The sequence below is a fragment of the Cryptomeria japonica genome, chromosome 9 (genome assembly GCF_030272615.1).
Source record: "Cryptomeria japonica chromosome 9, Sugi_1.0, whole genome shotgun sequence".
In the NCBI taxonomy this organism is placed as follows: Eukaryota; Viridiplantae; Streptophyta; class Pinopsida; order Cupressales; family Cupressaceae; genus Cryptomeria; species Cryptomeria japonica.
Genome location: NC_081413.1, coordinates 142450431 through 142594609, shown reverse-complemented (window position 1 = coordinate 142594609; position 144179 = coordinate 142450431).

The following is a 144179-nucleotide window of genomic DNA, read 5'->3' as shown; positions in this document are numbered from 1 at the left end:
TGAAGGGCCACTTGAATGAGCCCCACAGATACCTTCATGTACTTCTTCTAAATCTATGGTCACCTCACCTTGATCTAAACATTGGAGGAGAGTACCATCAAGACCTCATCGGTATAGGGTTTCAACAATGATGGTGTATCGAGCAGATTGGCATATCAAGGTTTTTCATTGATTATTTGATTGGTTAGGGAGAAGGATTTGATCATGTAGGTAAGTGTAAAATTCACCATACCATGGGGAATCAAGATCGATAAGTTGGCATACCATCTCGGATTATGGGATATCATAAGAAGGGATCCAAACTTGTTCAACTAAGAATTTATAGCGTGTTGAATTTTGTGGAAGATCTAGGAGAGAGGCTATTGTAGCCATTGAATCTGCATATCTGTTCTGATCTCAAAGAATCTACTCAAAAGTGATAGTTGTGAATAATTCTATGAAGCTATCAACCATTTTCTTGTAAGGCATTAGCTTATTATCCTTAGTTTGGTATTCATCATTGACCTGATGAATAACTAGTTGTGAATCATCATAGACCTGTAGCTCCTTTAAGCTCCATTGTATGACCATTCTTAGTCCTATAATCAAGGCTTCATACTTTTCTATGTTGTTTGTGCATGGAATGTGAGCCTATATAATTTTGGAATGTTGTCACCTTGAGGTGTGATAAAAAGAATGTCGGCTCCTAAACCATGTCTAGTGTATGAGCCATCGAAATATAACTTCCATTGCCATGCTGGCAGTACTGTGAAGATTTCCTCATCTAGAAAATTTGAGATGAACGGATGGTCTCCTATGAGTGGTGCTTCGACCAACTAATCTACAATAACTTTCCCTTTGATTGCCTTTCGGTCCACATACTCTATATCAAATTTGTTGAGGAGCATAACCCATTTTGGCAAGTGACCTCTTAGTGATTCTTTACTGAGTAAATGCTTGAGTGGATCTATCTTGGCAATGAGTTGTATCTTGTGTGTCATAATGTAGTGCCTCAGTTTGGTTGCTACTAAAATAAGTGCAAGGCAAGCTCGTTCAATAGGGGTATGGTTGAGTTGATACCCGACTAGTGTTCTAGAAATGTAGTATACTACACATTTTTTACCTTCTGTATTATGTTGTGCAAGTAATACGCCTAAGGTCGTACCTATAGCTGATATGTATAACAATAATGTCCTATATAGAGATGGTGGTGTCAATAATGGTTGCGTCATTAGGTAGTCCTTTAACTGCTAGAATGCTTGTTGGTAATTCTCTTCCCATTTGAAACAGACATTCTTATGAAGTAGACGTGTGAAGGGATGACATTTATCAGCTAATTGTGTGATGAAGCAACAGATTGATTGTAACCTTCCTTGTAATGTCCTTAACTAACTAATGTTCCTAGGAGGTGGAATTTCTATAATTGCTTTGACCTTTGTGGGATTAACCTCAATTCCTTTGTTTGAGATAATGTATCCTAGGAGCTTCCCAAAGGTTATCCCAAAGACACTTTTCTTTGGATTTAGGCGTACATTATATTGCTCTAATCTAGTGAAAATTTTGTCTAGTACAGTGAGGTGTTCCTGTCTTGTTAATGATTTAGCTAGTAAATCATTCACATAGTCTTCCATTAGTGTATGCATCATATCATGGAAGATGATAGTCATTTCCCTTTGATATGTGGTGTCTGTATTCTTGAGACCGAATAACATTACATTCCAACAGTATGTACCCCATGGGCATGTAAAAGTTGTTTTGTGCTGATCCTCTAGAGAAATCTTTATTTGGTTGTATCCTAATAAGTCATCCATGAGTGATAGAATTGCATGTCCTGTTGTGAGGTCTATGATCATATCAATGTTTGGAAGAGGAAAGTCATCCTTAGAATATGATTTGTTGAGATCCCTAAAATTTGTACAGATATAGATGCCCCTAGTTTATTTTGTCACCGGTACAAGGTTGGAGATCCATTCTGCATAGTCAATGGGTCTTATGAAACCCACATCTAATAGATTTTTAAGTTCTGATTTTACTAATAGTGTGATATGAGGATGCATCTTTCTGAGATTTTTTTTGACAGGTTTGGTTCCTTCTACAACTGTCAAGTGATACATTACTAGTTCTAGATCAAGGCCTGGCGTGTCTGCATAGGACCATGCAAAATTGATTTATCGCTTGTGAAAGAACTCTATAAAATTAGGATCTTTTGCTGGAGTCAGTGATTCTTCTAGATGTAGTATGTGTGCATTTTTCGGTACCCCCAGATTGACTACCTTTGTCTCTTCTATGAGAATAGATGATCTCTCCTGATTAATGTTGAAGGGGAGAATGTCAAACCTTTCATCCTTAGGTGCCTCAAAGAGGTTTTCACCATTGGATACATCCTTTGTTTTTACTCTGTTTGTTTCCACAAGTGCCACAATGTGGTTTTCACTTGAGGATCCTGTTTTGATTGTAATATTTTTGTGACTGAAAGGTTTGGTATTCTCTCCAAATTAAGTCACACTGTTAAGTTCAATAGCATACCCAGCTTTGTGATCCCCTCTTGGTATGTCATCCCATAATTCAAGAAATTCTATGATCGTGTCATCATTTTGGAAGGTGTCAAGCTGTGGGGAATCTTGCTAGTCCCAATCATTGAGTTCAGGGTGAATAATTGGCATTTCTTGATCGATCAGGTTAAGTTCATAGGATGCATCGGTTAGGGTAAGCATGCAGGAATAAAGGTCATTGTCAGTACTTTCCTCTTTGTAATCGAGCTTGGGAGGTGACCTATCCATTCATGAAGTATCTTCAAGATCAGAATCCCAAAAGTGTTTAATCCATGCTTCTCCTTCAATGCTTTTGTATACAAGAGGACTAGGGGATTCATCTTTAGATTCTTGTGAAGCTAAAGAACCCCATTCATACTCATGTGAATCTATCTCAGAATCATTTGGTAGAACTCCATTGTTGTATGTTATAGGGATACCAATTGATGTGAAAGATTTGTCAATAGTTGTTGCAGGGGTTTGATCTGACGAGGTTGCTGATGTCGCTTGGGTATCTGAAGTGGACAAGAGTTTTATCCTAGGAGTGATAGTTTGGCAGGCAACATAACTCCTTTTCTTACTTGTTGTATGTAGAGACTGTAATTGAGAAGTGCTTTCGTGACTTGAATTTTTGGACCTTATAGATTGATTTGCAATAGACATTGTTCTGCTTCTGGAATGGGTGATCTTAGAAGTGGTCTTCTTTTGTTTTCTTGAAATCTTGAGTTTAGGAGATCCTCCTGAACCAGGTTTGAAGCTGAGTCTAGTCGTATCTCATGGTTGTAACAATAGTTTCAATGACTCTTGTACACCTTGTTTGTGGGAGCCCAATACACTATGGCCATCATAGCCCATATTTTGCATTAGGTTAAAACCTTTACCATACCTCTTTGTCGGGATCCTGACCTGTTGTCTAGCTATGTCAGAAAGGTCTTTGTAGATGCTTCTTGCCAAATATTCATCAATAGTTACCTTTTCCTATGATCTACCTGGGATGAATCCATGAAGTGTAGTGGTGTTGGCTACAATAAGTGGCTTGAGTGACTATTGTGGTTTTCCATGAGTCCTAGGTGAGAGGAGTATTTGGCCAACACAAAAAAGCTGACTAATATTATACTCTCCTAGGCCTTCATCTTGTACTTTCATTTTCATCTTTTCCTGTTTAGGTGTAGGGATTGGTGGACTAGTGAGATTTGCGGGGTAGATGTAAGATGATGATGTGGTGGCTTCTCTATTGCTAGGGACTGTGATATCAATTTGATGCCTTATATTATTGCAAAAAGAGAATGGGTTGGCATCACTGAAGATATTAATATCTACTCCATTATGTGGAAACTTGATACATTAATGGTAAGTGGATGGTAATGCTTTCATGGCATGAATTCATGGTCTACCTAGTAGGAGATTGTATGGAAGAGGGAGTTATAGGACTTGGCAAACTGTATTCTTCAACATGGGTCCTACCCTGACTAGTAGAGTAACAAACCCTTTAGAGGAGCGTTCTGCATCATCATAGGCCTTGATGGTGATCCTCTTTCTGGCATCCAATGCATCTTCTACATATCCCAATGCTATGATTCACTGTAATGTGCAAATATTAAGGCCAGCTCAATTGTCAATCAAGACTCACTTGATTATGTGTTTATGTATGAATCCCTCAATGTGGAGAGGGGCGTTATGCGGTTGTTGAAAGGATGCATCGTTATTATTTGCAAAAGTAAGACACGATGATGATTTGAGACTACCAACCATGGCTTGAAATTGATCTGTATCAAGGTTAGGTGGAATTGATGCTTCTTGGAGAGCTTGATCTAAGATGGTTTTATATGAGGGTGATATGTGCAAAATTTCTAGTATGGAGATAAGTCCTGGCATCTTATCTAGTTGGTCCACAAGGTTATAATTTTTGGACACATATGCCGCTCTTGATGGTGCACCTAGTAAGACAAGATTTCTACAGTGGGTAACAAGATTACAGGAGGGATCTTTTCCTTTGATCATGATGGTAGCAACTTGTTCATTGACATCATAAAGATTATTGACAATATAGGTATATGTTGCATGTGTATAATCTATCCTGTTATCTTGATTCTTACCAGGATGGGAGGGACCTCCTTTCTCATATGATAAGAGTGGATTTTTTAACATGATATGATCAATATTGGAAGTTTTTGCATTCTGACCATCCACTTGTATGTCACCTCAATCAACGAGGTCTTGAACAATACCCTTTAATTGATCGTAGTTGTTTGTTTTGTGCTCTCTTTCTTTATGAAATTCAAAATACTCATTCTCTTCACCACAAAGGTTTGACCTATGGTTCATAGTTTGATGTTTTAGGTAATGTGATAAGATCAGAAGAGATGAGTTGTCATAAGATCTTTTCAAGATATTCTACCAAGGGTGTGTAGGTGTGATTGGGTTTATAGGTAGGGTACCTATTTTTAGGTTCCTCTTGTTGTGTATTTGAAGTTTGATTTCCTTGATTGTTTTGGGGATTACCTTGATTGGTAGTGGGATTGTTGCAATTATCTGCTTGCCCTGCGATTTTGACTCTAGGTTGGAAGATTTTAATAGTTCATGTGTCCACAATACCATCGTTAACAATGTTTTTGTTCTTGGCCCAAAACTTTGGTTTGTCACTATTGTAGGTTGGTCTTGGAGCCTCCTTGTTTTCATTGTATATTTTGACAAGGCCCTTTTTGATAAGGGTTTTCTTGATTTTAAGTCCTTGAGCTATTACATCTTTGAAATTGTCTGAACATTTTATGTCTAAGTAGAATTCCATTTCCTCATTTAAATTTGAAATAAAAATTTCAACTAATTGTTCTTCGGGAATGGGAAAGGAATGTCTACTAGAAAGGTGTCTCCATCTTTGTAATAATGTTGAGAATAAATCGCCATTATTTTGTTTTGTATTGCATAGATCAGCCATGGAGACATCTCATTCTATGTTATGCGCATGATGAATAATAAATTTTTGCACTAGGTCCTCAAAGGTCCTGATCCCATCCGGTAGGCGTGAGAACCATTGCATGACTAAGCCTCCCAAACTCTAGGGAAAGAGGAGCATTAAATATGTGTCCTCATATGCAACCTCTAAGTAGGCAGAGAAAAATTCTCATACATGATCTCTAGGGTCGCCCTTTCCTTTGTATTTATCAAACTTTGGAGTTTTAAAGGTGCATGAGAAAGGAGGCATGCATATGTTCCTATCAAATGGATATGGACAGATATCTTCGAGAGCATATTGCTTTTGTGACCTTCCTGAGTGCACTTGTTGGGTGAGGTATTGCATCTTTTGTCTTAACATATCCATTTTTGTAAGATGAGGGGAGATGTTTCTGTGTTGATAGTTATCATCATAGTTATGTGTATTCCTTGACCCCCTGTCACCTTGATTTTGTTCTTATCGATGGCTATGTTGGGCTTGTTCTAGTATATCCTTAAGTTGTGATACATCAAAGTCAGTGGGAAGATTGGCTCCTTCTTGAGAAAGTTTTATAAAATGGGCATCAACACTTCCCTTGAGAACTTCTTCAAAAAGTCTATTAAATCTAGGATTGCTAAGTGTGTCTTCTATTTGTGCTTGTGTAGGGGTATCTGGGTCTCCTCTTCTGGAAAAGGGGTTAACATTCTCTTCTTCTTCTTCTTCCCATATTTCATTTTGAGTTTGTCTATGACTCTGAGACCTAGTCCTAGCCATGTTTGAAGCACACATTTGTGAGTGAAAAAGTGTGTGGTTGGTCATTTGATAGGTCCAAAATTTGATTGAGTAAGATGTGATGAAGATGTGTTGAAACGTGTATGGATGAGTGATCTCCTTTTATCGAAGGTTGGATATCAACAAAGGTTCATTTTGAGATTGCTTGCTTGGTTTCAAATAATTGTGAGATGAGGTGTAGCGAGGTTTTGTGCTTTACAAAGCACAAGATACCTAGCTATGAGAGGATGCACTCAAAAGCTAGTTTTAACCTATATAGATGCTTAGTAATGCCTATTAGGAAGATTTATCCTAGATGTAGAGACACACCAGAAAGTATGTTTTGTTGTGGTTAGAAATATCCTAAAAGAACTAAGGACAAAACTTGGTGTGTTGAGGAATAGATTTGTGATGTGTTTGAATGAGTGTGTGAATTTGAAGAAGATGAAATATGAAAAGTATTTTTGGAAGATAAATGATTTATGAAAGATATGTGAATTTGGAATGTGATTATATGTGAGTTTGGAATATGATTATATGTGAATTTGGAATGTGTATTTCAAATGGTATTATGGAAGATTGTGAATTTGGAATGTGAATTGGAATGTGAAAGCTTAGAGAATGATTTATGGAAAAGATAAGATGAAAAGGAAATCCGGAGAATGTGTGATTTTAGAAATGTGAGTTTGAAAATGAAGTATGTTTTTAAAATGATTTATGGAGAATGTTTGGAAAATGAAATATGGAAGATGTGTGGATTTGAAGTATGATTTTGTAAATGATTAGTGAGTTTTTGGGATGAATTTAATTTGGAGGAATTTGATGATTTGGAAAATAATTTATGGAAATGATGAGATTTGGATAATATATGTAAAAATGATAAAGATATAGAAGATGAAATATGGACGGTTTTGTGAATAAAAAATATGAATTTGAAACGATTAAGTATGGAAGATGTGTGAATTGAGAAATGTGAATTGAAAATGACTTATGGAAAATGAATGATTTATGAAGAATGTTTGGAAAATGGAATATGGAAGATGTGAACCTTGAATCTCTAATAGGTGATTGCAGGTTGTAGAATGTATGATGGATGAATGTGTTGACCGTGATTGTGATGATATGACAAAGCTCTTCTTTGAAAGAAAGCTTGGGATGCAACTAGTTTTAATTCAAAGTCGTCGGTAAAACCATGACTAAAATAGTGATATCGATGGATGAAGGTGCAGTGTTTGAACAACAACTTACGGTTTTTGTACAAGAAACTTATTCTCTTTTGGATTTTCTTTTCACTTTGCTTCTTTTTGGTTTTTTGATAAATTGACTTCTTGGCATATTTGAGAGATTTCCAAACATGAAGCATTGATGGCTTTTTCAAGAATTTTTCTTTTGGGATGTAACTTGTTTGAAATGATGGATGCTTTCTTTGACAAGAAGACACGACAAGCACAAAAGAACATAAAGATACTTCTTTTCTCTTGATAATTGTTGATGTTTGTTTAGAATCTTCTCAAATCCGCTCAAGGATATTTTCAAATCCTTTTTTTTGTTTTCATAGGTTTTTAACAAACAAAAGACAAATCAGATAGAATCTACTATTGTCAAAAAGGTTATTCTTAATATCAATAGCCCACACTTGATACTCAGTCATCTCAAACAGCCATTTAACACCCTAAGGTGCACCCATTTTTTCACCTTTGTCCAAAATTGGAACCAAAGAGAATTTATCCTCAACTAGATCATTTTCTTGGGAGATATATGGTGAGTGTCTTGGGGGTAGATTCTTCCCCACCCTTGTACTATGATATTACAAATGTCTGGCTAACTGACTCAGCGAGGTTTCTAATTCTGAAGTTCATAATCAGGCTTTTGTTTAGTCTTTAGTGATAAAATACATCAGGAGGATTGCCAACCTTTAGAACAAAGGCTTTACGTATCTCAAGGATACTAGGGGAAGGTTAATCGTTGAGAAAAACTGTTGGAGGGGATTTTCATTAACGTCCACATTTGATTATAATGGGTTGGAATACTTGGCTAAAATTTGTTCCCCACTTACATCGTTCCCCTCACAATGGTCTTATAGGCACCTCGGGAGGGTAGACCTACTAAAGGTTTTATCTTAATGCTAAATTGAAAGAAAGCAAGTAAAAGTGAGTTTGGAATTTTGATCACCCAATTAAGGGGAGAGAATATACCTATCACTTAAGATAAAGAAAACAATGTTTCTTTTTGGTCCTATTTGGATATGTTGCTCCAACAAGCATGATGTTCTTTTTATCCACAAAGCAATTTGTTTGAACTTGAAAATCACAATTTTGGTCAACAAAAGCAAATTATGTGGTCAACAAAAGTAAATCGCTTGCCCAAAAACAAAAGTGGTTTGTTCTTTTTAACTTGCAACAAAAGGTTGATTGTTCTTTTTAACTTTTTATAAGAAATAAAATTTTGTTAGTTCCTTTTAAAATCCCAAATGACAAATGATATCCTAACTTGCAAAAAAGTAAAATTTGAAATTTGTGATTTGTTTTTAAACTTGCAAGAAAGAAACGTTTGATTCTTTTTAAAGCCCAAATGATGGTGAGATTATTTTTAGGAGCACTGCATAGCAATGAGGTTCTTTTATAGTTCTTTTTAACCTTTTTGCAATAAAAAAGGAAAAGTGAAGTTCTTTTTAAACACCAAAGAAATTTATGAGATTCTTTTTAGGTCCTTTCAAGAAATCAAAGTGAGTTCTTTTTAAAATCCCTTTGTAAAAAAAGAAAATTTTAAATCAAAATCTACTCTTAACTCCTCAGAACCTACAACAAACTGTTAGACCTGCAAAAACCTCTCAACAAGTTAGTTCATATGGTGGGCTTTATCAACCTAAAATTTTACTTTTGTTATAATATAGAGCTCTCTTCTAGATACAGTAGTGCTAATCTGAGGGAAACTGAAGCACTAATCAGAGAAACAAAGGCACTATTTTACATCAAAAGCGCAACATTAAGTCAAAAGCTCTACAATAGACAACAATAGTGATAATTTACTATAAAAGTGCTATAATAGACAAAGAAGGTGCCAAAGTAAGACACAAGTGCTAATCTACAGATAAAATCCAAGTGCTAAATCGGGTGTCAAAAGCGCTAAAGTGCTACTTGTGCGTGAAAATTTGCAAGCGCAAAAAGGTTAGTTAAATTTATTTAACTTCTTAGTGTTCGATTCACGTCGGGTTCACCAAATGATGCTATGGGAAATGGCTTCAAGATTCAAAAGGAAAAGTTCAATGTTAGTAAGTTAGTTCAACAATGAAACCAAAACAAAGAACTAAAAACCATCCAAAAGCATATCAAAACAGATTCAAAGAAACATGAAAGAAGCTTAAATAACAAGAGAAAGGGAAAAGAGCCTTCCTAAGATGATATTCCTCCTTTGTTTCTCTCCTCTCCAAGTCCCAAATAGGTAAATCTCTTAGCTTTTAGCACAAGACTGATTTAGGAGCATCCTTGGTTCATAGAAATCTTGCATCAACCAGAAATATTTCCTTTCTATTTTTCTTTCTGTTTGCAGTTTCAACATTTCTTTCCATGTTTCCCGGATTTGGCTCACCGGAACCTGTCCAATTGGATTTTTCTTGAAGACTTGATAATCTTCCTTATTCCTAAACCATGGAGAATTTAGATCATTTTCAGGCAAGCTATCGCTACCAGTTTCCAAGATAGTTTTCTATTACTGGTTGCCTAGACCTATTTGCACTGGTGATCTACCGGATCCTTTTCATAGCTTGTGGAGCCCTGAGTGTTGATTTTGATGTTCCTTGGCATGTGTCTGACCTTTCCTCATGATCTACATGTCATGCTTTGTATTTTTGGGAGGAATTTCTTTTGCAGAGGCCGACCTTGTTGGTTTTACAGTTAGGTCTTGTTCTTCGAGTTTTGATCCCTTTTTGGGCCGATCAGATCTCCTTGGATCGTATAATTCATTGTAATAGAGAATTAAAGTGTAATCAAATAATTTAGACAGAACATTGTAGATAGGTCTTAATATTTGAGGTTCTGGTTGTGACCTATTCTATATTTTGAGCATGTTTTAGCAGGCCTGTGAGTCAGTTACTGTACCCGGTTGTTATCGGTTGGTTGTAATTAGTTTTCATGATATAATTCAATCCGTTCTATATTGCCTCCATCATGTCCTTATGTTTCCATTTTGTTTACTCTTTCTAACTGGTCTGGACTGATCTCTTTGAGGTCCCTCCAAGCCAGTGATTGCACCAAGTGATATTAGAGTGAGCTTTCATTCCGAAGATTGTGTTGTCCTGAGAAATTTTTGTTGTAGGGTGGTGGACTATGGATCTGACCTACAGCTATAGAGGAGTGGTGTAAATATGGCATGGAGAGGAAATAGGAATGATGGAGTGTGTAGGAATGCAAACCCTGTTGTTATAGAAATGTCGCGTGGAATAGTAGCCCAATTGGAAGCTGTGGAGACAGTCGAGAGAAGAGGTCGACATATTGAAGATGTAAGTAAAGATGAAGGACAAGAAGCCCCTACGAAACAAGTAAACCCACCGGCAGTTGATTTGGATGAGGAAAGGTTTTTGAGGGTTTTGAGTAGGGTGAATAGTAAACCTCATTTTACCCCACCGGAATATGATGGAAAGTTGGATTCAGATGAATTGATGGATTGGATCTCAGAGATGGAGAAATATTTTGATTTTGAAAACATTGCAGAAGAAAGGAAGGTGAAATGTGCTTGTACCTGGTTGAAAGGTCATGCATCTATTTGGTGGGAGTATTTGTAGTTGATAGATAGAGAAGATGTAAAGAGAAGATCAAGACATGGGATGGTTGCTAAGTTGAAATCAAAATTTATGCCAGTTGATTATCAAGTAAATCTATTCCAGAAGTTTCAGAATTTGAGACAGAAGAAATCTAGTGTGAAGGAGTACACTGAAGCATTTTACAAGCTAAATATTAAATCCAGACATGTTGATGATGAAGTTGAACAAGTTGCAATATATTTGAATGGATTGTGTGTGTCTATATAAGATGAACTCAGTTTGATAAAATTGTAGAGTGTTAAAGAAGCTTACTAGTATGCCCTGAAAGCATAAGAGAAGCTGAACAAAAGACATGAGTAGAGGTAGAGAGGTAGAAGTGGAAGGTTTTCTGAAGGAATATTTCAAGGAGGAAGAGGATATACCAGAGGTAGATGAGCCTATACAGATCAAAACAAAGATAAGGAAGTGAGAAAAGAAGGTACTTCATACCGGAAAGATGATAGAAATTTCTACCGAAGGAGAGAACCGGATGGCTACTGGAATGAGAACTTTAGAAGAGATGATAGAAGACAAGACAAGAGAATAGTTAGAGGAACTTACTATAAGTGTGGAGGAGAAGAAAATCATGCTCTCTAATGTAAGAAGACAAAGAATAACAGAAGAACAGAAGTGGTGCAAGAAAACCCCACTGGATCAATGCATAAAATGGAAGATGGAGAAATGTTGATGATGAGGAGAGCTTTGTGTTATACCAGGAGAGATGAAGAGCCCTTGCAGAGGAAGAATTTGTTCAAGACCAGATGTAAGGTATTCGGTAAGTGTTGTAAAGTTGTCATTGATAGTTGTAGTTTAGATAATCTTATTTCAGAAGAGATGGTGAATAAGTTGAATTTGGAAAGATTGAAACACCCTAAGCCTTATTAGATAGCATGAATTTAGGATGATCATAAGTTGTTAGCAAGTGAGAAATGTTTGGTGAAATTGCAAATTGGGAATTATCATGATGAAGTCTTGTGTGTTATTATGCCTATGGATATTTGTCACCTTTTGTTGGGTAGATGTTGGAAATTTGATAGACAGGCAATACATGATGGGAGGAAGAATACATACACTGTTGTGGCCAATGGGATGAAGCAAACCTTGTTGCCCTTGGAGGAGCCTTTGAAGAGCAAAGTATGTATGAATGCTAGAATCTATTTGGTGGATGGAAGGAAATTCCTGGATGGATTGAGACATGAGAATGTGTGTTTTGTCTTAATTCCTAAGAAGACTGAGAATTCAGAGCATGAAGAAGAACAACTAGAAGAGATAAAAGATGTGTTGACAGAATATGAAGACATCATTTCAAATAATGTGCCTGATGGATTACCACATGTGAGAAGTATCAATCATTGTATGGACCTAGTTCCCGGAACTAGTTTGCCTAACAAAGATGCACATCGGATTACACCGACAAAGAATGAAGAGTTGAATTGACAAGTGCAGGAGTTGTTGAAGAAAGGTTTGATTAGAGAAACTATGAGCCCTTGTGCAGTACCAACAGTATTAGCACCTAAGAAGAATGGAGAATGGAGAATGTGTACTGATTCCAGAGAAATAAGCAAGATCATATTGAAATATAGGTTTCCTTTTCCTAGGATGGATGACATAATGTTTGAGCAGAGCCAAATAATTTACAAAGATATACTTGAAGAGTGGATATCATCAGATTAGGATAAGAGAAGGAGATGAGTGGAAGACAACATTTAAGACAATTGAAGGACTGTATGAATGGTTGGTGATGCCTTTTGGGTTAAGTAATGCACTGAGTACTTTCATGAGGCTGATGAATGAGGTATTGAAGAAATTATTGGGTAAGTTTGTTATTGTATGTTAGGATGACATTCTGATTTTCAGTAAGACAAAAGAGGAGCATTTGTTGCATTTGAGACAAGTTTTGTAGAGGTTGAGGGAAGAAAAGTTGCTAATAAATCTTAAGAAGTGTACTTTCATGAAGGAAGAATTAGTCTATTTGGGATTTGTGATATGTGAGGATGGTTTGAAGATGGACCCTGAAAAAGTAAAAGAAATTGTTGAGTGGCCTACACCGGAAAGCATTGTAGAGGTAAGATCATTTCATGGATTGGCTAGTATCTACTGGAAGTTCATGAGAAATTTCAGTTCAGTTTGTAACCCTATGACTGAGACAATGAGGGGAGTTCGAAAGGAGTTCAAGTGGACCACCAAAGCAAACAAAAGTTTTGAACTGTTGAAGCGAAAAGCAACTGAGCAGCCTGTGTTGGCTTTACCGGATTTCAATAAAGTATTTCAAGTGGATTGTGATGCTAGTGGAATAGCAATAGGAGCAGTCTTGAGTCAGGAAGGGAGAGCAGTAGCTTATTTCAGTGAGAAATTGAATGATGCCCAGAGGAGATATTCAGTGTATGATCAAGATTTTTATGCCATATTTCTGATGAACTTATAAGGCACTGAGAGGGGGGGGGTGAATCAGTGCAAGTAAAAACAATATAAATTTGATCACCAACTTTAACAACTTAAAACTTATCAAGCATATAAGAAATATCACCAAATAAGCAAATTCCCAATAAAAAAAATTCCACATAACACAAGAGATTATACGTGGAAAACCCAAAAAGGAAAAACCATGGTAGGAGTTGGTACCCAGAAGATTCACTATCTACAGAATAGAAATCTTGACTGGTTAAGGTCTTACAACTATGCCCTGTTAGGAGTAGACCCGGTTAAGAGTCACCTGGTTAAGGGATTTGAATGATAAGCCCTATTAGGAGCAAAGACCTATTAGGATCAACCTTGCAAGAGGATTTAAGACTCTGATTCAGAGCTACCTTGTTACGGGATTTACATATTAAGGTCTGTTAGGACCTACCCAGTCAGGGGATTTTGCTACTGCAAACTATTAGGAAAATAACAATGAAAAAATCCTCAAGTAACACCTTCTGTGTCTTATAAGATCCACTTCTGATCCTTAAAACATCAACATCACTTCATTACATAACTTCCCTAATCACCACACGATCACATTCATAATATTTGCTCATGAATTCTCTCTTCACATACATACCGACTTTATACCTCATCACACTTTTTATAAATGTTTTATATTAAGTTGGCTACAACCTTGGAACAATTTCCTAGGTTCAATGAATCTAGACAAACTTACATCACATGCTTTACATATGTCAACCTCCGACATAACAAATTAAAACTTGTTTTGTGTTACCGATTTAAGTGACTAAATCACTACCGATTAAGTGTTCTACTAGTTTGTATGTTTTGTAAATCAAATCTTGCTCATCCAGTTGAATCTACCAATGCGGTTGAGAAAATAGCTCCAAATACTTGTCACTAACATCGTTGTAAAACTGCATCATCCAACTCTTCATGAATCTCCTGTACTGGTTGTCGGAATGCTACTCTATCTCAGTTTATCGGTTGAGATCCGAATTAACGATTCTCTGTAAAACTATCTTTTGTACTAGTTAACCCTTACCAGTTGGCTTCTAAGATTTAGGTGACTACAAAAAAATTGTTGCCATCAATGAAAACACAAAACTTAGTCATGAAACATGAATCTCAATCTCTTCAACACATTTACTAACTAATCATATACCAGTTGTATAACAACAATCTTTATCGGTTCAGTCAAATGCCAACAAGTTCAAGCCTTGAAGAAGTGGAGACATTACCTATTTCCTAAGGAGTTTGTGTTGTATACAGATCATCAAGCTTTGAAGTATTTGAATAGTCAGAGTAAGTTGAATCAAAGATATATGAGATGGGTAGAATTTTAATAGAAGTGGGAAATCTAACAAAGTTGTTGATGCATTGAGTAGGAGAAGGAATTTTCTGATCGAGATGAGAGTAACAGTATTAGGATTTGAGGAATTGAAACCTTGTATGATAATGACTCGGATTTTTCCAAAACTTGGAGAGCATGTAGAGAACCAGTTACAGTAGATAGAAGAAAGTGGTTAGATTACTTCATTCAGGGTGGATATTTTTCAAAGGAGTTCAGGTGTGCATACCTAAGAGTTCTATGAGGGGGAATCTGATAAAGGAGAAACATAATGGAGGATTAGCTGGACACTTTGGTGTTGACAAAAGAGTAGCATTAATGAGTGAGCATTACTTTTGGCCCCAAATTCATAAGGATGTTAGGAAATATGTGCAAATTTGTAGAGTTTGTCAAGTTGCAAAGGGTAGTAGTCAGAATGTGGGATTGTATAAACCTTTGACAGTACCGGTAAGACCTTGGGAGGATATAAGCATGGATTTCATACTTAGATTTCTTAAAATGTAGAGAGAGAATGATTCTATATTTGTGGTAGTGGATAGATCCTCGAAGATGTCTCATTTCATACCTTGTAATAAAACACTAGATGCATTACATGTAGAAGAGCTATTTTTCAAGGAAGTAGTGAGATTGCATGGATTACCTAAGAGCATAGTTTCAGATAGAGACATTAAGTTTGTTGGTTCTTTTTGGAGAACACTTTGGAAGAAGATGAAGACAAATTTGAAGTTCAGTTCTACTTTTCACCCACAGACTAATGGATAGACAACAATAGTTAATCAAAGCTTGGGAAATTTGTTAAGATGTTTAGCTGGAGACAAAACTCAGAAGTTGGGATTTGATTCTTGCACAAGAAGAGTTTGCCTACAATAATTTAGTAAATAGGAGTACCGAAAGAACACCTTTTGAGATTTTTACTAGAGCACACCCTAAAGGTATATCAAAATTAAGATATATTAGTAGTGAAGGCTAGAGAAGTTCAAAAGCAGAAGAATTTGCAGATCACATGAAGGAATTACATATTCAAGTTAAGAAACATTTGGAAGAAATGAACAAGTATAAGGAGAAGGCATATGAGAAGAGGAGACATAAGGAATTTGAATTTGGCGATGAAGTGATGGTGTATCTGAGAAAATAAAGATTCCTGGTTGGAACTTATAACAAGTTGCAGATGAGAAAGTTTGGACCTTGCAAGATTTTGAGAAAGTTCAGTTCTAGAAATGCATATGAAGTGGAGTTGCTAGATAGTGTGAGTATTTCACCTGTGTTTAACATTACAGATCTTCATCAGTATCATGAACCATAATTCATTAAGGACAGTATTGCGGAATTGGAGAAACAGTTGCCCCAGAAGCAACTAGATCAGATTGAAGACATTTTGGATAGTAGGATTGGGCGTAGTACCCAAAGTAGTCAGTATAAGGAGTATCTTATGAAGTGAAAAGATAGACCAGTTGAAGATTCATCTTGGATTTTTCAGGCAGAGGTGGATTGCCTTGGTTTTCCTCTGACCCCAGCAAAGTGAGAGACTCACTTTTTTTCAACAACCTCGGATGTCTATTGTAGGAGCATCCACGGTTCATACCAATCTTGCATCAACCAAAAATATTTCCTTTCTATTTTGCTTTTTGTTTGCATTTTCAAGATTTCTATCTTTGTTTCCTAAATTTGGCTCACCGAAACCTATAGAATTGGATTTTTATTGATGACTTGATCATTTTCCTTATTCCCAAACCATGGAGCATTTGAATCATTTTCCAGCAAGCTATTGCTATCGGTTTCCAAGACAGTTTTTTGTTACCGTTTGCCTGGACCAATTTTCATTGGTGATCTATCGGATCCTTTCTATACCTAGCGGAGCCTTGAGTGTTGATTTCAATGTTCCTTTGCATGTGGCCAACCTTTCCCTGTGTTCTACATTTTATCCTTTGTATTTTCTGGAATAATTTCTTTGGCGGAGGCCAACCTTGTTGGTTTTACATGTTAGGTCTTGTTCTTCAGGTTTTGATCCCTTTTTGGACCAACCAAATCCACTTGGATCATATAAATCATTATAATATAGCATTAGAATGTAATCAAAGAAGCTATAAAGATCAAAAAAGATAGATCTTAAGATTTGAGGTCCCGGTTGTGACCTATTTTGTATTTTGAGAATGTTTTAGTGGGCCTGTGAGCTGGTTATTGTAACCCGGTTGTTACCAGTTGGTTGTAATTAGTTTTCATGATATAATTCAATCTTTTCTACATTGACTCCATCATTTCCTTGTGTTTCTATTGTGTTTACTCTTGCTAACCAGTCTGGACTGATCTCTTTGAGATCCCTCCTAGCTAGTGACTGCACCAAAGCCATGGATATCATATGGAGATTCAAGATTGTTTGAAAATGCTTAAACAAGATGATTATGCAAATGAAAAAGATGATGCTATGAAAAATATCTAAATGTATAGGTTAATACCAATAAAGTAACAATACTCTAATTCTTCCTTTTTTGCTTGAGGGTAAGGGCTCCTTTTATAGGATAAAAAGTTGATTGAATGGCTAAGATTGAGTGAGTTTGTGAAGGGATAAGATTGATGGGTTTGTGATCCATGTGATGGTTTTCAATCTAATCACAGTTGTATTGCATATCTCTTCTCACTACTATGGGTTCTTATGCCAAACTATTGAATCCCTCTTTCCTTTCATTTCTCATGTTGTGGACATCTTTGTATCACTAGCTAATGGTGGCATTCCATGAAAACATCTTGCTATGTTGATATGCCACAACTTCTTGAGCTCCTTAGATTGAAATGCCTTTCTTGCATATCAATATAAGGCAGGGGGCATCATATCTATATTTCTGCATAATCTGCTTTTGTCATTCAGTTTTTTGGATTAGCATTTCTTGTTGATCACATTTTATATTACAAGTGTGGTTGCCATTGCACCAAAATATTGACCTGATAATGCCCAATACAACCACTAGACTTATAGAATCCATAGGAGGCAGTTAAGCCATGTCACAAACCTGAGTGCTATGCTACACAACACAAGGAGACCAAGGGTGCACACCTTGCAACAACCACTCCAGTGCAAGCGAGGGGTTTGAACCTATGACCAAGCTCTGATACCACTTGTTACAAGTGTGGTTGTTGTTGCACCAAAAGATCGACCCACTAATGCTCGATACAACCACTAGACTTATAAAATCTATAGGAGGTGGTTAAGCCATGTCACAAACCTGAGTGCTACACTGCACAACACAAGGAGACCAAGGGCACACACCTTACAACAGTTTCATGCTTGCCTAGGTGGGGACCAAACCACTTGATATTTTGCTTTAAATTTTTCACCTAGATGGGGGCCAAACCATTTGATCTATATCTTTTTTTTTCCTTAGTAGGGGCCAATCTACTACTTACAAAATCTATCTTTGATTTCCCAATCACATGGCTATCTAGCGTATCACTACCCATGCCAACAAAGCCTATCTATCTTATCACCCTATCGTATGGTCATCCATACTAGCATACATCTCACCCTATTGTATGGTTATCCATACCAACATATCTCATCGCCCTATTGTATGGCTATCTAGCATAATGCACTTTGTTATCCATACTGGCATATCTCATATCACGGTGACCATTTATCTTGTATCTTTCCGTAACTAAAAGCTTTCCTCTAAAGCAAGGCTCATTTTTGTTACGCTATCTTAACAATCTTAAATCTATCCTTTATCTTGCCATCCAATATGCTAGATTGCAGCTAGCATGTTTGCAATGTATCAGTTAGCAATATCTATTCCAAAGCTTATCTTCATCTCGCTAAGGGCAACCTCATCTAATCAACAAAAATTTACCTCCCTATCATGACTCTTTATCTTCCTCTACTTTATCTTCGCACCTCTCGACAAAGACATGCTTGCTAAAGTGGGGGCAAAATGTAATTCAACACAACAAATGGTGCCTTCCTCCATGTCATCAGAGGTCATGTACTACCATCTTTGTTATTTTGTCCATTGGGATCGCTTCATTAGCTTCAAACTAGAACTTTACCAACTCTATTGACCTATCACCTTCAAGACCATAGCGTGGCATGGAGATGTCTACACGACGCGCTAGCATCCCGTGAATTTGACAATCCACAGGTGGTTGTTTGAGCTTTATGTCTGTGCTTAGAATAATTGTAATGCCTCTGCATGCATCCACTAATGTCATTTTTTCATCCAGGGCCTATATCTCTCTGGTTTGAAGGGCATTTTGAGATCACTTTTAGGTTGGAGCTCTTGACATTCCTTTTGGACAGAATTCACAACTTTCATCACAAAGACCACCATTGTTACAACTCTTTGGATAGCTCATGACATTATTTTTACAAACATTTAGAGTGGGGAGTTCACTTGTCCTCTCTCTCTTATTCATTTTACATATTATCTTTCCTCTATTCTTGCATTGTCTTCCATTTTTTCTTTATCATTTATTTCCACGTGGCTTTATCAGGGTTTCCCATGGAGGTGGAAACACCAAAGCAGGGGTTTGAATTAGGTAGACTCCAAAAAACACAACCCCAAAATTTTCCTTCTTGTTTGTGTGTAGGTTCTCAATCATAGGAAGAAGATCATTTAGTAGGAGTCTTCAATCGTGGACCATCTGTGAATCTCCTCTATCCTCTTTTCTCAATTATTTATCATGTTTTGTGTTATTAGTTTATTTTATTATACTTTTCATGAGAATTTAATATTATAAGTACTTTATTATTCTCATACAATTTTTGTGCCCCGTCCATACAGGATGACAACACACCGCACTGGTAGCCATCTTTGTACGCTCGTCCTGGGGACAAAGGCTCAACAGAGCCATCTAGAAATCTTCTCTACAATCTGTTAACTTATTTTGATTGTTTTCATCCCTTGGCTCACCTTATGCCAGTTTGAGTGAGGTATCAGAGGGTGGATTTGTTCTCTAGGATTCATCATCCTTGAGGTAACAAATTTCCTCTGTTACAAACTCAACTATCAGAATTTCTGTCATAACTCTAGACTTGATGTGTAGACCAATTTCAGATGCCATCCAAAGGTATACAATGCAGAATGGATACTTTTGTGCCCTACAAGTGCATTGAACGCAAAGATTTCTCCTTTCTACAAGGCTATTTTCAAACTATAATTCATGCTATCAGATCAAACTTTTGATTTGATCCTTCTCTTATGATATTTTGTAACATAATCCTAGGTAGGGTTAGGGTTTCTAGCTGAAATCCAACCATAGTTATCCTAAACTACAAAGTCAAATTTTTAACCCTTTTTAGGGATATTCTTTTCTTTTCTATCTCAAAATGCATGTTTGTTGTGCCTTGCATGAATAAAATTAGCCTTCTTGCCTTCATTTTGTTCTCACAACTTGTGTAACTCATTACCTTCTTGTTTGAATGCATTCATATCTATTTTCCTTAGCATAGGTGATTGTGTTGATCCCTTTGTATATGTCATCTGTGAACCAAATGAGAAAAAATCCCTCTACAAAAATGAGAGATGCAAAAAATATAAGGGTACTACATGTGACTAAGATGGACTCTAAGTGGCCCCCTAAGTACAGAATCAATCACATAAGTACAATGAATATCCCACCATAAGAGAGAGAATAAGGATAATAATCCCCACAATGTAGAAGTAGCTCATGTGCCAATGATGCATGCTTGAAGACATAACATCATTTACTGCCTACAAATAATATGTCTCCCCTTCAGAAGAAACCAATCCACTAGAGATAGGTGAAGCCACTCCCATAAATTCGAAGATGTAGGAATCCAAATCCAAACAGTATGTGCCTCTGGAAACTGCTCAAATGCTGCTATACCCGTGAATGATGAGGATGCCAAAACCAAATCAGGTACATGCCCAATAAATGTGGGAGGTGACAAATCAAGACTTTGCAAAAGATGATGGAGAACAAGCTCCATGGGTGACAAAGAAGAGCTGACAACACTGATGTGGCTATCAATAAAGAGGAGATGAATGTCCTCAAAATAATTCTCTAGATCTGCAATATGAGACTCCAGAAGTAAGGATGATATGTCTGCTAGATATGAATCCCAACTAGTTGTGTTTAGAAGAATAATGTCCTACTGCATTGAATCAATGGGTGCTATACATGAGTCAATGTCAACCTGATCAGGAACAACAAAAGATGAAGATGAAGATGATTGAGATGAGATCTCAATGTGAGGAGTAGGAACATGAAGATAGGCTTTTATCCATCAGAACATGCTAGACCTTTGATATACTCAATCTCCTCTATAGTTCATCATCATAGAGCATGAAATTTGCATGTGCAAGAGGAAGAAGACAATTTGTTGTAGGATCTTCTGTAAATAAAGAGATATAAGGGTCTCCAAAGATCTCCCAAAGGTGAGTCCAAAGTGCGCGAGGACACTCAAGGTTCGATATAGCACACATAGTGTCATAATCAACACTAGAAAAAATCACACCTACAACAGGGTCCATGAGATTACCCCAAGCTGATTTACCTCCGAAAGTTGCTGATTCAAGTATGAGTCCATACAAATAAGGCAACATATCTAGCCACCTAAGATGTGTCAGGATGCCTTGTCGCCAAAACCCATAATTGCCCTTAGCCAAGTGGACAATTGAAGGATGAACCAAAAAACCCATTATACCTCCGCAAATGAAATTATCAAACCCCAATATTCTCATCATGTGTAAAGCACATCAAATACAATCCTTTCCAACAAATAGATCCATCCAAAGTGCCAAAATATCCAAGTAATTGAGCATATAGTGTAAACAAAAAAATTCAATAAAATATACCTAGAGAACAATATGGAAAAAAGACCTAATATATAGATAGAAGACTCTAAGATCTCTCTGATGATATATGGAAGTCAAAAAAAGGAGTTTGGATGTGCAAGATATGGTCCTGAAAGCATGAAATTGAAGGCTGAGTTTGGAGGCTTGGTATGGAAAATTGGTACAGAATCTGATCAAACCACCTACAGAATAAGATTGGCGCATGAACCAACTTTCCAACAATATCTTGTTTGCTCGATTTTAACTTTGTATGACGAAGTTATGGACAAAAAATCACACACTGCTTTTTTAAAAGTTTGGAGGGCTAAAAATAGAGTAGGTTCACTAATTTTAGCTAGGCACTATTTGTAGTGGGTTTGCCAAATTTAAAGGGATACAGATGACATCAACATTGTACCTTCTTATGCAAGCCTAGTACGTACTTATTTGTGCAAATTTGACCCTTTCATTCAATTAAAAAATAACCATTGAAAAATTAAATGCACTATTTTACAAAATTTTGAAAATTAAAAGCAACTGGAATTTTTTTTTTTTTCTTACTTGCCCATATTTTTTTGAAAATATTTTTGATGCAGGTACTAATGCGCATGCAGGAACTATTGTCGTATGCATTTGTGTGCCTTGTAAAGAATGTCAATTAAAAATCGTCAAAAAAAAATTCGGCTTCCAATTTTCACAATTTGACAAGCGATTTAGGGGTTTTGGGCCTTTTGAACACAATGGTGACCTCCGTTTTGTGCCAAAGTGCCCAGATTTTGCCTCAATTTGTGTGCCCTCAGCTAAATTGACTTAATTTTTCAACTGCTTAGATTTTGATGAAACAACATTTGATCTTGGGGTTTTTTCGAAGTCGCAAATGCAATGGTGACCTCTGTTTGAACCCGATGTGCATAGAAAATTCATCTCAGGTTAGATCCCTCATGCATGCAGATAGGAACTTGACAGATTTGAAGCTTTGATACCATGTAGAAGTTGAAATCAACCATAGGAGCTAAGAATCATTTGCAAGAAAAATACCTATCACACAAAAGAGATCAAGCAAAGATTGTATGATCTATAACAACCAAAGAATTTTGTATAATGCACAAAATAATTGAAGATTCAATATTGAGGGTGTACAATATTGGAAGTATAATTACAATGAATGAATGACTTGCTTTATAGAAAGCAAGAGATGCCCTAATCCTAAAATTAAAAGAACTAAAGCAATTCAAAGTAGGAGCTAAATTAAGCTCAACTATAAGCTAAAAAAACTAACTAGAAGTGCCTCTAAGTGAGCTCAAACTAAAAAAGCATAACACCTAGATAAAATAAAAGCATCTAAGTTTATCTTAAGTGAAAAAATCAATTAAAGGACCTAATTAATAAATAATTAGATAGTTATCCTTAAATTATTCCAACAAATAGTTTTATAAATTATGGTGTATATATTTTTATTTTTATTTTATATTTATTATTCATTTATTTATAATTATTGTAGTGGTGGAAACTACATGATTTGCACTCTCACATTTTGTTTTAACTATTTTGTGTAGGTGCCTTATGTAATTTTCACTAGTGTATGATTTTAGTTGATCTATTAACTATCAAATGACTCGAATCTTATATTGGAAATTAAAAATAACATCTTATCCATACATTACACATTTCCCAACATTAGATCCTAATTTCATCTCTTAGGTTTGAAACTATAAGTGTATGTTTGATTGGATTTGTTTCATAGGTACATGATTGGCATACTTTGTTGAAATTAAAATTTTATCGTTGGATCAAGATTAAATTCTCAAAGGATGCCAAAGTATTCAAATTATTTTCCTAGCACAAATATAAAAGGACACCATCCCTAGGCCATTTGTATTTATAGATCACTATTGGTGATCCACCCTTCATTAGGACAAGCATGACACATCTACTTATCACAATGGAGTGCAATCCACCTTGACTAATTGGCTTTTTACTTCAACCATGTCAATTCTTTTACATCAACATAAGGTGGAACCCTAGCTCTTACACCAAGTGATTCCAACACCCATTGTATTGCATTATGTTCTATCAAATCACAAGCCTAAATCATCAATTTTCTATTTGTTACTTGTTTTTAAATACCACATCAATTCTCTTGCAACAACACAAGGTGAAACCCTAGCTCTTACACTAGGTGATTCCAACATCCATTACATCACATTATGTTGAATCGAGTCACAATCCTCAATCACTTAATATAGTTATAGCCACGTCAATTATATTTGTTATATGTCATCTTTAAATATTTATTAAAATCATTCAATTGATCAATGATGTTTGTTTGAAGGAAAAAGAGTCATTCCACAATATATATATATATATATTTTAAATAGATGTGAATTGTGAGGTTCAATTCAATATGTGTAGGATTGAAATAGATTTTCACTTAGTTACAAGTATTAGAAGAGAATAGTTGTCACAATCTATTTGTCCTTGATCAAATTTTAAAGATTGAATAACAATTTTTTATCAAATTTAATGTAATCTCATTCTCTCCAACAAAATATAAATTTATTATTTATTTATTTCATTATTGCTAATCTAACCATATAACAACTCAACTCTAATTTTAAAAATTATTTATTTATTATTACTTTTTACATATATTTATTACCAGACATTTATTTAAAAATAGTTTTATTCTATTATCACTGTTATATATTTTTAAAATATATTCACCAATAATATTTTACTTGAATAGACTTGTCTTCCTCATTTATATTTCATGGATAAAGTGTAGTAAAAATATTAATTAAGTTATTTTACTAATACAACAGATAATGAGATGATTTATTACAAATTCAAGTGTAAAACAGAAAGGCTCACAGTCCCATTATCTCCATATCCACTCTTATTATTCCCAATCAAGACAGTGATTTGATTTAAGAAAACCAAAAAGAAAAATCATTGCAGAGTGCGCTTGAATGGTTTCAAATTCACTCAGTTTTATTATTGCTCACACGAGTGACTCTGTACAAAAGCTTTATCATTGCTCAAAAAATATTGAATTCACTAAATGTGATAATCAGTTTTAGATATGCCATATCCTATTACTGACAATTCAAGCAGCCGTATAATGATTTCCAGTCAGTACATGGTCCCATCCAGCCATATATAGTATACATTTTTTGAAATTCCTTCCTTTTTTGGAATTGTTTTTGAAATTCTTGTCAACGTCATATCTTCAGAGATCGCAACACGTAAATGAAATCTGTGTAGTTTGAAAGAAACAAATGCAGTAATCATAACTACAGTCTTATCTTTATTAACAGTACAAAAATGCAAGGGTTAGACTCTAAATTCGAGTACTGTAAGAGTTGTGGTAGTTTCTCATAGTTTATAATCTGATAGCTCTAATTAGTTCAGCAAGTGTTTTGATAGAGATTGTAGCAATGGCAATGAGAAGAATGGAACGTTCAGTTCAGTGCGTTGTAAGTGTGTTAGGGAGAGTTAGACAGGAAATCAGAGAACTTATAGGTATTATAAGAGGGGAGATGGGGAGAATGAGGTACTCTCTTCTTTGCATGCATACCCGTATCAATGGTATGAATGTGGAGTTGGTTGAATTGAGGGAGTCTAATAGAGAACTCAGAAGAATTGTTGAATCCCTCATAATGGCTAGTCATGATGGGAATAGTGGTAGGCTTTACGCTCAATGTACCTCCTGCTGCTCCTCCATCTCAAGCACTGGCCTTAAGGAAGGAAGGGAAGATAAAGAAATGTTTGATAACTATGTGGAAGAGTTTGCTCAGAGCTTGGACAATGAAGATCATGTCGTCTGAGGTCATCAAGATGAAGAAGAGTGTTTCTGGTCTTACCAGGTTTTTTTTGACTTTTACAGACTAACTTCTTTTGTTGTAATGACATTGGCTCAATATTTTGGTATCTTTAAATAGGTATATGCAGTGCCTGCTAAGGCAATTTGTACTACAGTACTGCAGCTAACTTGGTTGGAGAAATGTTGGAACAATAGTGTTGCAGCTCTCTATGTTAGGAGGACATGGACTATTGTTAGGAGCCTAACATTTTGCTGCCATGTCAAACAGTTATATAAGTTTTGTTTCAGCGCCAACTAATACATTTGTTTCAGGTCTGAAATTGTTTTGAACGAATTATAGCTAAAATTTGAGAATATCTGTAAGTTGTCTTAAAATCTCAATATATGTTCTCTCTCTCTCTCTCTGGGCTTTGGCACTGGTTGAAATTCAGAAAGTAAGTAAATTTGAAATTGCTTTGAATGAATTTTAGCTAGATCTCTCTCTCGTATTGGTTGTAATGCAGGTGGTCTGAGAATTGTAAAGATGACCCATTTCACAAAATACTGCAAATTGTAAAGATAACACATTTTACAAAATACTGCAAATTGTAAAGATGACCCATAATGCAGAATACTGCAAATTGTGAAGATGGACCATATTACAGAATACTGCATAATCTTATCAATTGAAAACATATATTAACCAAGGTAATCAGTGAAATGTACATAATGAACCATGAAAATGGTTGACCCCCCAAACACTGCTGCTTTTAAATAATTACTTTGGATCATAAAATTGTGTAATGAAATGGGTATTCAAATCTTTTCGATGCCTTAAAGTTAAAAAGGAGAGAGACGGAGGAATGAGGAATTGACTGTCCTTTTTTTCCTTTGTTTCTGTGTGTTATTTTCCCAGTCTTTGGAAAACTTCATGGGTGTACCATGAATATTCTACCCACCGAAAGGCAGGCTGAAAATGAGTTCGGTTGAGAATTAATGTGATTCATTAAAAAATTAACTAACAAAGTTTGTATAAATTCTGTAATTGAATATTATAACCCATAAAGTTTGCATACATTCATGCATACGTGGTGTATCAATAAATTTCACAGATACCCAAATGCACAAGGAGATTAATTCGTCATGTTCAAGCATGCAAAAAGATTGCTTACGTGATCATGAAATGAATAGATTGAGCCGCCAAAATGTGTGCGAGCTATCTGGCATAAGACCTGACAAACTAACCACTCAGAGTAATGATTGGAAATTTTAATGGAAAGTACAGCAAGAGTACCATACTTAATCCAGAGATTTCTGTAATTTACGTAATGAAAATAATAATAATAAGCAGCTCGAAAAGAGCTGGTAGAAAATGAAAGAAAAGTTCCGAGAACAGCAATGTCAATTTTCATATTGGGTATAGACGATCTGCAAATTTTATAATAGATTCGAACATTCATAAGCAGTAAAATTATCTTTTGGTGTATCTCTGCTTAACTTTTTAAATTGTATGTTTCTATCCTTGGTTAAGCCAGAAATTCAGCTTTGATTCGGACATTTCTAAGAATAAAAAAGATCTTAGGAAAGTTCATGACTTGGGGAGAGTTTTTCGTATCAAGAGGGAGAGTATTATAATCAAGCCTCTGAGAGAGTTGGGCAAGTCATATCAAGAGGGGGAGTATTATAATCAAGCCTCTGAGAGAGTTGGGCAAGTCATATCAAGAGGGGGAGTATTATAATCAAGCCTCTGAGAGAGTTGGGCAAGTCATATCAAGAGGGAGAGTGTTATAATCAAGCCTCAGAGAGAGTTGGGCAAGTCATATCAAGAGGGAGCTTGCAGAGGATTTTTGTTTGTGATTCCAGAAAGCCATTGAAGTTTCCCCTTTAGATAGGAGAAATGATCTTATATTTTCACAATGAGCTAGAGCATATTAATATTAAAACCAACTTAAAAATAGTAATGTCTCCCAAATTTCTGTAATAATCTGCTGTCATTTCGTATTCAAGCTTCTACGTCCTTCTCTGAACACATGCACGGACTATAGACGTTGTTTTAAAAATAAAAAAGTATTTTGTGTCCCTCAAATTTTGCGGCATTAAGAGTTGAGTGTACACTAGCGCCGATCTCCGCCAAAAAAAAACAGAAATAAATAAATTATTGTAGAACAGGTTCCTAAATAGAAAAACTCGAGTATTATTTACCTCAAATGCCTTCCTTTTCACGCGTCAACAGTATTATTTGACTGATTTACTCTGCGCAGACGTTTGTTTTTATCTTGGACTCTACCGTTTTTATCTGAGGAGACTCTAAACTAAGCAATTGGTGGTTTATAGTCAGTTTTGTCAATTTTATTCAAATAGACAAAATTGAATTTCTAAGTCAATTTTATTTAATTCAATAAATCTATTTTTAGATCTTTATTGTTTTTTTTTTATTTAGAGATTTCAATAAAAAATTATTAGTTTTAATTAAATTGTATTTAAGAGCATGTGAAGATGGTTTTTAGGGATTTGAGAGAGTAAAGTATAGTGATTCTTTTTAAATTTAATGTTTTTCTTTATAATTTTTTTAATATATTAATATAAAATTATAAAAGATAAATACTAAAATTTGTAGTGTTTACTTAGTTAAACACATCTAATTTAAAAATAATAATTTATCTTTTAAAATATTTTCATTTTATTTTTAACTAATAATTTTTGTAAAATTTATCTTTATTTTTAATATTTTATTTGAAGAATGATTTTACTTTTAAAATTTAATTTATTAAATATAATTTTTTTATTTTAATATTGAGTATATCTTTTTTAATATTATTTGTAGTATATATAGGTAAGTCAATATCTACTAAGGGGTAGCACAACATCCACTATATTGATAACAAGGAAAGCTTACATTCAACATTTTGTATCATTGTCTATCATGAAAGTATTTTAAACTCTATTACCTATATACTTGTAAGGTAAAGTCTAATTCATCAATGCATACAAGATACCACCGTTATCACAAAATGGTGGCCAAGATTGTATATACTACCCTCATTTTTATCCCTACTACAAACATAGCCACATTATCATATTATTTGAGCTTTCTTTCTCATGGGGCGGTCTGGGCTGCACTCTTTATGTACCATCTCCTCTGAATCATGCTCAACATCCTCCTCCTTAGCTCTTTTTGTTGCCTCCTCGATGATGTCACATCTATTGTTTTCCTCCTCTAGGTCGCATCTTAGCCCCTCTAGTTTCAAATAGTCCTTAATCCACTCCCATCCTTTGTTTAACTTCATTCCCAATAGTTTATGCAGAAACACTTCTAGTGTCATAAATTGTATACCCTTGCTAGGGTGGTACAATTTCACACTTAGTTTAGCACCCACCTTAGTGTGTTTGTAGCTTGCATTATAATTTCCCTTTAAGCATTTAATTAAGTAATTTTATTAAATCTAAAGTTATGTTTCATCACTTTACATGTTATAAAGTTGGGCCCTTTACCCTAAGCGTGCCCCTTTTCATTTTATTCCTTCAATATATCATTTAATCATAAACCCTAATTATGTCTTATTTCGACCTTTAAGGCCCGATTTCGCATATCGGAACACCTCGAAATCAGTTGTAACTTTGGGATTTGCTCTAATATCATCATATCTAACGACCCTGAAAAATTTACTGAAAAGTTGGTTGGACCATGATGGGAGTGCACATGGTCCTTGGTTTTTTTCTCAAAATTTCGGGAGCATAATTCTATGATATAATAATGCTTGACCCCAAAATATTGGTGGGAAATTCAATTCCTAGGTTGGCCTAAAGACGAAATTAAGTTGACATTAAGATCTAGGGTTTCATACACAAGAGCTCTCTTTCTTCATTTGAAGGCATTGAAGATCTATCTAATCTAAGGGAGTTTTCAACAAAGCAAGCATAAGGAGCCTTCTATGTAGTGAAAGAGAATCCTATGTGAAAACTTCAACAACATTCAACAACATTTCATTAAGAGTTCATCATTAATTAGGAGTCTTGAAGACATTGAAGAGTAATAGGAGATCTAGTGGCAATACCTCTCCCTTAGGGATCAATATGATTCCACGTCTTTGTATGAACTTCTTTACATCAACTTTCATATTTACATTCATGCTTTAGATCACTTTGCTTCATTGATTTAGACAATTTACTTTGTCAATTACAAGCATTTAGAGTTTACTCTTTACGGTTTCTCTACATTGTTTACTTTCATCCTAGGGTCTTGCACACACAAGATTCCTACACACACATTTTTAGTATATTATTGGCTATTTGTGGAGGCAAAAATCACCAACACAGGGGTTTGATTGAAGCAAAACTCTATATAGCCACCCAAACCTTCCCTTTTCAGTTTCAGGTGCAGAAATAGGTGCCTAGAAGTAGTTTCAGATCAGGAAAAGGCACTGTTAGGTCCCAGAGACAACTAAGAGGGGGGGGGGGCTGAATCAGTTGTCTAATAAATTTAAACCAAAAACAACTTAACCAAACTTAATGCTTAATACTGGTAAACCAAGCTTTAATCCCGGTAGATAGTTTATCAGTTAATTACAGTGCCGGTAAAGATTAATGCATGAAACAGAAAGATAATAACATCCACAACACATAACACCAATATTTGTATGTGGAAACCCTGTAAGGGGAAAAACCACGGTGGGAAACCTTACCCACAATCAGATGATACTACTGCAGATAGTATTTGTATACAAATGGGGTTTGCACATGCAGAAAGGCCAAGCGCCCAGAGCTCACTGCTCAAACACAAATGGGAGTCACACTGACTATAATTGGATGGTTAAATCCAATAATGATGTACTGCTCAAAATAGCATCTTCATATGCTGGATTCAGTACCGACTCAATTCTGATTGCCTTCACAAAAACCTTCCTTCAACCTTCAAATGATATAGACGTGTATAGCTCTACTTATTCTCGCATATGCCTTATTACAAATCCTTTTCCAATCACATATCGATCTTATAAATAAGATCTTACATATATACCAAAGCCTAGGACCAAAATGTGTAGGTCGGCTTTACAAAAGATATTACAATAAAAACAATTTACAAGTAAAACAATAACCGATGCAATATCTGATTCAACATGTCGGCTTAATGCATTTACAACAATAATAAATCATCTCCATAGTGTGACGTGCTGATCTGGAATAGATAAACCCGTCGGTGCTTATCCTGGACCTATTTGTCGGTAACATCAAATATGCAGACACGAATATACCAATGAACAAATCTCCAAGACAAAGTGTCCAGATGATGTCTTCAACATAACCAAGTGCTTTCCATGTCATTCCAAGTGCCGGTTAACAATTTTCCTGTCGGTTAACCAAATACTGGTGACTGTGCATAAGTCACTTGCTTGCCAGTGAACATTGCCAATTCTCCAAGTGCCAGAGTTGATAAGTGTTGACATCAATGACAAAACCATATCAACATATCCAAAATACCAACAATCTCCCCCTTTGGCATTAATGGCAATACAAGATGGAAAAAGGTCATCAAAGTGCCAAAATAGAAATGCCAAATACCAAAAACCAACAATCTCCCAAAAGAGATCATAACCAGAAATCAAAATTCAGATATAGAGAGTAATCAATCTCTCCCAAAATAACAATCTCTCCCCAAAGGATAAAGTCTCCCCCCCTAGGAGTAACATTTGTTTTTCCATATCAATCTCTCCCCCTTTGACATTAAATGCCAAAGCTAATACAAAAACCAGGTTCAAATACAAAATACCAACTTATTCAATATACCAACTACTCCCCCTGAGAAGTAGCTCTCCTCATCAAAGCCGAAGTAAAATATTTCTCTGTTAATTCTATCGGTTGATGACAAACATCAACTATATAAGTCTCTACCGGTGGGGGTATGACCCCAAGCTGATCTTTGAGATATTCAAAAGTCTCCCTAAGCAAAGGCTTAGTGAAACTATCTGCAATCTTCTTTTTAGTATTCACATAAACCAGTTTTACTTCTTTTGCTTCAACATTCTCTTTCAGAAAATTTAGTTTGATAGAAACATGTTTATTTTTAGAATGTAGTACCAGATTCTTTGATATATCAATTGTTGCAGTGTTATCACAATAGATAGTTATAGGTTCCTTACATTTTACTTTTATGTCCTTCACATTTGCTTAAGCCATAATACCTGTGTACAGTTAGTTGCTGCTGCAACATATTCTGATTCAGTTGTTGATAAGGATGTGCAACTTTGTTTCTTACTCAGCCAAGAAATTACTCTGCTTCCAAGAAAAAATGCTCCACCGGTGGTGCTTTTTCTATCATCCACATCTCCTACCCAATTTGCATCTGTGTATGCACATAATTCAAAGTTTTCATCTCTAGGATACCATAAGCCAATATTTGTAGTACCTTGTAAGTACCGAAAAATCCTTTTTACTGCTGATTCATGATTTTCTTTAGGATTACTCTGAAATCTTGAAACAATACATACTGCATTCATGATATCAAGTCTTGTTTGTGTCAAATACAATAAACCTCTTATCATAGATTTGTACCTAGTCGGATTAACAGGTGTGGATTCATCCCTTAGTGATAATTTGTCATTTGTAGTCATAGGTGTGCTTATCAGTTTAGAGTTCTCCATGCCAAATTTATTTAGTAACTTCTTCAAGTACTTATATTGACTCAAGAATATACCTTTATCAGTCTGTGAAATCTACAATCCTAAAAAGAATTTTATCTCTCCAATCATAGACATTTCAAATTCTTGCTGCATTTCAATAGAAAAGTCTTTACATAAACCATCTTCTCCTCCAAAGATTATATCATCAACAAAAACTTCTATAACCAAGATGTCATCATTAGTCACTTTATAGTATAAATTGTTGTCAACATTACCTTTAGAAAAACCAATATTCAAAAGATATTTATCCAACCTAGCATACCAAGCTCTTGGAGCTTGCTTCAACCCATACAAAGCTTTTCTTAACCTGCAAACCATATCTTTGTTATTTGTCAAAGAAAATCCATCAGGTTGCTCAATGTAAACTTCTTCTTCAAGATCACCATTCCGAAATGCACATTTAATATTCATTTGATATACTTTGTAGTTCTTGGGTGCTGCAAAAGCCAAGAATAATCTGACTGCCTCAATTCTAGCTACCGGTGCAAAGGTTTCATTATAGTCAATTCCTTCTTTCTATGAATATTCCTTACACACTAGTCTTGCTTTATTTCTGATTACCTTACCATCTTCACTAAGTTTGTTTCTAAATACCCATTTTGTTCCAATTACATTTTTGTCTTTGGGCCGAGGAACTAATGTCCATGTGTTATTCTTTTCAATTTGTTCTAATTCTTCTTCCATAGCTTTAATCCAGTGTTTATCTTCACATGCCGCATTAATTGATGATGGTTCAATTTGAGAAATAAGACATACCTCTTCATTTGCCAGTCTTCCTCTTGTCATAACTCCTTGATACTTGTTCCCAATTACCTGATCTTTAGAGTGATTCAATCTTACATACCAGGGTGTCTTTGTTTGTTGTTGTTCTTCAGTTATAGTGGAATTTTCAGATGATACTGGTGTAACTAGATCTTCATTCTGTATCGGTGTGTGTTCATTTGTCAGTATCTCTGTTGCTGATTTAGAGTCTATATACCTTGAAGTTCCTCTAAACTGTTCATCAATTTTCACATTTGTACTCTCAACAATTTTCTGCAATATCTTGTTAAAACATCTACATGCCTTGCTCTTAGAAGAATAAGCAATAAATATTCCCTCATCACTTCTAGGATCAAATTTGTCAATATACTCATCTCTCCTAATATAGCATTTACTTCCAAATATTCTGAAATATTTAAGAGTAGGAGTAATGCCAAACCATAGTTCATGAGGGGCCTTACCAATTTTATCTTTGATGTGAAATTTATTGAATGTATAGACCGTTGTATTCACTGATTCTCTCCAATATACATGAGGTAGATTAGCTTCTGATAACATACTTCTAGCTGCATCCAAGATAGTTATGTTTTTCCTTTCTACAACTCCATTTTGCTGTGGTGTCCAGGGTGCTCATAATTGTCTTCTGATTCCATTTAGTTCACAAAATATATTAAATTCCTTAGATGTGAATTCACCTCCTTGATCTGATCTCAAACATTTGATTTTCTTGTCGGTTTCATTCTCTACCATTGCCTTGAATAGTTTGAACTTCCCAAGTGCTTATGATTTTTCTTTGAGAAAAGTAACCCAACACATTCTAGAATAGTCATCAATGATTAGCATGAAATATCTATCACCTTGTAAGCTTTTAGTTCTAGCTGGACCACATAAATCAGTATGAATTAAGTCAAGAGCATTATTGAATTTTTCTGGAATAATTTTAAAAGATGCTCTAACTTGTTTTCCAAATTGACATTCCTTACATACCGGATTATGAGGTTTAACAATATTAGGTAAATCTCTAACTGCCTTAGTAGTACTGATTTTCACAATGCAATCAAAATTTACATGACAGAGTCTCTTATGCCATAACCAACTTTCATCAATGTGTGCAATCAAACATGTCTTTTCACTGTCATTCAAATGAAAGATATTACCTCTAGTTTGATTACCGGTTGCGATTTCCAAACCAGTTATGTTCATAATTTTTCATTTTCTATTCTTGGATTGTAACTGAAATCCTTTTTCAACTAATTGACCAACACTCAAAATATTATGCTTTAAACCTTCAACATAGTAAACATTGTTAGTATTATGCTTACCATCAAGAGATATAGTACCTTTTCCTTTGATCAAACAAGCTTTATCATCTCCAAATATGACTAGACCTCCATTATATTCTTGAAAAGTCAAGAATTTAATTTTATCACCAATCATATGATGTGAACATCCTGAATCAATGATCCATTCATCTTTAACTTCAATTTTAGCTACCAGGGCCTACTCTATCGGTTGAACAGTAGGTGTCGGTTGATCTTCTATTATAGAAACAAAGACCCATCCATTGTCTGTCGGATCTTCATCAGAATCATCAGTGACTCCTTCATCAACAAGATAACAAGACTTGTCCTTATTCTTCTTAAATCTGTATCTCTGATATTCAGGGTTAGGCTTGTATGTTCTTCTAGCTTCTTCTTTCAATCTTGGATGTCTATTAGGGTATCTTGAAGCCATATGACCAATCTTATTATAGTTAAAATATTTAAAGGGTTCTTTACCTTCATACTTACTTCCAATTGGACCTTTAGGCATTTTCCTTGCAAATAGTGCTTCAAGTTCTTCAGGTTCTTCATTTTCTCTCCCGCTTTCTTCAAGTTCTCTTGCATAAAAGGCTTTCCAATCAGACTTGTCAAATGATGGTGCAGATGATGTTGATGCCTTAAAAGCTAAATCTGTCTTTATAGTAGCAATAGGACCAAATTCCTCAATTTCAAAAGCTGAAAGTTTTCCAATCAATGTATCTCTAGTTACTGATGTATTAGGCATTGTTCTCAACTCATTTATAGCAATAGCTTTCATTTTGTAAGCCGATGGTAATCCTCTTAAAACTTTTGAAACAATTTTATCTTCACTTAAGGTTCCTCCACAACATTTAATACCCAAAACAATTTCATTTACTCTTTCCATAAAAGCAGAAATCCTTTCATCTTCTTCCATTTTCAAATTTTCATACCTGACTCAGAAGCTTTCAAGTTTTTCAATTTTTACTATGGAATCTCCTTCATTCAATGTTTCCAAATGGTCTCAAATAGCTTTAGTAGTAGATCTATTTGATAATCTCATTATTTGTTGATCTGATAATGCGGTCAAAAGTGCTTCTCTTGCTTTGTAATCATTTTCTTCATCTTTTCCTAAGGTAGGTGTATTAGGTTGACTGGGAGTAGGAGCAATATAGCCATTCTTTGTAACTTCCTAGATGTCCTTCTCAATGCAATTTAGATGTGTCTCCATCCTGATCTTCCATATTCCATAGTTGGTTCCATCAGGTTTAGGACTATCCTTCCTGAAATAGTTAGAAGACATTGGATCTCCTCAAGCTGTTAAACTTCTGCAAAAAGAGGACTAGGCTCTGATACCAATTGTTAGGTCCCGAAGACAACTGAGAGGGCGGGGGGGGGGGGGGATGAATCAGTTGTCTAATAAATTTAAACCAAAAACAACTTAACCAAACTTAATGCTTAATACCGGTAAACCAAGCTTTAATCTCGGTAGACAGTTTATTAGTTAGTTGCAGTACCGATAAAGATTAATGCATGAAACAGAAAGACAATAACATCCACAACACATAACACCAATATTTGTACGTAGAAACCCTATAAGGGGAAAAACCACAGTGGGAAACCTTACCCACAATCAAATGATACTACTGCAGATAGTATGTGCAAATGGGGTCTGCACATGCAGAAAGGCCAAGCGCTTAGAGACACAAGTGGGAGTCACACTGACTACAATTGGATGGTTAAATCCAATAATGATGTACTAGTTCTGATTGCCTTCACAAAAACCTTCCTTCAACCTTCAAATGATGTCTGCATGTATATATCTGCTTATTCTCACATATGCCTTATTACAAATCCTTTTCCAATCACATATCGATCTTATAAATAAGATCTTACATATATACCAAAGCCTAGGACCAAAATGTGTAGGTCGGCTTTACAAAAGATATTACAATAAAAACAATTTACAAGTAAAACAATAACCGATGCAATATCTGATTCAACATGTTGGCTTAATGCATTTACAACAATAATAAATCATCTCCATAGGGTGACGTGCTGATCTGGAATAGATAAACCCGTTGGTGCTTATCCTAGACCTATTTGTCGGTAACATCAAATATGCAGACATGAATATACCAATGAACAAATCTCCAAGACAAAGTGTCCAGACGATGTCTTCAACATAACCAAGTGCTTTCCATGTCATTCCAAGTGTCGGTTAACAATATATCCTGTCGGTGAACCAAATACTGGTGACTGTGCATAAGTCACTTGCTTGCCAGTGAACATTGCCAATTCTCCAAGTGCCAGAGTTGATAAGTGTTGACATCAATGACAAAACCATATCAACATATCCAAAATACCAACAAGCACAAGAACCACCCATAAGTCTCAAATTTGTAGAAAATTGTCAAGGACAGGGGCATGGCCTCCTGGTCCCCCTGAAAATCAGTCATTTTCAATAGGTTTCAGCTTCAGGACCTTCAAATTCCACCTCTCTAGTTAAAACCCTCCGTCAGATTCTCAGGGACAGTGGCATGACACCCTAGTCCTGGTCAATTTGGCTCAATTTGCAGCATCAGGTACACATCCAAAATCCCCACCCTTTAATTCTTTCAGTATATCAATTTCGGATCTGCAAGTTTGTGTAATTTCAAGTTCATTTATGCTTTATTCTTCATCTCCTACTCTAGTTGATCATTCAAACCCTAGTTTTTCTCATCATTTGCAACAAGAGGAATAGAAACCCTAAGAGAAAGACCTTGGCTCTCTCTTTCTCACAAGAAGTATCCAAAGTGATCTATCTCCTTAGGCTCTTTCATATTCCCAATGTGTTGGCAAAAGTGGGATTAGGTCCTAGTCACCCGATCTCGCTTTCCCCTCCACATTTTGGTGAACCCAACATGAATCCAACCTTCTTCAATTCTAATTTATGTTCTCATATTTGAGTATTTTTTTCTATTTCAAATTCAAATTTACATTTACAAGTTCCAATTTCTTGTAAATTTCAAAAATTTAGAGGTTAATTTTGTTAAAACCCTAAATTTTTTCAGTTCAAAATTGAACTCATGGATAGCTTAATTGGATCATTAATTTCAGATCTGATTTTGGAACACATTTCACTCATAAATTTCATTTTCTAAATCAACATTTAGAGTTTTTGTATTGGCTAAAATTGAACATTTCCTTCTATTTTCCATATGTCATCATTTGAAAGAGGAAATTTTTTGTCATGATGCATTTATTTCCTAAATGTGATAATGGGTTAGCTTCGCTTGTTTCAATTTTTCCCTCTCTTAAAGAACCTCATCCTATCTATGACAACATTTTAGTGCCTAAAAGAGTTGTTACCAACCCCTTCAAAAATCTCCCATTCTCTAAGGATGAATATTTGAAGAGTGATCTTGACAATTCTCCTAAGAAGTTCCCTTCCCATCTAGCTATCTTAGAGGAAGAGGATGATATCATAAACACCAATCTTAATGTTACTTTACCTTCTTTACATGATGCCTCTCTAAGTGAAAAGGTATTGATGGACATTTACTTATCTTCTCCTAAATTTGGTCTTACCAATGGGGGCATGTTAGTACAAGAAGAGGTTATGAGAATTTATTTCAAAGATCTCTTTACTAAGCTTGAATATTTGGAGAAAGATGTTCATCTCCCTCCTAAAGAGTACTCCCCTCATGAGGATTATTTTGTGCAAGAAGATGGTATTGTCTATGCTTTTCCTAGTGATGGCATTTCCTTTTTTGATTCCAATAAAATTCTCACTAGAGATGATGCATTAATGAGAAATGCTTTCCCTTCTCCTAAAGCTAGTCTTATCCCTAAAGATGCCTTAGAGAAAGAAGATGAAATCATAATTAATTTCCTTAATTCTCTCTCCCCTAAACATCCTATTTAAGAAATTTTGAGGAAAGAGGATGATTTGAGCACATGTAGTGATGCTCTCCCTCCTAAGGATGAAGAATTAATAAACAACACTATCCCTTCTCCCAAAATTGGTAATAACTATAAAGACATCTTTGTGCAACATATTTCTTATACTTTTTTCAATGAACTCACTATTTGGGATAAACCATTAGAAGAAGGTGTCGATTATTCTTTACCCTATAAGAGTAACTCTCTTGATAGCATCTCACCTTCCATGAATCTTAATCATTCTCCTTCTAAAAATAAATCATCTCCCTCTCCTAAACTTGGTTCTACTCATAAGGATACCCTAGTTCATGGTAAGATTGTGGACATCTCTTTCAAAGATCTCTCTCTTAAAGGTGATAATTTAGAGAGTAATGTTGATCCTTCTCCTAAAGAGTCTATTCCCTATGTAGATCCTTTGGTGATAGAGGGTGATATGACCTTTCCTACTAATACCTTTCCTCTAAAAACATCAAAGCTTACTTCTAGATTATCTCCTAAAATTGATCCTATCCATGATATCATTTTCGTGCAAGAAGAGACTATCAACAATTCTTCCGATAATCTTGTTCATTCTTCTTCTAAGGACACCTTTGATATTCCTAAACCATATTTAATCAATTTGATACGTGTGAATGAAATATCTAATAAACCCCTTTTCACAGTTCAAGGTGATTGTCCTTCTCAAAATTCCCAACGTAAGCCTATCTTGGTGGTTCAAGGTGGTTATGTCAATGATTCTTTTTGTACTCCTAAGAAACCTATTCTTACTATGCAAGGAGGTTATCCTATTAAGAGCCCTTATGAGTATGCTAAGAAAATTACTAGAGAGAGTTATCATATGGTTGCTCATACCTACAACACAAGAAACAATAGGCAATCTAATCCTCCTCCAGTTATCCCAACTTCTCTTCCTGATCCTCAACCTATTCTTCCTCAAGCACCTCGTATATCATAGACTCTTAGTAAGGAGTATGGTCTCATTGAAAAACTTAAAGCTACTCTTGCCAAGATTTCTAATTAGGATTTGGTTCAAACTCCACCTGCTTATCATGGGATGTTACAAGAGGCTTTGAAAAACTTAGATTTCCCACCTCCAGTGACACCTAATAACATGATTGCTTTGATTGATCCTACATATAAACCTAAAGCTCAAATTGTATTCACACAAGGTGAGTTACCTTCTCCTAGAATCCAAAATCAATATGATCCTCTTATGATTGTGGTTATTATCCATGATAGTGCTATAAAATAAACCCTTGTGGACAATGGATCTGGCCTTAATGTTTGTGGTGTAGACTTATTGGATAAGATTAAAGTGGATCATTCTCTCATCAAACCTGCTTCTCTTACTATTCGAGGCTTTGATAATGTTGCTAAACAATGTCTATGTGTCATAACCTTTCCTATTAAGGTAGGTCCTTTTATCTTACCTACACCTATGCATGTTATGCCTGGTAATTTGACATATAACCTTCTATTAGGGAGACCTTGGATTCAAAGTGTTACCCCTTATTTATCCGCTTATAGCTTATCAATTAGGGGTCAACATTTTATTAAGTATTGCAAAGCTTAAGTCTTCATCAATTTGAGTTTCGTACTCATCTGTTGAACTCTTTATAAAGTTCAAAATTCTGGTTCAAAGGAAATGTGGCCTATTAAGTTCTAAGTCTTCATTAGCATAGTCATTGAACTTGATCTTTGAACCTTTCCGGTTCAAGGTTCAAGGTTCAATCGATCTTTTGTCTTATGTATTGCATTTGTCCCTTTAACGCCAGTCCTTGTGGTCATCTTGAACTTGAACCGTTGAACCACTCTTGGAATGGTTCAAGGTTCAAGGTTCATTTTCGCATCATTGAAATTTTCTTTTGTTTCCTTCTTCCTTGCCGCAAGTGTTGATCTTTTTTCTTTGAACTTTGAACCAATGAACTTCTTTTGAAATAGTTCAAGGTTCAAAGCGTTGTTTCAAATCAGCCCGATGGTGTTTAGGAGATAAAGGTGGCGCGATGGGAACAAAATATTCCTAGTTTTCCATGTTTTCAAACTATAATTATGGAAAGCAATCATGAGAAAGCATGTCGATTGTGCGGAATTGATTTTTAATTAATGAGCATGTCAGAACTATATCAAATCATGGGAATTTTTACATCGATAAATGAGCTGGGGCGAAGCATGCTCTGGTACTTTTCAGTGTTTTCCATCCTTAAATATGATGCTTCTCAGGTAAGAAAATTATTGTTGCTGTTGGCGAAGAGTAAGCATGCGGAAGGTAATTTAGCTTAGTTTTTCCGAGGGTTACGCAGTTTGTTGGTGAAGACAGGTGAGTTTAATCACTTACCTCCCCTACTTTGTTTTAGCTCTGAAATTAGTTAGTGTAATTCTTTGCCTTGGGGTTGAATGTTGTCTGATTGATGCAATTTTAAGTAAACATGAGACCAAATCTTCCGAATTTGGGTTGAACATCATGCTTAATTGGTACCCTTCCAGAATTAGATGATACAACTTTAGTTCAGGATGAGTTAGAGAATTTTCTATGAAGGGATAAGAATCCAGAGGCCAATTCCATGATGGAAAAGATAGTTCATAGCGGTCTGGTTGAAGCCGCTGCTTTCCCAATCACTGCTCCTTGCCCAGACTTAGTGTATGCATGCATGAGAAAATATGATGCTAGTAACAGGTGTATTAGGGCCAGTAATGGAGACATGTTAGTGCGGATTGACAGAGAAACAGTAATGGCTGCGATTGGTATCCCTCACAAAGAGCCGTACGAAGATTGGTCCATAGGAACCTCATATGCATTTTTCTCTGAGAAGAAAAGTGTTTATCGGAGTGTCATTGCTAGAAATTGGCTCCTTAAAATAAAGAAGGGAGGTTCTAGGTTACCTAAACCCTTGACAAGGGAGCATTTTATTACAGAAGTGAGGGATATTGTAATTCTTTTGAAGAGGCTTAAGGGGAATTCACATGCCTTCTATTGGGAAGACTGGATGTATTTTTACATTCAGGTGTTATTATCTGGCAAGAAATACCTTGATTAGGCGCAAGTAATTGCAGAGAGATTGCATGAAGGTTTGAGTAATTTTGTTGCAATAGCCAGTTTTCATATGTCTTCCTACCTGTTTTATATTTTAGCTTGCATCAGAGACTGGCCAGGATTATATCAAGAACCTTGGGTTGATGGAATGAAAGTCTATGAGTTCTATCCACACTTGCAGAGACAGAGGTATACAAAAAACTTCTTGAGATGGAATGATGTCTTTGTAGGAAGATTAACTTTTGAACTGCAGGGAAATATGAATAAGAGAATGTCATCTGAAGCATTAAAATTGATTAGTACTTATGGGAGTTGTTTTATTCAATTTCCCAGGTTCACTTATATTAGAATTGGAGGATTTGAAGATGAACCTTTCAAATTGCCTAGATATACTCTTGATAGTTATGTACTCCTAGAAGTATGCCGACAGTTAGCTCATGTTGGTAAGAAATTAGGGATGAAAAGTGAGTTTGGAGCAATTTTCCCAATTGAACTTGGATATTAGAGTTGCAAAACTATCTCTGATGCATTGAATTTAGAAGTGGAACTCAAGAAAATGAATCTGTATCCTTATGTTGCTCGGCAGGGGTTTGACAGTAAAGGATATGCAATAAAACATCTAAATGTTGATGTGAACTTTTCACATATACCCCAGTTAGAAGACTACTGGGAAGATTGTTGTGATGAATTTGAAGTCCGAAGAAGATTATGGTCAAGGTTCACTTTACGGCAAATCATTACTATGAAATTATCAATGAGCATAGCAGGAGTACATGAAGAGGAAGGTGAACATGCATTGGACCCGGAGTTCAATAAAAGAATTCATAAGAAACCTATTCCTGAAATGAACTGGGATAGGAGAGAAGAAGAAAATATCCAATCTAGAACCTTTAATGTTATAAGGAGAACATAAAAGTGGTTAAGAGACTGTAAATCTGGAATGAGACTAACCAATACCTCAGTTGAGAAATTAGTTGAGCAACCTCATACTGCTGCACAAACACTTATTTCTTCCTCTGACATAGTTGTTGATATTGCAAGTGCTACTGATATGAAGAGTGAGAAGGTTCAAACTAAGAGGTTCAAGGAATCACTATTTGGCTCCTCATCAGTTCAAGTCACCTATTCCTAAAGTAAGAAGAAAAGTAAAGAACCCACAAGAGAAGAAGCTATCATAATTCTTGATAGTGAAGAAGCACAAGTAATTATGGGTGAACCAGTAGCAGATATCTCGACAACTCAAGATGCAGATAAACAAAAAGAACAACCTGAGAATAATCCCAATCAGGTGACCACTTTGGCTATCATGGATTCATCAGAGTATCAGACGCCGCCAACAAAGGAATCTCCAAATGTTTCCAGATGGTTGGGAGCCTCAATCAACAAGAAACAAAATCTGGTTCCTATCAGTGTTTCAATAGAAGATATGGTGAGTAGATGCCTCAGAAAAATGTCTAAGTCTAAGAGGATAAAAGCAGAGGCCATGTTGGAGGTGGATGAGAATACAGGGCATTGAGTAGCTAAAATGGCTAAGCCAGTTTCGTACAAAGATCCAGAAAATGCTACTGAGAAGGACTTTTCCATTGAAAAGACTGATTTAGGAACTACTTCCAGGGCTACTGACGCAAAACATTTAGAGTCTTCCACTAAAAGGATGTTATCTAGAACATGGAAGGATGAGAAGGACAAGCAGGAACTGAAACAAGTTGTTAAACATATGGCAGAATACATCAATGACATACATCATCCCAGTCTGCCACCCCTGTCGCAAATTTCTCTGTGTTTTGATCCTAAATCGCCAATGAACCAAAATTTGTTGGATAAGGTTCAGAGGAATCGTATGATGGCGGAAACCTTTGAAGACTGGCTTGAATCCATAATTCAACACAGAGCAGGGTATATTGCTAATCTGATCAGGGTATACGAGGATGCTATAACTGTAACTCAGGAGCTTGAAACAGAGGTGACAACGTGGGAAAAAGAAAGGAACAAATGGGTGGCAGTGTTGATTCAGATGAAAGATGTGCAAAAATAAGGTGTCATGAAGTTTCTTGCTGAAAAGGTGGTAAAAGATTTGGATGACAAGATATTGTATGTGTCAAAAGAAAATATTGAGTGGAGAAATTCAATCACTAAGCAAGGCCACGAAGAATCCATTAAGCTGTTGAAAGAATTAAAAGAACTCATTGCTGTAATGCAGAAAGATTTGAAGTGCATTGATGTACAGCTTCTCAAGGAAGACAGACAAACCATCGAGCAGACAGTGGATATGGTGGAGAATTTCAAAGGAAAGATGAACCTAGTTAAAGAATCAAAATCTTTTACCAAAGATGACTTCTCCAGAGTTGCCAAAATTGAATCTATGTTGGTTGTCTTTTCTGATCACTTGGAAATGCACAAAACTAAAGTTATGCAAGTGAGTATGGACAAAGAGGTTTGGAAGCAACGCATCTTGCACATTGGGCTCCCACATTATCAAGTTGTTCACAACTTTTCAGCGGCTCATATGGAGTGGCAAAATATACATGGCACAACACACCAATAAGACAAATCAAGAACCGTTTCCTGTTCTGCAATTATAGCTCTGTTTACGGCTCTTGGCCATTTTAGTTAATTTCAGTTACGAATGGTTGTTTCTTGAAGCTTTGTATTTAGCTATTAGGTCAGCCTGGTGGCTATAAATATGAATAATGGATGTTTTGGCGGGGATCCATGAAATTTTGTAAAACTTGAGATAGCAGATTGTTTTTTAAATTTCAGTGAAGTACTCCATCTTTGAATGGAATGGAATGTTTGATACAACTTTTGAAACCTTTGAGTTGAATATATAAAAGATTTTTGTTGGGATATTTATATGTTCATGTATTGGATTCCTTTCTTTGATTTTTATCTAATATCAAGTCTGTGAATCAATCTGATGAATGAAATTAGCTGAGAGCATTTGAATATTCTAATTCCCCTTGTCCTATGAGGCATGAGCGAGTATCAATCAGAGTTCAAATATTTTGATCACTTTATATAGGTTAACCGTTATTTGAAGTTTAATGTTTTGTTATGCATTCTGATAATCATTGTGAGGTGTTCATTTTTTGTTGACAAGTGAATGTTAAAGCCTTTCTTTTCTTTCTAGTTAAAAGTGAATTATATGATAAAATTTGGTCAAAGTTCATTGAATATCATATGGGGAGCTGTACCCTTATGTAGAGGGTAAATTAACATTATTTACCCAACTGTTGGTTTTCATTGGTTTCCTATTGGGCGAACATGAGTATTTGTTAATAAATTTTGGGAAATCCAATCTGTTAACTAACAAATTTTTTGGCAACTCTGATGGGGAGTCGAATAATAAGACTAGTTACATAGCCACAAGCAATATAAGTGATTTGTTGCCAGTTTGTTTGAACTTGTGAATTGTTAACTCACTGGAGCCAAGAAGGTACACTAGGTCTCAAAGGCGTGAAGGGATATTTGATCCAATTTTGTGGCGAAATTTGATAAAATTGTTCATAAGATTCCAGCTAATCAAAGGGCTTCTGATGATAATTTGAAATGTTTCTTTATTAATGCAATGCCTGCAGAAATAAGTTTCTTTATTCATAGGCAAAGAGTGCAAGATTTAGCTGCAGCCAAAACTTTTGCAGTAGAGTTAGAGGATGATTTAATTAATGCGGGTAAATAGAAGAGAGAAATTCAAACTGCTACTTCACAGTCATCAACTTCCACAACTTCATCTGACCCTGTAATCTAGAGACTGATGAATGATGTAATTGCTCTCAAAAGGGAGCTACCTAAGGCTAGTACTTCCTATCCTTAGCCTTATCAAGATGTTCCAAGAAGAATTAATAATCAACCTGTAGGGATTGGGAATAAAACTCTACAACTTCCTCCAGTTCAACAAAGACTAGCCATTGAACCACCACCACATAGAGGAAACATGTGTTTTTTTCATTTAACAGATGATCATGATGGTAGTTCATGCCCTGAAATGGTATGACATGCATAGATGCTTAGTACAGGAGAAGTCATAAGTGAACTTGGTTCAGAAGGAGAGGTTCATGGGCAGCTTGGCGACTCTAGAATACACTTCCTTGAATATGAATTAGATTCGGATAGAAGAGGTGATATATTGGTGACCCTTGAAGATCCCTCTTGTGCCGTTCTTACTAGGAGTCAGCATCCTTTTAAATATACAAGTACCCCTACTTCTCCTGAAACTTTAACCAAGAGTAAAGAAATCATGAACTGAAATTATGAGAATGGTTCAAAGGTTCAAGAAGTTCAAATGTTCAAGCGTTCTGAGTTTGATACTTCTTTTGATATCATGGAGTTTTGTAAATCATCAAGGATTCAAATCTTGCCTGTTGAATACCTTAAGTTAAATCCTAAAGAATTAGAAAAGCTAGTTAAGTATGTGCAGGAAGGAAATTCTCAACTGAAGCCCTCAAGTTTACCATTGATAAATCTTGAATCCTCACAATGTAACAAGGAAGTTAAGACTGTGGAATTGTCTACTGCTTCTACATCTAAGACATCTGTTGATGAACCAGTTGAATCATCACACATATCTGATCCAAAACCTGAGCCATTTTATGTGTCTTTATTTATCAATGGATATAAGCTCAATAATTGCATCATTGACTCATGAGCCTCTGATAATATAATGCCTTCTGTAGTTGCCAAAGCATTAGGCCTCCCACTCACTAAAACATTTGGGAAGTGTTATTCAATGGATTCAAAACAGGTGCCCTTGCTTGGTCAGATTAAAGATGCTCAAGTTGCTCTGGTAGTTCATCTGAATAAAAGAGTAAAGCTAACTATATTAGTTGCTGATATTCCCACAATGCTGATATTCCCGCAAGTTATGGAATGCTTTTAAGCATAACCTTTTGTAAGGATTTAGGTGGTGAAATTAAAATGGACTGGTTTGAAGCAGTGATTCTGGTAGGTAAACAGAAGATTACTCTCATTCCTGAACCAAAATCCAAATATATAGTTTTTCCTTCTGATGATCCAAAGTCACAAATATTGTATTAGGAATGTGAATTTGGTAACTATTTGCTTTTCTCTGATGATAAAAAGGGTACGTCAGAAGACGTGGTTGATCATGCTGCAGAGTTGTGGACAATGGAATTTGATGGAAGCTGTGCATCTACTAGGTCTGGCGCTGGAGTGGTACTTATTTCTCCACAGGGTGAGAAGATTCCTTTCTCATTTAAACTAGAGTTTAAAAATACAAATAACACTGCAGAGTATGAAGCATTATTGCTAGGAATTGAACAAGCCAAGAAAAGAGGAATTAGACTATTGTGAGCTAAGGGTGATGCATAATTGATTGTAAATCAGGTTCGTAGCCATTATTCTATGAAAAATGAGAGGCTTAAACATTATAGAAATAGAGTCTGGGATGAAATTGAGTATTTTGATGCATTTTCAATAGAAGCTATTCCCAGGAGTCAAAATTCCTCCGTGGATTCTTTGGCAGTATCAGCATCTTTATTACTTCCGCATCCATATTTTGGTACCGATGTTTATATAATTGAAGTAATATATTGTCCTAATGTTCCTGATAATTTAGATTTCTAGCAAGTGTTTGAAGATGATAAACATATTGATAAGTTCTTACAAAATGCTGCAATGTTTGCTTCATCTTATTTTGAAGGTTCTGAAAATCAATGCAATGAGTTTTGTCTAGATGAGAAGGGAAGCTTCAAAGAGGGAGTGGTTCAGCTTAAAGGGAATCGAATTCCAAAAGGGTTAGTAACCTTAGAGATCCTGTTTGACCGCAATGACAAGTGTGTAAAAAGAACTGATTCCCAAAATGCTTATACATCAGGTGAATATGAGAAAATTAATATTGGTGATGAAAATAATCCAAAAATGGTCAATTTGGGTAAATGTTGCACTCCTAAAGAAAGGTATTTTTTTGTTGAGTTGTTGCGAAGGTTTCTTGATGTTTTTGCCTAGTCTTATGAAGATTTGAAAGATTTTAGAAATGGCCAATTTCAACATCATATTCCCCTTAAACCAGGAGTGACACCTTTCAGACAAAAACTAAGGAATTATAACCCCAAAGTTGCAGATGCTATTTTTAGAGAAATAGATAAAATGCTTCAGGCAAGGATTATCTATCCAATCCATCATTCCACATGGGTGGCTAATATTGTTCCGGTTCGTAAGAAAAATGGAGAAATAAGAATTTGTTTTGATTTTCAGAATCTGAATCAAGCTAGCTTGAAAGACAATTATCCTTTACCAGCGATGGATCACATTCTCCGAGCTATTGCCAGATCTGAAATGATGTCAATGCTTGATGGTTTCTCCGGATATAATCAGGTAAGTGTGGCAAAAGAAGATCAACACAAAATGGCGTTTACAACACCATGGGGAACTTTTGCCTATAATCGTATGCCTTTCGGTTTGATAAACGTTGGAGCCACTTTCCAAAGAGCAATGAACCTTTCATTTGGTCACCTGATTGGTAAGATCATTGTTGTGTATCTAGATGATTTGACAGTCTTTTCTAAGAAAAGGAAAGATCATTTCAACGATTTAGAAACTGTGTTGCAAAGATGTCGAGATCATGGTATTTCTCTTAACCCAAAGAAATCAGTTTTCTGTGTTACTGAAGGAAAGCTTTTAGGACATATAGTTTCACAAGATGGTATCAAGATTGATCCTGATCGTGTTAGAGCTATCCAACAACTAAGTTTGTCATCAGACAGGAGTGGTGTCAAATTGTTCTTTGGTTAGGTAAGCTTTCTCAGGAGATTTGTGCCATATTTTGCTGAAATCACTAAACATATTGTAGGAATGATGAGTGAAAAACAGATCTTTAAATGGAAGGAGGAAGAAAACAAAGCTTTTGAAGAGGTTAAAAAGGCCATTGCTCATGCTCCAACACTAATTAATCCTGATTTCAAGAAAAACTTTATCATTTACTATTACACCTCAGAACATACAATGTCTGGTATTCCCCTACAGAAGAATGAACTTGGTGAAGAGTTTCCTATTGCATTTATGAGCATCCCGCTTAAAAAGCATGAATTAAACTATTCACTGAATGAGAAGCAAGCTTTTGCAGTTGTTAAAGTTGTTAATCATTTCAGGTATTATATATTGCATTCTCATTCAATTGTTTTTGTGCCAAATTCTGCTGTTAAAAGTATCTTGACTCAACAAGAAGTGGGAATGAATAATAGAGCAACTTGGGTTTCAAAGGTTCAAGAATTTGACTTGGATATCAGGCCAAAAAAGTTAGTTCGTGGACAGGGATTATGTCGCCTAATGGCAGAATATAAAGAAGAAGAAGAAAGTTTGCCATTAGCTCTATTTGTAAGCCTCCAGGATGAATGGTTTATAGATGTATCCTTTTATCTAACATATGGAAAATGTCCTACTCATTTGTCTCCCAGAGAGAAAAGAAACTTAAAGTTAAAAGCAGCTAAGTATGTTATTTTTGATGACATATTATATAAGAAAGGTTTAGATGGAACTTTCTTAAGGTGTGTGGATAAAGCACAACGTGAGGCCTTGTTGAAATCATTTCATGATGATGCTTGCGGTGGAAATTTCTCTTCTAAAGTCACCACTTACAAGATATTAAGGAACTACTATTATTGGCCTAGCATGTTTAAAGATGCATATACCTGGGTTGCTAAGTGTGACAAATGTAAATTCTTTATAGGAAAACCGCAACTAGCTGCTTTACCTCTCAGACCAGTAGTCATGGAAGAACCTTTCAAGAAGTGGGGATTAGATTTCATTGGTCCATTGACACCCCCCTCTAGCGCTGGACATACACATATTCTCATGGCCACAGACTATTTTACTAAGTGGGTAGAAGTAGTACCTGTTAGGAGAACAACCTCAGAAGTAGTATGTGAGTTCATAAAGGAAAATATTGTGGTTCGCTTTGGGGTACCATTGAAGATAGTGACTGATAATGCTGCAAATTTTTCCTCCACTAAAATATCCATGTTTTGTTATGATCATGGCATTTCTTTGGTGCATTCCTCTAACTATTATCCACAAGGTAATGGTCAAGCAGAGTCCAGTAACAAAAATTTGATAAATATCATGAAGAAACTGGTTAGTGAAAATGCTAAAGATTGGCACAAAAGGCTATATGAAGCTTTGTGGGTAGACAGGACTTCACCAAAATGAGCAATTGGTATGTCACCTTTTGAACTTGTGTATGGAGTTGGGGCTCAACTCTCACTTCCTCTTGAATTGGTAGCTTCTAAATTGCAAACTGTCATTGAAGATATGTATTTTCAAAATGCATTGGAAAAGAGAATTATGCATTTAGTCAGAATAGAAGAAGAAAGGGAGAAGCTGGTCGATCACATTACAGAGCAGCAGCAGTGGGTTAAAAAGATTTTTGATTGCAAAGCCAGGCCGAGGAAATTTATGCAGGGAGACCAAGTCCTACTCTGAGACAAATGAAGGGAGCCAAAGGGAGCACATGGAAAATTTGAGTCATTGTGGAAGGGTCCATTTTTTATTCATGAAGTAAAGGGACCAAATTCCTTCAAGCTGGCTTATGTGGATGGTACTATTCTTCCCTTGTCTTATAATGGATAGGATCTCAAGCTTTACAAATTGTAAGCAGGTATTCCCTGCGTTTTCTGTACATAACTTAGTTTTGTTGTGTCAGGTTTTTGTTGTTTTTAGCTGTGTCTATTTTGGGCCCTCAACTTTGTTTTAATGTGTAACCAAAGATTCTAAGTTCCTTCCTAGTCCTTCACAGTCCTGGTCCCCAGTCAGAGCCATTGTTACCCCTTATTTATCCGCTTATAGCTTATCAATTAGGGGTCATCATTTTATTAAGTATTGCAAAGCTTAAGTCTTCATCAATTTGAGTTTCGTACTCATCTGTTGAACTCTTTATAAAGTTCAAAATTCTAGTTCAAAGGAAATGTGGCCTATTAAGTTCTAAGTCTTCATTAGCATAGTCGTTGAACTTGAACTTTGAATCTTTTCGGTTCAAGGTTCAAGGTTCAATCGGTCTTTTGTCTTATGTATTGCAGCTGTCCCTTTAATGCCAGTCCTTATGGTCATCTTGAACTTGAACCATTGAACCACTCTTGGAATGGTTCAAGGTTCAAGGTTCATTTTCGCATCATTGAAATTTTCTTTTGTTTCCTTCTTCCTTGCCGCAAGTGTTGATCTTTTGTCTTTGAACTTTGAACCAATGAACTTCTTTTGAAATAGTTCAAGGTTCAAAGCATTGATTCAAATTAGCCCAATGGTGTTTAGGAGATAAAGGCGGCATGATGGGAACATAATATTCCTAGTTTTCCTTGTTCTCAAACTATAATTATGGAAAGCAATCATGAGAAAGCATGTCGACTGTGTGGAATTGATTTTTAATTATTGAGCATGTCGGAACTATATCAAATCATGGGAAGTTTTACATGGATAAACGAGCTGGGATGAAGCATGCTTTGGTACTTTTCAGTGTTTTCTGTCCTTAAATATGATGCTTCTCAAGTAAGAAAATTATTGTTGCTGTTGGCGAAGAGTAAGGACACGGAAGGTAATTTAGATCAGTTTTTCCAAGGGTTACACAGTTTGTTGGTGAAGATAGGTGAGTTTAATCACTTACCTCCCCTGCTCTGTTTTAGCTTTGAAATTAGTTAGTGTAATTCTTTGCCTCGGGGTTGAATGTTGTCTGATTGATGCAATTTTAAGTAAACATGAGACCAACTCTTCCGAATTTGGGTCTAACATCATGCTTAATTAGTACCCTTCCAGAATTAGATGATACAACTTTAGTTCAGGATGAGTTAGAGAATTTTCTAGGGAGGGCTAAGAATCCAAAGGCCAATTCCATGATGGAAAAGATAGTTCACAGCAGTCTGGTTGAAGCCGCTACTTTCCCAATCACTGCTCCTTGCCTAGAATTAGTGTATGCATGCATGAGCAAATATGATGCTAGTAACAGGTGTATTAGGTCCAGTAATGGAGACATGTTAGTGCGGATTGAAAGAGAAATAGTAATGGTTGTGATTGGTATCCCTCACAAAGAGCCATACGAAGATTGGTCCATAGGAACCTCATATGCATTTTTCTCTGAGAAGACAAGTGTTTATTGGAGTGTCATTGCTAGAAATTAGCTCCTTAAAATGTAGAAGGGAGGTTCTAGTTTACCTAAACCCTTGACAAGGGAGCATTTTATTACAAAGTGAGGGATATTGTAATTCTTTTGAAGAGGCTTAAGGGGAATTCACATGCCTTCTATTGGGAAGACTGGATGTATTTTTACATTCAGGTGTTATTATCTGGCGAGAAATACCTTGATTGGGCACAAGTAATTGCAGAGAGATTGCATGAAGGTTTGAGTAATTTTGTTGGAATAGCCAGTTTTCATATGTCTTCCTACTTGTTTTATATTTTAGCCTGCATCAGAGAATAGCCAGGATTATATCAAGAACCTTGGGTTGATGGAATGAAAGTCTATGAGTTCTATCCACACTTGCAAAGACAGAGGTATATAGAAAACTTCTTGAGATGGAATGATGTCTTTGTAGGAAGATTAAATTTTGAACTACAGGGAAATATGAATAAGAGAATGTCATTTGAAGCATTAAAATTGATTAGTACTTATGGGAGTTGTTTTATTCAATTTCCTAGGTTCACTTATATTAGAATTGGAGGCTTTGAAGATGAACCTTTCAAATTGCCTAGATATACTCTTGATAGTTATGTACTCCAGGAAGTATGCCGACAGTCAGCTCATGTTGATAAGAAATTAGGGATGAAAAGTGAGTCTGGAGAAATTTTCCCAATTGAACTTGGATATTACAGCTACAAAACTATCTCTGATGCATTGAATTTGGAAGTGGAACTCAAGAAAATGAATCTGCAACCTTATGTTGCTCGGTAGGGGTTTGACAGTAAAGGATATGCAATAAAACATTTGAATGTTGATGTGAACTTTTCACATATACCCTAGTTAGAAGACTACTGGGAAGATTGTTGTGATGAATTTTAAGTCCGAAGAAGATTATGGTCAAGATTCACTTTACGGCAAATCATTACTATGAAATTATCAATGAACATAGCAGGAGTACATGAGGGGAAGGTGAACATGTACTGGACCCGGAGTTCAATAAAAGAATTCTTAAGCAACCTATTCCTAAAATAGACTGGGATAGGAGAGAACAAGAAAATATCCAATCCAGAACCTTTAATGTTATAAGGAGAACAGAAAAGTGGTTAAGAGACCATAAATCTGGAATGAGACTGACCACTACCTCAGTTGAGAAATTAGTTGAGCAACCTCATACTGCTGCACAAACACTCATTTCTTCCTCTGACAAAGTTGTTGATATTGTAGGTGCTACTGATATGAAGAGTGAGAAGGTTCAAACTAAGAGGTTCAAGGAATCACTATTTGGCTCCTCATCAGTTCGAGTCACCCGTTCTAGAAGTAAGAAGAAAAGTAAAGAACCTACAATAGAAGAAGCTATCATAATTCTTGATAGTGAAGAAGCACAAGTAATTATGGGTGAACCAATAGAAGATATCCCAGCAACTCAAGATGCAGATAAACAAAAAGAACAACTTGAGAATAATCCCAATTAGGTGACCACTTTGGCTATCATGGATTTATCAGAGTATCAAATGCCGCTAGCAAAGGAATCTCCAAATGTTTCCAGATGGTTGGGAGCCTTAATCAGCAAGAAATGAAATGTGGTTCCTATTAGCATTCCAATACAAGATATGGTGAGTAGATGCCTCGGAAAAACGTCTAAGTCTAAGAGGCTAAAAGCAGGGGCCATGTTGGAGGTGGATGAGAATACAGGGCATTGGGTAGCTAAAATGGCTAAGCTAGTTTTGTACAAAGATCCAGAAAATGCTACTGAGAAGGACTTTTCCATTGAAAAGATTGATTTAGGATCTGCTTCGAGGGCTGCTGACGCAAAACATTTAGAGTCTTCCACTAAAAGGATGTTATCTAGAACATGGAAGGATGAGAAGGACAAGCAGGAACTGAAACAAGTTGTTAAATAGATGGCAAAATACATGGATGCCATACATCATCCCAGTCCGCAACCCCTATCACAAATTTCTCTGTGTTTTGATCCTAAATCACCAATGAACCAAAATTTGTTGGATAAGGTTCAGAGGAATCGTATGATGGCAGAAACCTTCGATGAGTGGCTTGAATCTATAATTCAACAGGGAGCAGGGTATATTGCTAATCTGATCAGGGTATATGAGGATGTTGTAACTGTAACTCAGGAGCTTGAAACAAAGGTGACAACGTGGGAAAAAGAAAGGAACAAATGGGTAGCAGTGTTGATTCAGATGAAAGATGTGCAAAAATATGGTGTCATGAAGTTTCTCGCTGAAAAGGCGGTAAAAGATTTGGATGACAAGATATTGTATGTTGCAAAAGAAAATATTGAATGGAGAAATTCAATCATTAAGTAAGGCCATGAAGAATCCATTAAGCTGTTGAAAGAATTAAAAGAACTCATTGCTGTAATGCAAAAAGATTTGAAGTGCATTGATGTACAGCTTCTCAAGGAAGATGGACAAACCATCGAGCAGATAGTGGATATGGTGGATAATTTCAAAGGAAAGATGAACCTAGTTAAAGAATCAAAATCTTTAACCAAAGATGACTTCTCCAGAGTTGCCAGAATTGAATCTATGTTGGTTGTCTATTCTAATCACTTGGAAACGCACAAAACTAAAGTTATGCAAGTGAGTATGGACAAAGAGGTTTGGAAGCAACGCATCTTGCACATTGGGCTCCCACATTATCAGGTTGTTCACAACTTTTCAGCAGCTCATATGGAGTGGCGAAATATACGTAGCACAACACACCAATAAGACAAATCAAGAACCATTTCCTATTCTGCAATTATAGCTCTGTTTACAGCTCTTGGCTGTTTTAGTTAATTTCAGTTACGAACGGTTGTTTCTTGAAGCTTTGTATTTAGCTATTAGGTCAGCCTGGTGGCTATAAATATGAATAATGGATGTTTTGGCGGAGATCCATGAAATTTTGTAAAAATTGAGATAGCAGACTATTTTTTAAATTTCAGTGAAGTACTCCATCTTTGAATGGAATGGAATGTCTGATACAACTTTTGAAACCTGTGAGTTGAATATATTAAAGATTTTTGTTGGGATGTTTATATGTTCATGTATTGGATTCCTTTCTCTGATTTTTATCTAATATCAAGTCTATGAATCAATCTGATGAATGAAATTAGCTGAAAGCATTCGAATATTCTGATTCCCCTTGTCCTGTGAGGCATGAGCGAGTATCAATCAGAGTTCAAATATTTTGATCACTTTATATAGGTTAACTGTTATTTGAAGTTTAATGTTTTGTTATGCATTCCGATAATCGTTGTGAGGTGTTCATTTTGTGTTGACAAGTGAATGTTAAAGCCTTTCTTTGCTTTCTGGTTAAAAGTGAATTATATGATAAAATTTGGTCAAAGTTCATTGAATATCATATGGGGAGTTGTACCCTTATGTAGAGGGTAAATTAACATTATTTACCCAACTGTTGGTTTTCATTGGTCTCCTACTGGGCGAACATGAGTATTTGTTAATAAATTTTGGGAAATCCAATCTGTTAACTAACAGATTTTTTGGCGACTCTGATGGGGAGTCGAATAATAAGACTAGTTACATAGCCACAAGCAATATAAGTGATTTGTTGCTAGTTTGTTTGAACTTGTGAATTGTTAACTCACTAGAGCCAAGAAGGTACACTAGGTCTCAAAGGCGTGAAGGGATATTTGATCCAGTTTTTCAAGACTTGCAAAATTTAAACTTTTCCCCTCCCTTTACACCCAGAAGAAGAGCAAGAAGTAGACCCCCAAGTTCTTCCCCTGTTTTTCCCCAAACTTCTATTTGTCTTACCTTATCCTTGCATGGTGTTACCCTTCCTTCTGTAATTAATCCTACTCCTTTGAATATTGTACTTCACATGGCTGGGAATAATCCATGGGGTCCAGCTGTAGGACCACTTGCTCTTGGTGCTAATTTGCATTCTTTGCCTAAAGGGTCTAGAGAACACTTACCTAGGTTCAATGGTGATGGAAGAGTGACAGTTGATGAACATTTAAATGCATTTATTGTTTTTAAGTTTAATGTTTTGTTATGCATTCCGATAATCGTTGTGAGGTGTTCATTTTTTGTTGACAAGTGAATGTTAAAGCCTTTCTTTTCTTTCTGGTTAAAAGTGAATTATATGATAAAATTTGGTCAAAGTTCATTGAATATCATATGGGGAGCTGTACCCTTATGCAGAGGGTAAATTAACATTATTTACCCAATTGTTGGTTTTCATTTGTTTCCTACTGGACAAACATGAGTATTTGTTAATAAATTTTGGGAAATCCAATCTGTTAACTAACATATAGCATGCAAGTTGTACCCTCAACTTTGCATAGGCAAGTCAAGTTCATTTATAACAATACTATTGGTGTTGGAAATAAGCCACACCTGGACCGACGATGGACTGGTCCAAGAGGGGCCAGTAGCTTAGTGGTAGAGCACTTCAACAGCATATGGAAGGTCCTAGGTTCGAGTCCTAGTTGGTCCATGTCTCAACAAGGTATCAGAGCCAGGTCTAGGCTAGGAGCCCCAAACACATGAGAGGTGTGGCTTAAGGGGGGGTGTTGGTGTTGGAAATAAGCCACACCTGGACCAACGATGGATTGGTCCAAGAGGGGCCAGTAGCTTAGTGGTAGAGCACTCCAACAACATATGGAAGGTCCTAAGTTCGATTCCTAGCTGGTCCATGTCTCAACAAATACGACATACACCTTATTAGCTGATACCAAACCTCAAGAACCATTAAAACTTGGATCTTCTTGTTAAACTACTTCCCATTCTTCTCCTTATCCTGCCATTTCTTCAAATACACATATTTCCCTTAATCATTTTGTTCCTTCCAGTGCTTCTGATTCTTTTACTCAATTGGAATCTCCTCCCAAGGATATCTTTTCTCCCAAAGGAGTGCTCTCAGATGATGATTGGGAATCTCTAGACTTTACCACTACTTTTATAGGAGAGTATAGAGTATCTTGCAAAGGATCTAAGATTGAGAAGGAGATATCTAAGGAGGAACCTAAAGAGAAACTTGATTTGTCTAAACAAAGTTAAGTAACCACTTTGTGGCTGCTTCTAATTCAAATAATTCTTCAAATCCTTCCTCTAATTCATTTAGCACTAAGACCTATGAGGCATCACCATCTCTTTCCAATTTGTCATCTCTTTATGGTCTTAGTTTTCACACTTTATCTAAGAGTGGCTATGATGGCAATGGTTGTGGTGCAAGTGAACAAGGAATTAAAATTTCTTTAGAACATAACACGCATGAAGCTTCATTTGGACTTGGATATAATCCTTCTAAGCCCTCCACAACATCTAAAAGACCATCTCTCAATGTGAATGCTATATTTAGTAGCGATGATGACCTCACCTCAATTAAATCATCTTTTATTTCTTTTAACACTCGTCCATCTCATAAGGAAATCTTGGTGATGAACAAATATCTTTATGAATCTCCTCAAGATATTTCTAATCCCCCTTATGAGACTTTATCTTCTACTCATTTAAATCCCTTCTTCTAGGAATAAGGCTCTAATGAGTTACACTTATCCCTCTCTTAAGATTTCTTGGGTGCAAGAGAAGTATGACTTAGTGGCCTATTATTATCCTATAAACTTCTCTCTCTCTAAATACTTGTTAACATTCATCATCTTATACATGTTTTTTAATCTCACTTATAGTAGAGAATTTAACATGTCATATTCAAATACCTCTTTCAATCTATCATGTATTTAAATAATATTAATGTCTATTATGTTGCTCATCATTATGTGACATTGGTAGCTCATTTACTTGGGGCTCATTGTCATTCATGATGGTGCAATTTCACGTGCAATCATACTTTTGGAAGCAACACAATAGCCTATTTCTATCTCATCTCTTCTCCCTATATATAGGGGGCAAGAGTGATTTCAAACATCTCTCCTTCTTAAGATTACACTTTCCTCTTTGTGAAGTAGTGTCTTCTATAAGGATTTATTATTGATGGTAGATGTGTATTCATATTTTAATTCCTTCTCTCATATTGGAACAAGCATCCCTAATGGGGATATTAGGTACATATCCTTAATTGGGAGCTCCTCCTTGGTGTTGGAAGTCTTTGACCATTCATCAATTTCTTTTCTTCATTGAGTAGTATCTTATATAATAACCCCTTCTATTTTGTGCACGTTCATATCCCTGATGAGGATCTCTTGCCTTCTTTAGAAGAGTGTTGCTATAAATAATCTCTCTTTGATGTCATTTCAATCCTCCATTCCTTTCCAATTTCCTTTATGGAGTTGCATTTGTTTCCATTTAAATCTTTCATCTTGTGTTAGAGAGATCTCAAATCCTCACACTCTTTGTTGTGTTGGAATTGAGGTTTAGTTATCTGTCTTACCAAATGATTCTCCATTAGTTTTTGATCTTGTATCAAATCTTCTTGTGAGCATTTGTCATCAATCTTCTTTCACAATTTGATGTGGTAAACATGATACCCTGTTTCAACTCACTAAAATTAGCAAGCTGAAATAGGGGGGGCATATAACTACCCTCTAATTTTCATCACCTTCCTTAGAAAGAATTTAGGTGATTTTGTGATTTTATCTAACATGTGATTTTTTAGGGTGTGGTTCCTAACTATGTACTGCAGATACCACTGGGGGCTTCGTCAGACAACTTGTGGATAAATCCTTTTTCATGAATGTTTACTTTTCTTTAGTTTACCTTGCATATGCACATAGTGTCATATGACCACTAAAGTGGTGGCTAAATGTAGTGTCATAAATTTTACACCCTTGCTAGGGTCGTACAATTTCACACTTAGTTTAGCACCCACTTTAGTGTGTTTGCATCTTGCATTATAATTTCCCTTTAAGCATTTAACAAATTAATTTAATTAAATCTAAAGTCACATTTCATCACTTTACATGTTATAAAGTTGGGCCCTTTACCCTAAGAATGACCCTTTTCATTTTATTCTTTCAATACATCATTTAATCATAAACCCTAATTATGTCCTATTTTGACCTTTAATGCCCAATTTTGCATATCAAAACACCTAAAAATCAGTTGTAACTTTGGGATTTGCTCTAATATCATCATATCTAACGACCTTGAAAATTTGGTGAAAAGTTGGTCGGACCGTAGCGGGACTGCACATGGTCCTCATTTTTTTTCCCAAAATTTCTGGAGCATAATTCTATGATATTATAATGCTTGACCCCAAAATATTGGTGGGAAATTCAATTCCTAGGTTGGCTTAAAGATGAAATTAAGTCAAAATTAAGATCTAGGGTTTCATACATAAGAGGTCTCTTTCTTCAAATTAAGATCTAGTATTTCATACATAAGAGGTCTCAAAATTAAGATCTAGGGTTTCATACATAAGATGTCTCTTTTATCTAAGGAGACTCTAAACTAAGCAATTGGTGGCTTATAGTCAATTTTGTCAATTTTATTCAAATAGACATAATTGAATTTCTAAGTCAATTTTATTTAATTCAATAAATCTATTTCTAGATCTTTAATATTTTTCTATTTAGACATTTCAATAAAAAATTATTAGTTTTATTTAAAATGTATTTAAGAGCATGTGAAGATAGTGTTTAGGGATTTGAGAGAGTAAAGTATAGTGATTCTTTTTAAATTTAATATTTTTATTTGCAATTTTTTTAATATATTAATATAAAATTATAAAAGATAAATACTTAAATTTTTAGTGTTTACTTAGTTAAACACATGCAATTTAAAAATAATAATTTATCTTTTAAAAATATTTTATTTTATTTTTAACTAATAATTTATATAAAATTTATCTTTATTTTTTATATTTAATTTGAAGAATGATTTTACTTTTAAGATTTTAATTTATTAAATAGTATTTTTTTTTGATCGGTAATATTTATATTTTATTTATTTAAAACTAAACAGTACAACTTCAGTAAGATAATTAGCTATCAAACCACTTCCCCAAAAACCACCCAAGAAAAAGCAGGAAATTCAAAACTAGTAATCTGCACCCACACTAACCCCACACCCCAATGCTATGAGTACGAAAATCACATATTACATCTTGCCATTCAAAAATATGGCAAATTCTGTTTAAACAGTTAACAAAAACCAGAAAGTTTAAATTTTTCAACTGAAACTTTAACTAAACCAAAACAGAGGAAATTGGCACCTAGAAGTACCCTAGCCTTCCTTTAGCATCCTTGCTCGCTGCCCCTCGTGAAACTAGTTTTTCTGACTCACCGCCACTTCCACCCACTACACCACCCACTGCATTTTGTTTTTCCATTTCTGCAGATAATTTCCTCGTTATCGGCCTCCTATGTCTCAAGTCCTCCGCCACTCTCTCCCCACCCTCCTACAGAATCTCATCTTCAATATCCATAATTTGGATAAATATTTATAGCCCTTCACATCAACTAACCCCTTATTCTCCTCCGAGATACCTTCGTCAAGATTACAACCCCATCCTGGCACTGCCCACTCCAGCAGGGACTCCAAATTTAGTAGGTACTCTCTTGGAACAATTCTCTACAAGAATTTTCTCACCTCTTCATAGGTGTGTCCCAGCTCCAGACCCCACACCATGATGAGCGAGTAGATATCAGCTTTGCACCTATAACAGTGGCTGATAATTGCCACCTCTTCTCCCAAAACCAGCTGAATTGCCTTCAAGAGTAGAGGGTATTTTCCCAGGAATATTTTCTCAAGCTTCTTGAGGGGGATGGGTCCTCGAAAAGCCGACATAATCTTGGAGGATTTCAGAGTGAAATTGGCTTCCATTTTTGAACTCGCTGAAGGTTGCAGAAAATTTTGATGAAAATGGATTAAAATTTGGCTTCACCAACTTACCAACTCTTTTCATTAAATGTGTGGGCATTATGAAATTGGTATTCAATGCATAACACTCCACCATCGCCACCAATTTAGAGAGAATGTGGCAATAATGGCTCATTAACTCAACCTTACGCAAAAGAAAAGTAATCTTTTTGACAAGAAATTTGAATTGTTTGACGTACAAACTCGACATGCGATCTTAACTCCATTTAATGGTTTCTTTTTTGTTATCCTGCCACCTCACCTCCCCTAGTGCGAGATCACACGTATCATTCGACAACCCATCTACAATAACATTTCCTTCTCTTTCCACATGAGAGATGCAATAATTTTGGAAAGATTTTAGTTTCTCACTTATATTATGTACATATTTGTTCAATTTCTAGCATGGTGTGTGGCCTTTAATCAATGCCTGGACTACAATTTGGGAATCACCCTCCAAGTGTACCTTCATCACCTTCATATTTGATATTGTGCAAGCAATGTTGATCGACTAAATGTGAATACAATTTTCTATAGTCGCTCTTATTTATTGGTTTAGAGGTTTGGGATGCGAAGTAAGTTACTATTAAAGGAGGACATAGTGAAAACCAGTATAGATAGTGCTTGAACCAGAACTCATCCATCATAGTAGATGCATTCTCTGAGTTCAAAATTTTGTCTGTAAACTAGTATTTGGTGTCTGTAGTCAGTGAGGCTCCTTTTGTGTTGAGCAGTGCACTCTAGGTTGTTGGCCTTCCTGCATGTGCATGCCCCTATTGTAATATATATTCATTTGGCCAGTGGATAAATTTTGTGGGTCACTAATCCCACCGTGGTTTTTCTTCTTTGAGGTTTTCCACGTATAAATCTCTGTGTTATGGTGTATGTTCTTATGGTTGCATCATTTCTACTTACTATTATATTCTTTTATGTTTACCGATTACTGAATTATTTTGTTAATAAGGTTAAAATTGATCTTACTAGTAGAAAATTGATTCACCCCCCCTCTTACTGTTCTTGAATTCCAACTCATCAAAGACTAATATCCTGGAATAAGGTACTCTAGACATCCACCAACTTTGCTTCATATCCACAACACAAAATATGCAACAAAAATGAAGTGCTAACCAAAATAATGAGCTATGTCAAATACTATGTTCTAGCTTGCCGGACTTAATCAAATCACCAATCTTACATCCATTATAAGAAGATGAAGTAATGCAGATGGGATCACTGACTTGGGTTGTCAACAATGACAACACCTGACTAGTTGTGCAATGTCTCTTTCCAATAGACAATGAGTCACCCCTAATCGCCAAAATGTTTAAATAGAAATACACAATTTGTCTCTTCCTCAAAATAGCATATTTTGACTTATTGTGTTATATGATGTCATCTTTGTTGTCTTGTATACTTTTTGAGCTGGTAATTTGCATTCTATCTTAGTATTAATAGTGTAGCACATGCCAAAACAACTCTTAGTGTCCTGCCAGTAAAAACACACCATTGATGGTTGACATGTGTCATTATGCCACTGCTTACTCACCTACATACCCACAATGTGCTAATAATCTACTTGAATGCACACAATCACTTCCTCATGATTACTATTTGTATGGAAGTCTTATCTTCGTTCTCTAGATAATCCTGATCATATGGTACTAGGTGACAACAAAAAAACATGTCCCTCCCCAGATGCTTACATCATCGTGCCACCTCATATTAATGGTCAACTCTAGTCTTCTCTTTGTGATGCCAACTTCACCAATTTGTCAGCCACCTCATTCCTTTTCCTGTATATGTGTCACCCTGAAATCTTCAACTCTACCCATTAATTCCCCAATAGGTTTTGGACATCGATCTAGTTTCCATAGGGGTATAATTCTGCCATATGGCATTGATCATAATTAGTGAGTCCCCTTCCAAATGAATTCTTTTTCCCCCCAGCTCTAGAAACCCATTTACAAACCAAGCAATGCTGCCCTAAATTTTGCTAAGTTATTTGTTGACACTTCTACACGTTTCAATCTTTTTGTGAGAATCCTCCCATCTTGATCACACACTACACATCTAGCACCACCTAGCCCTAGATTTCCTCTTAAGACATCGTCGAAGTTGATTTTAAGCCATCCTCTATCTGAGACAATCCATTGAATTCCCTCACACATATTTCTGGGAAGGATATATATTTTCTTAATTTTCTAATTCTAATTAATTAAAGAAATGTTTACTTTTTTATCTAATATATGTTTCCCTTCAAATTTGAGAGCATGTGGTTCAGAGATGATAAATTTTTAAACTTAATTGAGAACTGGTCGAGAAGCTCTATTTTCTCTGGTTCGAAGATGTTTATTATCACAAGCAAGTAAAAGCTTATCAAAAGGAATCTCTTAGAATGGAACAGGACTAATTTTGGAAATATTTTCGATAAAAAAATCCTAATAGAAAATGATCTTAAGAATGTTAACATTGAGGTTCTTGAGAAGGGGATGGATGAACATCTCTTCCTCAAAGAAAAGGCTCTACTCTCTGAATATGAAAAGACACTCTCAAATGAAGAGATCTTTTGGAAACAAAAATCGAGGGAGACTTGGTTGAGTGATGGGGACTAAAATACTAAGTTTTTCCACAATAGTACTAAGCAGAGGCGATGGGTCAATCAAATTTCTAAAATTAAGAATTTCCAGGGTTCCATCCTGTTTGAACCGGATGATGTTGCCTCCGAGGCAGCAAGGTTTTTTGATAAAATCTTAAACAATATTGAAGGCTCCAACCTCAGGGGCCAACTCAATATTATCATGAATCTTCCAAAACTCATTAACGATGACCACAACGAAATCTTGTCAAAGAAATTCTCTAAGGAGGAGGTTGAATCTGTCCTTATGAAGATGAATCCCGACAAGGCCCCGGGCCCAAATGGCTTCCCCACTAGCTTTTTCCAAAAATGTTGGGGTTTTATGGGGAGAGAGATCACAGATGCCTTAGAAGGTATTAGGGACTCTGGTAAGATTCTCAAAGAAATCAACAATACCTTCTTAGCTCTCATCCCCAAAAAAGAGAATCTTGAAAGCTTTAATGACTTCAGACCGATAGCCCTTTGCAACACTCTATACAAACTCTTAACCAAAACCCTAGCAGCCAGACTCTAGAATCTTCTCCCCATTATTATTAGTGAAGAACAAACTAGTTTTGTAGCAGATAGATCAATCTATGATGGGGTTATTATAGCCCAAGAGGCCATTCATTCGGTCCAACTCAACAGGGCCCCAAGTATGCTAGTCAAATTAGACATAAGCAAAGCTTACGACAAAGTTGATTGGCGCTTCCTATGCAAATTCTTGGAGGCCTTTGGATTTTCCAAATCCTGGATCAACCTAATCTTTGAATGTATATCCACCCCCAAATTCTTGGTCTTGGTTAATGGTTCCCCAGAAGGTTTCTTCAGCAGCTCAAGAGGGCTCAGGCAAGGAGATCCTATGTCCCCCTTCCTCTTCATCATCATGGCTGAAGCCCTAGGTAGATCCATCTCTAAGGCCAAAGAGGGAGGTGGGATCCAAGGAATCCCCATTACCATCGGCCTCCCTCCCTTTACCCACCAGCAATTTGTCGATGACATGATGCTTTTTGGGTAGGGAAGTGTAAGGAAAGTGAGCGCCTTCAAAGGAATCCTTAATTCCTATATGCTAGCCTTGGGTCAAGAGGTGAATCTAGCCAAGTTTGCAGTTTTCATGTTCAACATAGACCCCTCCTTAGGAAAAGTGATCATCAATGTCCTAGAGATTAGTGAAGGAACTCTTCCTTGCAAATACCTAGGCATTCCCCTTGACAAGGGTAGAAGACCCTCAAAATTATGGGACAACTTGGTGGATAAAATCAATTCTAGGATTAACACTTGGAAAGGAAAATGATTCTCATCTGCAGGTAGAGAAACCTTGGTTAGACTGGTCTTGTTAGCTTTGCCCATTTACCATCTCTCCTGTCAACATTTATCTTCTTCTAAACTTGCAGAGCTCAACAAGTATCTCTGGACTTTCTTTTGGCAAGGTGCTAATGACAATCATAAAATATCACTCATATCCTGGGACAAGATATGCAAACCTAAAGAAGAAGGGGGAGTTGGCATTAAAAAAATTTGTGATCAAGGCAAAGCCTTGGATGCCAAGTTGGTCTGAAGGATGTTCAAGACTCCCCACCTCAAATGGGCTTACTTGCTGCACCACAAATACCTAAATGGAGGGAATCCTATCCAAATCTTTAGAGAAAACAACCCTCCTAGAGGGTCCTGCCTATGGAATTTTATGTTAGACTACAGGAGGATTATCTCTGACAGACTTACATGGAACCTAGGGTCCAAGGATAAAGCTCTTTTCTGGTCAGATTCATGGGGTTTATATAAGGCTATTGATAATATCCATGACTTTGGTGCTACTCATATCCTTCTTGAATCTCATAGAGGTCCCCTGTTGAACAACTGGGGTAGGTTGGTAGTGGATCGAGAAGGAAGACGAGGATATCCCAATAAGGGATAAACAAAAACTTATGGCAATTCTTAAATCAAGGAACATTTCCTCAGGTCAGTATGAGGATAAGATCATCTGGGATGGCTCCCTAAGAGGAGAATACAACTCCAAGGATGGGTACTCTCTCATCTCCAAATCATTTTTAAGACCTATGACTGAGCTTCCCTTGAAACTTTGCTGGGATAAATACTGTCTGCCTAAGGTAGGTATCTTCTCTCTGCTTGAAGTTCAGAACAACCTCCTAACTATGGACAAATTCAAAAGAATGGGGTATGAGGGCCCTAGTATATGTCCTCTTTGCGAGGCAGGTGAGGAAGACACCAATCATATCCTTCTTAATTGCCCCTTTGCTCACAAATGTTGGATCTGGTTCACCAACAAACTTGAATGGTCTGCAACCTTCCCCCAAACCATCTTTGGAATGCTCAAGGCATGGCCTCTCCTCAGGTGTGGCTATCTCTTTGAAGGTTTATGGACAACTCTTCCTTCTTCCATTATGTGGGAACTATGGAAGGAGAGAAATAGACGTCTCTTTAAGAATGAAAAACTAGAGGTTCCCAGAATCATTAATAGGATAGAGTCAGCTATCACTGAGCTCATGAACAACCAAATGTCATTAGGAACATTGAAGAATGCCTCTGCCACTTATTGGGATGAAAAAATGATAAAAAATTGGGAAGGCTTATCCTTTCCTCCCTTTGTAGGAGATGGTCCTATTTCAAGTCTTCGATCAAGGGATCCATGCAGATGGCAACCCCTAGGCGAAGGTAAACTTTGATGGGGTATCCCGTGGCAACCCAGGGCAAGTAGGGATAGGTTGTGTTGTTCATAATTTGGAAGGCAAGGAACTAGCAACCCTTGCCTCTCCAGGTGGTATCAACACCAATAATTGGGCGGAACTTATGGCCCTAGTGGAGGGTCTGCATTTATGTAGGAAACTAGGAGTTAAGAACTTGGAAATTGAAGGAGATTCAACTATAATTATCAAAGCTCTGAGGAAAGGTAGTATGCCTAATTGGAGACTAAATAATTTGTTGTCAAAAGCTCTTGACTTATGTAGAGATTTTGATAGGTTCACAGTCAATCATATTTATAGGGAGGGCAATAAAAGAGCAGATGAGTTGGCCAACTTGGGAGCTGATGGCATCAATCTCCTATCGGTGCCACCTTAATGCAACCCCCTCTCTTGTTTTTGTGTCCTAAGTGGTCGTTAACATGTTTCTCCTTTCATCCCCTTATGTTTCTCTTGCCCAGACTCTGTTTTAACCCCTTATTTATTCCTCTTCCTGCCCCCTGTATTTCCATATAGATACTCAGACAAACATTCAGTTTAAATATGCACATATATCTGTTCTCCCAGACTTTAACTCGGGTAGTTAGGCTCAATCCATGGTCAAATTGAGCCTAACTATGGTTGTTTCCTCACTGATACCTATCTGATATCCATTGGGTTCTTGTGTCGAAGAAACCTTGGGCCTCAGTGATCTCCTTTAATTTTCCACCGAAACACTTCTTCCATCGAAATCGTCATGCCCTGTCGATGAATGGATATATTGTCTCACCGAAGCCTTTCTTTATCCTTCCTTATCATCTTCCACCAATAAAGTCGCATCGGTGAAACCATGCGTATCAGAGGCATGCCTTTTAGCTTCCTGGAAACCTATTTCCTCGTTGATATCTTTTATCGATGTAGCTTCCTTTTGTCTGATCGACATTATTCTTTCAATGAGAAAATTCCTTTTAGTGAGTTATGTTGCACCGATGGTATTATCTCCTCGAAGGCCTTTTCCCGTCAATGAAAACCATCTTTTCTTTCCTTGATATCTTTTGTCGATGCAATTACTATATAAAATGAGTCTTTTCTGAAGTTCATCGGCTCTTCCTTTCTTCGATGGCCCTTCTATATAGATGAGACATTGTTGGGTCTCATTGATATTATTTGAACCCGGATATCTTAATAGGATACTTGGCTATTTCCTCACAATACCTATCTTATATCCATTGGGTTTTTATGTCGAAGAAACCTCGGGCTTCGGTGACCTCCTCTATTTTTCCACCGAAACACTTCTTCCATCGAAATCATCATGCCCTGTCGGTGAATGGATCTATTGTCTCACTGAAGCCTTTCTTTATTCTCCCTTATCATCTTTCACCAATAAAGTTGCATCAGTGAAACCATGTGTATCGGTGGCATGCCTTTTTAGCTTCCTTGAAACCTATTTCCTCGTCGATATCTTTTATTGATGTAGCTTCCTTTTGTCTGATTGACATTATTCTTTCGATGAGAACATTCCTTTCAGTGAGTTATGTTGCACCGATGGTATTATCTCCTCGAAGACCTTTTCCCGTCGATGAAAACCATCTTTGCTTTCCTCGATATCTTTTGTCGATGGAATTTTTGTATTCGGTCACTATGGTTGTTTCCTCACCAATACCTATCTGATATCCATTGGGTTTTTATGTCGAAGAAACCTCGGGCTTCGGTGACCTCCTTTATTTTTCCATCGAAACACTTCTTCCATCAAAATCATCATGCCCTGTCGGTGAATGGATCTATTGTCTCACCGAAGCCTTTCTTTATCCTCCCTTATCATCTTCCATCGATAAAGACGCATTGGGGAAACCATGCGTATCAGAGGCATTCCTTTTAGCCTCCTCGAAACCTATTTCCTCATTGATATCTTTTATCGATGTAGCTCCCTTTTGTCTGATTGACATTATTCTTTCAATGAGAACATTCCTTTCGGGGAGTTATGTTGCACCGATACTATTATCTCCTCGAAGACCTTTTCCCATCAATGAAAACCATCTCCGCTTTCCTTGATATCTTTTGTCGATGGAATTACTGTCTTCAATGAGTCTTTTCTGAATTTCATCGACACTTCCTTTCTTCGATGGCCTTTCTATATTGATGAGACATTGTTGGGTCTCATCAATATTATTTGAACCCGGATATCTTAATAGGATGCCTGGCTATTTCCTCACCGATACCTATCTGATATCCATTGGGTTTTTATGTCGAAGAAACCTCGAGCTTCGGTGAACTCCTTTATTTTTCCACCGAAACACTTCTTCCATCGAAATCATCATGCCCTGTCAGTGAATGAATCTATTGTCTCACCGAAGCCTTTCTTTATCCTCCCTTATCATCTTCCACTGATAAAGTCGCATCGGTGAAACCATGCATATCGGAGGCATTCCCTTTAGCTTCCTTGAAACCTATTTCCTCATCGATATCTTTTATCGATGTAGCTTCCTTTTGTCTGATCGACATTATTCTTTTGATAAGATCATTTCTTTTGGTGAGTCCTTTTTATGTTGCACCAATGGTATTATCTCCTCGAAGACCTTTTCCTATTGATGAAAACCATCTCCACTTTCCTTGATATCTTTTGTCGATGGAATTACTGTCTTTGATGAGTCTTTTTTGAAGTTCATCGGTGCTTCCTTTCTTCGATGGACCTTCTATATCGATGAGACATCGTTGGGTCTCATCGATATTATCTGAACCCAGATATCTTAATAGGATGCTATTACACTCGCTTGTTGACTTGTGGGCTACCATGGTATTAATGAAAATGATGATTTCTTTTAACAATAGGGGGCTTTTATAATTTAACTCCATAGATAATCATTCAAATTTGATGCTCAACAGGTGGCATCACTTATCTTCCTTTAAACTCCTAAATTTAGCTTTTTTAGTCTTGCCTCTCTGCTAGGATAAGCTTTAAGACTAGAAGGAGGCAATACCTTACATTAATGAGCATAGGTATATAAATGTGCTGTCATATCTCACTCCCAGATATATGTGATCATGGATATATAGGTATTATTATTAATGTATATATTGCCTTCTTTTAGGACTAACACTTACCTAGCTATCCTCATCTCTATTTTACCTTTTCAATCCCCTATATTCTTGATGTCTTGTCTCTTGTTTTGTTCTTAAGAAGCTTTCAGGCTTTAATGTCTCTAGGTTGCTTTAACTTAGCTTCGTAATTTTGTTAAGCTGTGTATATGTTGTGCATCATCCTCTTCCCTATGTATGATCGGCCCCAACCACCTTCAGGCTTTCTAGGCCCCCCATGGTCCCAATATATATATATATATATATATATATGTGTGTGTGTGTGTGTGTGTGTGTGTGTATGTATGTATGTATAATATATATATAATATATATATATATATTATACATACATACATACATACATACATATATATATATGTATGTGTATATATATATATCTATATATATATTCTCATATATATATATATATTTATATTTCTATATATATTTATCATCATTCACATTATATATTAGGATTTTGTTCAGACTCAAATCTATATATTCATATTCATATAGTTTCCTATTTTCCTACCTGTTCTCTCAGTTTTAAGTTAAATCAGTCTCAGATACATATGTCAATTTTCCTCTTTCTTCCCAGTAATCTCCAGCATCATATTATTAGATTAAGGGTCGACCTGATAAAATTTTATCTCACTTAAAGCTTTCCCATGACACTCAATTAGGGCCTAGAAGGCTCTCGAACCATATTCTTTAAGATGGTAGCTCCCTGTGATCTCTTTGTAGGAATATTTATTAAGTTTATGCTCGATGGGTAACCACTCTCGCATTATGTTTCTGGAGATTTTTTGAGACTAATATTTTGAGTTGTGTATCCTAATAGGGTGACCATCTAGGCAGGTATGATATATTGTATAAGTTGACCTGTTCAGTTTTCCTTTTCCTAACATTCTGGTGAGAGATTTTCTCAAGATTTTGTGTAGCATAAGGAGTAGAGCAAGCTTAACCCTGTGTTTCAGGAATAACAAGAAGTGTCGCCCACAAATGGCAGCATCACCCCAAGAGATGGGCAATCTGCTGCTCAACTTTACACAGACGATTTCTACATACAATATTCATTATTTTGGACATGTTCCCTTTCTGATCTTGTATCTCCTTTGTATCGCATTCTTAATTTTTTTTTTGGATCCTTGAGGGATTTGGGCTAGACCAAAGGTTTTCTTCCCTCCATTCTTTCCTACCGGTACTCACACTGAATGGAGGTGTAAATGTAAATCTATCTATTTTTAAATTAATAAAATTCTTTGGCCTCGGCCTTTTATATATATATATATATATGTTATTACTATTTTTAATTATAATTTAGATTTTGATATATTCTAACTTTGCATTTAATTTATTCTATTTTAACTTTTAATTTATATTTAGTTTAGAAATTTATTTTAATTATCTTCCACTATATCTCTATAAAATTAATATGTTGATTAGTGTAAACAGAGTAAAATATAAATTTGACATTAATTTTTTACCATTACACAATTTAATATTTAAGTTGAGCAGATTATGCTTAATTAAATGATTGTGTTTTTTTATAAATGATTATTGTTCAAGGATATAACACTAAATATGTTGGATTTACATATTTCTTAGTATAATATCATCTCTCTCTCTCTCTCTCTCTCTCTGTATATATATATATATATATATATATATATATATATATATATATATATATATATATATATATATATATATATATATATATATATATATATATATATACAAGGATCACTGAGAGGGGGGTTGAATAAGTGATCTGTGGAAAATCAAATTCACAAACTTATTCTGTATCCATCGGCTAGCAATGTGAAACAATAAAGAACATAAAAAAACAATAAATAAACCACGGATCCACAACACCATAATTTTTACATGGAAACTCAGAAAGGGAAAAAACACGGTGAGGTTAGAATCCACAATATTCATATACTATGGCCAAGAGTACATAAATATTACTGAAATCAGTGTTATGCAAATTTTAACTTCAATTTGTTCTTTCAACCACTTAATGCATTTAATCAAAAGAAAGATGAAAGAACATAAAATGAATAACCATATCACCATAACACAAGGATTTTATACATGGAAAGCTAGTTAAGGGAAAAACCATGATGGGGATGAACCTGCAAGATGAGTATACTCAAATATAAGTTTTACAATGGGAATGCACATGCATTCAGGCACACTGCCTAGAGCTCACTACTCAAAATAGAGGCTCACTTCCTACAAATGAATTACAATAGATTACTGAAGTATTTGAAGGGTGAACTCACAATGCTAGTTCCCACTTTTTCGTACATCCTGATTTTTGCTGAAATCATATATTTTTTAGAAAATATAATGATTTAAGCTTTAAGATGTCCCATTTGAAGAAATTAATTGAAGAGAGTTAGATCGAAGGCTCTTAGATCAAAATTTCTTGGATATAACCTCTCTACTTGTAAATCATACCTACAATGGAGTCTCCTTTGCATCTATCAAATGCTGATAAAAAAACTAATTTTTCATTAGCTTTTGGGGGGTCAAATGATAATGGAAAAATAGTAAACGTCACCCAAAAAATTCTAAAAAATATTTACGCACTAGGTATTGAAGTCCTCTTTCCAACAAAAATAATAATTGAATTTTGTTACATATACAACAAGTTATGTAATATCAAATGGACATATGAAATTACAGTTAACTCGACTTCAAATCTAAATAAAATATAAAATATTGAAGATAATGTTACAAAACCAGTTTCAAACACTAGATATGGATGCTAAAAAACCAAATTTGAAATAATCACGTTAATATCTATTATAGAAAAAAAGTTATGCTATATAGAGTGAGTATCACTCTTTAGAAATGTTATTTTTTGAAAAAAAACTTGTTTTCAAGGGATATAGAAAAATGGAAGTAAATTGATTCAAAAAATTATCAAAAAAATAGTTTTAGAATCTACATACAAAATGACACAAATCACTAGTTCACATCATCTACAAATTCCTTATGGTTTAGAAGTAGTAGGTGCCTAAATCTAAAGTTTTTTTTTTGAAGAAATGAATATTGCAGTGTCAAAGTTGGCAAAAAAGTGTAACCCACTATTGTGGGTTCACCCTGAACTAAAGAGTAGCATCTACAAATGCGAGATACTAGTTTTGGTTAAGCATAATAAGCACACCTTTCACACTTATCTCTCTGCTCTAACTGTTCTGCTATAATCCAGAGCACAAATCTCTATCCTATGCACATGAAACTGCACACAATCAATCACAAAACATTATCCAAACTCCCAAAGTGATCAAAACCATCGCTCGTATATATCCGCAACATAATATCCATCGCTGGCCGGCTCAAAAATATTTAATCATTTTATTCAAATGTGTATAAACAAGCGGCAACATCCAGACTCAAATGCTAATGCAGACCAAAATTATTGATTGCATGTTACGACTCTTGGAAATGGACACTCAGTTGGTTGGTTTCACTATGTTGTCATTGATGGCAACATGGTATTGTGTTCCAGCTTCATGTTTTAGTTCTATGGTGTACCGACAAGTATTTCACAGATACTTCACCGGCACCGGCATGGACAGGACAAAAGGATTTCTTTGGTTACCAACAATGCAAGCCGACATGGTTTAGTAAAGGTTATCGGTATTGGAGGCTGACATATATTGGATCCGGCATCGACAATTGATTTTAATGTTTATGCATTTATGTTATCTGGCCAACATGTAATTTGATATTGTATATATCTTTGTAAGGAGACATAAGGCATATAAATTTGTATAGGGTATATAGGTCAGTTTGATGGATCATTTTGAATGTAAGATATGGATCATGATGCGAATGTAATATGATGCAAAATATATCAGAGGGATCATGTATGTGAGGAAATTATTGTAAGGGTTATTCCGGTAAAGGGTTTAGGGTTTCAGACCAAAACAGACAATTCTTAAACAGGAACTGTATTCAGGCATAAAAGATGCTATCTTAGCAGTTCACACTTCTCTAGATTGTAGTTTGAAATTTTATGTTGTCAGTGAGGCTCCTTTTGTGATTGAGCAGTGTGCTCTAGGTTGTAAGCCTTCTTACAAGTGTTGGCTCCTCATATTTTGTAATATCTCTTCATATGGCCAATGGATTGATATTGTGCGTCACAAATCCCATTGTGGTTTTTCCTCTTTTAGGTTTTCCACGTATAAATATGTGTGTTATGGTTCTCATTTATGTGATTGGCTTATTGTTTGCTTTACTTCTTTTAGTTCTGTATGTATCAGTATACTAGTTGGTGTATGCATGTTTTAATAAGGCTAAAACTCATCATTCTGATATAACATTGATTCACCCCCCCTCCTCTCAGTGTTATTGGTTTCCAACAATTGGTATCAGAGCCTTGTACCTCAGAGGAAGTTTAACAACTTGAGGAAGATCATGAAATCAGAATCCATGGATATGGCTTTGGAGAAGCAACTTGAGATAGAACTTGAAGATTATGATGTTGAAAGGTTGAAGAAAGTAAACCTACAAGATGAATAGAATTCTGCTAAGGAGTTCATTCTTTTCCTACAAGAGAGGCTATCATTTGTTCAAGCTAGGAGGAAGGGACTTTTGCAAAGTTAGGATGATGAAGAGAAAGATGCACTTAAGGAACAATGTCAAAAATTGAGTCAGGAGATTATGGTTATGAAAAATGAAATGTAAGTTATAACTATGAGGATGTATAAAGAGATTGAGGATAGAAAGAAGAAGGAAAAAAATCTTTTTGTATCCTTGAAGAACAAATTTGAAGAATGTGGTAGGTCGGTTCATGAAAATGATATGTTGAGAACTGATTTGGTACAATCCTAGAGTAATGAACAAGAACTTGAGAGACAAATGATAATTCAGAGAGAATATTTAACTATTGCAAGTGAGTATAAAAAAGTATTCAAGATTAGCTCAGCATAGCTAGATGAGTTATTGAAGAGACAAAGGCAGATTGGAGATTCCAATGGACTTGGATTTGAGCAAGGACAGAGTTCTAGTAGTTCTAATGAAGATCAAAACCATAAGACACCGGTAAGGCAATTTAATGCTTATAAATTTAACGGTAGATGTTTTGTTTGCAATAGATTTGGTCACATGGCTAGGCAATGTAGAAACAGAGGAAATCAGAACCCTGATTCTTCTCCCGGTAAATGTTCTAAATGCAATAAGTTTTTTCATAAAATAGAAGATTGCAGAATGAATGTTAAATTCTATGCTTGTGGAAAATTTGGACATATGGCTAACCAGTACAAGTCAAGCAATTTCACTGGTTTTAACAAAGCAATTCAAAGGAACAATGTTACATGTTATGCATGTAATAAGTTTGGACATATTCCTAAGTTTTGTAGAAGTAGAAATCCAATGGTTGGTAGTGGAGGATCAAATGAGAAAGGAAAACAGAAGGTTGGTGAAATCCGACAAGATCATACTCAAAGATGGGTTAGAAAGACTGAAGAACTATCATTAGATGGGAATGTCCCAGTTACTTATCTGACAGAAGAGGCTACTCCTACACTAGAAGGGAGCTCATCCGGTAACTAAGGCAGATGCCTTGGGGGTAGGAAAAATTCATGAAGATGCTGTGTATGCCCTAGGAAGAGGATTTGGAAGATGTTCTAGATATTGGAGATGATTATCCGACATGGATATGTTCTGAGCAAGATCTGGTATCTTTCATTGATAGTCATTTATGTCAATGGAAGATTAGGTTTTTTCTCGAAGGTTAAAAGGTCGAATATACTTCATTATCAATCACCTTGCATTCAGAGTGATTTCAGAGCAATTCCGAGCAATTAGATTTCTTCTTGAGCGATTTCACCTGCGTCTGGAGGAATTTGTTGGAGGTTTTCACCGAGAGCAATCAAAAGGTATTTATCTTTAAACATGGAAGTAGGATCATCATGTATTCATGTTTTTGTTGCAAACCCAACTGTGGTAGAGCTCAAGGACCGCCCCAGGCCAATTTCAAGCGGTATCCACATGTGGCTACCTTGGAAGATTCGGTTAGAGCATTTTCTCGTGTTTCAGAGGGAGTTGTCTATGCAGAGGATGTTAGGGAATATATTGACTATCACATCAAGGACTTGGGAACTTCATAAATCAAGGGCATGTATATGAGTGAGCTGATGGGAGAATCGAGAAAGATCAAACCTACATTCAACCATGTTGAAGACCTAGGATTTACCGACATTCAGGATATTCCAAAATTTGAGGATGAGATAATCTGATACGTTTTGAGCCGAGTACATGGGGAGTTTATATGGTTGAATAGACCTTACAAAATCACCAAGGAAGCCATTCGGGAAATCACTGGCTTGCCATTGATTGGGCAACATCCAGACAAGAAGGTCTCAAATGATTTCATGAGAAAGATCACTAGTGCGACATCTAACAAAAGATCCATGAAAGTGAGCACTATTACCAACACAAACATCAAAGTTGGTACAATGATCATCGTGTATAAGGTAACTCAGTCAAACTGACTAAGTTTTGTTTCTAGTTCATGCATTTTGGCTGCATACAAAATGATGAGAGAGAATGTAAAATTAGATCTATGCAGTTGGATGCTAGATGAGTTGTTAATAAATCTAGGGAAGATTAAGGGTGAAAAGAAGGGTACATTCTTGTATGGCACCTTGATAGTTTTCCTGATGTTATATTTCATGAATGATACACCCGGTTTTGGTAAAAGGCAATGGGTATTTGACATCCCAGTAGGAAGATAATTGAAATAGTCAATTGCTGCTTTAGGAAGCTAGAGAGATGATAAGGTATGGAGATATTTTAAAGCATTCTAGAAATTTATGAGGTCTAGGGTAAGTGTCCCTGAACATATTATATAAAAATATTCAACCAACATATGCTTTATGGTAAAGAAGGATGAGACACTCATGGAAGCAGTTAAGCCCCAAAAAATTTGGATTGAAGAAATGGGCTATGAGGTGGATGCACAGATTCTTGATGCCTATGCAAAAATGCTGATTGATGCACCAATAGATGAGGCAGAGAAGCCCTGTGGTACTGCATGATAGAAAACTTAAGAGGTTGAAATAGAGTTCAACCGGAAGAAAAGAGAGAAGCAAGAAGGAAAATAAGGCAAATTTGTGGAGAAGGTCGCAAAGGACATCAAAGCACTAATTGATTCTGTCCTAGAGAAAGGTAGAAAGAGGAAGGATCTTGAAGTTCAGATTGAGCGTGTTACTGTAGAATCAAAATCTGAAGATGACACGTTGTTTGCATTTAAGAGGGTTGTTAGGAAGAAACCAGAGGAAACAAAGGTAGAAGCTAAGAAGCAACTGGTTAGGAAGGTTACAATCAAAATACCGGCACAAAAGCAAGCACCAAAGGCAACACCTTTAGCTGCATCCGGTACTACAAAGACGAAGAATAAGAATGACACTGATTCTAGTAAGGTTCCACCTACAACTTGTGCATAATTAGTAGATGAAATCACTATAGTTGGCATGTTGAAGAATGTTCAATTTTACTATGATCACTTAGAGGAGGATGAACAAAGAGAGGTAGAACAAGAAGTCTTATTATACTTGGATATTTATAAGAAAGCCTTGATAGAAATAGAAAATCAAATACTAGCTGAATTATATATGTTAGAAGCTAGAAGACTGTCAGCTATGCAAGAAGATAAACATATTTAAATTTAAGAGCTATTATCTGTAAGGAAGTAAAGTAGCGGAAACAACTTCCTACACTAACCTTGAGAGGAGGGTAACTTGTAAAACTTTTTCAGATCGTTACAACAGTTACAGAAAATAGAAATAGATATAATAGCATTCATACCACAACACAGTGATTTACGTGGGGAAAACCCTTTCGGGAGAAAAACCCCACCCTCCAAAAGCAGCTCAATATTTTATTTAGCAATCAAAAATAGATTACAACATACTTGCAGAGCAAGCTCTTCGCAGGAGTACCACTAATCAGAGATTCAGAGGCAACTCAATAGCCATAGGACTCTTACACACAACCTCTATCTCACACACCTCATAAATAGGAGATACAATACAAGAAACCGTCAAACGGTATTACAAAACCATGGGCTAAAACCACCCAATAAGGTGTAGCCGACCTTATCTCCCTTCTATGACATGTTAAAGAACACATCAACACGTGTCGCTCCCTTTTACAGCTCATTTATGTATCCGATACAAATTATTTTTCCTATTTCAGGAGTACAAACTTCCGGAGGCCATAACTTGAGAACCGGGTGTCCGATTGACGAACCGTTTGAAGCGCCGGAAAGCTCGCGAAGTGCTCTATCACCTCGTAACCTGCTTCGCCGGTTATGGAAACTTTTCAGGGCGTTTCAGAGCCTCTAAAGTCCCCAAAATTAAGTTTAAACATTTTATTGCACCCCTCCAAGACGAAAACTTTAACATCTTCAAAACTAGCTGTGACCTTGCGACGCAACTTTATCGGAATGCTTATCTAGCCAACCAGAAGCTTCAGGGAGAGTTTCGCACCATTTCATGCTCAAATAAAAACTTACTATAAATAGTAACCTCGCATAAATGCAAGGTTGAGACACCATTTTTCCCAACATTATCTATCTATGTTACTATTTCTCCAGATGAAATGGAAAAGACAATTGAGGTGGTAGACATAAAAGTTTTCAGTACCAAACATAGGATAACTAGTTTGATGCTAGGAAGAGTAAATGAAATAATAAATGAGACTCAAAAAGCATGGGTTAAATTTCTTGGAGAAAACATGGGATTATTTACTTCATTGGAAACCAAGACAGCCATTGTAGATACCCTGGTTGAGGGAAAAGGGAAAGGGATTATGGGTACTTCACCCTCAGTTTTGATGAATATTAAGATAGTGGAAATTGAGCCCCCGGTAAATATAGACGTACACACAAATATTGAGATACCGATTAATATAGAGAGTGAACAAGCTAATATTGTACAAGATACTAATATTGAGGATAATTGTCCTCCAGATACAAATGTATAGGTTGAGGTTACATTTCCTACAAAGGAATCGATGGTTACATAGACTACACCAAGTGGTGAAGCCACCAGTGCAAGTAAGGAGGTTATAAATGATAAATCTTCAGAAGAGAAGATAGGGGAATCTGGCAGGGAACTGGTCATTGGTCCATCATTGTTGTTAATTGACACCTCATAGGTAGAAAAGAAAAACATCACAGAGATGAGTCCCAGTGAACTCATGATGATGGTAGTTCAAAAACTGATGAAGGAGGGATCCACAGATAAAGGGATTATTGATCAATCAATCACTATTTTACACCGACTGGTCCTGGAGTGTAAGATTGAAAATGAAGCGATCCCATTTGGCAAGCTTAAGATAATCATTGAGAACATTTCAAAGGATTTTCAATCCTTACAACAAATCTCAAACTGGCAAGCACTAGAAAGGTTTACTCAGGCTAAGAGAGCTACATTTGATCAGGTAATTGAATCTGAGAAGAAAAAGATTAATGAGAAGCTGATACTAATAGAAAATTCTTTGAAGCAATGTATAAATATATATATAGGGTATGTTGTAACACTGAAATACTTACAACTAATATGGATAATAAGATCAAAGAAATTCAGGAGAAAGAGAAAATTGCAAGTTGTAAAGTGGAAAATCGAACCCTAGGTGTTCCCCCCCACTCCAAGGAGAGAGAAAGGAGGTCACTAGGATTGACGGTTTTCACTTAGGAGAGACTTTACATTCAAAAGAGGGGTTGAAACTCACAAGATCCAATCCCACACAATGCAAGACTAGATTCTAAATGAGTTTCAAGGGTTAAGACATCAAGGATTCCCTCTTTTGTAAAGAATGTAGATAGAATGATTGAACTAGGAATGCATGTAAAGTAAGAAAGATTCTCTTGTAGATGGAGATAGGGACATGGGATGAAGCTACGAACCTGAAATTAGCAATAAAATGTCGAGACAATGCTGTCCTACAAATTTGAGCAAAAGTTGATGGGACGATGGTGCCCGGAGTGCACACGGTCCTCCGAAAAATCCGCGAAACGAAGGGGGATCTGTTCGTCTCTGCACAAGGATTCTAGATCTTCAATTACAGTCGCGTACCTGCAACCTGCACACAAAAAAGAGAGGATGATTGGGGGGTTAAGGATTAGGGGTTTGCCTTTAGGTCAAACCCCAGTTTTGGAATTAACCAAGAAATGAAAATGCTGTAAATGTAAGTGTTTGTAATGTAATCAAGTACTAATACCTTGTTGTAAGAATGTTTGTATTCTTACATGTGAAGGTGTAATGATGTTGTATGTTATATGTTGTAAGTGATCTCCTCTTCAATGGTTGAATCCTTGTCTTGAATGCAACACCTAGCCTTGAATGGAGACTTAGAATGCTCAATTGCTTGAAGGGATGCTTGAATGCTTGAATGTTTGAATGTTTGCCTAGCGCTTCCGCCTCTTGCACTTGCTTATTTTCTTACTTCCTACCCTTTCTAGGAGGGGAAAAGTAGTTTATATACTTGTCAATTAGGGTTAGGAGACTGATTTTTCCAACCTTAGGCTGACCTAGGAACATTATTTTCCAAATTGCAAACTTAAAGACCCGATGCCCAACAAGAGACCGGGCCCAAAATAGGGCCAGGGACCAGGGCGCTGGGCACCGTGGTACTGAGGGACCAGGGTGTTGGGCGCCATAGTCCTTAAGGACCAGGGTTCTGGGCGCCATGGTCCCACCTCCCGGGACAACAGGGTGCAAGGAGGATCAGGCCAAGGTGCAGAAAGATGCAGTTTTTGATGTTGCAAGCAGGTTTCGGGGTCTCCATTCAGGTTCAACGTTGCACCGCCATTGTGAAGACCCAAATGCAGTTGAAATTACAAGTGTCACAATTTTAGGATGCTACATTTAGCCCCCACTTTAGTGGGAGTTTAAGCGTATGCCCATACTTCTGGTAAAGTACAAGGAAACAACATTGAAATACTTTCACCACGTCAAGGAGGCAAGATACACCAAGCCCCCAGTGGACTAAGGATCTTAAGACTTCGATTGACAAAGTAAAAGGGAAGATTACGAGGGAGAACCATGACTGTCAGTAGTAAGGTTCCTTCACTATGAGTCATGCAAGAATACCAAAAATTTTCAAGGCAAAGCTAAATTCGCCAAGAAATTTTTGAGTATCTTGAAGAGATATGAACGGAGTGTATGGCCCCCTACGTTAAAGCGATCGCACATGCCTCATCGGGGGTGATTGCTTTAAGGTAGTGATACATATAAGAAATGAGAAGGGAAAGGAGCACGTTATCACAAGGATTTAACCCCCAAGTGTGAGATAAGCCCAAGGATAATAGACACAAAACACAAAGCATGAGGTGAATTTTCTTTCCTTGGGGTCAATATGTTGTATGATAATTCATGTATATCATATGTATGTATGCATAATTGTTCTTCATTCCCCAATTAAGGAAGGTCACCTAGAAGAAGGGAACACATGTGTCTTTTGAGTCAACATGAGAGAGACCAAAAGAGATCTCAATGCTTTGCATCATCCTCAAGTAGACAACACTAAGGACAACAGATAGAAGAATGAGAGTAACACATAGAAGAAGTAACAAAAGAGATCAAGAGAGGAGGAGAGAGTCTGCTATGCTAATGAAACTAGTCCAGCACGTCATCCACCCCCCGATCTTGCTGATCAATATTTTGGGAAGGCAGGAAACACGCTAGAGGAGGAACATCCAACACAACAAATGGAGCTATCACAAGATCCAAACAAGTGCTATGTTCATGTTCCACACCACGTTGTTCTTTTCTAGGAGCTAGGATAAGTGCTTTAGAAAATTCGTTAGATAAATGGTTATCAACATCAACATATTCATATTCACTATCAGAAGAAAGAGGAGTAACATTTTCATCATGAATAACATTTTCATCTATATCATCATCAAGATTTATAAAAATAGGATCTTTAACTCACACAGGATCAAGACCATCATGCATCTTATGTTTAGGAGATTTTGGCTCAATTTTCGGCTAAGGAGAAAATGGAATAATACTAGCTGAAGGTGTTTTTGGGGATTGCAAAGTTTGAGAAGCAGCTGCACGAGCTCTAAGATGACGCTTTCGTCGGCGTTCACGCGCAGAACGATTTCATCTAGTCTTAGTAGGAAGTTGAGAAGATTGAGGAGGAGGAATGTTCTCATCCTTATCACTTGGGTGTTTAGGTCGTGATCTCTTAGGTTGGATAATAGGAGAAGAGGGAGGTCTCTTCTCTCTATAAGAGGAAGGAGGAGGAACTGCTCCATATAAAGGAGGAATATCTGGTTTAGGAAGGAGACCAAGTCCATCATGACGAGGAGGTATAGGTCTACTTTTAGAAAGTTTATTAGATATAGTCATAGTCACATCCATAGGGATGGGTTGGGAATCTTCTTGAGGAAAGACATTAGTTTTATCTTTCAAAGGAAGGACTTCCTTCTCAAGAATGATAGGAATATCAAGTTTGGGTGTTCTAGGTTCACTTAGATATAGGATCATATCTTTTTTCCACTTTTGATAAGATTTGAAAAGATGATCACTTCGCGGTGGAAGAGATTGAAATTGTTTAGGACAAAAATAGTCAATAGGAACGCTAGAAGTTCTTTCAGCTGGTTTAAAGAGACTATGATTGACAGTAACAATTTCACCATTATGGGGAAATTTCAAACACTTGTGAATAGGAAAAGCAATAGCTTTCATGGAAGATAGCCAAGGATAGCCTATCTTCACACAAAATTGTTCGGATGATGGAATAATAGCAAATCTCACATCAAGGGATTTGTTATGGACCTCAATAGGTAATGTAATAGAACCAATTGCAGGAGAAGAAAATGCATCAAATAATTTCACCACCACATTTGTTTTGTCATAGATCACTTGATTCAATTGCAAGGTAAAAAGAAATTCTTCAGTAATGACATTAACCATACAAGAAGGATCAATAAGCACTCCACGGCAAGGTGTATTCTTGAATTTTGCAACTATATATAAAGGACCATCAGGTGCCCTGATAGTTTCACTGGAATCAAATGTGATGGAAGGTTCTTTAGGGATTTTCTACTGCTCTACAAAGTTAATCACATTCGGAGTCATAGACACAAGACTATTAGGTGAGAAAGAGGAATCATTAGTCTCAATCACATTAGAGGTATGAGAAGGTAATGGATCAGTAAAAATCTTAAGATTTTGGTTAGGAGGAGCTACAGATGTGTTGCCTTTATCATTCACACCAGAAACAGAGATAGTATTATTATCAATCAAATCTTGAATTTTACCCTTTAAAGCAAAACATTTTTCGGTATCATGCCCAGGTTGATGATGAAATTGACAAAAAGATTTGTTATCAAAATAGGGTGAATTAATCTTTGTAGGATCTATTTGCTTTATAGGAGGGAGGGTAAGCACATTTTGTTCCAAGAACTTATTCATAATACTATGCAATGATTCATTCAAAGGAGTAAACTTTCTTTCTTTCTTGAAAAACTTAGAAATAGGAGGCACACCTGATGCTGCATTCACATTGTTGTTGATGATGTTTTCATTGAACTTAATGAACTCTCTGTTCAGTTTAAACTTCCCAAGTGGTTGTTGACTACTATCACCCTTATCACTTGGAGCCATAGGATTTGCTTGTTCCATTTGACTCACAGTCAGTTGATAATTGTGAAGAGTTGCACACAACTGTTGGAAAGAAGTAAACTCAGAAAATAGAAGTTTTTCTCTAATATCTTTTTGTAAATTAGAAATAAAAATTCTTTGAATATCATTGTCAAGTATTGGAAAAGAAATTTGAGCACATAGATGCTTATATCTACCAATGAAATCAGTCACTTTTTCTTTAACACCTTGTTTACAATGCATTAAATCAATCAAAGTAACTTTAGGACCTATATTGTTTTGAAATTATTGAATAAAAGCATTTGCAAGTTGTTGGAAAGAAGTAATAGAATAGGAAGGCAACGAGCAATACCATTGTAGAGCCTTATCTCTTAATGTTCTAGTAAACAGTTTTGCAAGCAACCTTTGGTCATGAGCAAAATCGGTACATATTGTTTGAAAGGTCTTAACATGTGTTAGAGGATCACCTTTACCATTATAAAGCTCCAACTGTGGGATTTCAACATGCTTAGGGGGGATAGCTCGAACAATGTCAAGAGAAAGTGGGCTCGCAACATCAAATGTGGGCACACTAAACTTAGATTGATTCATAGAGGCAATTTGTTGCTGTAAAGAAGAGACAGTTTGTGCAAGATTGTTAATGGTCGCTTCAGTCGAAGAGTTCATATTAGACATGTTAGATTGTGATGGAGGTATTATGTTATTGAAAGAAGGTATTGATTCAGAGTAAGGTGGCAGGACACTATGATAGTTAGTCATAGGAGATGATTGGAAAGAAGGAACACTACAAGGAGGAATGGAATGGTTAAATGAATTGCCCCCTTGCGTCATGTTCATTTGTGGAGATGTAATAGGAACACTCATTGAAGGAATGAATGAGGAAGTCGGATTGAATGAAGGGAGAGGGTTGATTGAAGAAGAGGGATTTCCCCCATGACTAGTGATCATAGGTGGAATGTTTTGTATTGAAGTAGTCATTATGTTTGATGTAAAAGTAGGTATACTAGCAATAGAAGTTGTCAAAGGAACAGAATGATTGTCTTGAGTAGGAGGTTGTGTATAACCTAAAGTTTTGGCACAACTCTTCATAGGCATCACATTCGAATCCACAATGTGTGCAATACCACGCAAAATATCAATTCCATTCCTATCGCTTTGAACCATATGTTTTAGACCCTTAATTAATGAAAGAGCTTCACTATCGGGGTATTCTTGAGACATCCATTGCTGAAAATCATCAAATTGGTTATCCAATTTCGAAAGTTGTTCCACAGAAACCTCATGGAGAGCTTCTTCATCATTAAGAGGATTAGAGGAATTACCCATGTCCTCGTTAAAAAGGCCATTCAAATTAGGTTCCATCTCCTCGGTAATTAAACCTTGGAAGGACTTAATTCTAAGGCTTCGTCTAACAGGAATAATGTAAGTAGGGCTTATTGTTGTAAAACTCATGCACTAAAGAGAGAGAGAGAAGATTTTGAATTTAGAAGTAGCAAATTTCAATAAAATCAGCCAATCTCCTAGATTTAAGCTGTTAAATGCAATCAGGACAATCTCCCAAAATTTCAGAAAAAATGTCGGGGATTGTGGCGAATGGAGTGCACACGGTCCTCGCAACTTTTTTTGAAATTTTCAGAGATGAAAGTTATGGTGATTTTAAAGCTAATCTGAAAAAAATGAGTGATTTTACGATCTGTAGATAGGCCAAATTAAAGTTGCAATCTCAAAATTGAACCCTACCAAGATTGTTGAAAAATGCAAAATTTGAATTTTGAAAAAGAGAGGGAAACTAAAATTTTGAATTTTATGATTTTAGAGAGAATACTGAAAGAAATGCTAGCTTTGAAATTTAAAAGTTGACTCAATTTCATGCAAAATTCAAATTTGAAAGCAAAAATCAAAGTTGTTGCAATTAAACACTTAATTTCAAAAGTCACAAACTACAAGAATTTGAATAAAACACTGAAATTTCGAATGAATGCCAACACACTTTTCAGATTTAGGACTGTAAGAAACACAATTTTAACACAAATTTCAATTTCAACAATTTTTGAATGATTATAAGCCTTAATCCAAGCAATCGCTAGACCAACTTTGACTTTAATTTTGAAAGTGTTAGAATTGATGAAATCAGCCAAGATTCTGGATTCTAGCAGAAAAATGCAGTAAGATCTAGCTCCCAAAATTTCAGAAAAAATGTCGGGGACGATGGCGCTCGGGGTGCACACGGTCCTCGCAACTTTTTTCAAAATTTCCAGGGATGAGAGATATTGTGATTTTGTTGCGGAATCCAAAGTTACAGCCGATTTGGAGGTGTTTTGATTAGTGAAATCATCGGTCAAAGGTTGAATCAAGAGGGTTTTAAAAATTAGGGTTTTGACACTTAACCACTTAATTTTCAGAATTAAAGCACAAATATGATTTGACAATTTGCAATAGAAGAGTAGATCTGAAACAAGCATTAACAATTAAACATTTCACAAGCTCAATTACTAAAAAGAAAATTTAGGGTTTTTATGCAATTAACCTCTAAAACTTGCAAAAGATCAAACATGGAAATGCAATTAAGGAAGCAAATTTTTCAGATCTAATCATGAATAATCAGAATTAGGATGTTCACGTCGGGTTCACCAAAATGTAAAGCGGAAAATTGAACCCTAGGTGTTCCCCCCCACTCCAAGGAGAGAGAAAGGAGGTCACTAGGATTGACGGTTTTCACTTAGGAGAGACTTTACATTCAAAAGAGGGGTTGAAACTCACAAGATCCAATCCCACACAATGCAAGACTAGATTCTAAATGAGTTTCAAGGGTTAAGGCATCAAGGATTCCCTCTTTTGTAAAGAATGTAGATAGAATGATTGAACTAGGAATGCATGTAAAGTAAGAAAGATTCACTTGTAGATGGAGATAGGGACATGGGATGAAGCTACGGACCTGAAATTAGCAGTAAAATGTCAAGACGATGCTGTCCTGCAAATTTGAGCGAAAGTTGACGGGACGATGGCGCCCGGAGTGCACACGGTCCTCCGAAAAATTCACAAAACGAAGGGGGATCTGTTCGTCTCTGCACAAGGATTCCAGATCTTCAATTACAGCCGCGTACCTGCAACCTACACACAGAAAAGAGAGGACGATTTGGGGGTTAAGGATTAGGGGTTTGCCTTTAGGTCAAACCCCGGTTTTGGAATTAACCAAGAAATAAAAATGTTGTAAATGTAAGTGTTTGTAATGTAATCAAGTACTGATACCTTGTTGTAAGAATGTTTGTATTCTTACATGCGAAGGTGTAATGATGTTGTATGTTATATGTTGTAAGTGATCTCCTCTTCAATGGTTGAATCCTTGTCTTGAATGCAACACCTAGCCTTGAATGGAGACCTAGAATGCTCAATTGCTTGAAGGGATGCTTGAATGCTTGAATGTTTGAATGTTTGCCTAGCGCTTCCGCCTCTTGCACTTGCTTATTTTCTTACTTCCTACCTTTTCTAGGAGGGGAAAAGTAGTTTATATACTTGTCAATTAGGGTTAGGAGACTGATTTTTCCAACCTTAGGCCAACCTAGGAACATTATTTTCCAAATTGCAAACTTAAAGACCCGATGCCCAACAAGAGACCGGGCCCAAAATAGGGCCAGGGACCAGGGTGCTGGGCGCGATGGTCCTGAGGGACCAGGGTGCTAGGCGCCATGGTCCTGAAGGACCAGGGCACTGGGCGCCATGGTCCTGAAGGACCAGGGCACTGGGCGCCATGGTCCCATCTCCCGGGATAGCAGGGTGCAAGGAGGATCAGGCCAAGGTGCAGAAAGATGCAGTTTTTGATGTCGCAAGCAGGTTTCGGGGTCTCCATTCAGGTTCAACATTGCGCCGCCATCATGAAGACCCAAATGCAGTCAAAATTGCAAGTGTTGCAATTTTAGGATGCTACACAAGTATAGCTAATTCATTTGATGGACTAATTTCATTGAATACATCAATTGATGGTCAAATTTTGATTTTGGAGAACCAAATTTCTATTCTTGAGAAGGAAAGAGACAAAATAATAAGAAGAGCTAGAAGTTTGAGAGGCTTGGTGAGTCCCATGTTGGATTCACTCAGTGTACATAAGAAAGAATGCATGGATATGGTGGGAAAGACCACACCGGTAGAGGTAAATGAGAAAGAGTCTTTTGCACATATATTGAATGATCTTGTATCTATTTTTGACACATTCAAAACCGACTGGGATACTTATCTTGAGTTATTGGAGAAGGCTTATCCGGAAATTTTGATATTTGTCAAGCTCTGGTAAGGCATTTTTGGATATTCATTGTATAGTTCTTATTCTTTGACATTCTCTTAGAATTTTTGATGGCATTGATGTCAAAGGCAGAGTAGTATAGATGTAAAAAAGAATAAAAGGAGTTGTATATATTTGGGGCAGTTACGAATTTATGGATTCATGGAGTTATGGAGATATGGAGTACTTTGCATATTCAGCTCAGGGGGAGCAGGGCAGGATGAAACCGACAGATGAAACCTTGACCATTTTTCACATGAGTGTTGCCATCAATGCCAAAGGGGGAGATTGTTGGTAATTGACACTCAGTTGGTTGGTTTCACTATGTTGTCATTGAGGGCAACATGGTATTGTGTTCCAGCTTCATGTTTTGGTTATATGGTGTATCGATAGGCACTTCATAGATACTTCACCGACAGGACAAAAGGATTACTTTGGTTACCAGGAATGCAGACCGACATGGTTTAGTAAAGGTTATCAGTATTGGAGGCCAAAATATCTTGGATCTAGCATCGACAATTGATTTTAATGTTTATGCATTTATGTTATTTGGCTGACATGTAATTTGATATTGTATATATCTTTGTAAGACGACATAAGGCATGTAAATTTGTATAGGGTATATAGGTCCATTTGATATATCATTTTGAATGTAAGGTATAGATCATGATACGAATGTAATATGATGCAAAATATATCAGAGGTATTATGTATGTGAGGAAATTATTGTAAGGGGTATTCTGGTAAAGGGTTTAGGGTTTCAGACCGGAACAAACAGAGCTTATAATCAGAACGAAATTCTGGCATAAAAGATGCTATCTTAGTAGTTCACACTTCTCCAGATTGTAATCTAGAATTTTATGTAGTCTGTGAGGCTCTTTTTGTGATTGAGCAGTGTGCTCTAGGCTGTAAGCCTTCCTGCAAGTGCAGGCCCCTCATATTTTGTAATATATTTTCATATGGCCAGTGGATTGATATTGTGGGTCACAAATCCCACCATGTTTTTTCCTCTTTGAGGTTTTCCACATTTAAATATGTGTGTTATGGTTCTCATTTATGTGATTGGCTTATTGGTTGCTTTACTTCTTTCAATTCTGTATGTACTGGTAATACCGGTTGGTGTATGCATGTTTTAATAAGGCTAAAACTTATCATTCTGGTAGAACAATGATTCACCCCCCCTCTTAGTGTTATCGGTTTCCAACAACCACACAAGTTGGCTAAACATCTTGGATCACAAAGAAAATCACCAAAACTACTACATCAAATCCACACAAAGATTAATCATGTTAGTTGGTCATTCTATACTGTTAAAACCAAAACCCGATACACCAGATCTTCTATCTTGCACACCAATAATCACCATGTTGGGACTTAGCTCATCCGTTCAAGTTGATTTTGGACAGAGGAATATTAAGAAACTAAGCAGTTTTAAAATAATGTATGTTGCAGCTTAGAAGTTAAGGAAGGAAGGTATAAAAGACAAGCAAGTCATTGAGCAGGACATTCTGGTTCTGCAATAGCTAGTTCTAGGATACACTAGTCCGGTAGCTAGCCCCTCTGGTAAGCTTAAGAGTTTGACTAAGAACATTGCAAAAGAGTTTCAAACTCTTCAACAGATATCAAACCTACAGTTAATAGAGAGGTACAATGCAATTAGGAAGGTCACCTGTGACAACATGATCACATTAGACAATGTGAAGATGATAGAGCAACTAACAAAGATTGATGAGGCTCTTAATCAGTGCAGCTATACATATAGGTAACTTCTACTAACACTGACAAACTTACAACTAACCTGGAAGTAAAAATAAAAGAGGCAAAGGCCCGGTTGGAACATCTGGTTAACAATTTTGATGGTACTCAATCATTGACCAGTGCTATTGATGGTCAAATTCAGGTTACAAAATATGAGATATTATCCTTGGAGAAAGATATAGATAGATTAATTTGGCGTGCAAGGGAATTGAGAGGATTGGTTAGTCTTCGGCTGAACACTTTGTTACTTCATACAAGAGAAATTATATAATTGATGGATATACCCACACCAGCAGACCTAACTGAAGAAGAACTTCATGCATACATTCTTAATGTGTTTGTATCTATTTTGGGAACATTGAAAACCGGTTGGGATACTTACTTAGTATTTTTGAAGGGTGCGCACCCAGATATATTCAAGTACATCTAGATCTGGTAAACACATTTTGATTATATTATTTCATTCATTTTCCCCATCCTTTGTCATTGATGTCAAAGGGGGAGTGGTTGTTGTGAAAAATTTAAGGGACATAAGAAGTAATGTATATCTCATGGGGAGAAGGGTTGGTTTTGGGAGGAACTGGGACAACACTTTAGTGATCCATTTTTTCACATGAGTATTGCTATCAATGCCAAAGGGGTAGATTGTTGGCAATTGACACTCATCCAGTTTAGTTGTGTTATCATTGATGGCAAAACACATCATTTTGGGTTGGACACTTAACCACTACTCATTGGTATTCATGATTTGGAAACTAGCATTCAAGTCATCTGACAAATAAGGGAAACTGACAAACTAGGAATTGGTATATGCGGCCGACATAGGAGATTGATCTGATAGGTTTACACATTGATAATCATCAGTATCAGTCACAAAGTTTAATATATTTATTTTTGTCTAGGCTAACATGTAAATAAATTGCAATATCTTTGTAAGCAAACATAAGGCATTCATATTTATGATTGGGAAGGGTCTTTAAGTCAGTGCGGTTAGGTTATTTTGGATCTACATACAAAGAGAAGGAATATATAGTGGTGTGATATTGTGAGAGAAATGTTGATTGACTAAATGTGAATATAATATTTTGTTGTCGGTCTTGGTTATTGGTTTAGAGGTTTGGGATATGAAGTAAGTTAACGGTGAAGGAGGACACAGTGAAAATTGGTATAGATAGTGCTTGAACCGAAACTCATCCATAATAGTAGATGCATTCTATGAGTTCAAAATTTTGTCTGTAAACCAGTATTTGGTGTTTGTAGTCAGTGAGGCTCCTTTTGTGTTGAGCAGTGTGCTCTATGCTATTGGCCTTACTTCATGTGTAGGCCCCTATTGTAATATATATTCATTTGGCCAGTGGATAGATATTGTGGGTCACTAATCCCATCATGGTTTTTCTTCTTTGAGGTTTTCAATGTATAAATCTCTGTGTTATGGTGTATGTTCTTGTGGTTGCATCATTTCTTCTTATTGTTATATTCTTTTATGTTTACCAGTTACTAAATTTCTTTATTAATAACATTAAAATTGATCTCACCAGTAGATCACTGATTCACCCCCCCCTCTCAGTGTTCTTGGATTCCAACACACCGAAGGCTAAAATCCTGGAATAAGGTACTCTAGACATCCACCAACCTTGCTTCATATCCACAACACAAAATATGCAACAAAAATGAAGTGCTAACCAAAATATACTATGTTCTATCTTGCTGGACATAATCAAATCACCAATCTTACATCTATTATAAGTAGATGAAGTAATACAGATGGGATCACTGACTTGGGTTGTCAACAACGACAACACCTGACTAGCTGTGCAATGTCTCTTTCCAACAGACAATGAGTCACCCCTAATTGCCACAATGTTTAAATAGAAATACACAATTTGTCTCTTCCTCAAAATAGCACATTTAAACTTATTTCATTATATGATGTCATCTTTGTTGTCTTGTATCCTTTTCAAGCTGGTAATTTGCATTCTATCTTGGTATTAATAGTGTAGCACATGCCAAAACAACTCTTAGTGTCCTGCTAGTAAAAACACACCATTCGTGGTTGATATGTGTCATTATGCCACTAATTACTCACCTACATACCCACAATGTGCTAATAATCTACTTGAATGAACACAATCGCTTCCTCATGATTACTAATCATATGGAAGTCTTATCTCCATTCTCTAGATAATCTTGACCATATGGTACTAGGTGACAACAAGAAAAAACATGTCCCTCCCTAGATGCTTACATCATCATGCCACCTCACATTAATGTTCAACTCTAGTCTTCTCTTTGTTGGAAATTGACACTCTATTGGTTAGGTTTCTTTATGTTGTCATTGATGGCAACATGATTTTGGGCTCCGACTTCATATGGTGTACCGACAGGGACTTCACAGATTCTACACCGACACTCGCACCAACAGGATAGAAGATTTCTTTAGTCACCGACAATGTAGGCCGACATGGTATGGTAAAAGTCATCAGTATTGGAGGCTGACACATATTGGATCCGGCATTGATAAATTGTTTTAATGCTTATTCATTTATGTTGTTTGGCTGACATGTAAATATGATATTTTATATATCTTTGTAAGACGATATAAGGCATAAATTTGTATAGGGTATATAGGGGAGATTGATTAGATCATTTTACAAATAAGGATAAGAATGGATGCGATGTAATACAAAATATATCAAAAAGACTATGTATGTGAGGAGTTCATTGTAAGGGTTATTTTGGTACTGAGGTTTAGGGTTTTCATGGGAACATACAGAGCTTAAACCAAAACTTTATTCTGGCATAGGAGATGCTATATTAAGTAGTTTATACTTCTTTGGATTGTTGTCTAAATTTTTTTTGTAGTCAGTGAGGCTTCTATTGTGATGAGCAGTGTGCTCTAGGATGTAAGCCTTCCTGCAAGTGCATGCCCATCATATATTGTAATATCTCTTCATATGGACAGTGAATTGATATTATGGGTCAAAAATCGCACCATGGTTTTTCCTCATTGAGGTTTTCCACGTATAAATTTGTGTGTTATGTTTCTCATTTATGTGTTTGGCTTATTGGTTGCATTACTTATTTAAATTTTGTTTATACCGGTATACCGGTTGGTGTATGAGTGTTTTGTTAAGGCTAAAATCTTATATTCTGGTATAACACTGATTCACCCCCCCCTCCTCTCAATCTTATTGGTTTCCAACAATTGGTATCAGAGCCTTGTGCCTTGAAGGAAGTTTAATAGCTTGAGGAAGACCCTAAAACTGGAATAATTGAATATGGCTTTGGAGAAGCAACTTGAGATGACACTTGAAGATTATGATGTTGAAAGATTGAAGAACTTAAAGCTACAAGATGAGTTGAATTCTACTAAAGAATTTATTCTTGTCTTACAAGAGAGACTATTATTTGTTCAAGCTAGGAGGAAGGAACTTTTGCAAAATTAGGATGATGAAGAGAAAAATGCACTTAAGGAACAATGTCAGAAATTAAGTCTGGAGAACATGGTTATGAAGAATGAAATGCAAGCTATGACTATGAGGATGTCTAAGGAGATTGAGGATAGAAAGAAAAAGGAAGAAAATCTTGTTGTATCCCTAAAGAACAAATTTGAAGAATGTGGTAGGTTGGTTCATGACAATGAAATATTGAGGACTAATTTGGTACAATCTCAAAGCAATGAGCATGAGATTGAGAGGAAAATGTCAATGCTAAGAGATGAATTAATTGTTGCAAGTGAGTACAAAGAAAAATTCAAGATCAACTCAGCACAACTTGATGAGTTACTGAAGAGACAGAGGCAGATTGGAGATTCTAGTGGACTTGGATTTGAGAAAGGACAAAGTTCTGGTATTGCAAATGAAGATCAAAACCATAAGCCACTGGTAAGGAAAATCAATGCTTATAAATTCAATGGTAGATGTTTTGTTTGCAATAGATTTGGACACATAGCTAGGCAATGTAGAAACAGAGCAAATCAGAACCCTGATTCTTCTCCTGGTAAATGTTCTAAATGCAATAAATTGTTCATAAGATAGAAGATTTTAGAATGAATGTAAAATGATATCCTTGTCAAAAATTTGGACATATGGCTAACCAGTGCAGGTCAAGCAATTTCACCGGTTTTAGCAAGGCAATTCAAAAGAACAATGTTACATGCAATAAAATTGGACATATTGCTAAGTTCTGTAGAAGCAGAAATCCACTGATTGGTAATGGAGGGTCAAATGACAAAGACAAAGAGAAGGTTAGTGAAATCTGGCATGATCATACTCAGAGCTGGGTTAGAAAGATTAAAGAGAAATCATCAGATGGGAATGTCCTGGTTACCTATCTGGCATAAGAGGTTGCTCCTGAATTGGCAGTGAGCTCATCTGGTAACTAAGGAAAATGCCTTCGGGGTAGGATAATTTCATGAAAATAATACATATGCCCTTGGAGGAGATTCTGGAGTATGTTCTAGATATGGGAGAGGATTATCAGGCATTGATATGTTCAGAATGAGATCCGATATCTTTCACCAGTGGTCATTATGTCAATAGAATATTAGGGTTTTATCGATGGATAAAAGTTTGATTATACTTCATTGTTAATCACCCAACATTCAGAGAAAAATTAGAGCGAATTCAGAGCGATTCAAGGCGACTTAGTGTGATCAAAATTTATTCAGAGGTGGTCAAATTTCTTCTTGAGTGATCACACCAGCGTCTGGAAGGATTTGTTAGAGGTTTTCACTGGAAGCGTTCTAAAGGTAGTTTTCTTGAATCATGGAATTGGGATCATCTTTCGCTCCTATTTTCATTGCAAATCCAACTATAGTAGAATTTAAGGACCACCTGATGCCAATTTTCAAACGGTATCCACATGTGGCTACCAAGGAAGATTCAGTTGGAGCATTTTCTCGCATTCCAGAGGGAGTGGTATATGTGGAAGATGTTAGGGCCTATATTCATTATCATATAGAGGACTTAGGAACTTTGGAGATCAGGGGGACGTATATGAATGAACTCATGGGAGAATTTGGTAAAATCAAACCAGCATATAAACACATCAAATATCTAGGGTTCACTGATATTTTGGATATTCTGAAGTTTGAGGATCAGATAGTCAGATATGTATTGAGAAGAGTATATGGGGAATTCATATGGCTAGACCGACCCTACAAAATCACTAAGGAAGCCATCTAGGAAATTACTGGTTTTCCATTGGTAGGGCAACATTTGGATAAGAAAGTATCTAATGAATTCGTATGGAAGATCACCGACACCACATCAAACAAGAGATCAATGAAGGTGAGCACCATCAATGACACTGACATCAAGTTTGGAAGCATGGTCATAGGTTGCAAGGTAACTCAGTCTAACCAACTAAATTTAGTTTCCAGTTCATGTATTTTGGCCGCATATAGGATGGTGAGAGAAAATATCAAGTTAGATCTTTGTGACTCGATGCTTGAGGAGTTATTGAAAAATTTAGGAAAGATTAAAGGTGAGAAGAAGGGAACCTTCTAGTATGGAAATCTATTGGTCTACTTAATGTTATACTTTTTGAATGATACTCCCGGTTCTGGAAGGAAGCAATAGGGTTTTGGCATCTTGGTAAGAAGATAGCTAAAATAATCAATTGATGTATTGGGAAGTCTCAGAGATGATAAGGTATGGGGTTACTTCAAAGCTTTTCTTAAATCTATGAGGTCTAGAATAGGAGTACCTGAGCATATAGTAGAAAAATACTCTACCGACATATGTTTCATGGTCAAGAAAGATGAGACCCTCATGGAGGAAGTCAAGCCTCGAAAGAATTGGATAGCTTAAATGGGCTATGAGGTGGATGCATTAATTCTTGATGCATATGAAAAATTTCTTCTTGATGCAGATATAGATGAAGTAGAGAAACCTTGTAGAGCAACACAACATAAGACTCTTGAGGTTGAAACTGAGTTCAACCGAAAGAAGAGGGAAAAACAAGAAGGTAAGGCAAGAAAGTTTGTATAGGAATTTTATAAGGACATTAAGGCACTCATTGATGCTATCTTGGAGAAAGGGAAAAAGAGGCAGGATTTGGTAGTTCACATTGAACCTATGAGTGTTGATTTTGAGTCTGAGGATGACACACCATTAGCATTCAAAAGAGGTGTGAGGAAGAAACCAGAAGAACCTAAGGTGGAAGCAAAGAAACAATCAGTTAGGAAGGTTACCATCAAGTTACTAGAACAGAAGTAGGCACCTAAGGCTACAACATCAGTTACATCCGGTACTGCTAGAAGGAGGAAGAAGAGTGACTGGTAATGTGACTATTATACCACCTAAGACTTGTGCTGAAATTGTTGGTGAAATTACTGAGGATGGGATGCTAAAAAATGTTAAGACTTATTATGATACATTAGAATTGATGAACATAGAGAGGTAGAGGAAGCAATTCTATTGTATTTAGATATCTATAAGAAAGCATTAATTGAAATAGAAAATCAAATATCGATAGAGCTATACAACATGTTAGATGCTAGAAGGTTATCTGCAATGCAAGAAGACAAACACATTAAGATGCAAGAAATTTTAGCTATATGTGTTTCTATAACTACAGATGAAATTGAAAAGACAATAGAGGCTACTGACAGAAAGGTTTTTAACAACAAACATAGAATAACTAGCCTAATGTTAGGAAGGATGAATAAGATAATAAAGGAAACACAAAAGGCTTGGATAAATTTTTTGGGAGAACATAGAGGATTCTTCACTTCACCGGAGACAAAGACTGATACTGTAGAAACACCGATTGAAGGGAAAGGTAAAGGAATTATGGGTACTCCACCCTCAGTTTTGAAGAATATCAAGATAGTGGAAATTGAGCCACCAGTAAACACAAATGTACAGACAAATACTAACACATTGGTTAATACTGAGAACATTGTACATGATACTAATACTGAGGACACTTGTTCTCTGGATACTAATGTACAGGTTGAGGATATTGTTCCTATAGAGGAACCGGTAGTTGCACAGACTGCACCAAGTGGCAAAGCCACCAATGCGAGTGAGGAGACAATAAAAGTTAAATCACTAGAAAAAACAAGGGAGTCCGATAGGAAACCCATTGCTAGCACATCATTATTGACAACTGACAATTCTCAAGTTGAGAAAAAAAAATCATAGAGATGAGCCCCACATAAATGATGAAGGAACTACAGACAAGGGGATTATAGATCAATCCATAACTATTTTACACAGATTGGTCCTAGAATGTAAGATTGAGAATGTAGGGAACCCTTCTGGAAAGATTAAGGCAATAACATAACACATATCAAAATAATTTCAATCCTTACATCAGATCTCTAGCTGGCTAGCACTTGAAAAATTCACTTTGGCTAAGAGAGACGCTTTTGATCAGATCATTGAGAGAGAGAAGAAAAAGATTGAAAATTCTTTGAAACAAGGCACTAATATATAGAAGGTATGTTGCAATACATATATTCTTACAAGAAAGGTAGATGAAAAGTTAAAAGAGATACAGGACAAGATTGCTAATATTGCTAACTCTTTTGATGGACTAACTCCGTTGACAACATCTATTGATGGACAAATTTTGACTTCAGAGAACCAAATCTCTACTCTTGAAAAGGAAAGAGATAAGATCATTTGGAGAGCCTGAAGTCTCAGAGGTTTGGTTAGTCCAAGATTGGATTCACTTGGTGTACATAAGAGAGAATTCATGGATATGCATGGTAAGCCCACACCGATAGAAGTCAATGAGAAAAAATCACTTGTATATTTACTAAGTGGACTTGTATCTATCTTCGACACATTCAAAACCAGTTGGTATACTTGTGTGGAGTTACAGGAGAAAGATTATCTAGAAATCTTAAAACTGGTCAAGCTCTGGTAAGACATTTTTGGAGGTATCCAGTGTATAGTTATTATTCTTTAATGTTCTTTTTACAATTTTTGGGCATTGATGTCAAAGGGGGAGTAGTATATATGTGAAAAAGAATGAAGGGTTGCATACATTAGGGGGAGTTACAAAGTTTTTGGAATTTTGCAGATATGGAGTATTTTGGATATTCAGCTCAAGGGGAGCAGGGCAGGATGAAACCGACAGATGAATCCATGACCATTTTTCACATGAGTGTGTGCATCAATGCCAAAGGGGGAATTGTTGGCAATTGACACTTTATTAGTTAGGTTTATTTAAGTTGTCATTGATGGCAATATTACTTTGGGCTTTGGCTTCATATGGTGTATCAGCAGGCACTTCATAGACTCTACACTGACACTAACACTGACACTGACACAATAGAAGATTTCTTTGGTCACCGACAATGCAAACTGACATGGTATGGTAAGGTTCATTGATATTTGAGGCTGACACATCTTGGATCCAACATCGGCAACTTGTTTTAATTCTTATTCATTTATGTTATATGGCCCACATGTAAATATCCTATTGTATATATCTTTGTAAGCCGACATAAGGCATAAATTTGTATAGGGTATATAGGGGAGATTGATTAGATCAGTTTCAAAATAAGGATAAGAATGGGTGTGATGTAATGTGAAATATATCATAAAGACTATGTATGCGAGGAGTTCATTATAAAGGTTATTTCGGTACTGAGGTTTAGGGTTTTCACCGGAACAGACAGAGGTTAAACCGAAACTGTATTCTAGCATAGGAGATGCTATATTAAGAAGTTCATACTTCTCCGAATTGTTGTTTGGATTTTTTTTGTAGTCAGTGAGGCTCCTATTGTGATGAACAGTGTGCTCTAAGTTGTAAGCCTTCCTGCAAGTGCAGGCCCATCATATATTGTAATATCTCTTCATATGGAGAGTGAATTGATATTGTGGGTCACAAATCCCACCATGGTTTTTCCTCATTGAGGTTTTCCAGGTATAAATTTGTGTGTTATGTTTCTCATTTATGTATTTGGGTTATTGGTTGCATTACTTCTTTCAATTATGTTTATACCAATGTATAGGTTGGTGTATGAATGTTTGTTTAAGGCTAAAATTTTATATTTTGGTATAACACTGATTCACCCCCCCCCCCCCCCCCCCCCACCCACCCCTCTCAATGTTATTGGTTTCCAGCACTCTTTGTGCTGCCAACTGGGCCAATCTGGTAGCCACCTTGTTCCTTTAGCTATATACATCTGTCAACCTGAAATCTTCAAATCTACCCATTAATTCCCCAATAGGTTTGGGACATCAAACTAGTTTCCGTAGGGGTATAATTCTATCATATGGCATTGATTGTAATTAGTGAGTCCCCTTCCAAATGAATTCTTTTGGCCCCCAACTCCAACTCCATTTTCAAACCAAGCAATGCTTTCCTAAATTTTGCCAAGTTATTTGTTGACACTCCTACATGTTTCAATCTTTCTGTGAGAATCCTCCCATCTTGATCACGCACTACACATCTAACCCCACCTATCCCTAGATTTCCTCTTGAGACATCGTCGAAGTTGATTTTCAGCCATCCTCTATCTGAGGCAATCCATTGAAATTCCTCACACATATTTCTGGGAAGGATATATATTTTCTTAATATTCTAATTCTAATTAATTAAAGAATTTTTTACTTTTTTATCTAATTATTAATTAACTTAATAAGTTTAATATATGTTATTACTATTTTTAATTATAATTTAGATTTTGATATATTCTAACTTTGCATTTAATTTATTCTATTTTAAACTTTCATTTATATTTAGTTTATAAATTTATTTTAATTATCTTCCACTATATCTCTATAAAATTAATATGTTGATTAGTGTAAACCAGAGTAAAATATCAGTTAGACATTAAGTTTTTACCACTACATAATTTAATATTTAAGTTGAGCAGATTATGCTTAATTAAATGATTGTGTTTTTCATAAATGATTATAGTTCAAGGACATAATACTAAATATGTTGGATTTAAATATTTATTATTATAATATCATCTCTCTCTCTCTCTCTCTCTATATGTGTGTGTGTGTGTGTGTGTGTGTGTGTGTGTGTGTGTGTGTGTGTGTGTGTGTTAGAGTCTGGGATCACTGAGAGGGAGGGTGAATCAGTGATCTGCCAGAAATAAAATTCACAAACTTATTCTTTATCCACCGATTAGCAATGTGTAATAGTAAATAACATAAACAAGCAATAAATAAACCACAGATCCACAACACCGCAATTTTTACAAAGAAACCTGGAAGGGGAAAAACCACGATGGGGCTGGAACCCACAATATTGATATACTATGGCCACGAGTACATAAATATTACTGGAATCAGTGTTCTACATATTTTAACTTCAATTTGCTCTTTCAACCACTTAATGCATTTAATCAAAAGAAAGATGAAAGAACATAAAATAAATAACCATAGCACCATAACACAATGATTTATACATGGAAACCTAGTTAAGGGGAAAACCATGGTGGGGATGAACCTAGAAGATGAGTATACTCAAATATAAGTTTTACAATGGGAATGCACATACATTCAGGCACACTGCCTAGAGCTCACTACTCAAAAGAGAGGCTCACTGACTACAAATGAATTAAAATAGATTACTAAATTATTTGAACTAAAGATTAGCATCTACAAGTACCAGACAATAGTACTGGTTAACCACATTAAGCACACTTTTCACACTTATCTCTCTACTATGACTGTTCTGATATAATCTAGAGCACAAATCTCTATCTTGCACATATGAAACTACGCACAATCGATCATAAAAAATTTTCCACACTCTTAAAGTGACCAAAACCATCGCTCTTATATATCCACAACATGAAATCATATCCATTGATAGTTGGCTCCAGAACATTTAATCATTTTATTCAAATGTGTATAAACAGGCGGCAAAATCCAGACTCAAATGCTAATGCAGACCAAACTAATTGATTGCATGTTACCACACATGTTGGCTAAACATCTTGGATCACAAAGATTAAATTCGCACAAAACTACTACTACATCAAATTCGCACAAAGATTAATCATGTTAGTTGGTCTTTCTGCACTATTAAACCAAAACCTGATACACCAGATCTTCTATCTCGCACACCAATCATCACCGTGTTGGTACTTGGCTCATCTGATCAAGTTTATTTTGGCTAGAGGAATTTTGAGCTACTGAGTAGTATTAAATTGATGTATGTTGCAGCTCAGAAGTTAAGGAAGGAAGGTACAAGAGACAAACAAGTCATTGAGCAGGCCATTCCAATTCTATTGCAGCTAGTTCCAGGATACACTAGTCTGGTAGCTAGCCCCTCTAGTAGGCTTAAGAGTTTGACTAAAAACATCGCAAAAGAGTTTCAAACTCTTCAACAAATATCAAACCGATAGTTAATAGTGAGGTTCATTGCAGCTAGGGAGGTCACCTATGACAATATGATCGCATCAGACAAGGTGAAGATGACAAAGAAACTAACAAAGATTGATGAGGCTCTTAATTAGTGCATTTGTATATATAGGTCTTGCACTAACACTAAAAAACTTACAACTGACTTGGAGGTAAAAATAAAAGTGGCAAAGGCCCAGTTGGAACATCTGGCTAACAATGTTGATGGTACTCAGTCATTGACCAACGCTATTGATGGTCAAATTTTGGTTACAAATTCTGAGATATCAGCCTTGGAGAAAGATATGGACAAATTAATCTGGTGTGCAAGGTAATTGAGAGGATTGGTTAGTCTCCGGTTGAACACTTTGTTACTTCATAAGTGGTAAAGTATAAAATTGATGGATAAACCCACACAGACATACCAAACTAAAGAAGAACTTCATGCAAACATTATTAATGGGTTTGTATCTACTTTGGGAACATTGAAAAATGGTTGGGATACTTAGGATTTTTTAAGAGTGCTTACCCGGATATATTCAAGTACATATAGATCTGGTAAACACATTTTGATTTCATTCTTTCATTCATTTGCCTCAACCTTTGTCATTGATGTCAAAGGGGGAGTGGTTGTTGTGAAAAATGTTTAGGGACATAAGAAATAATTTATATCTCAAGGGGAGTAGGGGCACTTTTGGGAGGAAACGAGACAACACTTCAGTGATCCATTTTTTTCACATGAGTGTTGCCATCAATGCCAAAGGGGGAGATTATTGTCAATTGACACTCGTCCAGTTTAGTTGTGTTTTCATTGATGGCAACACACATCATTTTTGGTTGGACACTTAAATAGTACTCATCAGTGACACTTAAATATTACTCATCGGTATTCATGATTCAACAACTGACATTCAAGTCATTCGACAGGCAAGGGAAATCGACAAACTAGGAACTGGTATATGAGGCCGACATAGTAGATTGATCTGACAGGTTTACACGGAAAAAATCAGCGGCATCAGTCATGAAGTTTAATGTATTTATTTTTGTCTAGGCTGACAAGTAAATAAATTGTAATATCTTTGTACGACAACATAAGGCATTCATATTTAAGATTGGGAAGGATATTTAAGTCAGTCTGGTTAGGTTATTTTTGATATACATACAACGAGAAGGAATATATAGTGGTGTGATATTGTGTGAGAAATGTTGACCAACTAAATGTGAATATAATATTTTGTATTCGGTCTTGGTTATTAGTTTAGAGGTTTGGGATGCGAAGTAAGTTACTGGTAAAGGAGGATACTGTGAAAACTGATACAGATAGTGCTTGAACCGTAACTCATCCAACATAGTAGATGTATTCTCTGAGTTCAAAATTTTGTCTGTAAACCAGTATTTGGAGTTTGTAGTCAGTGAGGCTCCTTTTATGTTGAGCAGTACGCTCTAAGCTGTTGGCCTTCCTACATGTGCAAGCCTCTATTGTAATATTTATTTATTTGGCCAGTGGATAGATATTGTGGGTCACCAATCCCACTATGGTTTTTCCTCTTTGAGGTTTTCCATATATAAATCTCTATGTTATGGTGTATGTTCTTCTGGTTGCATCATTTCTACTTACTGTTATATTATTTTATGGTTACCAATTACTGAATTACTTTGTTAATAAGGTTAAAATTAATCTTACAGGTAGAACATTGATTCACCCCCCTGTCAGTGTTCTTGGATTCCAACACATCGAAGGCTAAAATCCTGGAATAAGGTACCCTAGACATCCACCAAGCTTCCTTCATATCCATAACACTAAATATGCAACAAAAATGAAGTGCTAACCAAAATAATGAGCTATGTCAAATACTCTGTTCTAGCTTGGCGAACTTATACAAATCATGAATCTTTCATCCGATATAAGCAAATGAAGTACTGTAGATGGGATCAATGACTTGGGTTGCCAACAATGACAACATCTGACTAGTTGTGCAATGTCTCTTGCCAACAGACAATAAATCACCCCTAATTGCCATAATGTTTAAATAGAAATCCAAAATCTGTGTCTTTGTCAAAATCACACAGTTTGACTTATTGTGTTATATGATGTTATCTTTGTTGTCTTGTATCCTTTTCGAGCTGGTAATTTGCATTCTATCTTAGTATTAATAGTCTAGAACATGCTAGAACAACTCTTAGTGTCCTATAAGTAAAAACATACCTTTCGTGGTTGACATGTGTCATTATGCCACTGCTTACTCACCTACATACCCACAATGTGCTAGCAATCTACTTGAATGCACACTATCGCTTCATCATGATTACTATTCGTGTGGAGTCTTATTTCCATGCTCTAGATAATCCCGATCATATGGTACTAGGTGACAACAACAAAAATATGTCCCTCCCTAGATGCTTACATTATCGTGCCACCTCATATTAATGTTCAACTCTAGTCTTCTCTTTGTGCTTCCAAATTGGCCAATTTGTCAGCCACCTCATTCCTTTTCCTATATACATGTGTCACCTTGAAATCTTTAAATCTACCCATTAATTCCCCAATAGGTTTTGGACATCGAGATAGTTTGCATAGGGGTATAATTATGCCATATGACATTGATCATAATTAGCGAGTCCCCTTCCAAATGAATTCTTTTGGCCCCCAACTCCAAACCCATTTGCAAACCAAGCAGTGCTACCCTAAATTTTGTGAAGTTATATGTTGACACTCCTACATGTTTAATGTTTTTGTGAGAATCCTCCCATCTTGATCACGCATTACACATCTAGCCACACCTAGCCCTATATTTCCTCTTGAGATATCGTCGAAGTTGATTTTAAGCCATCTTCTATTCAAGGCAATCCATTGAATTCCCTCACACATATTTCTGGGATGGATATATATTTTCTTAATATTCTAATTCTAATTAATTAAAGAAATTTTTGCTTTTTTATCTAATTATTAATTAACTTTATAAGTTTAATAAATGTTACTACTAATTTTAATTACAATTTAGATTTTGATATATTCTAACTTTGCATTTAATTTATTCTATTTTAACTTTTAATTTACATTTAGTTTAGAAATTTATTTTAATTATCTTCCACTATATCTCTATAAAATTAATATGTTGATTAGTGTAAACAGAGTAAAATATAAATTTGACATTAATTTTTTACCATTACATAATTTAATATTTAAGTTGAGAAGATTATGCTTAATAAAATGATTGTGTTTTTTATAAATGATTATATTTCAAGGATATAATACTAAATATGTTGGATTTACATATTTCTTATTATAATATCATCTCTCTCTCTCTCTCTTTCTCTCTCTCTCTCTCTCTCTCTCTTTATATATATATATATATATATTAGATTCAAGGATCACTAAGAGGGGGGTGAATAATTGATCTACCAGAAATCAAATTCACAAACTTATTCTTTATCCATCAGTTAATAATGTGTACCAATAAAGAACATAAACAAGCAATAAATAAACTATAGATCCACAACACTGTAATTTTTACATGGAAACCCGGAAAGGAAAAAACCATGATGGGGCTGGAATCCATAATATTCGTATGCTATAGCCAATAGTACATAAATATTACATAGATGGGGAATGCACTTGTATTCAGGCTCACTGCCTAGAGCTCACTACTCAATTACAATGACCCGTAAGGCTACAACCTCCATGGAAGTCTCACTGACTTACAATTCAATTACAATGAGGAAATATAGTGAAATGAACTCTAAAGTAGCATCTGACAATGAATGAATGAGTTCCGGTTAAGCACTAGAACTTTGACTATACTCACTCTGCAAATACTTTGTTTCTATCTCAGTTAGCTACCAGATTAACTATGAACTAAATGTGCACATGAAATTACGCTCAATCGCACCAAAACTGATTGCCACAACTATATCACATCGAAAACCAATTGCCAATTTAGTCTTATATATTTGGTCTTATAGGAAATAATCTCCTCCAAGTTGACTAACAAAAAGTGTAACATGTAGCTTCAAGTCGGCTTCAATATTTAACAAATAATAGCACCAGATCAAAATGTTATAATCATATGCTTCCTAAGGATCTTCGCATTCACCTAGATCACAAAATCAACAACCAAAATCACCACAATCATCGAAAATCTTTCCGCACCAAAAAATCACCAAGATAGCCCTAAATTACCGGTTAACTCCTGCTTCTGGATAAGAGAAATCACGACCACTAGATCAAATATCTGAGAAGAGTTGTGATCAATCACAACCCTAAACCATGAATCAAGCATCAGAAGTCACCAGATGAGTGTCAATTGACAACAATCTCCTCCTTTGGTATTGATGGCAACACCTATGAAAAATGGCTAAGTGTTGAAACCTATGAAACCTATACATCGGATCAAGAATGAAATAATTCTAAGGCTCCTCCTTAGATCAACAACCCAAAAATCTACATCACCGCACTATACACTCCATACACAATTAGCCTGTACATTTTTCACCTCATTTCTCCCCCTTTGACAACAATGCCAAAGATAGGGTGTGCAACAAAATATTTTGTACATATATACATACACCAGATGATTGGATCTATACATATTTAAGTACATCTACATATGCAACCTTAAGGAACCCAAAATAGGCATTCCACCCTTCCTGCAATTTCTCCAAAATTGAAACAAAACCATTCAAAACATAAGCATGTAATTCTATTGTTGCCAACTTAGTGGGAGTCACCTGAGACATATTTTGAATACAATCCATCTTATGGTACACTAAGGTGTCTAACTGAGGACCAATTAGGTTCTGGAGTTCACTTGCCCCGCCTTACCATTTTCTCCTTCTCCTTCTCAAAATTCCTAATCTACTCCATAATTATCAAAATTTGGCCTTCACTATTGTCGGTTAAGTTAGCCATAGGGTCATAAGCTTGGGAAATCTGAGCTAACTGGCCTCTACAATTATCTATCTACTTGTCTATTTCAATACAATTTTTTTCAAAACTAGACAAGACATAAATGTTACCACCTTCCATTAAGGCCTCATCAATTAGTTTTAGTTCTTTGTCAAGTTGGTCCTTATCACTATCAATCATTTGCAAAAATGTTTGTATTTTGTCATCTTTGAATTTCTCCATAGCCTATCGGGATGATGCCTTGGTCAAAGAATCAAACTAAGTAGTTATATGATTTATTTAGTGTTGAAGCTTACCGAATGAACTGGTATCAGTATCAAGTTGCAGTTTTAGTACCACCTGTTCTAAAACTTTAATAGATTTCTCAATAAGCTTCTTCTCTTTTGACTTAGATTATGCTAACTCTTGACTAGCTTGAACTTGAAGAGAAGCAACAACAATCATCCTTTCTACTGGAGACATTTGGTTGAAGGGCTTGTCAAAACTAATGTTGAATTGGGAAAACTCCCTTGGCTTTGTACTTGGAAGTGTCAATTGCCATAAGGATTGGGGTTTATATTACTTTATCTTTCCCTTTCATCTGTTCCTCTTGTTTTTCCTCTTCTTTTTTCTCTACCTCATACCTTGTATTACTTTTATCTTTTATGGGTGCCTCCTATGCACCAACCTCTGTCTCAACTGATTTTTCCTATGCCTTATCTGCCTCAACCTTTATTGAATCCAAAATTTGTTGCTCTACAACATCTTGAGTGTCCTCCACTTTATTTACATCATGCACTAGAGGATTCTCTGCCTTAGTGGCTGCATCTTGTGAATCGGATTCTACTAGCCGATTCTCAGTTGGAAATTTCTTCCAGATCTCAATAGTTTCTCTCCTTATTTTCTCTACTTTTCCAACCATAAGGATATTTACCCCATGTTTGCTTCTAAATTTCTTTTTATTTTCTAACAAAATCAATCTATAAATTTCTTCAATAGTTATACTAGTACACTGATTGACCAGTTCACTTTCCTTTATTTCCTTATACATTTGACTTGGAGATTTTCTTCTACCATCAATTAGATTGTATAGATATTTCAAAAGATATCTTTTGAATTCAATTAAATATTTACAAAATACATCCATATGCAATACTACAACTTCCTCAATCTTCCTTTTATCCTTATTATCTAAATTCTCATAATATACAAAGATATTCTTCAAATTTCCATCCTTAATGATTTCATCTATTAACTCTTGAATGGATAAGGGAGGAATAATATGATACTTGGTTTTAGCGGACTCCATCTTACCGGATTCAATCGCTTCATCCAAGTCAGATTTGGTTCTCCCTCCTCGCTTAGGCCTACTAGCCAGAACAAGATCAGATTTTTCTTTCTTCTCTTTTTGCCCTTTCTTCACTTCACTAGATTGAGGCTTCTGTATCACCCTTGCAAACTCTCCTTTCTTAGGGGACTTTTGAATCTCCACATCTGACTCAGTTTCAGATGCCACTGGGGAAATTGATACATACTCCCTTTGTGGTTTTTGCTTCTTCCTCATAACACCCTTTCCCTTAGCAGATGAATAAGAGGGTTCTGGCTGAGACAGAGGTGTCTTCACCAGAGCAGAAGAAGACCCTGTCACCTTAGGTTTGACTGAAGCTAGTGCAATCTTTTGTTTCTTTTCATTTTCTAATACATCTCTTGCTGCTCGTTTAGCTCTCTCTCTCTCTCTCTCTCTCTCTCTCTCTCTCTCTCTCTCGGGTGACCTTCCTCAATGAGGATTTCCTTCACTATCTTAGCAGCCTTCCTTTTCATTTCCAGTTCAATGAACTTGGTGTGAAGTTCCATGGATTTTAATTTACAAGTTCTGAACCTCTCTTCTTTTGTGTCAACCAGAGCATTCAGCAAGTGTTGTGCATAAGCATCTAGAGTTACTACATCGACCTCATAGCCCATCGACAAAATCTACACCGTCAGGGGTTCAACTGCCTCCATGAAACATTCATCCTTATTCACCATGAAATATATTGTCCCTTCATATTTTTTGACAATCTCCTTAGGGATTCTAACCCTCTGCTTCATCTTATCCTCAAAAGTCTTGAAAATGCCCACAAAGCAGCATTTTGGTTGTCTCTGTTTCCAAGCCTATCAAGACCCTATTTAATCTATTGGGCCATCGGTCTATCAAATGCCCACTGCACTCTACCAGTTCAGGGGTTCTTATTCAAAAATAAAAATGCTAAACATATAACCAATGAACCAAATTTGAAAACATGTTTTTTATCCTTCTTAATATTCTTCAAATTGATCATTAATTCCTCCAACATAACACTGCACAGAACATAGTGTGCATCTTCTTTGACCATCTTATAGGCTACATGGATGGCTATGCCTGACACTCAATTCAATCGGTTAGAATGATATACCTTATATCCAATGACCATTGTAGAAAACTTCACAACATCGTCTTTAATTGTGTCAATCCTCATCCATCTACAATCAAATTCTGCATCGGTTAATTTGTTGCCGTAGAGTTTGTAACTTTTCGCAATCTTGGCTTGTCATCGATTTGATGCAAGTATGTAAATTCCCTTACTGCCTCTGGAGTGATCTTGTAGGGTTGATCTATCCATACAAACTCGTGATAAATTTTGCTCAAGACATATCTCACCCATTCCTCTTCATCAAATGACAAAAAAATTACAAACTGGGTGAAACTCTTTCTCTACAACTACATAAATTCCAGTTTAGGGTTACCAATTTCAAGGATGATATTGTTGGTATACAAATCCAAAATGTCTTCAGTGCCATTTTCTTTGATCTCACAGTGAATATACACCCATATGTCATCAACATGCAGAACTCTGTGTGGAACTAAAGATAAATATCCAACTAGGTTGATCTCCATGGATTTGTAAGGGTGCTTCTTTAATACAGGACAAGTTCTATCTTTGACTTCAACAACCAATGGTGTAGCAATGGAAGAAGAGGATGCCATTTTAAATTTTCAAAAATTCAAACTCAAAAATGCTCTTCGAAAAATACTTCAACAGATTGTCGACTACCCTAGATCACTTGCTGAATCGCTTCTAGCTCTATGATTGCCTGAACAATCTTGATCGCCTTGTTTTGTAGCTCAAAAGCACTATTCGTAAAGTGAATAATAACTCTTGTATTTTCCCTTTTAACTTTGCAAACCCTAATTTTACTTTTAAATAAATGCACGTCAGATATCCAACCGGATGCCCTATTTAACTATAGGATGCCAACATCGACCATCTGAATCCCAGATATAAACTAAAATTCAATTCCTGCCATCTATAATCCATCTGCATACACCTAAAAATGGTCTGAAAATAATTAATTGAATAAGCAATTATTTAATTAATACTCCTTCCTAATTTAATTGAATTCATTAGTAATTTGATTAAATTCCTTTCATCTACTTATTAATAAATCTAAGGATTTATTTAATAGGTTCATTTAAATAGTCCCCTTTGATTAATTAATCCTCCCCCCATTTAATTCATTCCTTCTAATGCCCTAATTAACTAAAACAAATCAATTTATGAGTTGTTGAAAGTTAATAAGCCCTTTCCTATTATTTGAATTTTTAAATTAAAATTACCCACATGCCTCCTAACTTCTAACCACCTAACCTAACCATCCCTCTAACCTAACCCATATCACATAACCCTAGGTTTAATTAACCCTATCCTATCTTGCACATCCTAACCTCCTTATCCTAACCTCCTATGGGTTGGATATTTTCCCCTTGAGACACATGGCACTTAAGCCACATGTCTCCTCTCTTGGACAGTTGCCCTCTCATGAGCAAGGCTCCTTGACACTTGTCACCACAGAGATGAAAAGTGTCCCTTCCTCCAACATCTTCTCCAACCTCCTCAAATTTCACCCTTGATATCTTCAGACTCAATCTTGACCATTGATTCCTGCCACCTCACTCTTGGCCTTGGGAATCCTATAAATATCCCCCATTTTGGAGCACAAAGGATCTGATCTCATATCAATTTAGGCATATCCATTTTAGCATATCATTTGAGCATTGTTATTATAGGCAATTATATCTTAGATCTAGCTTAATTTGATCATTTTCTAGCATAATTGTTGAGTCATGTAGCTTAACCAATCTCTTTTCTATCTTAATTGCATTATCATCATAGCTTAATCATGCATATCATTAGCTTAATTAGACTCTTGGATCAATCTAGAATAATTAATCTCATCTAGCTTGCATATCATCAACATTTCAAATCCAGGTGTAGTCAAGTCATTGGGATTACTTATCCAGATATGAGAACAAATCCATACTGGCATCTGTTAGGAGGTGATAGGTTGCTTTGTCATGGTTTATCTTTCATTTTATTTTAATTTGCTAACCATGCTTGTAATGATCTATTGAGTTTTTATGTTGCAGCTGTAGGTACCCTACTTCACAACCATGACATTTTGGCACCCACCGTGAGGTCAAAAATCTCATTTTTGGCCTCTTTGCATCATCAAAATTTCAATCTCGTAGGTTTCTGGTTGGATCAGATTCAAAATATTGTACGAGCACCTTAGTAGTACCGTACGAGTTTCTTTGTGCACTTTTATGGGTATGTGAGAATACTCATACAAGAAGGTGAGAATACTCGTACAAATTTCAACTTTTGTGTTTTCAAAATAGATTGCATTTTAGGGTTTTTATGCTTCAATTTGGCTATTACTAATGCTTACCCTGGTCTGTTTGTGAGGTTTCTAGCAGCCTAACTGGTTTTTGAAGGATGATTGTCAAAGATTATGCTTGTCAAAAATTCATTTCATCAAAACAACATGACTACTAATGTATCTATTTTGCAGGTTGCCTAAGAGAACTCAACCAAACTTTGTGTCTTCTTTAAGTTTTCTATGTTTGAGAAGTTGTCTAAAAGGTAGGAGAGTATGCTCTTGTCCATTTGGACAATTAGAAATCTTGACCCTTGAAGCACTTCTATGTTTGAGATTTGATTACCTTTAGTGGGCCTGTCATAGTGGGAAAAAGTAATCACCTTGTGAGAACAACCCAAGTGAGTACAAGTAGACCTAAGCTTTCTGACTCACTCTAAAAAATAGGCCTCTCAAGATTAAAGTCTTAGAGGATGGGATTATTTGAGTTTTCTCTTTTGAGATATTTCATATCATACATTTAGTAGGGCCTCACGGTCTCAACCACACTTGCATGACTACTTCTTGTTACGGTACCTTGTTGGGCTATAGGCCTCAATCGTGCTTGCGTGACTGCAAGGGGTAATTTCAAACAAAAACCCTTACTACAAACCCTAAGATAAAAGCTACCTGATTCACCTCTGAAAAGGGGATAATATTTGTGCAAGAGAGATAGTAAATCTCCCAAGACACTTGCCATATCATTCCCCCATTAGCGTTTGGAGTTAGATAATATGACGTTGAGAATCCATTGCGTGAGAGTCAGTGGTTGTATTCTGATTAGCTATTGGGTGTGTACCTAAGTTTGCAAGAAAAGGTTTTCTCTCTCAACCAACTTCTTTAGGATTTAGTGTGTTGTGCTTGATGTAACTTATCATATCACGTGTTTTCTGTGTCTTCATCCCTCAAACACAAAATCAGACATCTAAAACTGGAAAACAAAAACAAAACATCAAACTTCATTGATAAAAATCTATCCAAATAAAGTTTTTGTCTCTGTTCTGTCCTAAGTTGTATGAGCTTTCTAGTTTGTCATATGAGTTAGTTTAACAAAGGGTTTTGTGTTATATTTTGTCATCTAGTTCTGTGAGAAATATCATACGAGTTTATGCCTTTATCGTGCGAGATTTCTAGTTTATCGTATGGGCCTATCTAAATTGTCATCTGGGGCTGTCTAAACTATCATACAAATTTATGTCTCTATCAGTCCAGAGATGTCTTCTTGCATGTATTTTTCAGATCTATCATGTTTGCTTGGTCAATTTATAGTGAGCATAAACACCTGATATCTATCATTCTATGCTTAGATTGTCTTCTCAGTTCACTTCATCAAGTTATCTTTTGTCAAATCAGATTCTGGAAATAGACACCTGAAGATTTTCAAGTATTCACCTTCAACAAGTTCAAGATCTAAACATCTCAAAGTGCATTATCACCCTCTTTGATAAACTGATCACTCAAGCATAGTTTCTCATCAAGATCTATCATCCTCTATCATGAAACTACAATGTTTGGTCAAGATAACCTTGTCCCACATCGTAGGATATATCATTCCTATTGGGCTTGGTTTTATTAGAATCGTCATCATTGCACTCCAAAACCAAAGATTGAAAAACTTGCAAAATTTTAAACACTTGAATTATCTTTTTGTGTCATATCACTCTATCATATCTACATTGATAGTTGATCACTTATCAAAACAAATTTTAGACAATCAAATTCTTTCATAATGTCCAACACACGTGTATGCCCGTTTTAACTAGAGTACAGAGACAGAAGATCGCAGAAACGGAAATAGAAACATTTGAAATAACTAAAGATTATAGAAACATGGAACACGAAAATGAAATACAAGAAGAAGGGGAAATAACAAATCAACATCTCAGAGAAATCAAGAAAGATAAAAAATTCAATAAATTTATGGTGAAAATATTGGAGGGAGAAAAAGAAAAATACTTCCTAATGTTAGATAAATCTGGTGCTACACTCCCCCAAGATTTTGATGTGAGAAAATTAGGACAAAAGAGAAGCAACTCTTCCCCTAATAACGAATGACATGAAGATATTTTTGGTCTAAAAAATGATGACATGTCAATTCCTGATAACACAAGAACTAATGCGGAAACTTCCATTCCCAGAAAGGATGAAGTAGAAATTCTCAACCAAATCTAATGAGGACACAAGAAGGGGTTGAGATGATACAAGAAGATATCAAGATCATACTAGAATGAAAACTCATGGTTATACAAGAACAAATCATGTTGATAATCCTATCAAAACTCTTACACAACAAATATAAATGCTACAAACACAAATTCAAGATATGCAGAGAGGAACTGTTAGAAGATACTCGATTCAATAAATTTGTCCTTACCCATTCGACAAAAATCTAAACATGATACCATTTCCCATAGGTTGTGAAACTCCTTGATATGATAAATATAATGGAAGCACTGATCCCTAGGATCATATAATAGAGTTTTGCACGATGAGTATGGAGTTTTCACATGAGGATACATACCTAATGAGATTATTTCCAAAGACCTTAAGTGGACTAGCTATGGAATGGTTCTCCAAACTTCCACCTGGAATTAGATCATTCGCGGAATTGGTGGATAAGTTTGTTTCACAATACTCTTACAACATTCAACATGAGGTAACAATGCTCGACTTATGTAATACTATACAAAAGTGTGGAGAACCTTTCATGATGTTTCTATAGAGATGGAGATGATTAGCTTCACAATATCCTCAAACGGTGCCAAAATATGAGAAAATAGACATATTCATCGACAACCTAAATGGAAAAATGTGCTATCATCTAAAAATGCAATGCCATCAGAATTTTGAAAAGATGATTGATAATGGTATCAGAATGGAAGAAGCTATGGTAAAAAAGGGTGAGTTGAAGCTATACAAAGAAGGAGTTAATCCTCCTAACAACAATATTAGCAACAATAACAATGATAAGCCTGCATTTTGGAATAGAAATCAAAATTTTATCAATGATGGGATAGTAGATAACAACAATGTAAAACCAAATAAAACTAGTTTTCAATTTATCCACTCACTCAGCAACAGCTCAACAAAACAACAATCGCCAAAAATCAACTTTCAACAATTTCTTCCAAAGGAAATTTACAAACATTGGTGAACCACTTGGGTCAGCACTAAAGACACTTCTCGCAAACAAATTAATTAATTTTCCAGAAGGAAGGAACTACAAACCTCAATTGAAACCCTCTTGGTGGAATGATAACCATTATTGCAATTTCCATCGAAACAAGTGACATCACACAAATAATTGTTAGTGGTTGAAACATGTCATCCAAGATTTGATTGATAATGGAGTAATAACTGTGGATGGACATACAACAAATGAATCTTATGCAACTTTTAAAACTCTGCTTCCGAACTATGAGAAGGGTGAATCATCAGTAACACATAATGGTAAGGGTAAGGAAAAGGTAAAATACACTCATACATATGATAATGTGATAAATGTGATTGTAGTTAAAGAAAAGAAACATCAAGAACCTACTCATGCTATCACAAGAAGCAAAGATAAAGTTGTTTTGTTGAGTCCTACCACTAACATGTCATCCACTGCAAAACAATAGAATCTAGTGGATCAATTACAGAAAGCGCCATATCCATCTTAGAACTTTTAAAGCTTTCACCTACACACAAAGAAATTCTTGAATGAGCATTAGTAGATACAACAATGTCTAAGGATCTTAATATAGATCAACTCCAAACCATGGTGGGACATATCACAAACCCTCACTACTTATCATTCACCGAAGAAGACGACATGACATATCGAAGTCCTCATTCATGAGACATGAGTTAAACATGTTCTAATAGACGGGGGAGCTGGCTTAAAAATTTTCTCATTGAGTCTTGTCTGTGCTCTAGGTTATTCAGAAGATGCAGTTGCTGCCAAAAAAAGATCACCATCAAAGCATATGATAAAGAAGAGAGTTTCTCTAAAGGAATTGTGATATTACCCATCAGAGTGGGAATTTTGCAGAAAGACACAACATGCCAAGTTCTAGACTTGGATTTATCATACAACATACTCTTGGGAAGACCCTAGATACATGACATACAAGTTGTTCCATCAACATATCATCAGTGCCTATAATTTCCCTACAATTGGTAGGAAATCATGATCTTAGCAGATTCAAATCCATTTCAATACTGTAGTAATCTAAAACTAGCTCAACAGGTCATTGTTTCTCATAATAGGGAAGCATCATCTTCGTACACACAATCCAAAGAAAAATCATTTGCCTCAATTTTGTCAAGTAATCTATCATGACCCTTGATACCCTCGAAACATCTCAACCTGATGACCCCTTACCTCTAATCCACCCTGAACTTATTGATTGGGAAAATGAAAGACATACTACCATTGATACCTTTCCTAATGACTATGCCATATTTGTATATCTTAATGCAATCAAACTTGCAACAAATTTCACTAAGAATTGCAACAACGCATCTTCCAATCAAGTAGGTGCCAAATCTCCCAGTCGTAAAAGTGAAAATAAAGAAAAAAATATCAAGTCTAATGTTGAAAACCATTTCTTGGCAATATTAGATCAGAAAAAAGTAAGAAGAAAGGACACATCTAACGATGAAAACCTCTTGGAGGCACTAGAAGATGGATATTTGACACTTTACCTGAGCACTATCAAGAAAGGTAATCCATTTTGATCGCACCAATAGAGGCGGTTAACATTGGCACAACAAAACAACCAAAGATTCTATATCCAACAACCTCTCTATTAGAGCAAGAAAGGCAACAATATACGGAATTTTTCAAACGACGACAAATCAATTTCTCCTGGTCATATGCAGATATGCTAGGGTTGGATCAAGAGCTTATTATACATCACTTAAATGTCAGTCCTGGAGCCAAACCAATTAAATAGAAATTAAGGAAGATGCATCCTCATATTTCTCTTTTGGTCAAAGCAAAACTAAAGAAATTACTAGATGTCAGATTCACCAGACCTGTTGCATATCCTCAATGGGTATCCAACATCGTTCCTATTTCCAAACTAGATTAAAGTATCAGAATATGCACAGACTTCAGAGATCTTAATAATGCATGTCCAAAGGATGACTTTCCTTTGCCTAACATTGACATCATTGTGGATTTAACTATTGGAAACTCCATGTTTTCTCTAATGAACATTTTCTTCGGATAAAATTAGATTAAAATAACACCCGAAGATCAAGAAACGACAACTTTCACATGTTCGTGGGGTACTTTCTGCTGGAACGTCATGTCTTTTGGACTAAAGAACACAGGTGTTACATATCAGAGAGATATGACAACAATATTCCATGACATGATGCATACATTCATGGAAGATTATGTGGATGACATATTTTCCAAATCATACAACAAAGAAGACCATATAGGAATAGAGGAAAAGATCTTTGACATGTTAGAACAGTATAAGCTACGACTCAATCCCTAGAAATGTGCCTTTGGTGTTGCTTCAGGCAATCTATTAGGATACATTGTTTTAGCTAGAGGTATCGAAGTAGATCCAACTAAGGTCAAAGGAATCATGGAAATGGAATCTTTCCAAAATATCAGGCAACTAAGATCACTCCAAGGAAGACTCCAATAAATCAGAAGATTTGTTGCTTAGCTAGCTGATAAATGCCAACCATTTACTCATCTATTGCACAAAAATGTTAATTTTAGGTGGGACCATTAATGTGAGGATGCATTCAATAAGATCAAGGCCTATCTCATGCAACCACCCATCCTAAGGTCACCAGTTCCAGCAAAGCCATTGTTACTCTATGTGTCAACCACCGAAGTATCATTAGGAGTTCTACTTGCACAATAGGACAATGAAGGGAAACAACGATTCATCTACTATATCAGTAGAACATTAGTAGGATATGAGATCAACTATTCACCAACAGAAAAAGCATGCTTGGCGGTAGTTTTTGCTTCTCAAAAATTAAGACACTATCTACTATCACACTACATCAAGTTGATTGACAAAAATTGATCCATTGAAATATTTTCTCAGCAAGGCAACATTAACAAGAAGACTAGCAAAATGGATCATGATTCTAAGTGAGTTTGATATTGAGTATGTTGACATAAAAACTATAAAGGGGCAAGTCATTGCCGACCAACTAGCAGAGGCACTGCTTCAAGATGATTGTCCTTTACACATTGAATTTACCGATGTTGATATCCTAATGATCACCACAAAAACATGGCAATTATACTTTGATGGTTCATATACACAACATGGCTCAAGAGAAGGCATTCTATTCATCACACCACAAGGTCATACAATTGTGAAAGCATACAAATTAAGTTTTCCATGCACCAACAATACAACAAAATATGAAGCTTTAGTTATAGGTATCAAGATGGCTATAGAATGGAACATTACACAACTTTAGGTCTTTGGAGACTCTCAGCTTGTCATCAACCAAATCAATGACAATTATCAAACAAAGGATGAAAATATAATGCCTTATAAGAAGCTGGTTGATGATGTCAAGAAATACTTTGTTGAAATAACTTTTCAGAAGATTCCAAGGAATGACAAAAAAATAGCAGATTCCATGGAAACACTTGCTTCTCTACTTCAGACATGGGAAAATCAAGAGCATTACAGGTTCCTGGTGGAAGAGTTGTTTTAGCCTGCACATAATTGTCCTAATTCCCAAAATATTTGTCACCTTGTTGGGAATGATTCCTCCCGCTATGGTGAAACTCACACATGCCTGAAAGATAACATCTTCCTTCCTGACTTGTCAAAGAACCAAAAGAGAAACTTTATTCTCCAATCCTTCCATTATACTCTTGTCGTGGATACTCTTTTTAAACGAGGTCTGGACGATACTCTTTTAAGATGTCTTGAGCGAGAAGAATCTGAGAAGGCCTTAAATGAAGTCCATAATGACATTTGTGGCACTCATTCAAGTGGTCTTACCCTTTCTAAAAAACTCATACGCTTGGGCTATTATTGGCCAACTATGCAACCAGATTCTTTTCAAATAGATAAAACATGCAAACAATGTCAGATCCATAGAAATTTAATTCATGCAGCACAAGAACTTCATGCTTTAGAAACATTTTGGCCTTTCTCCCAACGGGGTCTTGATCTAGTAGGAAAGATAAATCCTTCTTCGTCCAATGGTCACAAATTCATCCTTGTACCTACAAAATATTTCACAAGATGGATTGAGGCAATACCTCTCATCAATATCATAGGAAAACAAATTGTTGCATTTATCTTGAACTACATCATCTGCCGCAATGGAATACCCATGATCATTATCACTAATAATGGGTGACTGTTCAAGAATTGGGATGTACAAGAGCTATGTGGGAAAATCAAGATCCAACATAGATTTTACCCACCCTACTATCCCCAAGGGAATGGGCAAGCAGAAGAATCAAACAAAACTATTCTAAAAATCCTCAAAAAGATAGTGAATGATGCTGATAGAGATTGGCATATTCAATTGAACCCTCCTTTATGGGCCTACCGTACTAGTATCTGCAAACCAACAGGTGCCACACCTTTCTCTCTTGTCTATGGATCAGAAGCAATACTGCCACTAGAAGTAGAGATACCTTCTCTACGAGTATCATTAAAAGGCCTTATCCCAGATGAAGAACAATAAGTATCTAGATTGCATGAGTTAGAATTGATCCATGAATGAAGACAAAATGCCTTTCATCATTTAAAGGTATAACAACAAAGAATGTGTTGAAACTACAATCAAAAGGTCAAACCGAGAGCATTTCAACTTGGAGAACTAGTACTAAAAGAAAATCCACGCAACCAGGCAGATCAAGAAAAGAAAGGGAAGTTTGAACCAAACTGGTTAGGTTTGTTTGTGGTTGTCATGCCCAAACTTTTGGGCACGAACAAGATAAATATTTTTTTAAATTCCAACTTAATAACATTAAATTGCCTTTATGAAATGCACTATCAAGTTTTGTCTTAACTACGTGGGAGTTAACTTTAACCACTAACACAAGTAGACAAAAATAAATTTAAAATTAAATGCGGATTACTAAAGGAATTAATTTATTTTCTCATCTAAATTGGCTAATAGTTAATTAAATCAACACTTCTTAAAATATTTGGCGAAGATATTATAAATCTCCAATAAGTCTATTTTGTCTGAAATTCATTTTAATCAATAATTAAAGATAAATCGACTAAAGAGTCAATTAATTCAAAATGAATATCTTCCTTAAGTTTATTAATAAAATAATCTAAAATCATCCCTTTTCTTTTATACCCTTATGTTTAACAACAACTTCTAATAAAATATTTGATCTACCAGTTGCCCTTAAACCGCATTATTATTAAATGTTTAAATTAAAATAAACATTAATACATGTAAATTATAAAATTTCTTTAATATATATATTTTTCCTTAAACAAATATTATTACTACTTACTCAAATTCGCTCATGTTATTATAACTCTAAAATTTTGTCAAAAATCATATTCATAACCCTGTATATATAATACACACACACACACACACACACACATATATATATAAATATACATATATAAATATAAATATATATATATATATATATTTATATATATAAAAATAAAAGTGTTATAACCATGCAAACCCTAACCCTTTGTTTATTATAAAATAAGTCTCTCATTATTTTATTTTTTTCATTCTTTATTATCTTTCCACATTTCTTTTACCCTACCCCTAACTGGCTAGGGTTTTAACTTTATGTTGGCTGTGTAGGGCGAGCTCACCAAGAGGTGGCCATGGCAGCTAAGGCGAAGGGAGAGGATAGGCGGAGGCGACATTTATGGGGGTGCTGCTCACTGTGGGTTACCACAATGGCAGCGACCACGCGGGCCGTCCACTGTGGGAAGCCACAATGGTAGCCCTTGGGCCGTTCACTGCGGATCGTGATAGTGGCACTATCCACTATGGTTGCCCACAGTGGCAACACCAGGACATGCCGACCTTTGTGCTTAGCACAGGGGTTCAATCAAACCCAAACATGCCATATTTTTTTTTCTAAAGGTTTTTTTTTTGTTTATTTAATTGTATTAATATATATATATATATATACATATGTATTATACAAATGAGTATATATATATTTATTTATTTAGAAAAGAATTTCATTTAATCATATATCTTTGCATATAAATTTGTATATATATATATATATATATATATATATATATATATATATATATATATATATATATATATATATATATATATATATATATATATATATATATATATATATATAGGGGCACATGCTTTGTATGTAAACAAATGTAGATCTTTTAATTCTGAACATTTTTAATAGGTTAGATAAATTCTACATATTTAAAACAATGCATATATTTCCTTTTATTAAATTCCTTGTTGCTAAAAAAAATATTAGATAGATTATTTACTATGGATTTACTTTCTGCAAAATATAGTAAATAACATAATTAAATAAGCTTAAAACAAACAACCATATAAATCCTGAAATTATTTAACATAGATCTTTACAGATGACTGTAATAAATTTTAGATTTTTTATTTTTTTTTGTTATTTTCTACAAGTTCATAAGATTGACAGAAGTAAATAAGTTCAAACAACAACTTTTAAAATCTAGAAATTACTAAAATAAAGCTTTAGAAAGGGCTATAATAAACTTTGATTTTATTTTCTGCAATAAATAAAATGACAGATTCAAATAATTTTATACAACGACTATAAAAATATATTTCTATTTAACTAAATAGACTATTTAACTTAGATTTTAATTTCTGCAAATAAATGAAAGGAACAATGATAGGGCTTTAATATACTATTTTTGCATTTCCATAGACATGACTAAATATTTTATTTCCAACTTGCTATCATTCATGCTTTTCTAAACTATTTCATTATCTTCCTATTTAATTTCATAAGCATAAAGAGATAAAATAAGTTTCTTGCTTTTCAAAATATTATATACACAACAAATATTAAATTTCAAAACTCTTAGGAACTAATTCCAGAATTATTCACTTCATTGCTGCAAAATCTAAAATATTACATTTCTCTAAAGTACATTGAAAAGATACTATCGTCATTTTACAAATAGGTCTCTCTCATTATCAATAAATGATGACTTTAAACAAAATAATAAATATATTTTCAAATAGATTTCTGCAACAAATAACTCCATCAAATTTCTACTTGTCCTATTCTTTCCTTCCAACAACCTGCAAATAATCAAAGGATGGTGACCATGGAGTGCTCACCTCCCAGCCTAGGCTAACTAGTAGCCACCCTCGAGCTTGGAGAACCAGACCCTAGACAGGTTACACACATGCAAACAAAATAAATAAGGGAAAACAATTCACAAACACATTTCCAACGAAGGCTATACTGCACCACACATTGTGATGTCTTTTCAAGGGTGGTAGTGGACCAAGTACCCTGAGGAGACTGCAAGTATGGTAAAACACAAAGCCACCTCATGCCAAACCAAATACATCATAAGTATAACAACCCCACATCCTTATGCCCCCCAAGGCATTCATGCCTTATATCCCTCCTTATGACCCCCAAATGCATAAACAAGCCATCCAACAAGGGTCACATAAATATACCTTGTGATCACTCTTATAACGAGAGCCTCTCACTTGAGGGCTGTCAAACTTCTACCACCCACAAGACCATCCTCTCTCCCAAGAGTAGGAGGCCTTGATTACTCCCAAAGCACATAAAATGTATACAATAAGTAAAAGATAGAACATAAATAATTTCCCAAGGTAAACATACAAGAAACTAACCTTTTTACAAAAGCAAAATTCTTTTCAACATAACATGCAATATGAAAAACATTACAAGAAAAGTTAAACCAACATTCAAACTGCCCAAAGGTATGCTAGATTTGTTGAGGATGAGCAACTCAATTCCACAAACCCTTGCTTCTCTACACTGAGCCGAATTCCTAATTTCAAATCTATCTTTTTCTTTCAAAATTCCTTGTCTCCAAAAATGGAGAGTGGGTGATTGCCCACAAAATCTCCCATTCTTGCCTAAGAGGACCTCAGTGAGAGTTCTCATAGGTTTCTAAAATTGAAAAAGGAAAAATCAGAAACAAGATCAAAAGGGATCTCTCATCAAAAGGAAAGTTAACAACTTAGGTGATGCCTTCTAATTTTTAATTTTCGCTCAGCTTAGGAAACCCACTTTTTAGGGTGTCTAAATGGTCACATGGGAGTTGAAACATGCCTAAAATTACTCCTAACCCTTAGGTATACCTTATGGGATTTAGGAAACACTCTTAAACTACCCCTAGGTGTCCATTTAACCCCTTTTAAACCCCTCTGAAGTTAATTTTCAGATCAAACCTAAGTTGACCACCCCAAATATTTTCTACCCTAGAAAAATAGAGAACCACATTATATTAATTGAAAAAGATATGGTTAAACAACTCCCTCCAAGAGACAATTCAAAATCAAAACATAAATCAACACATGTGTCAAGTGACACAATAAAAATACTTTACAAAATTATAAATGAAATTTTTGTCTCTTGTTGGATTTATACAAATACATAAATTAAATCTAAAACACATGCAACATCCACTTTCACAAATAAAATACTATACAAAAGGGGTGTTGTCTCTCCAAATAGACAAACCCTGGTTTTACGAACGTACATAGGTCTAGGTTTGGTTCTCCATAATATTTCCATGGTCACATGGATAATTTTCCTAGGCATCTCAATTACACATTAGTACTTCCAAATAACCTCATATAACATTTAAACACATGAATAAGAATACACATCAAACACTCTGCACACCATATACATTTAAACAAATCAATACATCTTACATCCAAATAAATCCACATATGCAATTATCATAATCCTCATAATTTTAGTCCATATATAAAACATACATCCTATTTCTATCATCATAGTGAAGTCCTGCAAATCCAATAAGGACATATATCATCTCAAATTTATCCTATTCTGGAATCATATAGAGTTCTATATCATAGCGCATATAAATGAAGCATCAACATACGTCAATGTTATCCAAATCCTAGGATCCTATAAGTTCTAAATCCATAATACATAAAAATGTACACCTCAAGGTGAAATGATTCCGTAAGTTGGTTCAATTGCTTTTCTCACCAAACCTATATGTCTAACATAGCCCATTCTATTGAATTATAGCACTTATTAGTAGGTTCAAACATGGTCAACTAAGTTAATCAAAGCTTGGTTGGGGTGACCCTTACATCCTCCTCCCCTAGAGTTTGACTTACTCCTAGAAGTCGCATGAGTAGAATTACGAAGTAGGGAAATAACATTTCCCATAATTTCAATAAGTTACTCAAAATCTTATCTTGCCTACTAGAAAGGTGAAATACCAAAATCAACTTATTATTGTAATTAACTTATTATTTTCACAAGGTTAAATTCTTAGTATTTTTATTTCATTTCCCTTCAATCTCAGGTAGGTGCTTACAAAGTTCTACTTTTCAACAACTTACATTAATGCGCCATCCAAATCATATCAATAACACACATCAACTCCCACAATCAAGGTTACACATGCTAGTTTACTTATTGAATTCTAGGAGTCATACTTATTAAGGGTTCATGTAAAACATGTTTATCCCACTGCAATTGTCATCCATGCTTGCCTCTAAGAGAATTGACATCACAGTTTACCAAAGCGAATCTACTTATTCTACATCAAGGCACATCATTAGGGTGTTAATAAAATATTTGCTAAACCATCCTAGGTGCATAATTTCTTCCAACTTTCTTAGGTAACAAGGCATAATCAAATTTATGTTCTTCAAATCCGCCCCTATATAGGGTAGTTTTCTACCACTAGGGATTAAAATGTTTTTATATTTCTAGGCTCCAAGGTTTAAGTTTCATAGGGTACATTATTCACAATTTCCAAACATTAAGGTACATAACAATCCCATTCCAAGGGAGTGATGGAAATTATTAATACTTATTTTAGATATCATCCACACAATCATCTCCATACACATGCCAAATTTACCAGTTGACAAACATCACTTTCGCAATTCATTAGGTCTAGGTCACATTATTGCTATACATCTTTCTCTTCCAGATTACTCGTAATTTATCTTACTTAGGAGGATATTCCTACCTTTTTCTTAATTTGATAAAATATATTCTTTGTTAATTCTTTGTGCCTAATTTCACTCCTTGCAGTATTCTCCCTGACACACTATCAGTGGTTCAATGAATATGATAGATATTATACAAGTCACGTCACTAGGGATAGTTATATCAACCATCAAAATGACCACTTGACACTTTAAAAGATCAAAATACAAAAATTACTTTTACCAAGTCTCTTCAAAAGAAGAAAAATGCCGGCAATTGAAAAATATTAAAACTAGAAGCATGGAAAGTGCCATAGTTCCAATAAAAAGAAACATAAATTTAGTGGTCCTCTCTTCATAAAAAAAATAAAAAAAATAAAAGAAAGTACTAGCCCTTAGGTCACAATATACTTTTCAAAGAAAGTTGAAAACACTGACAAATCAAAACTCGAAACAAGGTGACCATACTGGTCATACCCTAGGGAGTAATCACAACACCTCACCCAAGATCACATGTCCTGAGTGTGTTAGGTAGTGATTTTTAGACTCTTAAGGTTCTTAGATTCTTTATAATCCTTTATTGATTTATGAAATAATTCTTATACACAAGAGATCGCATTCATTTTTTTATTTTTATTTTATAAATCATGTCTCAGTTTAACCTTCACGTGCTTACTATTTCAAGCAATACTTTCCGATATAATCTACTATCTATTTAGGGTTATTAACATGCTTAATTATATTCTAACAGGTGATTGCACTAACTCTACCATTCTCCGTCCATTCCTCTTGCACTAATTTTTTTTGAACACTTAATTATACGCAATCTATGCTTAATTAGATGTTAAAGCTTAACAAGTTGATCCAATGAAACTTTAGGTCTCGATAAAACTCCTAGGCGATAGGATTAAGAAAATTACTAACATAACAAATACGATAACTCCTATTATCAAGTGGATCGAATAAATTTTATAAGGGCAATAATAATTTCGCTCAAAAGTCCCTTTCATTACAGTTGCGTTTAATAGTACTTAATTAGATCATCTTCTACTAAATATACATTTATATAGTTACTTGGTTCAATATCAATTATTTAATAATTATCTAGTTTCCTCCATCCTATTAATACATCCTTCCTTAATAACTTAATTTAATATGGCTTCTATTACTTATCTTAATATGCTACACCTTGATTCAATGTTATGTGGTAGCTCAAGTACTCACACTTCCACGTCTTACACACACGGTTGATAGTTCGATACAAAATTGACACTTGCTTACTTAGAACCACTTAGGATTTGTATAATGTAATCATATAATTTTACTAGGGACATCATTTGTTTTCTTAGCACCTTATGCTAGCTCCTTATATTTTCACCTCTAACATTCACTTGCCTTCATTAGGTAGGAGCTTGTTGTCAAATTACTAACACATTTGGGGTGGAATTATCATCAAGTAAGATCGATAACGGTTGACAACAATTCCTACCCACACAGTTCATGACCTATTTCAAACAACTTGGAGAGTGGACTTATTCTCTCCTCCTTCACTTATGCAACTATGAAATCAATGGGGTGTGCACTCAAAAAGTGACCAACATCCATCCTTTTAATTAAAATTTAGTAAAAGGGAAGTTATCTTGTTCCATATTACTTATTTATATTTACTTACTAGCCCATTTCTGGCATATCACAACCTTCGATTTCCTTCAATCCACAAAAAACCACCTTATCATCATAATATCTTGTTACCTAATTATGGTATAACTTAAAGGTGTCCAATAATTACCAATGTCTTAAGACTCCCATAACTTTCCAAGTTCTCCCTTGGCTAACCACAAAATTCGGCTCCTTATCAATGTTCTCATAAAATATTTTATACTGCCAACTATTTCCCATGAAAACTCTGGTATTATATTATTGTTATACAATCTTTCCATAAGCCATTTTCATCCGCATGTTGCTTCATTCATACTTAATTTTTTTGCATGCTTCTACATTTGAGTGCCATAATTTGCAAAGCTTCTTTGATTGTGCCTAGTAGTTAAATTGTGTTACATATCGTCTTGTACCTAGTGACTAACCATGATTGGGTTGCACTTTTTCTTCTTATTTTTCTGAACGAGTATTAGTTACTTATTCCTAGATTATAAGATCTCAATTCTTTTACACTCCTTGCACTTCAATGGGGATTTTTGTACGATTCCCAAATCAACTCTACTCTCTCTTCCATTATTTAATTTCTCCAAGATTATCTTCCCGTAAAGGAACTAGTTGAGGTTTTACTTGCTTGTTTCCCCAATTATATAATCCACGGATGAACTTAGGGTTTATTGTAATTACGTGTTTTAACCCAAGAAGTTCATGCCTCCTTTCTCCTTATTTTAACTCGTCTATAGTATTACTAGGGTTTTCTGATCACAGAGTTTGCCATACATCATTTTAGTTCTAATCTTCAGGGTTATCCAACTCTAGCTTCACTGCATTACTACAAAAATTGTCTAACAAATGCTCTTAACAAGAAATCTAGCATGACCACATTCTTTAAGGTACCTAGTCATTAGGATAGGTTAATGCTTCTATCTGAGATTTGCAAGAGTTCCTTTTAACTCTTCTTCCTTTATGTCTCCAATGTCGGCCTTGATCTTTTTAACCATCATAATTTCACATAGCTTAAAAACTTAACTTGAACTGTCTCGATCTTATTTATCTTGTTTTATTGCCTTTATCTTAGGTCTAACTATCTTGCTTGCCTTGCCATTGTCATGAACATATCTCAATGGATGGCATTCTTTTAGCTACCATCAGATGTATTTTATTGTAGAATTAACTCCTCATGCTTGATTTGATTAGGGCAATTATTGTGTTTAGGTTTCAATTGAATGGTACCCCATAAGTACTAAAGAGCTAAATTTTGTGATTAAACACCGAAAATACTTCATATAAATAAATAATTGAAAATTTCACAACCCTTGGGGTATTTATTATGCCATAAACCTTATGACTAATAAGTTCAAATTTTAGGGCTTTTAGTTACCCTTGAAACCCCTTGAATTGATATATGTTGATCTATTGATTTACAAGAATTTTCACTTATGTTTCACTTTGTTATTTCGCAAGTTTTCCACCTAGGTGTTATACTTCAAGCCATAGTTTGTTTTCAACTAAGTTATGAATGTAGCCCATTTTCACCAGTGTTTGAACCTAGGGCTCTGATACCAAAATGTCATGCCCAAACTTCTGGGCATGAACGGGATAATTTTTTTTTTTTAAATTCCAACTTAATAACATTAAATTGCCATTATGAAATGCACTATCAAGTTTTGTCTTAACTATGTGGGAGTTAACTTTAACCACTAAAACAAGTAGACAAAAATAAATTTAAAATTAAATGCGGATTACTAAAGGAATTAATTTATTTTCTCATCTAAATTGGCTAATAGTTAATTAAATCAACACTCCCTAAAATATTTGGCGAAGATATTATAAATCTCCAATAAGTCTATTTTGTCTAAAATTCATTTTAATCAATAATTAAAGATAAATCCACTAAAGAGTCAATTAATTCAAAATGAATATCTTCCTTAAGTTTATTAATAAAATAATCTAAAAACATCCCTTTTCTTTTATACCCTTATGTTTAACAACAACTTCTAATAAAATATTTGATCTACCAGTTGCCCTTAAACCGCATTATTATTAAATGTTTAAATTAAAAAAAACATTAATACATGTAAATTATAAAATTTCTTTAATATATACATTTTTCCTTAAACAAATATTATTACTACTTACTCAAATTCGCTCATGTTATTATAACTCTAAAATTTTGTCAAAAATCATATTCATAACCCTGTATATATAACACACACACACACACACACACACACACATATATGTGTGTGTGTGTGTATATATATATATATATATATATATATATATATATATATATATATATATATATATATATATATAAGTGTTATAACCATGCAAACCCTAACCCTTTGTTTATTATAAAATAAGCCTCTCATTATTTTATTTTTTTCATTCTTTATTATCTTTCCACATTTCTTTTATCCTAGCCCTAATCGGCTAGGGTTTTAACTTTATGTTGGCTATGCAGGGCGGGCTCACCAAGCAGTGGCCATGGCGGCTAAGGCGAAGGGGGAGGAGAGGTGGAGGCGGTGTTTCCAGGGGCCTCGCTCACTATGGATTACCACAGTGGCGGTGTGCGGGCCGTCCACTGTGGGAAGCCACAGTGGCGGCAACCACTGTGGTCGCCCACAGTGGCGGCCCTTGGGCCGTTCACTGTGGGTCGCCATAGTGGCACTGTCCACTGTGGGCACCAGGTCACGCCGACCTCTGTGCTTAGCACAAGGGTTCGGTCAAACCCAAACATGCCATATTTTTTTCTTAAAAGGTTTTTTTTTTTGTTTATTTAATTGTATTAAAATGTATATATATATATATATATATATATATATTTATATTTATATATAAAATAATATATATATATATATATATATATATTATACAAATGAGTATATATATATTTTTTGTTTAGAAAAGAATTTCATTTAATCATATATCTTTGCATATAAATTTGTTTATGTATATATATATATATTGTATAGGGGCACATGCTTTGTATGTAAACAGATGTAGATCTTTTCATTCTGAACATTTTTAACAGGTTAGATAAATTCTACAGATTTCAAACAATGCATATATTTCCTTTTATTAAATTCTTTGTTGCTAAAAAAAAATATTAGATAGATTATTTACTATGGATTTACTTTCTGCAAAATATAGTAAATAACATAATTAAATAAGCTTAAAACAACAACCATATAAATCCTGAAATTATTTAAAATAGATCTTTAGAGATGACTATAATAAACTTTAGATTTTTTTATTTATTTTTTGTTATTTTCTACAAGTTAATAAGATTGACAGAAGTAAATAAGTTTAAACAACAACTTTTAAAATCTAGAAATTACTAAAATAAAGCTTTAGAAAGGGCTATAATAAACTTTGATTTTATTTTCTGCAATAAATAAAATGACAGATTTAAATAATTTTATACAACAACTATAAAAATATATTTCTATTTAACTATTAGACTATTTAACTTAGATTTTAATTTCTGCAAATAAATGAAAGGAACAATGACAAGGCTTTAATATACTATTTTTACATTTCCATAGATAGGACTAAATATTTTATGTCCAGCTTTCTATCATTCATGCTTTTCTAAACTATTTCATTATCTTCCTATTTAATTTCATAAGCATAAAGAGATAAAATAAAATTCTTGCTTTTCAAAATATTATATACATAACAAATATTAAATTTCAAAACTCTTAGGAACTAATTCCAGAATTATTCACTTCATTGCTGCAAAATCTAAAATGCTACATTTCTTTAAAGTACATTTAAAAGACACTATCGTCATTTTACAAATAGGTCTCTCTCATTATCAATAAATGACGATTTTAAACAAAATAATAAATATATTTTCAAATAGATTTCTGCAACAAATAACTCCATCAAATTTCCACTTGTCCTATTCTTTCCTTCCAACAATCTGCAAATAATCAAAGGATGGTGACCATGAAGTGCTCACCTCCCAGCCTAGGCTGAGTAGTAGCCACCCCCGAGCTTGGAGAACCAAGCCCTAGACAGGTTTCACACATGCAAACAAAATAAACAAGGGAAAACAATTCACAAACACATTTCCAACCAAGGCTATATTGCACCACACATTGTGATGTCTTTTCAAGGGTGGTAGTGGACCAAGTACCCTGAGGAGACTGCAAGTATGGTAAAACACAAAGCCACCTCATGGCAAACCAAATACATCATAAGTATAACAACCCCACATCCTTATGCTCCCCAAGGCATTCATGCCTTATTTCCCTCCTTATGACCCCTAAATGCATAAACAAGCCATGCAGCAAGGGTCACATAAATATCCCTTGTGATCACTCCCATAACGAGAGCCTCTCACTTGAGGGCTGTCAAACTTCTACCACCCACAAGACCATCCTCTCTCCCAAGAGTAGGAGGCCTTGGTTACTCCCAAAGCACATAAAATGCATACAATAAGTAAAATATAGAACACAAATAATTTCCCAAGGTAAACATACAAGAAACGAACCTTTTTACACAAACAAAATTATTTTCAACATAACATGCAGTATGAATAATATTACAAGAAAAGTTAAGCCAACCTTCAAACTGCCGAAAGGTATGCTAGATTTGTTGAGGATGAGCAGCCCAATTCCACAACCCCTTGCTTCTCTACACTTAGCCCAATTCCTAATTTCAAATCTATCTTTTTCTTTCAAAATTCCTTGTCTCCAAAAATGGAGAGTGGGTGATTGCCTGCAAAATCTCCCATTCTTGCCTAAGAAGACCTCAGTGAGAGTTCTCATAGGTTTCTAAAATTGAAAAAGGAAAAATCAGAAACAAGATCAAAAGGGATCTCTCATCAAAAGGAAAGTTAACAACTTAGGTGATGCCTTCTAATTTTCAATTTTCTCTCAACTTAGGAAACCCACTTTTTAGGGTGTCTAAATGGTCACATGGGAGTTGAAACATGCCTAAAATTACTCCTAACCCTTAGGTATACCTTATGGGCTTTAGGAAACACTCTTAAACTACCCCTAAGTGTCCATTTAACCCCTTTTAAACCCCTCTGAAGTTGATTTTCGGATCAAACCTAAGTTGACCACCCCAAAGATTTTCTACCCTAGAAAAATATAGAACCACATAATATTAATTGAAAAAGCTATGGTTAAACAACTCCCTCCAAGAGACAATTCAAAATCAAAATATAAATCAACACATGTGTCAAGTGACACAATAAAAATACTTTTACGAAATTATACATGAAATTTTTGTCTCTTGTTGGATTTATACAAATACATAAATTAAATCTAACACACATGCAACATCCACTTTCACAAATAAAATACTATACAAATGGGGTGTTGTCTCTCCAAATAGACAAACCCTGCTTTTACGAACATACATAGGGCTGGGTTTGGTTCTCCATAATATTTCCATGGTCACATGGATAATTTTCCTGCAAATCTCAATTACACATTAGTACTTCCAAATAACCTCATATAACATTTAAACACATGAATAAGAATACACGTCAAACACTCTACATACCATATACATTTAAACAAATCAATACATCTTACATCCAAATAAATCCACATACGCAGTTATCATAATCCTCATAATTTTAATCCATATATAAAACATACATCCTATTTCTATCATCATAGTGAAGTCTTGCAAATCCAATAATGACACATATCATCTCAAATTTATACTATTTTGTAATCATATAGAGTTCTATATCATAACGCATATAAATGAAGCATCAACATACATCAATGTTATCCAAATCCTGGGATCCTATAAGTTCTAAATCCATAATGCATAAAAATGTACACCTCAAGGTGAAATGATTCTGTAACCTGGTTCAATTAATTTTTTCACCAAATCTATCTGTCTAACAGAGCCCATCCTATTGAATTATAGCACTTATTAGTAGGGTCAAACATGGTCAACTAAGTTAATCAAAGCTTGGTTGGGGTGGGCCTTACAGTGGTCACAACAATATTTTAATCATGAGCATATCAACTATCAACACAGGATGGGGATCAGCTCAAAGAAACCATCAGTAGAATGCATCTGAAGAAGTTTTATGTCTAAAAAAACAAAAAAATCCAAAAAAAACTAGTGAAAAAGCACAAAAATAAAAAAACATTGGAAAATACAAAAATAGTGAAAAATAAACAACAAAAAAATCAAATATGAGAAAAAGTGCAATAAAAACAGATGGTGAAAACTTGGAAAACAGGCGCTATCTGTCAGCTAGCTCTTCCATCTATTAGTTCATGCATCCTTCCACTTGCATTCATTTTCCATCAGCGTTGTTCATATCCATAATAAACCTTTGTCCATACGCAAGCATCATAGCTGATTTCTCACCATGGTTTGGATCATTGCGTATATCATAATGACTTTGTTTCTAGGCTTGGGGTAAATTTTTTTATCATTTTGAGCTTCATCAAATAGGTAGAACAATAGTTAGGCAACTCTTGTCAAGTTAAAACTGAGACACATCCAACGTTGAACATAAGATCAAATTGTCAACCATAAAACTAGCACATGTCAGTCTAAACACATCACACACTTTTTAATGGATGGTATATTTTGGATAATGCTTTTAACACTTTGGTTCAACTTTTCCATCTTGATTTTCACTATCATGATTTCTAAGTGACTCCAGGATGTCTTTGACTAGAGGAACAAAGAAAGAACATGATATTTTTATTGTCTGCTGTCTGTAAATTAATCATTAATATGTGCAAATTTGTCTTAGGACATGATCATCAGAGTATCATCAAAGACATTTCTAATTTGTGTATAGAAATGGTTAATACTACTTGTTTTATGCAAGCAACACTTAGGTCATCTTGGTTCAATTATACCTCGATTCTTGTGCTAACTTACAATATCAAAATCCAAGAAAGTAGTGCTCTGGTCATCATGGTTTAATTCTACCATTGATGTTTGCACTCACTTCCCACATTTTAAAAAGCTCAAGGATGATAAAATGCAATAGCCCAACGATTGGTCCGATCGTAGCTTTGCATTTCATTTGCATTTGCATTTAGATTGGATTTCATTCTTGCATGGGATCACACAAGTTTATCTTATCCAAGGCCAAATCTATTCCAGGAATCATCAAAGTATCATCATAAGTGTATACACAATCAAAATGATGACTCATCTCTCTCTAGCTATTGTCGACCCAGTGCAAATCTTATGCTACCCACTTAAAAGAACCCATATCAGCACATCTGAATCTTCCTGCAACCTGATATCAAAAAAATGTCAGTTATTTATCTAATCAACCTTATAAATTCTATCAATCGATCTCATCTGATCTATTCTATCATGTCTTATACAGGATGTATCTTTCCTAGAACTAGATGTTCTCATCAAGTCTTACACAAGATATATCATTCCTGAAACTAGACGCTTTGATCATCTTTGTCTTATACAAGAGGTGTCATTCTTGAAACTAGACTAAATCTCAATCTTATCAATCTAATAAATCTTGTCGACTTCAATCAAGCTTTCTAAATTATCACATCAAATAACTCACACTTTCATCAATCAATGTTGCAAAAATCAAATCAATTCTAATTGGGAAATTAATTTCGCAATGATCCAAACACTCCAAAGGTCAATTATCTCAATTGATCTCCTGAGGGGGTATCATCATACCGCAATTTGTTAATCAATGTCTGTGGAATCTTATTGAACCAATGACATCATCAAAATGAGATTATTCTTTAAATCAACACGTCATCACATCTCACTTCAAAGAGGGGCAAAATGTATACACCTAAAAATGGTCCGAAGATAATTAATTGAATAAGTAATTATTTAATTAATCCCCCTTCCATCTTTTAATTGAATTCATTAGAAATTTGATTAAATCTCTTTCATCTACTTATTAATAAATCTAAGGATTTATTTAATAGGTTCATTTCAATAGTCCCCTTTGATTAATTAATCCAAATTAATTAATCCCCCCATTCAATTCATTCCCTTTTAATCCCCTAATTAATTAAAACAAAACAATTTATGATTTGTTGAAAGTTAATCATCCCTTTCCTATTATTTGAATTTTTAAATTCAAATTACCCACATACCTCCTAACTTCTAACCACATAACCTAACCATCCCTCTAACCAAACCCATTTCACATACCCCTGGGTTTAACTAACCTTATCCTATCTTGCACATCCTAACCTCCTATGGGTTGGATATTTTCCCTTTGAGACACATGGCACTTAAGCCACATATGTCGTCCCTTGGATACTTGCCCTCTCATGAGAAAGACTCCTTGACACTTGTCACCATAGAGATGACAATTGTCCCTTCCTCCAACCTCCTCCAATTTCACCCTTGATATCTTCAGACTCAATCTTGACCATTGATTCCTGCCACCTCACCCCTAGCCTTGGAAATCCTATAAATATCCCCCATTTTGGAGAACAAAGGATACGATCTAAAATCAATTTAGGCATATCCATTTTAACATATCATTTGAGCATTGTTATTATAGGCAATTGCATCTTAGATCTAGCTTAATTTGATAATTTTCTAGCATAATTGTTGAATCATGTAGCTTAATCAATCTCTTTTCTAGCTCAATTTCATCATCATCATAGCTTAATCATGCATATCATTATCTTAATTAGACTCTTGGATCAATCTAGCATAATCAATCTCATCTAGCTTGCATATCATTAGCATTTCAAATCCCCCGTCTAGGTGTAGTCAAGTCACTGAGGTTGCTTATCTAGATCTGAGATAAGATCCATACTTGCATCTCTTAGGAGGTGATAGGTCACTTTGTCATGGTTTATCTTTCATTTTCTTTTAATTTTATAACCATGCTTGTAATGATCTATTGTGTGTTTGTGTTGCAGCTGCAGGTACCCTACTTCACAACTACAACACCATTGACTACATATCTCATTAAGGGGTACTGCAAGATTTGCATGAGTTTGTCTCCCCCTAAGGCCAAAAGACCTAGTTACTAGATGAGGGTTCTTCCCTAGTTACCTTGCCTTTCCCTTTTCATTTGATTTGATCTTGTGTAGAAAAACACTATTCTTGCTCCTGTAGTACTTTGTAGTGTGATTGGTTTTGTTGCATGCTCTGCAAACAACATTATTCTGCATAGGTCTGAAGTTCATTTGATTTGGTCTTGTCCTGTACTGATTAGGAACCTTGTCCAAACATTCCGCAAGAATAACATCTTTTGTTTTGGAAGTTCTTCATTATTGCTCCACACATATTTGACCTGTGTCCAAAATTATTGCATATGAAACACTGACCGGTAAAGGTAGGAACATTATAAATGTTGTTCACTCCATTATTCATCCTACTTCTGCATTGACTTGCCATATGAACAAATTTATTGCAAGTAAAGCATATACTATTGAACTTAATAGTATTAGGTTATATCTTACCGGATAATTCTTTCTCTTCTTTTGATCAATTTTTGCATTGCGTTGTCCAAATCTGGAGGATTCACCTTTCTCAAATCCTAGACCTCACATATCCTTTCCATGTCTCTAACTTTTTAGCATCTCATCAAGCCTTGTTGAGATAGCTTTGAATTTCTCTTTCTATTCATTAGCAGTAGCAATTTCATCCCTCAAGGTAGCAATCTGTCTTTCGAGTTCTTGACCATTATTCCTTGATTGTGTCAACTAAAGCTTGAAGTAATCATTCATAGGTAGGCCTGAAGCATTCATCAACTCTTTCCTTCAATGATTGTGCTAGATTCTCTTCATTCTTCTTCTGATCATTAATCTCCTTAGTCGGCCTCATTACAATGGATTGCATCTCATTATTCAAAGAAACATTCTCTCTCTGAAGCTTGTTAACTGCATCAACTTTATCCTAGTATTCCATGATTTGATCTTCTTTCTCCTTTAACTTGTCCATTAATTCCTTCATCTTCTCTCTACAGATGCTTTCTTGATCCTTCAGGTCATTAATGAAATCATCAACAACATTCAAATTCTTTTTCAAAGTATAGATCTCATTTCTAGGTGCATCAAGATCCTCAAGTGCCACACTGAGTTGTCTCTACAAACTAGAATCCATTAAATCAATCTCCTAGATCTTTCTCAAGAGATAAAGCTTCCTTAAAGGAACTAGGCTCTGATACCAATTGTTAGAGTCAAGGATCACTAAGAGGGGGAGGGGGGGGTGAATAAGTGATCTGTTGAAAACCAAATTCACAAACTTATTCTTTATCCACTAATTAGCAATGTGTAAAAGTAAAGAACATAAACAAGCAATAAATAGACCACAGATCCACAACACCAATTTTTTTTACGTGGAAAACTGGAAAGGGAAAAACCATGGTGGGACAAGAACCCACAATATTCATATACTATGGCCAGGAGTACATAAATATTACATAGATGGGGAATTCACTTGCATTCATGCTCACCAGCTAGAGCTCACTGCTAAATTACAATGACCTGGAAGGCTACAAACTTCAGGGAAGTCTCAATGACTTACAATGCAATTACAATGAGGAGATATAGTGAAATGAACTCTAAAGTAGAAAATGATAATGCATAAATAAGTTCCAATTAATCACTAGATCTCTGACTGTACTCGCTCTATAAATACTCTATTTCTGTCTCAGTCAACTACTAGATTAACTGCGCTCAATTGCACCAAAAATGATCACCACAAATATATCACACTAAAAACCAATCACCAATTTAGTCTTATATATCCCGTCTTATAAAAAATAATCTCCTCCAAGTCAGCTAAAAAAAAGTGTAACTTGTAGCTTCAAGTCAGCTTTAATCTTTAACAAAACATAGCACCGGATTAGAAGAGTATATTTATACACTTCCTAAGGATCTTCACATTCACCGAGATCACAAAATCAATGACCAAAATCACCACAATCATTGAAAATCTTTTTGGACCAAAACATCACTAAGATAGCCCCAAATTACCGATTAACTACCTACCAGTTAACTCCTTCTTTTGGATAAGAGAAATCACGACCACTGGATCAAATCTCCAAAACAATTTTCCATCAATGACAACCCTAAACCATGAATCAAGCATCAAAAGTCACCGAATAAGTGTCAATTTCCACACACACACACACACACACACAGAGAGGTGTGTGTGTGTGTGTGCATGTGTATGTATATATGTATATATATATATACATATATATATATGTATATATATATACATATATATATATATGTATATATATATATGTATATACATGTGTATATATATATGTGTGTGTATATATATACACACACATATATATACATATATACATGTATATATACATATATATATGTATATACATATGTATATGTATATATACATGTATATATATGTATATACATATATATATATACATATATATACATATATATAGATATATATGTATATACATGTATATATATATGTATATGTATATGTATATATATATATATAACCCTCTCTATCTCTCTATATCTCCACAATCTATATCACTCTCTCTCTCTCTCTCTCTCTCTATTTTCTGATCTATCTCTCCCTCTCCCTCTCCTCCCTTATATAGGTTCTTATATATTGATCTCTCCATATCTCTATCTCATCATCTATATCTATCTCTATCTCCCCCCTTCTCTCATCTATATATCTCCATTATATCTTTATCTATCCCTCTAACTCTCTCTATCTCTCTATCTATTTCTCTCCCTCTTTTGCTTTACCTCCATCTTTCTCTCTCCTCCTCTATCTCTAGATATGACTCCCTCTATCTATCAATTAATCCTTCTCTCTCTCTCTCTCTCTCTCTCTCTCTCTCTCTCTCTCTTCCTAGACCTCTATATCTATATCTCTTCTCCCTCCTATCTCGATCCCTCCATATTTATTCTTCAATCTCTTCCCCTATCTCTATTTCAATATCTTTACAATTCTCTCTACCCCTATATCTCTCTCTCTACCTATCTCCATATATGAATTCCAATCTCCATCTTCATCTTTCTATCTATAGACACCTATTTCTATCCACTTGATTAAATAAATTTAATATATGTTTAATTATCATTTATCTAACTATTAATTAAATTCACATTTGATTTATCCTTTCTCCTTTTTCAACTATTAATTAAATAAATATTTAATTAATTCACCCCAACCACCTTCTATTGATTAAAATAAATTATTTAATTTAATTCACTTAACCATATTCTAACTTTTAATTAAAAAATAAATCATATTTTTTAATTAAATCCCTTTCTCACATTTAAATAAATTAATATTTATTTAAAATCCCTAAATCCCATCCCTCACATTTAAATAAATAAATAAATATTTATTTAAATTTCTAAAACCCTCATCCACTTGCACTTTATAGAAAATGCAAGTTGCACACCAATCCTTCTCCTAATCATGTCTAAACCCCTATCATTAGCCTAATCCCCCTCTAAGTGTTTGCACATTCCTAAACTAAGGGATTATGGAAGACTCACTTCTCAAAACAATTAAGACTCTTACAAAGCCTTAAAGACCTTTTCCCTTCCACAAGTTAACCCACATGGGCCTTTGACCCTTGGTTAGAGACTTATCCATTAACCCAACCATCCATGGTAACCCTCAAGTCTCTTCAAGCATTTAATGCTTTGACCAGTCTAACCTTTTAACCCTTGCACATTCCTTTACCCCTTGGACAAAAGTTTTATCCATTAACCTAACCTTAACCCAACCATCTATGGTAACCCTCAAGTCTCTTCAAACATTTAATACTTTGACCAATCTAACCCTTAAACCCTTGCACATTCCTTTACCCCTTGGACAAAAGCTTTATCCATTAAAATGACATTAACCTAACCACCCATGGTAACCATCACATCTCAAGCATTTGATGCTTTGTCCCTCTCCTCTCAAGCCTTCCCATGTTGACACTTGTCAACATGTGATTGGCTTGAAAAGGAGCACATGGATGGAGGATCACCACTTCCTTAGGATATCCTAACCCTTTCTCCATCAGTTGAATCACAACCCTTCATTTGTCCATTTCCTCTGTAAAAAGGACTCATTCCGTCATCATCAATGATACGAGAAATCTCTCTCATTAGTAAAGTCTCTCTCACACACAACCATTTTGGAAGCATTTTAGATTATAATATCATTATCCTTAGCAATTAATCATGTTAGCATAGAATTTTCATTATTATAGATCAATTATAACAACATTATTACTCTTATATAGATCTTATTTGCATAGTATATAGATCATTTTATCATAGCACTTATTCTTTAGGTTGTCATTCTGAAAGTCAAGTGCTCAATGATCTGAGAGAAAAAACATAAGTTGAAGAATCCTTAGAGATAGAGATCAATAGAACTTATTCAAATGATTGTTTGCTTAATTTTCTTATTAATTATGTCCTTTGATATAATGTTTCACTGGTGTGTCATTTACACTATTGTTTATCAATTGTCACATATTTTCACACACATTTTTGGTGTCCACCGTAGGGCCCATCCCCAAAATTTTTAACAAATTTCTCACAAGTTCAAGGATAGGTTTTTATTAGCATCCCAGAATAGTGAATAGGTGAAAAATTGTAGCGCTTTGAGTGTAACTTTTAGCGTATAGGAACTCTGTTATAGCTTATTGAAGGACTAGAGCAACACATTTACACCAATTTTTTGTGCATCAACATGACCATTCAACGTTGTATTCCTTTCTTTTAGCACATTAATTCATCAAAATAGTGCATTAGAGTTATTTATTAGTGCATTTACCATGTTTATTAGCATATTTACTACAAACATTAGTGTGTACAAGCTCTATTTTAGTGCATATACTTATTTTGACAAAATTTTGAAAAATATGAGAATAATTTGTACAATTATGTTTTGCAGGTACCCAATATGCTATCAAAGATGAAAAATATAAAACAATATGCTTTTAAAGACTAGTTTTAAAACTACTAATGATGCTCAAGCATGGTTTTCTTGATTTATTTCCTTTGATTAAATTAGGAATCTACTTTAAATACAAGGTTGATGAACATCATTTCTTCTTTGTCTTATGATAGGCCTATGCTCTCTCCTCAACTAGGTGACCAAAAGGCTATACTCACTTTCAATTTTTGCGTTAGGATAACACCTTTTAGCAGGCCTGCCCTCCCAAGTATCCTATAAGGCTAGGTGAGAGGGGAACAACCTAAGTGGGAATGGCTAATGCCAAGAATTCCAACCCACTATAATCAAATATGGATTGTGATGAAAATCACATTCAATGGTAGTGTTCATTGATAACCTTCCCCCATTATCCTTGAGATAAGTAAAGCCTTTATTCTAAAGGTTGGGAAGCCTCTTGAGGGATTTTATCATTGACGCATCAAATGAAACCCTTACTACAAACTTTAAGTGTAGAAGCCAAGTTGAGTCAGTTATCTAAATATTATAGTATCACAGCTCAAGGGTGGGGAAGAATCCACCCCCACGACACTCACCATACAGATCCCAAGAAAATGATCGAATTGAGAAGCAATTCTCTTTGGTTCAACTTCTAGCAAAAGGAAAAAATGGGCGCACCCTCAAGTGTGACAAGGTTGTTTGAGTTGAAGGAGTATGAAGATGTGGGTTGTGGTATTATTAATGACCCTTGAGAATACAAGTGTCTGATTGATGTATCTTTATTGTTCAAACCAGTGAATACAAAAGGGATTTGAAAAGATCATTGGAACATGCACTTATTGTTTAGATCATAGGGTGAAACAAATCAAAACTATTGTCTTATTACTTGTTGTTGTATTTTTAGTCATTTTTCAAAAGATCGTCCATTAAACACATAGACTTTTCACTCAAAACACAATCAAATTTTCAAAATTTCCAATCACAAGAGCAGTTTACCATATTGATAGAAAACATTAGGGCATACACATAGTATAACAACACATCAAGGTCTTCATTAGTGCATAAAAGAAACATAGTAGCACATCAGAGTAATACAATAGCTAATTAGGCAAGAAAAATTTCCAACCTTCAACACAGTCATAATAGCCAATTTTAGTCCTATTTTAGCACATCTGTAGGAGATTTTGACACATTTGAATATATTTTAGTGCATTCACTGTCTCTTTTAGTGCATCAACCTGTTAACTAAAAAACATCTCAAACAAAGAGAAAATTTTAAAATTTGTCAGAAAACCAAAATCTTTTTCAGACCCCCTTTCAAAGTTGAGCTTATCTATCATCAAAATATCAATTAAACTGGGAAAAATCAGTTATTGCAAGTACAATTATTTCTTATAAACTTAGATCAAACAACTTAAGTGCAATTATTTCTCTAATTTTCAGTAGACTTTCATTTATCAGGATATGCCATCCTTTATCAAGAAACATAACCGCAAATCAGATTACCCTAGTCTTATCAATAAGAAAGATCTTTCCTATTTGACTTAGGTATCTCATATTAAATTGGCACCCACAACAAAGATCAAAATTTTAAAACAATTTCAATCACTTGCATGCCCATTTTGACAAGATCTCAGAAACTGAAACTTAAAGAAAAGGAGGTAGAAACTCCACCTATTATGGCAGAAAGAGAGGAAATCCTTTTCACAAGTATAAAGATACCAAAATAGAGGAGATAACTGATGAACTAATTCAAGAGGCTCAACAAGACCCCAAATTCCATAAATTTATGGAAAAGCTTCTAGAAACTAATTGAGAAAAATAATTTTTGATGTTGGCGAGTCAAGGTACTAAACTACCTACTAATTTCAATATAAACAAACTAAAAGAAGATCTCAAGAAAGCAAAAGTTGATGCAAGAACTAATGATAATAATGTCTAAAGCACTTTAACACTACAAATTCAGGCTCTTCAACAACAAATGCAAGACATACAAAGGGGAACAACAAGGAGATATTCATTGGAAGACATTTGCCCCTATTTGTTTGATCAAAATTTGAACATGATACCATTTCCATCAAATTGTGAAATTCCAAAATATGATAAATATAATGGCAAAACTGACCCACAAGACCATGTGAGGGAATTTTGCACCATGAGTTTGGAATTTGCAAACAATGAGACCTATTTGATGAGGTTGTTTCCAAGAAGTTTGGGTGGACAAACCATGGAATGGTTATCAAAACTTACACCAAGTATTAAAACATTCGAAGAGTTGGTAAACAAATTTGTATCTCAATATTCATACAACATCCAACATGAGATAACTGTACTCGGCTTATGTAATAAAAATAGTAAAATGGTGAATCATTCCTTACATTCTTACAAAGGTGGGGATGATTATTTGCTAGATATTCTCATCTGATACCTGAGAGAGAGAAGATGGATATCTTTATTGACAATCTAAACAACGAGATGACTTATAGACTCCAACTATAATGTCCACCAAGTTTTGAAAAACTGATTGAAAATGGTCTCAAAATTGAGGAAGCCCTAGTTAAAAGAGGAGTATTGAAATTCTCTAAAGATGGAACAAACTTTTCTAATAATTACAACAACACCAATAACAACGACAAATCAAAATTTTACACAATAATCAAGAACATTTTTAATGATGGTGTGGTCGATGCACATAACATAGAACCAAAGAAACCAATCTTAAACTTGCCAGGTACTACACCCTCAAACAATCTAGATAACATCGAATCTAAACTAGCACCTACACCATATTGAAGAAAATTTACACCTTTGGAGAGGTCACTCGAATCAACATTCAAAGAGCTCCTTGTAAAGAAACTCATAACATTTCCTGATACATGAGATTTCAAACCAAAAGTCAAATTAGCATGGTGGAATGAGGTGTATAATTGTGAGTTTCATAGAACTAATGATAGCCAAAGATTAAAACATTTAGTTCAATACTTGATAGATAGTGGTGATATAACTCTGGAAGAAAATAAAACAAATGATGATCACGGAGCATTCAAAGATCCTCTTCCTAAATATGAAAAGGGAGAACCATCTTCATCAAACAACAAAGGGAGCAAAGTGAATTACATATATGACAATGTCATCAATTATATTTCGACATCTAACAACCAAGTAAATGTCATCAAAATCAAGGATAAACAATAATATAGACCAGTAAATGTAACAACGTGAGAGAAGTCCAAGTTTGTATTGAAAGACAACACTTCTAAAACATCGGCTATCCCTTCAAATCAATACAACCTAATAGATCAATTGTAAAAGACACCAGCAAAAATATCCATACTAGAACTTCTTAAAATCTCACTCACATATTCTAGAAAGAGCTCTAGTAGACACCATGGTATCTAACAATTTGGATGTCGATTGATTCCAAGCCATGGTGGGGCATTTAACTACACCTCACAATCTATCATTTTCTGAGAACAATGACATCTCCTTGAGTCATTTGTATAACACTCCCCTCCATGTCAAGGTTTTAATTTATAAACATTGGGTCAAACATGTATTAATAGATGGAGGAGTTGGTCTAAATATTTGTACTTTAAAGCTTATTCATGCATTGGGTTTCTTAGAAAATGTTATAAATCCTTAGAGAAATATAACCATCAAAGCTTATGATGATGAAGAGAGATCCTCAAAAGGATTAGTGGTAATGCCCATTAGATTGAGACCAATTCAAAAAGATACAATTTTCCAAGTCTTAGACATAGACTTGTCCTATAACATACTCTTGGGTCGACCTTGGATCCATGAAATGTAGGCAGTGCCATCTACCTAATAACAATGTTTAAAATTCCTGTAAAATGGACAAGAAATATCAAACTGAGCAAATCCTAATCCCTTCTAGTACTATGATAATCTCAAGGCAGTTCAAGATGTCTTTGTACCACACAATAGGGAAGCCCTTGCTTCTACTTCATCAAGCAGTGAAATCCAACTCAATTCTTTATCAATAGATTTTGAGAAAAAGATTCAACTAAAAGATAAGGGTATGGGAAAGTATTCTTTTGAACATTCTTTATGTCTCTCGAAGTTACCAATTTACCAAAAATCATATGGGCAACCATCAACATCCAAGCAATAATCTTCGCAACCAATCAAGATTTTTGATGGTGCATTTGTAAGAGTAGGTATTCTAGTTGATGAAAGTGATGAAAAAGTTATCCTAAAGTAGTTGTACAAAGTTAAAGATGAATCCCAACAAGAAATATACAATGCCAGTATACCAATAGAACAATATGGAAAATGATACATATTTTGAAAAAAATGGGATATGGTGGTAGTGGTCCTGTAGACAAAAGAAAAAAAGGTATTCTCAAATCTATATGACTTCCTTCTCAAAATGCCAAAGACAATATGGGACTAGGTTTTAGACAAGACAAACCGACTCATGGACAAGAAACAAAAATAAAATCTAAACAATAACAACAAGAAGTAGTTCAATAACAACAACAAAAAGAAGTAGTCTACAAGAAACAAGAGGAAGAGAATAATAAAAAACAAAAAGAACTTTCCATAAAGAGAGAGGAAGCTACCTAGAATCTCTATGAACAAATATATAGATTGCAAGCTAGTTCTGAAAAAGAATCAAATGAAATGGAGTGGGATTCACTTTCACCTTTTGAATGGTCATGTGAGGATAAAGAGATTGATGTGATACAAACATATGCACCAATACCCTACGAAGGAAAAAGCTTAGGGTCTAGACAATTTAAATTTGGACCACAACATATCGATGACTCTAATGAGGACGATCAAACTCAGAACGAGATAGATAATCTCGAGGAGAGCAATATCATAGATCTCAACTTTTCTATCACAAACCTTGAAAATATTTTCATCATGACCCTTACTGCCCCATACCTTAACCCACTAGATGATTCCTTACCATTAGTACATCTCGAACTCATTGACTGGGAACAAAGAAAATCACTTAATATAACCATCTTCCAAGATGACTATGTTATTGTCCATCACCTCTATTTTGTGAATCCAGAAACATGTTCCACTAGAAGATCTCATAACATATCTTTTAACTTGGGGAGTTCTAAGTCTTTTAGCCGCCAAACAAATCAAGCAAAAAATTGATCTAACGGTGAAAACCATGCAATGATAGTGTTAGATCATTAAAAAAAGTAAAAAGAAAGGGTGTATCCAATGCTAAAAACCTCTTTGAGGCACTGATGGATGGAAAAATTGACACTCTTCCTAAGCATTATCAGGAAAGATCATCAATATTGAATGAACCAACACAATCTGTAATGCCCCGCTAGGAACCCTAAAGGAAAACAACACAACTAGGCAACTAAAGGGTGAAATAATTTTTTTTTTAAAACTAAGTGCACTAACTATAGCCATTGCACATTTAATAACACAGCGGAAGTCTAACATATGATTTCCTAAGGGTTACCAGTTAATCCAATTGTCCATTTACTTAGATAAACTAAATGCTTAAGTTCAAAACTACACATACATCTAAATCTTCATAATGAAATAAATCAAACTATTCCAATGCATTTATTTATCCATATTTCATTTATACATAAGATCAAAGAAACTAAATCAACATACATTCCACTGACATAATATTACAATATCCATAACTACATGGCTTTCAATGATGCCACATATTACAAAGTTACACTATCAAGGTTACATAAAAGTCTGATACAATGACCACAGGGTCTCAACTGAACAATGATCTCGAACAAGAGTTGGTACATGAACCACGAACCAAGAACACCAGTGAAGCCTTTCCTCGCCTGAAGATACAATCTAGAACATCCGATGGGAAGTAGCACTACCACTCGACCATGTGATCCTGAAATAAAACCACCCCACCGTGCTAGGAGATAGTAGAAAACCCTCAAGCAAGAAAAGTAAGACAAGTACAAAAGGACTACAAGACTCCGCAAACATCCATGTAACTCTACTCACAAAACACAAGTGACTCTAAGGAGAGAGTGTCATCACATGTCTTACGATGGATACCATGGTACAACCTCTATAGGTCCTGGCCCCCATCCTGGGTTTCTCCTGGTAACCTCTCCCGAGCCTTCGGTTCCAAGTAAGTCTCATGCAGACCCTACCAATCCTTTCGTGAAGACAAGGTGGTAATTTTGCTATTCCAGGCCTTCTTGTAACATTATAAGCCCTGTACAAGCACTCACCTATGCACAAGGCACATTATCTTAATTAATATTTATTCTACCCACCCCCTAATCAATTATTAAGTTATCACTTTTTAACTGACTTTCGACGAGTTATCTTGTCATCCACTTTGGGCACAACCCCCGCTCGAAAGCCACTCTCTCTCATAGGACTCTAATAGGAAATGTCTCTCTACGAGAACTCTATGGAGAAATAGACAACCATAACCAATCCTGACAAAGCACAGGTGAAGGATACTCAATCACTAACCCAAGATTAACCATTTGGACAAAACACACAATGACTCACATCAATAAGGTTATACAACAACACCTGACCAAGGAGAAATAATAACATAGGACACAACGACAATTCCATTA